Source organism: Mya arenaria, chromosome 14 (genome assembly GCF_026914265.1).
Source record: "Mya arenaria isolate MELC-2E11 chromosome 14, ASM2691426v1".
NCBI classification, from domain to species: Eukaryota; Metazoa; Mollusca; class Bivalvia; order Myida; family Myidae; genus Mya; species Mya arenaria.
Window position 1 is genome coordinate 9,950,287 of NC_069135.1, and position 144,179 is coordinate 10,094,465.

Here is a 144,179-nt window from a genome sequence, read left to right on the forward strand (position 1 = left end):
TAGAAATGGCATATTTATAACTAATGATATTCCTGATATTGTTTGTCTTATGTATGCTGACGATGTAGCGAACTGTGCAGATACGGCAAACAATCTCCAGATGCAGCTTAACGCTGTTTCTAGTTTTTGTCAAGATACGAGTATGCAAGTGAATTTAAAAAAGACAGAAATAATAGTATTTCGGAACGGTGGTCCATTACGTAAATATGAGAAATGATTTCTAAATGGCCATCCAATTAACACCGTTTCCGTATACAAATATATGGGATTATTGTTTACCCCGAAACTTTCCTGAACAGCGGCTAAAACTAAATTGGTGTCACAGGCACGCAAAGCAGCCTTTTCCATAAAACAATACCAAAGGCCGTTCGGCTATTTTTCGCATTCTGATATATTTAAACTATTTGATAGTATGGTAACTCCAATTCTCACCTTCGGGTCTGAAATATGGGGCTTTGAACATAGTGAGGTAATAGAAAGGGCTCAAGCAGAATTTTGTAGATATTTTCTCGGAGTGAATTCGACAGTAAATACAAGTATGGTACTTTGGGAATGCGGTCGACTTCCACTTTGCATTGTATATTATTCAAAATGTATCAAATTTTGGTGCAAATTGTTGTAAATGCCAAATCAAAGATATCCAGTTAATTGCTATAAAATGATAAAATCGCTGGATGAGGTGGGTAGGTGTTCATGGGTAGATTGGTGTTAAAAATTTGCTGTTTGGGTTTGGCTTTGGTTATGTTTGGATCTCGCAGGACGTTGGGGATATAAATTTATTTCTACATACATTCAAGCAGCGTTTAAACGATTGCATGTCCCAAACTTGGCACAATGATGTTACTACTTCATCGCGATGCAACACTTATCAGTGTTTTAAATCACTGTTAACCCCTGAGAAATATCTAACAAAGGACATACCTTTTAAAATCAGACTAGCACTCGCGCGTTTTGGATGCTCAAGTCACAAGTTAAACATTGAAATAGGTAGACACAATAATGTTCAACGTGAAAATCGAATTTGTTACACTGTTTCAGGTATTTAAACATCCAGGTAATTGAAAATGAATACCACGCCTTTTTCGAGTGCCAACATTATGAGGAAATACGAATAAATCATCTATATAACTGGTATAGTGTTCAGAGAAATCAATTTTCATTCAATTGTTTAATGAGCAGTAACGATAGCTTTGTCGTTAAACATGTTGCATATTGTATCTATCAAATTTTGACTGCAGTAGATAGTAGATAAAACATAAAGCAGTCAGTATTTCAGGATGGCACATATTATATTATTGTAAACGTTTGTTGATGTTGTATTCTGGGTCGGAGGCCTTTATTTACAAATAAATTGAGTTGAGTTGAGTTGAGTTGATATACCACCATTTATTATGTTTAGTGTAAGATTACCTTTAAGGGGATAACACTTTATTTATGGAATATTTGTGCAATTGGTTTGGTAATGACGTTTTGAGTATTTTAATATCATAAACATAAAAGTCAACCTTCTAATGTTAAAGGTACATACTAATATTCACTAAATTGTGTTACAGTTACATAAAAATAGACTCAAACGCGGTATTTACCTTGATATAACAATCTTGTTGTTGTAGTTCTTGATTGAAAATAGATATATGTATAAACGCTCTTGGACTCTTTATGTTCTCGTGATGGAGATATTGATTCATTACTCCCTCAAAAGAATGCATGTGTGGCTATCACATTTCTTGTTAAAGTCATTCAGTCTTACGTTTCGGTCATAACAGTGATATTAGAAGGCCGCGTCTATAGGGATACCTGATAACAGTTTTCAATGGACAAGGGTCTATAGATTATATATAGCTAAACTCCGACTGGCCGTCCGTCATCCGTCAACAATTGCTTGAAACGACACCTCCTCCTAGCTCGCATGACCAATTCAGTTAAAACTTCACTGATATCCTTGGATGGTGTCATTTCAAAAAAATATCAAAGAAACGAATTTCATTCAGAACTCTGGTGGCAAAGGCAACCGAAAGGAAACATTTTTGAAACATTCTTGACAAAAACCCAGGCCTAGAGATTTGATATTTGTGTGGTACAGCCTAGTAGTTCTCTCTCAAATTTGTTCAAATGATCCTCCCTTGACAAAATTGACCCCTCCTCGAGGGTCACAAATTTCTTACATACTTAAATAGGGAAGTACCGCTAAAACCAGGCCCTTGATATTTTTATGTAACATCACATAGTAGTCCTCTATCAAGACCGTTCAAATCGTGCCCTTTGGAGTAAAACATACCCTGCCCAGGGGGTCACCAGTGTCGTTTAGACTTATAGACTAATCTGTTTGTCTGAACCCGCTAGGCACTTGATAGTTGTTATGTAGCATCATACAGTGGACCTCCATCAGTTGTGTTCAAATTGTGCCCGAAAGGGCAAACTGGTCATTCCCTGGGGTTCACAAGTTTCCTATAGACTTACATAGGGAAATCTTTACCAACCTTGTTGTCTAAAACCGCGAGGCCAAAACAGACCCTTAATGTTGTGTAGCATCATATTGTGATCCTTTATCAAGTGTGTGCATGTCCCTGGGTCAAGACTGCTTCCGCCCCGGGGTGTTAGATTTCCTATAGAATTATTTTATAAAGACCAGACCTTGACATTTAGACCAATAATCCGTAGCGGTACTATATGGAATCATTAGAGAGTTCATAAGCATACAACTTACAAACGCAAGGGTTGATCTGTTTTGAACTTATACACAAATATATAGCAATGCAGAGGAAAATGACTCAGTTAACCAAGAAGTTTGAGTATGAAGCAAATATTTGTTTGCAAATTTATGAGGTTTATATTAATGGATAATGATATATGATGAATGCTCATCCATCTAACATGCAATGTTCATCTAACATGCAATGTTCATCCATCTAACATGCAATGTTACTGAGTATAGTTCGTCCATTTCGCATATTTCACTGCTTAAGCAGTGCAGATGGGAGAAACCCACATTGAGTTAATAATAACCCCTGTAGTATCCTATTTTTATAATTATTATGCAATATAGTGCCAATGAGCTCAAAACCAGAACTGCAAGGAGTTTCCAGTTTATAGGAATTTTCCGTTTTATATCTGTATGTTGTATGCGTGTGTTTGCTGTTAATACACGCACTATTACAAACTTTTCTTTTGAATAAACATGAACTTATTTTGTAAATCAAACCTTTTTCAGGTATGTTTCACAAACTGATTTTCATTGTAATCTGGTACTTCCGAGTATGAATTTCAGCTCAATATAGACTCAGGTGAATTTTTGTGGTCTGTTACAAAAGTCTTAAGATAAATCTCAAGCCTAATAATGAGCATCAATATCCGGCGGGCTTTTTTAAAAAAAGGTGGATATAATAATATCAGAAATCATTCGAGTCATCAGTGAAAAAAATGGTTCAATGATCAAACAGTATGCACAATTATATAATTCAGGTATATTAACATATATTTCTATAAAGGAAATTACGTTAATATGCAAATATACACTATTACATTGTTTACTCTTCAACAAATGTTTATTATAGACTCAGATCCAGTTTAACGAAGACAAATCATTGAATGTGACATCACAACCCTTATATTCCTGGGCCCGTTTCACGAAAAATCGGAGGAGCGAGTTCGTACCAAGGACGGGTCTTCTACAGAGGTAATGCATTGTAGAAAATCTGTCCTGAGTCGTTATGGCTCCTAAGATTGTTGATGAAATAACACCCTGGTATCAGCATCCTAAATACAGCTGGGGCGCCCCAAAAGTGTTTGTTGTGCGCCCCATAACCGTGTGTGCTGACGCGCCTTAAAAGTGTGTGTCGGGTGCACCATCCTTTTCAGTCTGTTGTGTTCCTGTCGTCGGCGTTCCAGGTCAACCTTGTATTCGGACGACATGAAGAGTTCTTGGACCTGCTCCAGTGTCTTATTTTTCGTCTCCGGCAACATGAAGCACATGAATATCAGCCCCAGAAAGCATATACCGAAGTACAGCCAGAATGTCCCTGAAACAATTTAGAAGAGATAAGTTCGCTCATCACTTTAATAGCACCGGTGTACCTGCTTACATTTAATATAAACCCGAGTTGTATTCTTAATTGCTTTATCACGACACTGATTATACATGTGGTACGCAATGATGTGATGGTCAACGATAATACACACTTAATACCCCGCATGGACTCGCCAAAATGTCCATCGTTCAACGATGACGTATGTGTATTACATTATACTATCTCGAACTGTTTTTTATTGTTAAATAGAGATGCATGTAAGATATATTTTCTGACCGACCTTCGAGCCCATATTTGCAAAGTCACATGTAAATTACAATCTTAGTTCAAAAGTCTAAAACATCACTTAGATGTTGCAAGCCTAGTTACCATATTTGCCGATATTCTCAAGGAGTGAGAGGAAGGTGAGCGAGACGATTAGATTGAAGACCCAGTTGGTGGCAGTGGCCAGGGAGGTCCCCGTACTGCGCGCCCACAACGGATATATCTCGGAGTTGATTGTCCATGGCATCGGCCCCAGGCCTGGTATGTGAACAATATGTTTGACGAAATTGAGGACTTAAGGGGATGCATATAATTGTATAACTTATATAGAAGGAATTCATTTTCAAGCCATGTTCATATGTATCTCGAACCTTTGCAACACAAGTTATTATAAAATGTAGCTTACCGTGTGTTGACCATGAACATACAGTTTGCAGTATGCATACAATATACTTGACCATGTAAATAATATCGCGAAGTATTTTAAGTTCCTTCACATTTTCAGTGATACTGTTGTCACCAACGCCAATTGTATCAAATTGGTTGAGCGTTGTATGATGTTACATCTCTGTGATCATTTTTCTATACACGATACTGGTCGAGTACCAGAAACCTACTGATGCCTCAATTCAGGTCACTCCTTTTAGAGTTTTTATACAGCCTTAATTAAATCATTATTTTAAACAGTACCATCAAGAAGAGCGTGTCAAAAAATGTAAAAAAAAAACATAATTACTTTCCAAAATTAATGAAACTTTCTTAACATATTTATATAAGAGTATATACATCACAGGGGGACTGAGGTCATCAAGTAAAAGCACATATTTAGGATAACATGGTTTAAACATAAAGTTGATCAATACTTTAATGAAATTCATAACAGCCTTTTTTTGTTTAAGCGTCTTCTTTTGCTTTTCAGTTGTGAAAAATGATACTTAAAATACATATTTTCAGGGTAGTAGGTACCCTGGAATTGAAAAAGTTCTTAATGCACCTTGCTTCTAATACCATATGCAAAAAAAATGTATTGTTTTCCTTTGCACCTGGAATGAGTGAGGCACCGATGCGCGATGTCCGAAAGTGGGCGGAATTTGGAACTCGACCAGTACAGATTTATACTGGGTCAGTGTGTCATTCAGAACAATGCCTAAATATTTTTTCACCAAATAACAACACGAATTCAGCAACTAATGTCAAATTACCCTGTAAACAAATATCAACATTATTATTTTTATTTTTTTTAAAAGTCATATTGAAAGGCTACATCTTGATTTATCTGCGTAAAAGAAAGAGATTTGAACCTTCACGAAACGAAGGTGACGTGTTATTGTGTTTGGTAAGAATTTAGGGAAAAATCATGTTTAAAAGAGTCCATTTTCTTAACGCCTTCTGCTGCGTTAAAATGGCTGGTCTTGCTTGTCAGCTAATTACTTGGCTAAGCTAAGTATGAAATCTCGCAGTATTTTTTTCACTTTACGAACATTTGAAATACGAACCAAAAACAATTTGGTACATACTTCATGCTTGGAAACTTTTAACCTAAACTGCTATTTTTAAGAACTTATAAACGTGTCCATAATCCGGCGCTTGAAATATATGAAAACACATTGGTATGACACAAACCCTTAAACAGCTGGTGGAGTGGAAAGCAATGTTCAAGTAATAACGGTTGCGGAATTTCCGAAGACGATATATGTTACCTGGCGCAAACCCCATGACGAAGAGTGCGAGGCCAAGTACGGCCATCCAGCTGTAGTCGGTTGGACAGTAGCTGTCTGCCCAGAAATACGTCCTATCACTGCGCGGTGTGTCCCACACGTTCGACTGGTTACACCGGAAGCTCGAGGTCACTGGGTTACCGGAAATGTTGGTGGAGAAGATTGCGTAGCGCTCCGGATGATCAGCCTCCGCCGGGAGACAACTTCCGGAGCTTTCTGGGCTGTCCCGGTTATAACAGAAACCGCAGTGCTCGTTCGTGATGCAGTTCTCACATTTACTGGTAATGGAAATCATCGTTTATTTCGTTTATGGATCTCGGCGTTATGATATTTTTACTCATTCTTACAATATTTGGCTAATTTGACTGGACTAAAGGAATAACGTATTTCATTTCTGTTTGATTTCACATTACTTTTTTACAGTGCACTTCAATTTTTTTCTTCCAAACCTTTATGAACATTTAGACTGACAGATCACTGAAGGCTACCTGTACGAGAAGCAAGCGCTTGAATCGTTTGTGAAGTTGTTCACTCCGGCTTCGAACACCTTGAGTTCCGGTGTGTATACGATGGACAGCTGGAAACCAATGGCCAACACCGCAAGACCGATCATCACGCCTGCAAGAGAAAGGGGCGAAAGTTACAGATAGAACACGCAAACGAATGAACACAGCGTCAGTTTAACGAATATAGTTTGCTATTGGCTCTCAGTTAACGTCCAAACGATCTATGTATCTACTCACCGATCATGCTTAATATTGTGAGCCAGCGGCGACCGGAGCGTTCCACGAGCCAGATGCCGAGTAATGTGCACAGGCAGTTGACTGTGTTAGGGACACACACCAGCCAGATGGCCAGCTCCACAGGGAAACCAGCCAGCTTCAAAATGGAGGCGCTGTAGTATCTGTTGGCAGAATTTAAGTTTTGTTTGTTCTGTTTTTGTTTTGTAATACCATCCTTTCCTTATATGTTGTAAATTTAATGATATACGAACACAATATTTATTTAATTGGTATTCTAATGATACGGAATTAGAAGATTTGTATAGGTTATTAAACACTAATTTCGAAAAAATAGATTATTATGTATACAATCTTATTTTGAACATTAATAGTTAAAGGGAAGTTATCATGATTTGTTATATACACTTTGCTTGTATCGATTAATTACCCTGACACAACCCATGCCTTTCTTTAATGTTATGCATTTTGATGTGGCTCGGTAAACCTCGTTTCCGCAAAACACCCTGCGCTCGGATCGGGATGAACCTATCTTACACTCTTGGCCATGGAAGGTACTTATAATCTCATGTCGGAGAAAAAACTTATCTGTTCATTTGCAACATATGTGTTACATCTATCGCCCAACGCACGTTATTTACATTAAAACATGTCGACAAATATTTTTAAAGAACTCGCACAGTGGTTTGCTACATAGCTTATCAACGTATACACTCTCCCTACATGACAGTGTTGATGCCGCATAGCTGCTGGAAGAGCTGCATGCCACAACCAAGGAACAGCGCCCGTCGCACGGGCTGCGTCTGTAACATCCGCATCAGCACCCCATCGCTAGCTGCGAAAAGAAAAAAACCGGCACCGAATTGCACATTTGTTGTTGTTGTTGTTGTTTGTTGTTTTACGCGTTTTCCTATATAATGTAGGCCTTTGCAATTTTAGAAAAATATGCCGGATATTAGATTTGCAATTTGCCCGTAAATACATGTAACATTCATATAAATAGCCAAGAAGTTTACAAATTAAGTTGATAATGATAAACAAAGCGACACCGTTCTCCATCTCAACATACATTTTTCCTAGCTGATTGTTTTAATCATAACAATATCTGTCTCATGCAAACTTGCAAAAAAACGTGTACGCGCTTACTTGCGAATTTCTTATTTTCATCGATGGCGGATTGTATCTCTTGCAGCTCGTTGTCCACACCGTTCACCTTGCGGATTTGCTGTAGTGCCCGCCGCGCATCGTCCACCCGTCCTTTCTCCATCAGCCAACGGGGGCTTTCCGGCAGGCCGAAGAAACCGATAAATTGGATGACACTGGGCACTCCGGCAAGACCCAACATCCATCTGCATTTGGGGGATATGAGTAGAAACTTATAGTACATAAAAGTATTCATATGACGTCTTTATTACTATGATTGTTTTTTTAAGATTGCATCATGGTTTAATAGATCTAGATTGAGGGGTCATAGCTAATGAATGATATCCATAGAAAAACAATTCAGATGCGATGGTAGAAAAACGTACCGTAAGGCGTCAAGATGTTACTAGTTAAATAATCTTAATGAATGGCCACATATTAACGTACGTACTTGATAAAATCAAAATGCAGTTTAATTCTTTGCCTATTTTTGCGGCGTGTTCTCACCTCCAGCCGTTCTCCTTGTTGACAGAGAAGAGACCAGCGACGATGCTGGAAATGACGATACCGATGGTGATGAACAGCTGGTTAATGGTGACGAGCCGCCCACGGATCTCCGGGGGAGCCGCCTCTGCCACGTATACAGGGATTGACATGGATGCAAAACCTGAATGAGAAGGCGTGTAACTATAAGTACATCCCAGCAAACCCCTACGTCGGTACGACGTTGCCGCTGGCACAGCGCCTCAATTATACTGGGTAAAAATGGAACGTATTTATATTGCTAAATAGAGAAAATGTACATCTTAATATAACTTTGGTGGAAATAGATCTATGTCAAAAATGGTCGTTATCGTGTCGCGGCCTCTTCGTCGCGTTTTGACGTTAAAACACTGCAAAACCCACCAAAATCAAAGTCAAACCCAATTCGGACTCCGACGTCAAGGCGAAGTCTAATGTTTCGCCGGATTCCTATTCAAGTTCGTTAATTTACAAATGCATGACTATATTCTTGTTGCACATGTGTCGACGTCCAAGTCGGCTTCGTCGTCACCCGCGGTGTCACTCTTTCATGGCAGCTTTCGAACTTCGGTCCGACTCATAATTAATACTTCTTTAATAATTTTCTATTCCTAAATGTGTGCGCTTCATGCGGGCTACATATTCATTTCGTGGAATTATATCAACAAGAGCTACTTAACACACTTGACCAAATCAATTGAAATTTTACATGCAATTTCACAATGTCTCAGCATAAATCGTTAAAGGTATTTCCAATAGCTGGAGAGAGCAAATAATTGTGCGTTATTATGTCGGATAAATCCCGAGGTTCACATGATGTTTTATTAAAATGAAATGTATCCTTTGACTCACTATATGCTAATGAAGTATATAGGAGGGCGGAGCAAATAGCGCTTTGCAAATATTACCTGTCCCCGATTTTTCGAAACATCTGATAAATCCCTTATAGCAGGATTAAGCTACATGTAGCTCGCATTTTTTGTTGGTATACTTTGTGTAATATTTACATTCTAAAGCGTTTTTAAAGAAATTATGTTCTTGTGCTTAAGAACTGAAGCAATCGGGACTTGAGCAGTTGTGGGAATCTTTTTTAGATTTTAGACTGGAAAATAACAATAGAAATAAACTTCACATCACGAAATTTAAGCTCCTGTTTCTAAAATAAATGTGATAAAAGCATTTTGTAAAAAATCCCCGACTTTATGTGTCAATACTACTTGTTATTGTTGTCCTGTCTTATTTCCATCATCTTCTTCATTTGAATATATTTTAGCGTTCAAATGAAATATTAAATGAAACAACAGTGTAAATATGATTAATATAAAATTAAACCAATAACATCTCAGTAAAAAAATTGAAATCATATATTTAAAGCAACACAGAAAATTTGGATGGAAGCTAGTCACGTGCTATGCAAATTTCGTAATGACCGTTGTGCGAGCTAAATTTAGATTGTACTTTCAGTTTTGTGACATGTTTGTTATTGCGATATTTGTATTTTTGTTTTCAAACTCGGCGATTTCAAAAAGGTAAAAGAAAATTCGCTTTGGTATACATTTACATACAAAAGTAAGTATATATTTTTAAAAGGCACTGTGACTTTGATGTCGCTGTAGGCGGCGGATGTGCGTTCTTAGTATAACATTCTGTTATAGACGGATTACTTGGTTGGTAATATGCAAAGACCGGGCTCTGTGTGAATTGAAAATTTACTGTATATAAAGACCAGTGGGCCCCTTCAGGGTCGAGCATGCTTTTCTCTGAAGGGATCTGTTGGTGATTGTTAACGTCACACGTTATAAATGGTGGCAGTGGCGGGATGTTGACAACTGCCTAATCGGAGTTGCCTTACCCACGAGTTTCCCAGGCCAAGACTCGTACCGAGTCTTCTCGGAGGGGAAAGTAATGTAACGGTCCGCTGTAGGCGGTGGATGTGCGTTCATAGAATAACAGTTCGTTACAGACGAAAGTATGTTCATAGTACGTATGTTTACTTGGTTGGTAATATGCAAAGCCCGGGCTCTGTGTGGATTGAGAATTTAATGTATATAAAGACCAGTGGGCCCCTTCAGGGTCGAGCATGCTTTTCTCTGAAGGGATCTGTTGGTGTTTTTCTGTTGGCCATCTCCCATTTCGTGTAACTAAGTTATCTATGAGTTTGAGCCTGACAAATTGGTTTTATCAGAGTTATTTGACTTACCCCTAAATATATTTCAGATACCACATTTTCTCATCGGCCCAACGTTTTTTGTTTTTTTTAAATACGTTTGTGATTAATTGTTTTCCCTATCGTTGTAAAACAAGTGTGAATTTAAATGCGATATGTTTGGAATACTCTGAACGCATAGCCTAGATGTACTGTGAAATCATTGCAAGAAAAAAAATCAAAAAAATCTGTCGGACTGACCCTGCAGATCAATTCACAATTCAAAGACGATAGCGTTATACATTAAATAGCAATGATGACATAAATCATGAGTTACCGTGATGCAGTAATCATGATGTTGCGCGAAATACTAGACACTCGTCCGATTGAAAACCAAAGTTCATATCATGACAAGAGATAAGATTTGATGTTTGAGTAAGATCATGATAAACCTGAATATCCTATATCTATGATTTGTTTCTCATGAAGAGCCAAGATGATTTCTCAAGTGTGTCATTTGATTTGTGATATGAAGGACCGAGTCCGACCAATTGTGTCAAACATGCACGATTTCAGGGAGACATGCAAAACGTTCAATGAATCTTGATACATGTATGTAATACCTTGAAGGGGATTGTAAAATCCTGGATTATTGCGTTACCAGCCGCAGTGTTCAAGAATGGCAGTTACACAATCATATTTGAACCCGCCACCTACACTTCCTTATTTTGGCCAGTGGTCAGCTGATATTTGCTTTAGAATAATGAAACAAGATAACGAAGTATGGGCTATTATTGTGTATTTGTCGTCCACAAATATAGCTATGCAAGCTTCAGTGGAAAATAAGACCATTTCATTCTTAAGTTCAATTCATTATTTTGGTGTTTGCATTTTTCTGTGAGCCAATGATAATCGAGGATTTTTCAAATTTTCTGTACAGGCCAAAAAAAAGGTTCTGTGTATCCGCTTACATCTCAAAAAATAGGGTAGGTAGGTAGTCATTACTTTTTTCTTCTATCTTTTGTGGAGGGGAGAACAGGGATTCTGTACCAAACAACAGTATATAAGTGTATTTTGCTATAATTGTAGAAACTTTTAAATAAATTGGTCAAGGTTAAACAAATTTACTCAAAAATGCACATTTTTAGGAATCCACACTTCGGCATAGAAAGCTAGGGTCGGGAGGAATAGAAACTGCTTGGTGTACACCCGCTCATTTTCTGTAGATCGCCAATATTTCGGAATTCACGTCCAAAATAGGTGTACTTCATTCTTTCTTTATATTTTAGTTATCATTTGTGTCCTTAAAGTTTGCTTTCTCTGTGCAAAAACGCTGGACGACAAGGGTCTAGATAGATAACGCAAATAAAGGTAAATAAACTATGACAAAGTTGTTTTTCTGAAATAAGGACGTTGCTAAGTATGTATTATGTCATTTTTATTTGAACTTTAGCACGAAAATACTGATACTTCTTCAAAAGATCTTCCTTATGGTTTACCTGTGCGATTTGGTTTTGTGGGTCATTCGGTACTGTGGGTATTCGGGGGAGGGGTAAGTGGGTCATTTTGTACTGCGGGTATTCGGGGGAGGGGAAAGTGGGACATTTTGTACTGCGGGTATTCGAGGGAGAGGAGTAAGTGGGTCGTTCGGTACGGTGGGTATCCGGCGGACGGGTAAGTGGTCATTTGTTACTGCGGGTATTCGAGGGAGAGGAGTAAGTGGGTCATTCGGTACCGCGGGCATTCGGCGGAGGGGTGAGTGGGTCATTTTGTACTGCAAGTTTTCGGCGGAAGGTTAAATGGGCCATTTGGTCCAGCGAGTATTTGGCAAAGGGGTAAGTGGGTCATTTGGTACTGCGAGTATTCGGCAGAGGGGTAAGTGGGTCATTTGGTACTGCGGGTATTCGCCAGAGAGGTAAGTTGGCCATTCGGTTTCTGTATGCACTGCTACAATTTTCATTAATGTGTTGCTGCTGTGTTGTGGGATGTGGTAGAAACTTGATGGCATTAAGTGATATGTAAAACAAGGCATACTAGAGAGAAATTCAAAGACAGAGGTCTCAACCGTTAGCTCACCAATAGCGGTCTTTCATGTGACACAACCTCTTCTGATGGTGAAAACTATATAATATGTTTGACCACGTACCCATCTGTGTTACCGTGACGTTAAACTTACAGATATATGCACTCGACATGGTTTCATGGTTTAAATATGTATAAATATGTTTTCAAATCCTCTAATACATGGCCAAAATACAACGCGACACGCTGAGATAATGTGTGTTATATTGACCTTTGTCGTACAGACAAGGATCGTTCACACGACACCGTGGCCACCATCTCATTGTTAACATACGAGCACAGTTGTTCCATTTAAAAAATCACCATTCATGTCCGGACAAACCAACACGGGATGGACGTACGTACGCATGGACGGACGCACGCACATACACTTGACCGACATTTACACACTATATAATTATATACATGATAAGAAATAAGTAAATTGTCAATCATTTATTGCCAATTAGAATGTGTGTGTATTATCTATGATATTTTAAAGCATTACGTGCACTTTAATCGAGTTCAATTCATGGTAAGATAAATATATGGGCTCTTCGACCCCGCTGATTGACGACGGTCTGATAGTGTCCTGCTTGCTATCCGACACAAGAATGTGCTTACTCGTATCGTCTAGCCTAACCCTAGGCCACACACACGCAAATCTTGATTGAAGAAATTTTGCAAAAATGAGAAGAAAGTCGGGAGATATGACACTTATAGTTAAATTTATACTGAAATATTATGTTTCTCAAAATCTCGGGTACCAATCACCAATGTGACAAAGTAGATTCATAAGAAAAATGTGAATAACATTACCATACTTTTTCAATGAGTCTAGAGCATGTCCATTATGCCATTGTTTGATCAGCATTGAAGCAAAATACTTGAAGAGATCACGAGCAAACCACTTCGAGAGCATGATTGTGACATTGGTACAGATCCGAGATAATCGCCGTCGTGTTTTTCAGAACATTTGCCAGAAATTCCAGAATGACTTTGCGTGATCACTTGAGTTGCACTTTTTGTATGTATACGTACTCAAGAAACACCAAATTTTTACAGAAATGCAAAACGCCTATACAACCGTCTCTATGCAATCTGTCTATTCGCCCGACCGTAAAAGGGTGCAAAAATGCAACCCGCCTATCCGATCGCGTCTGTAAATCGGTATACACAAGCATCCTGCCTGTCCGTTCGTCCGTTAATTCGTACAAACATGCAACCTGCATATTCGACCACGTCCATGAAAAGGTATAAACATGCAAACTGTTTATTCCTCCGAACTTAAATGAGTAAAAACAAACAATCCGTTCGACCTTAATATATATATATGCAATCTGCCTATCAGTCCGACCGTAATGTATAAATGTAATCTGCCTATCAGTCCGACCGTAATGTATAAATGCAATCTGCCTATCAGTCCGACCGAAACGTATATATGCAATTGGCCTATCCGTCCGATCGAACGTAATATATACAACCTGCCTATCCGTCCGTTCGTAACGTAATATATACAACCTGCCTATCCGTCCGACCGTGACGTTATATATACAACCTGCCTATCCGTCCGACCGTAACGTAATATATACAACCTGCCTATCCGTCCGACCGTAATGTAATATAAACAACCTGCCTATCCGTCCGACCTTAATGTAATATATACAACCTGCCTATCCATCCAACCGTAAGGTATATATACAACCTGCCTATCCGTCCGACCGTAACGTTATATATACAACCTGCCTATCCGTCCGACCGTAACGTAATATATACAACCTGCCTATCCGTCCGACCGTAATGTAATATAAACAACCTGCCTATCCGTCCGACCGTAACGTAATATATACAACCTGCCTATCCGTCCGACCGTAACGTAATATATACAACCTGCCTATCCGTCCGACCGTAACGTAATATATACAACCTGCCTATCCGTCCAACCGTAACGTAATATATACAACCTGCCTATCCGTCCGACCGTAACGTAATATATACAACCTGCCTATCCGTCCGACCGTAACGTAATATATACAACCTGCCTATCCGTCCGACCGTAACGTAATATATACAACCTGCCTATCCGTCCGACCGTAACGTAATATATACAACCTGCCTGTCCGTCCGACCGTAACGTAATATATACAACCTGCCTGTCCGTCCGACCGTGACGTAATATATACAACCTGCCTATCCGTCCGACCGTAACGTAATATATACAACCTACCTATCCGTCCGACCGTAACGTAATATATACAACCTACCTATCCGTCCGACCGTAACGTAATGTATACAACCTGACTTTCCGTCCGACCGTAACGTAATATATACAACCTGCCTGTCCGTCCGACCGTAACGTAATATATACAACCTACCTATCCGTCCGACCGTAACGTAATATATATAACCTGCCTATCCGTCCGACCGTAACGTAATATATACAGCCTGAATATCCGTCCGACCGTAACGTAAAATATATATGCAGCCTGCCTATCCGTCCGACCGTAACGTAATATATATAACCTGCCTATCCGTGCGACCGATATGTATAATTATGATTGTGACCAATATTTCGTATTTAGACCAAGCCGAACAGACACCCACTAAATAGAAGCCTTATAAAGGAAATTATGTAGCCGGCCTTCCTCCGTAGCTCTTTGTTAATCAGTTACAGTCTTAGAAAAATATGATATTTCCCGAGATGTATTCGTTCTGTTATTCGTTAATATTTCTACATCGATTGTAAGTTTTTCATTGCATCTGCACTTGGTGCATGTTTAAAACAATAAAAGATATATGTAGTCAAAAAATATGTTTAGCAATAATAAGACATCTATGTTGCTGTGGGGATATATACTGTAATTAAAACTCGAATGCGTTGACACATTGTATTAGTGTGTTTATAAGAATTATGTATACACTAGAGTAGTCCACTTTATTATGTATGACCAAATGTGATATATTTTGTATAGTTATTCACCTCTCAAAATATCAATCTAAATAGGAAACTAGCGATGTATCTATGTCAGACTTTATATTTAAGTAATACTCTCTTCATACTTTATTTGATGTATTGTATTGAAGTATTTACTTAAATAACATCATATATTCGAATGACTATGCAATGTCACATATATGTTGAAAATCCCACTGTATAACTCTATTTGTTCACAATTTAAACGCATTCAATGAGCCAAAGCCTGTGTTATACCTGATTTTGCTTTGTCTAACAAACTGTATATATAAACAAATATATCATTAACTACATACCCCTATATGCATATATAACGCTATTATATGATTTCTTTCTACACAGTTAATGACATGAAGAACGCCTACCTATACCAGCACCGACAACAAGACGGCCGACGAGGAGCATCTCCTTGTTAACGGAAGCGCCCATGATGACGGCCCCGCCGGTGAAGATGACGCTAGCGAACATGACTACCTTCTTCCGACCGATCCAGTCCGTGAGGTAGCCGGCGATGAGCGCGAAGATGGCGGCGGCTCCCACAGTGGCGCTGACAATCAACTCTTTCCATATCGTGGTCAAGTTCCAGTTATCGCCAATGAGAAGCATGGACCCTGAGATGATGCCCGTGTCATATCCGAACAGCAGACCGCCGATCGTGGCGAAACACGTCAGGTAGTACACATAGAAATTCGAGCCTCTCTCGTCTTCGCCGGTGTCCACGGACGCCTCGTATTTACTCCCGTTTTTCTCAACTCCCATTGTCTGTATCTTACGGGCTATACCAGGTTACGCTATTTGTGCAATATGATTTTGATAAACTTAATGATTGTTTGAAATATTATCAAACAATTAAACGAGAGATAGCCGGACTGGCCAACACTGACGGATGGAGAATCTCAACAGTTGAAAGCTTGAGCCGTGCGAACTGATAAAAGAACAAGGCTAATATTAGACGTAAGATTAGTGCGACATATTTCTATCGTTCTGTAACGCCCTCTACTACCCTTATATGTCCAAACATTTAGCATTTTGGTGATAAATCTTGACCCAAATAAGCATGCATGTACGTCCATATGACAATCACCGTATTTTAGTGATTTCTTCTTCACATGTCAAAGAACAACAAAGTATCGGCTTTAATGTTGTGAGACAATTTAATAAAACATTGTCATAGCTTAGCACTCCAATATTTGTTTTTTGTATTGTCTTTTGTTAACGGCCATTGAGAATGACTCCACCAAGCTCAGTCTATTTCGAGACAAAATAATAAAAAAAAACTTGAATATCATAATTTGGTAATATTAGTGTATGCATTTAAAAGAAATATACTATTAATAGTAGTTATGATGGGAAAAAACATTCTCTAGAATCGATGAGATAAAACATTTGCAACTTCATTTATATTTTAGGCTTTATTTTAGGCCTGACATATGAATACCGTTTGTTATTTCAATAACAAAAGTGCATGTTTTTAATTTCTGGCCAGCATTTTTAAGCTTGAAGACTATCTCTTAGGCTACCTTTGGATAAAATAATGGTGGTACATATTATGATAGACTCTCATATTTCTAAACAGAAAACAATAACTCTACTATCGGAATTAATCAGAACGAAATCATCGTTAAATGCCCGTATCTTAAAGGTACATGACTGCCTCAAGATGACGTGTATTATCTGTGGCTGTTGATCTTTCTAACGCGTGCCAATGTTCGATCATACTATCACGCCTCTGGAATCTTACCATCACGTCAATTTGTACTGCTGCATGTCTGCCTGCTGGTTTCTACATCGTAATACGTCCATCACCCTGAGCTGGTGGATTATAGTTTGAAGTTATTGTAGTTATTCTGTACGTGTGTGAACTTTTGGTCAGTTGTTACTTATTTAATTGTGCCGGTAAATATTCAGACAACTTATCTTTATATATATATATTGTATATATGATCATCATCATCATCATCATCATCATCATCATCATCATCATCATCATCATCGTCATCATCATCATCATCATTATAATCATCACCATCGTCATCGTCATCATCGTCATCATCATCATCATCATCATCATCATCATCATCATCATCACCAAGACAATCCTCAAACAACATAAGTAAAGAGAACTGGAAGAAATATATACTACACTAAGAAACCTAAAAACAAAGGTGAAAAGACAGTCAATCACAACGTACTTTCAAGAGAGATGCGCAGGCCAACCTAAATCAACAGATTTTTGGCCAATGATTAAACCTTTCTTTTTTCAAAAGAGCACAGATAAGTCAGATAATCCAATCATACTCAGAACAACACAAAACAAACTCATCACAGACCAAACACAATCTAAACTCATTTTACATAAACATACATGAAGCTCAAAATATTGGAATCGACATTAATGTCAAAGTCAACGATAAGCTCAAAATTTGAGTTCAACCTGTTAATGAAGATACTGTCAAAAAGATTATCCACAATCTCAACCCCCAAAAAGCTACTGTGGTCGACCGAATGTCACCAAAAGTTATAATATCAGGGAAAGAATCTTTAGCTTCACCTATTCGCAACATGACAAATACAATGATAAAACTTCCCGGAAAGCCTCGAACTTGCACAAGTGACACCTTTATTTAAGAAAGATGACCCATTTATTGAAAACATACAGACCAGTCCGCATCTACACACTTTATTAAAACTATTTGAACGAATCATGCATGATCAGTGGGTTACCCATTTTATCGAAAGATTCAACCCGTACTTTAAGGTCAAACTTTGGGTGTCACACTACATTTCTAAGGTTTGTAGATTACTGAAAGTTTGCTCCTGATAACAACCATTATTTAGGGGCCATACTAATAGACGAAGTTTTTCGACTGTTTTCCGCAGGGTCTCGCAGATGTATCATGTAGTCTCCTGAAACGTTTCCTCTCAGAAAGAAAACAAAGAGACAAATTTGGGGACCACACAAGAACATGGCAACACGTTCTCCAGGGTGTCCCTCAACATTTTAATGTTGTTGTGCTTTTGGGAGTATGTGTAAATGTCTTAGCTATTGTATATGCTTGGAAGTTATTAAACACTTTGCCTCTAACTCCAGTTGTTAGCATGCTTAACCCTTTATTTATCCTACATCTTATTTTGTTTTAAAAGTGATTTTTTTTGTTTTCATTTGTCACATTTTTCTTAGATATTTCTTCAATACCATTGGCATTGCGCTGCTTTTCGTATCTTATTTGGCAATCTGCTTTTGTTTGAATATTCTTGCATTTTGGGCTTTTAGTTCAAACTATACGTTCAATACTAAATACAGACGTAAGCACATCGTCTGAATAATCTTCTAAGCATATTTTTAATAAACAAATATTCTAGTCAAAAGTGATTTCATTTTGATATTCTCGTTTGTTTATAATGCTCCATCAATTAAGGATCGATGTATTTATAATCATTTATTAATATGTATTTTAGTGATGACTATTTTGTTAATACTATTCAATTTGAATCTAATTGAATGCATTTATTATCTTCTGGGTTCTGTGTTGTAATTTTGATATATGGTCTCAGTTAATATGTAATTTGATTTGCATTTTGTTGGAAAATAACTGTGCGAGCTCGTCTTGTAATTTATTTATATATCCGGCGTGATCTACTGCTGCATGATAGAACTATTGGATCGAAATAAAATGTTAAACGACCAATTCCAACATATACCTGTATACGGGGATATCAGGCTCAAGACCACAGTTATCTGCCCCCCGTTGACCAAGATCCGGATGTGAATACAGAAACAAAGAGTGCTTGTGTTCAAGTATCAATATTTTATTAAAATTGAATGAAAAAGAAGCAAAAAATGTTCTTTTTGCAGAGAACTTGACTGAATTTGACACTCTATTGCAGAAATTGATAGTTTTCAATGTAAATATTGGAAAAATCATAGCTTGTGGAAGTCTGAAAATTAGTTGTTTGTAGCCGATTGACTCCCTGGCGGAAGGGTTATGTATTTGAACTCAATTTTGACAGTCGGGTCAATGGTCAACATGGTGTTTTCTTGTGATTATATTTTGTGTCTTGAATTGTTCTAGAGATGCCATGTCCTTGTTTTTCAATTGGGGTGTGTATAAAGTCAAAAACCAGGTTAGTGTCTATATGAAACATATAGTAAAAATAACTGTGGTCTCACGCCATCACTGCGTTTGCGTTTGATTCCCGTTACGAAATGACCGACTTGAAGAAAGACGTTATGTCTTGAGTATAGAAGCGACGTTTGTAGAGTGTCTTAATTATAATCTAATTTTAAAGGTTTGCAGTTAAAAAAAGTGAGATCATACTCTTTTGTGTAGTACTTTGAGTGAGAAAATTTATATGTGTTTGTGTACAATGACATGACATAGACTCAATTACGAATAAACTTGTGTTGTCATCTAATTTCGCGAGTTTCTTGTTTTGTAAAAATGATGTAAAGTTTGATTATAATCCAGTTTCGAGTTTCCCGTCTGTGACATGTTAAAATTTTACTAATTTGATGCTGAAAATGTGGGGCACCAGTCCCTTATATTTTTTTGGAATCGTATACTATACATTTGTATTAAAAAATAATTACATGTGGCGATTATTCCAGACACATCTGTCATGAGTTCAGTTAACGTGTTTGCGGTGAACGTTTGCTGTTTGGTTTCCCCTTGCAGTGAGTTGCAAAAGGGAAACCAAACAAAACAGTTTGCTTATGTTAGATAATGTAAACCTTTACTGAACACATGTCAGGATGACTGTATGATGCAGAGCAAGTTTGTTTGGGCTGTTTATCAAGTCATACAGTACTGTTAAGACCAAACTTTACACTCTTGTTCACTAGGAGTGCACTAGTAGTGAACAATTTGTGCACTATGGATAAACTAATGTAGTCTGTAGTTTATTAGATAAGCCAGTATTGATTTTCCTGGTCCACTCAGATTGGCCTTACTATATTGATTTAATTTTACTGATAAGATCATTTCCTCTAGCAGATCATTGTTTAACTTGTGATAAAACATTTTAGTATACTGCATTTATTGATGACTTTATGATGATCATCATTTAATGGGCCAGTAACTAAAGACAAGGGGTTTCTACCCATCATTTACTGGTCATATTTGTCTTTTTTTTAATTCTAATGTTGGTGAAATAAGAATAAACATTTCTTAAATAAATTTCTTTGTAAGCCAATATTTGAAAATAGGGGTGCTACTATTGTAACATCCTAACAATTGTTTTTGGTAATTCAGACATTTAATTAAAGTCAATTAGTGATTACAAAATAATAATTCTAAATCCTAAGTATATAAGTGAACAGCACTATTATATATTCAAACAGTGAATGCAAAACCAATGTTTATGATAAAAAAGGTAATTTTAATTTAAAAGACGAAAAAATATGCATGCAGTGTTGAAAAAATACCTCGCCTTAATTAGATTTAAAAATAGAAGCTCAGGCTATGTCTTCAGAAACAGATTTTTCATATATGCATTACATTATAACTTCATCAAAAAGTTTATAAATACTAATCTAGATGAAATTCAAATTGTCTGTAACTTTCCTGTATAGATGTTACGTAACTATATTCACGATTAATTTCATTACTTTTCATTATAAACATCTTAAAAGCCTAGTTTGAGCATTTGATACTGAATGTATCTATTTATCTTTATCTATAAAAAGAGCACAAACAGGAATTATCCTACCAAATGGCCCACTAACCAGGCATTAAATTTTAATTTCAGAAAATTATAAAATGCTTATTCATACTTTTGTAATGAGATTACCCATTGTAACAATGTTAGCCCCAATAGGTCGAGGCAATAAACAATACACAGGAAGTATCAGGAACCCTGCTGTGATAACTTATAAATGGCAAAAAAGGGAATTATACTATGCATCCAACCATTAACCAGGCATTACAATAAATATGAGTTCTAATAAACTTGCTATTTGATGTTAAAATACATGATATGCATGGTTAATATTAAATATCTCTACTCTTAACAATTTGATTAACAAATGATGAAAGTGTCCTAAAGAAATAGTATTTTTATTTTATAACGCAGTTGCAAAATATAATAAATATAAACTACTTTCCATCTTTTATAAATAGTTGAGTATAGACACTACAAACGCATCAAACAATTGGCATTTTGTCGTAAGAAATTGAGCGTATACATTTGCGTATCTGCAAACAAATTTTAGGTGTTAAATTGTCTGCAAGTAATGCTGCTATATATGGTGAACTGGGAAGACGCCCGCTATTCATAAATAGATATTATAGAATAATAAAGTACTGGTTTAAGTTGCTGTGTTCAGAGAATTGCATAATGAAAACATTATATGTATGTTCCTTGAATGATTTACTGAATAACAGTCTTCGACGTAACCCACTCGACCATCGACCGAGTCAAGCTGTTTTCCGCTCGGTCGACTGAAAAAATCAAGTCACTAGCCCGACCTGTCGAGTGATTTTTTCCCGAAAAATAATTATCCGAAATGTTATACCTATCGGTATCCGTATCTGTTACAACAGGCTACCTAGACTAACTATGACTGGTTTACCGCTATTCGTATCAGATCGATAAACGCTTATTCAAAATGTAACACTTCGTGTACTTGAGGGACGCTTGAAAAAATGAGAACGGGATACAGTCTATTCGTGTAGCTGTCATTTCTTCACACTGAACAATGTCGCTTCTACGTTATTTCGAAGGAGCTACCCCGAAAAGAAAGGCTCCTGGTGACAAGCCTGATGCATAAAAGAAGGTAACTAAGGTTTACGAACAGGCAAGAAAACGAAAGTTCCAGTCATTTTGGACTGTGAACAGGCCATGGCTTTGTTACAGTGAGGGTATTATGACTTGTAGCATTTGTAAACAGTACTCCCCAACCAATGACAATGCTGAATGGATGGTAGGTTAAATAAAGCAAGAATTGATATAGTCATTAAAAAGTATATGAAACTATATGAATTCAAAAGAATACAATGTACATGTTCACAATTTCAGACCTCTACTCCATCTGGCCAGACCCAAGGAGGTTATCACACTTGCAGACTCTGATCTCGACCAGGCAGATGAGATGGAACAGGCAGATCTCATTTACAATATAACTGTTTGTACTGAATTTTACAATAATTATTAAATACTATTTTCGGTTGAACAGTTATTTTGACAAATAAATTTTATGCCATTTCATGCATTACTTTTAGTGAATAGTCAACTACAACATCGCTGGTGCCAGAGAAGATGATGTATGATGGAGACGATAGTGACAGAGTACGCGACTGTGAGATGTCAGAAGACCTTGTGTTTTCATTGTTGATGGAATACAGTAGAGATTAAAATGAGAAAACAGTTTACTGGTGTTATAGCTTTATGACCTTATACATATATTAAAATATCTCTGTTAAAAAGTTATTTTGGTTCGGGCTAGTGAAACTTGATTCGGGCTAGTGCTTTTTCCACGCTGCTAGCCCAACTGGGCTAGTGCTTGAAAAAAATTAGTGCGAAGACTGGAATAACAAAAATAACTGGTTGTCAAATGTGAAAAACTTGTTGTATATATATGGTTTTGGTGAGGTGTGGGAACAGCCATATTTAGTTGATAAAGATATATTTTTACTAAGCTTTAAACAAAGATTATATGATTGTTATATGCAAAACTGGAGAGATGATATAATGAAAAATTCAGTATTAAATGTGTATAAGGAAATTAAGGTTAGCTTTGAATACGAAATTTTTCTTAATAGTAATATTCCCCACTATCTGTTAAAATTATTTACACAAATGAGAATATCATGTCACAGTCTAAGAATCGAAACTGGGCGATATGGAAGAAATCGCATTGACAGAAATCAAAGATACTGTGAACTGTGTGATACTGTGGACATAGAAGATGAGTATCACTTCTTGTGCATTTGTAATAAATATAAAGTTATACGCAAGAGATATTTACCCAAATATTATATTGTAAGACCTAACATGATAAAATTTTTAGAGTTGATAAACACAAGAAATGAGACACTAATTCTGAAAATAGTGACTTTCATAAATTGTGCGCGTAAAATACGAACTAATTTGTTAACTCAATGATGTGTTGTTGTTGTTTCGTTGATATTGCTTTTTTGTATCATGTATATTTCATAAAAATAAGACTTAAAACTATGCTATATGCTCATAAATTGAATATTTGTTATCATTGATACAAGTATAATATTTCCTTTGATAATATGTTTTGATGCATGTTCTCCTTAGTAATAGTATATATTTGATATGTTTGTAATGTATTCTAAATGGTATATTGACTATTGTATATATGTATGATCATGTTGATGGATGATGAACTGTATGTTTAAATCCAAATAAACTATTCTTCTTCTTCTTCTTCTTTATAAAAACATATTTGTTAAAATCTCTTCTCTAAAACCAAATTCATAAAAAATATATTGAGTTGCCTAGTTTTAAGATGTTAATTCTCTGCTGTGTATCCCTTGTTTATTGCACTAGTGTCAATGCAGGGGCCAATTTCCTGTGTATTTGTTTATTGGCTTGGGGCCATTTTGAGGTGACACCATTTAGAGTAGAAAATAGCATTATCTTATTAATACACAACCAATTCTTGCATAAACAATATATGTAGAACAAAATACCAGAACTGATCATGAGTCACTTCATTATAACGGTTATGGTCTGATTGTTGCAGGCTCTCACTTTCAGTACAGAGAGTATTTATAAATAAGCTTGTTATGACGATTTTAGCCGACTCTGTGCATGTTTTAACAGATCTTGTTTGGAATAACCGATAAAATTGGTGTGCTTATTAGATTTAGTTTTAGATATTATTTGCACAGAATATGATTCACATTTATATAGAGTTTATTCATGTCTGAAAAGTCGTGGATTTTTTTTCGTAAAATGCAAGATACCGTTTATGTCCTGTTATACAATGTACACCCAGGGTGCATGCCTTTTGTTAACCCTGCACTCTTAACAAAGAACCATTTTTCTCTATTCAGCAACTTTTAAAACTCCCCATTTAATTCAAGTAAAAACATGAAAAACTCCCCAGTCTTCGCTGCTCACTCATGTCCTCAGTATATCAATACACAAGTTCAGCAATTTTAATATTATTTATTGCAACTTCATGAATACAATAGGGTTTGTTTTTTTCTGTATATGCATGAATTCAGCAGGTGCTCTAAAATGGTGACTGCTGGAATGCTTTTCATCGGATAAAATTGCATTTGTTTTTTGGTTCAGGGTTACGTTGCAGAATTGTAATATAGACTCAAGAAGAGACCCCTGGCATGTCTACTAGGACATCCACGTTTATGAGAACATTTACAGTACTTGTCTTTTGGTTTCTTGTATCCAGAGAGGAAATTTGCTTTGCTAGTTTGTAGAAATATTGTTTTGGAATCAAGATAAATTGTTGCTATGAATTGATGAACAGCCCCAGAAATTTGGCTCTGCATCATAATATAATTTGCGAGCTTAGACAAAAGTCTTTTTGAATATGTCGTCTTAAAACATGTAAATAAACTCAAAACACCGAATTGTGTCACCCTGTGCATGCTGGCAAGATGCTAAAAGTGAAAGGTTAAATACTTCTCTTAATTTCAACTTCAAATTTGTTAGTAAGATTAAATATTAATTATGTTTCATGAAGTTTCATTAACCAAACCATATTTTGTCTATTTACTTTATTCTATTAAGATTTACAGTACAAATTAATATGATTAAAGTGGGCAAAAACTAGGGGTGCTAGAATCTACAAATATGAATGAAAAGATACAAACTTTAATATAATAAATGTCAGATATGTGTTCATCACTGGTGAATTTAAGGCCATTTAATTTATTTTCAACAGCATGTGGTTATGAAGTACTTGTGTTTTATGTTGGTCCAAATAGCTGCATATGCGAACACTGAAATTTAGCTTGTTTCCATGGTAGTTAATTAAAATTTGTTTTTCGTTAAATGGACAAAAAATTAATTACATCGATATTTGTGAAAGAACCCAAGGTAATAATAAAGATATTGATCAAAATTTCAAAAAGTGGTCATAATCAGAAACAAAACCAGTATTACAAATTATTATTTTGGCTGCTTCAATTTCGATTATTCAGAAATTGTTATCTGTTGAACTGCCCTTGATATCAGCCATATTTTTTTTACCTTCAGATGGAGCATGATGATGGCGATGTATCCTGTGCAAAAAGGCAGCGCTTAGAAAACAGCAAAGACACAGACAGATGCACAGACAAAGGTTCATTTTTAAAAAATTTAGATATTTCAGTCAGCTGGTGAGTTTAAAAGTTTTTATAACTTGGAACCAGCATCATGTTTTAATTTGTATAAAACATGCATTAATCCATTTGTAAACACAATAATATATTTGTACAAATGGGCCATGACCTTCTGCAGCCAATTGTATCAACTAGACTAGATTTAACCATTGATTAACAGTCTTTGTCGTAACTTGGTTGCCCAAAGCCCGGGACAAGTAAAGACTGTTTCGGACAAGTAAAAATTTCCGGGCTGTTGCCCGAATGGACAAGTACACTTTTCCAAAATTTAGATCCCTCTGTTTTCATAGTTTCATAGCAACAATTCACAAATCCTGATTGAACATTATTATGATATTGAAATATTGATTTTCGTCTATTTACGCATGAATTGGTTATTTTGGGCAAGTTAAACTGTTTTTGGGCAAGTGGTTTTCTTCAATTTTAATTGCCCAAAGGACAAGTGCTGAAAACATTTTAAGGCAAAGACTGGATTAATGTAGTCCAGCTTGAATCACTTCAACTTAACCAAAGCTTCCTACAATGCACTGATTGTCTGAAGGACATGGTTTAAATCAGTGTGTATTTACCGCTTTTATCTATAAATTTTGCAGTTTTGAATTAATGAAACATCTAACTGGATTTGTTTCAGAAGACATACAAGAAGAAAACTCAGCGGACAATGCCTATTCGACAGGTCCAGTCAGGGAGGATGATGTTGGGATAACAGAGTACATCTCAACATTGCCAGGCTTCTCAGGAATTCTCAAACAGAGGTAAATTGTGATACAGGTGTACATTGTGAGGCAGAGGTACATTTTACGAGGTACATTGTGAGGCAGAGGTACATTGTACGAGGTACATTGTGAGGCAAAGGTACATTGTACGCGGTACATTGTGAGGCAGAGGTACATTGTGAGGCAAAGGTACATTGTACGAGGTACATTGTGAGGCAGAGGTACATTGTACGAGGTACATTGTGAGGCAGAGGTACATTGTACGAGGTACATTGTGAGGCAGAGGTACATTGTACGAGGTACATTGTGAGGCAGAGGTACATTTTACGAGGTACATTGTGAGGCAAAGGTACATTGTACGAGGTACATTGTGAGGCAGAGGTACATTGTACGAGGTACATTGTGAGGCAGAGGTACATTGTGAGGCAGAGGTACATTGTGAGGCAGAGGTACATTTTACGAGGTACATTGTGAGGCAGAGGTACATTTTACGAGGTACATTGTGAGGCAGAGGTACATTTTACGAGGTACATTGTGAGGCAGAGGTACATTTTACGAGGTACATTGTGAGGCAGAGGTACATTTTACGAGGTACATTGTGAGGCAGAGGTACATTTTACGAGGTACATTGTGAGGCAGAGGTACATTTTACGAGATACATTGTGAGGCAGAGGTACATTTTACGAGATGCATTGTGAGGCAGAGGTACATTTTACGAGGTACATTGTGAGGCAAAGGTACATTGTACGAGGTACATTGTGAGGCAGAGGTACATTGTACGAGGTACATTGTGAGGCAGAGGTACATTGTACGAGGTACATTGTGAGGCAGAGGTACATTTTACGAGGTACATTGTGAGGCAGAGGTACATTGTACAAGGTACATTGTGAGGCAGAGGTACATTGTGAGGCAAAGGTACATTGTGATACAGAGCCTTCGGAAAGTTGCACAATGTTTAAGTACAACATTTGAGTATCAATTCATTAGTTTTTACAGATTTGTTAACATATTAAGGTGAGCTTTTCTCTTAATATAATATTATCAGGCAGCTGTGGTTCTGATGAAAATGTTAGCCTTATGATGACCACATGTTGGAACTGTATAAAAGTGGTCTATTTGAAGGAACACATCTACAGATTTCAATTAACAGTTTGCTTTGCTAAATGGTAAAGATAAGGAGATTGATGTATTTGTGCAGGTACTCTGACTTCTTGGTGAATGAGATCAGCCTGGATGGTGAGGTTGTGAGACTAACTAACACTGACCTGCCCTGTCCACTACCCCAAGCAACACCACAGGTCAGTTACTGGCCATGTGACCTCTGGAGGCTACATTTGTTGTATTCATTGAAAAAGAAAGCAGTTAACCATAAGTACCAAAAACACTTAAGTGCTGCTATCACACTTGATCTTAAATGACTTTTTAAGTGCTTGATCTGTTTTGATTTTTGCTATACCCCAGGTATTTGAACTTAAAGAACTTGTCAGGTATAAATTCAATGCACTTAGATAATTCATTGTCAAAGTGTTCACAAACAAAAGTTTAAAAATGTGAACCAAAGATGATTCTGCAAATTGATTTTTGATATTGCTCATATTACTTACAAACATATAATATAAATACCTTCACTAAACAGTATTTCAAAGTACAGTGGAAACTCACTAAACCAGATCTCCACAAACTGGAATCCTCGGGATACCTGACTTTTTTCAGAGTCCTGGTTTTCCCCGTCTTTTTTCAATGTATAAAAATCCCTACAAAACCGGAATTCCGGGGACCGGACAAAATATCGAGAAAATTTGTTAGTTGTCAACGTAATTTTACCTCACAAAACCGGACGTTTATTTGTTCAAACATGTCAAAATAATTTTGTGTATTAGGAATTCGCGAATCGCGTGTCACTTTGTTTTGACAGCCGGTGCGTCGTTAAATATTGCACCTGTGATGTTGTGATAACTCGATAATCGATAATGATGATTGCGCTTAGGATTGACTGCCGCACGATAATCAAACGATAATCAAACTTGTGAAAAGAAAATTGATTGAAACATTAATTTGTTTGTTGCAATAAATAAAGAACTAGAAACGGTTATTAAGTGATCATTTTGGAGGGTTGTTTTATCTAAAGACTTCTATGATTGAATCAAATCAGAGCGGTGCATTAATTAAACTATCAAACATACTTAACAAGCATTAAATTACGCGAGTTGTTTTATTTTAAGACTTGGAAAAAAAGATGATTATAAAAACGCAGAAATGTTTAATTAGGTTTATCACTTTTGCATGTGCTTTAATCATGTCTCAACCTCCGTCTAAACGTCGAATAATTGAACTTCCCTTTTCATTTTATTCCAGTTTTCAACTTCCCTCTAAAGGTTAACTCAGTTAATATTTTGAGTAAACTTACTCCGTACATCAAATCCTCACTAAACCGGAATCCTCACTAAACCTTGTCCGGTTTAGTGAGTTTCCACTGTAGTAATAACATTTCAAAAATATTAGTTTAATTGGTCAATTTAAAGAAATTCAATCTTATTAATGGAGTAATAGGTTCTGTGTTATTTGTGATTCACCTACCGGGTACTTGTTGCATATTTTTGAATAGTTTGTGGTACACTTATGTCCTCCCTCAGGTAGAGACGGGATCCCTGGCACTGGTCTCAAGAGAGGATGCTGACAAGCTCACTGAGCTCCTACAGTCTAAAGACACGTCCAGGTGTGTCACCATACAGGTACATGTCTAAATGCCAGGTGTTAAGCATGATGGTACCAGTTCAAGTTCATCATATCTGGAATTCTTTTTCTGGCCTTAACCTGTGATTAATTGACTTATTGTTGATAAAGACTAGCAATTGTGTTATTCATGTATTGACAAATCCTTGACATTCACTTTTCCACCATGAAATAATGTACCGGTAATACTTTTCATACTGAGAGTTAAGTATTTCCTTGTACCGTATATAAATACAACTTCATCAACCCAAATCAATGTATCCATGTGTATCTGTAAGGCATCAACAGACAAGGGTGAGAGGACAAGAATGCATGCCGAGATATCACGATGTTTCCCGGGGCTAGAGACGGATACGGTGGTGGACGGGGACAATAGGCTGATACAGGCCCGAATCACTACAAACAAGGGTACAACTATCTGTCTGGCTTGCCCATCTGCATTATGTTTTATGTAGATAAAATTATACACTCCAAGAAACTTTAAGATTTGAATTTGCTAACTAATGAATTATTTGGCATTTGATAAATTAGTTTTTAGGTCATCTGCATATATTTATTTTTTGTAGAAAAAATGTGAGGGATTGTCATAGGCTTGGTGTCACTGGCATTCGTTGTCATTTGGCCAAGGGTATTTTAATTAAACTTGGTGTACACATTAATTATGGCAATAAGCTTATATGTGAAGCTAGTTCCACAATTCCTGCTAAAGTATTGTGGACAAATGCCCCCCATTAACTGTTATTAAAGGAATAGTTTTGTCCTTGTATTGCAGTGGTTTTGTTCCGACTTTGTCATTTTCATTTTACCTGTCTAAAATCAGTAATTCTATTCAAGGCAATGCGCGTCACAACTGGCCGAAGGGGCGTGGAGATTACTGCCGGTTTGTTCTCTACAAGGAAAACAAGGATACCATGGATGCTGTGGGCCTCATAGCCAAGATGATCAGGTATGTTTTACCTTCAACTAGAATGTTTTCCATTTCCCTTTTCATAAACATTTCATATTACTTGTAGCTAGAATGTTGTGTTTGATATGAAATGGATGTTTTTGTGAACCCTCTTATAAAGGGTTAAATGTTGATAGAGTACTGTTAATATGTATTATTTACATCGGAGGTCACCAATAATCAATTACATTAAAGGGTTTATTGCCATGTTACTATACCTTTCAAAATTAAAAATGACAGTGGATCATTGTATCAAGGATATTCAATTCTTCATTATGAAAATAATTAAAACAATTATTTATTAATTAATAGAACACAGCGTAAGGCATTGTGTTAATTAGTATTCATTATTATTCTCCCCAAAAGGGGCAGCATATCGTCTCTGCTTTGGCAATCCATCCGTCCATCGCACCGTTGTCAGGAGAATAACTTAAGAGTGCTGATGAGATTATGACAAAACTTGAAACATAGATGGGGAGAACCATAATCCTATGCATATGCAGAGATAGCATTGAGAAAAAGTGCAGTGCGGATATTCCACCACCTTTCATATTTATTGAGTTATCTCCCGTGTTTACAATATTTGTAACATTTGTGACTGATTATCAATGCCTATTGTCAAATAAATGTATGCATGTCGCCTGTATGAGAGATCAGAAGAAAATATTACTAACTGGTAAACACTAATGCCATCACCCTATTAAACTGTGGTTTTTTTTTTTCTTTTCCAGTCTGAAGAGCAGCCTGTTCCAGTACTGTGGAACCAAGGACAGACGAGGGAAAACCAGCCAGCACATCTCGGTCTACAAGTGAGCTTCTCTGGGTTTCTTTATCCACTTATTGAATCTTTTTTGTCAACCCCACTTGTGATGAACTCCACATAGTAGCCACAATGGTGGTTTGGTCTATGGTATTTGTGAATGCTTTGTCTGTATGTTTTCGGCTTTTCAGGGGCTATAACTTGGCCATACTTTGGGGAATCTGAAAATAACTTGGGTGAAATTTTCACCATGACCAGACAGGGTTTGTGTGCAAGACACATGTCAAAGGTCAATGTCACACTTAAGATCACTTGTATTTTTGGCTTGTCTAAGCTGAAACTTGGCCATGCATTTGGGAATTTTATGTTCACTTGACACAATTGTTCGCCAAAAAAAGAAAGTATATCACATGCAAGACCCTCATATGTAGGTCCAGATGTCAATGTCATACTCAAGGGTTAGTCATCACAGTCCTTGTATATTGGCTTGTTCAGGCTGTAACATGGCCATGAATTGCAGGTTTTCAAAACACAAATGTTCATCAAAAGAAGACAGGGTATTGCATGCAATACACATGTCTGCAGGTTAAGGTAACTGAGGTCTAAGTTCCTTGTATTTCTACTTGTTCAGGCTGTAACTTGGACATGTATTTAGGGATTTTGAAATACCTTTGGACAATGATCACCATAACAAGAGTGTGTGTTTGCATGCAAAACCATATATGTAGGTCAAAGTCACACTTTATAATTAGCCTTCAAAATTACAACAACAATTACACTTAAGGTTAAAGAGAAATCTTTCTTAGAACTGTTCCATGGGCTCAACATTTTTTGACAACAAACATCTGCTTAATATTATTTATTACCTTTTGTGATTTTGCCTTATAAGATTTGCACAGACAAGAATGTGAGAACAGATAGGGCTACAAATAAGACACATCTAAAATTAAAAAGCGTGCAGTTGTAGCTACATTAAAAAATGTATGTGTTTAAGTTTTTGAACAGGTTCCTGCTTTTCGTAAATATTTCGTTGAGAAATTGAAAGGTAGTGTAGTATTGAAATCATTGTAAAAAAACATTCTGCTATTCATGTTTTATTCCTTTCTTTCTATTAGGGTTGCCCCAGAAAAACTACGAGGTCTCAATAAGAAACTAAGAAATATAGTCCTTGGAAATTTCAGGTAAACATTGTGATGAATAGAATGTTTTTCAATGAATTCAGTCTTTTACTGATTTTAAAAATCACAGTTAACTCTAGCATGATCTTCTATTGTTACGGTAAATTATTTAAGACTATAGTGCATGTATTAAATGATTGCATGTAGAATTATGTTTTACTTGTTTTGACATTTTTACTGGATTCACACTTGGATAAAAATTAAAAGCCTTTGATTTGTTGATAAATCAGCCTGACCCAGATCATATCTGTAAATATCTTAAGACCAATTCTGCCAATGGTATTTTAAAGATTAATATACATTTTATAAATATGTTCCATGTCTTCCAGCTATGTGGAGAAGCCCCTACAGTTGAGTGGTGCTCAGGGTAGCAAGTTTACAGTGGTTCTACGGTCTGTGACTGGTTCTCAGGATCAAATTGATGCTGGGATGACCTCGCTGCGGGAGACCGGCTTCATCAACTACTTTGGCATGCAACGTTTCGGCACCTCGGCTATACCATCTCATCATATCGGCAGGTATGTGGACATACAAGATTAAAGAACTATGCAGTCAGATTGCTACATAGGGGAACTTTTAGATGGAATGTTAATAAAGCAAATTGTCCATACAGCTGCAATTAGGATATAGTTTATTTGGCCTTTACCCAATTGACTAACAAAAAAAACAGTGACCTGAATGATTTATTAGTTTCTTATGCCCTCACTAATGACGCGATTCTGTCTGTAAGTATTATGTGAACTTGTCATTCAAAACTCCAAAACAATTTGACCTTGAGTTATGAATCCTCAAGGGAACTTTGTTGAGATAAAGACCTGGGGTTTTGTTTGCAGCTTCACATAGTAAAGGAAGAGTTATGGCCCTTCAATTAGCATTTTCAAACTTGTTTTTGGTTTTTCAAGAAAGAATTTAAGGGGTTAGGAAGTAAATAAAAAGTTAATATAAAAAACATAACTTCCCATCACGTAAAATGTGAGTCTGGTATTTCCAAACAAATGAAATCTGGCGTAATACATATCTTGACATACATGTACAACACCATTATTGGTGATCTAAGAAAAGCCTTTGAATGCTGTTTATAATGTAATGAAATGACAAAAAGATATAAAGGGATTATAACAAACATGGTGACTGTTTTATCTCTCTAGTTCAACATTTACCTTTTCAGGGCCTTGTTGTTGGGAGACTTCAAGACAGCTGTAGAACTGATTCTGAAGCCAAGACCAGGAGACACACAAGGTGGTTATTTTAATGTTTTCAAGAGAACAACATAGGCATCATGATGTCACGGTTGTGAGAAAGCAGGTCATTGGTGTTTATGCAAATTAGGTTTAACTTTTCCTACACTTCATACATCAATGAAATGCAAAAAATAATGTTCAATTCTTATATAAACATTACAATGTACCGTTAATTAGTAAGTTTTGATTAATCACCAAATGCTTACTTAAGAAATTAAAATATAATATTAATAATAGTAATAAAATAGACATGAATCTTTGCAGAACACTTTATAAATAGTATGCTGCACATTATGTATCTCCAGATGAACAGTTGACTGCTGCACGCCAGTTTTGGTGGGAGAAGCGAGACAGCAAGGCGGCTATCAACAAGTTTCCCAAGTTTTCTTACATTGAGAGGAACATTCTGTCTGGACTTGTAGGCAATGAGAACAACTTCCTTGGGGCTTTCCAAAAGGTACATAAGTTCTCAAAACTAAATATAGATCATTTGTAGAATTCCTATGGGCAATGTATATAAAGAAAAAAGAACTACCGCAAATGACTGGGTATTAGACACACTTTTTTCCCTCAGATTTCGATGTAAAAAAAATGTCCTCTAACCAGTAACAAGCTTTTTAACTTTTTTTCTGAGGTCGATTTCAGGCCGAAGGTTTGTTTAGATTTATGTAGAAAGGGATGTTACTCGCGTCATATCGATCAAGTATATACGGGTTAAAACGGCAGTTGAAGATCGGGATACGGTATATCGTAAGACCGTATAACGTTTTTAATTTAAAAAAATATATTGTACGATTAAAATTATTAAAATTATTCAATATTCAATATTATTTTGAATATAACAATAATTAAACATGCATATAAAGAAGCAAAGCTGTGCACTGTCAAAATATTTTTGTCAGTTGAACGATCAGGTGTGAAAAACTCACACTGCCTTTAAAGCTCTTTAACATACTGATACTAAAAACTGTTGCGATAATGGTCTTGTTTTTACACACTTTGTCATTTTCTTTATTCTTTTCTGTAGGTGTTGACATTTTGAGAACAAACCCTTACAATATAAGGTTTTTGCATTACTAAACTTTTCACTCTTGACAGGTTATTGTTTACGATATACTGTCAGAAAGAAATCTTAAAAATTGTCATAAAAGGTACTTTTCAGTGCCATCCAGCTACAAATTTTAAATAATTTGTTACATAACATGAAACGAATAAACAATGAAACATATTTTGCTTTGTATTTAGTATTGTATGGTTTTAAAAATAACCATCGCCATTTTCACAAAAAAAAAAAATTCTTTGTCAACAAACATGGTGGCCGATCGCGGCAGACGATTTTGACATTTTTTTCTATGCGTCTTTTAACCCAAAACATAGATTAAAAGGGTTTTTCTCGGATTTTCACAGATTTTTTTGCCTGCGTCTTATACCCCCTATCATCTTATACCCAGTCATTTACGGTATCTGCTTCTTAAATTTTTAGGCTATATATTTTGTTTTTAATAAAATAATGAAAGCATTTGGTATGTTTTGCTACAGTTGACTTTGTGCAAAATACTTAATTGAAACACATAAAGATTCTCACATGAAGATGCCCGGTAAGTATATAAGTTCAAACACAAAATACTAAGAGTCAAGACATGTGTAGCAAGGCATGACAAGCATTTGTATAAAGTGGCCACCTTTGAGAAAAAGGTCAAATTGGCTGCAAAGAAGGGTGGGAGATTGCTGTCATGAAGCTTTTCAATGCGACCTTTTTCTAATGATTGTATACACTCAACACATTCATTCAGAGTCAAACACTTTTTACATTTGTTTTACTGTCACTTACTTTATCAAAAATAAAAATAAAATCACACACATTGCATAGTAAATGTTTGATCGTAAAAATAAAATCCCCATACATAAAAGAAATGAATACAAAAAGTGTCTTATCTTATCTCATCAAGGGACAATGCAAACAGTAAATCCATAATAACTAGTGTTCTTTTTCGGTATTTCATCATTAACTTTGTGTAATATAATGTTTATTTACGTATCTATTCATTAATTGTGTTAATTCTGATCAAAACGTGTTTTTGATAACCTTACTTTAACAATAAATACTTCGCTACAGAAGATCTTTACTAATTTCTAGTTGTGATCAAAACCTTTGTCAATGTGTTATAAATTTGATCCGTAGGACAATCATGTGATGTAATACCCATTTCGATTGGATGAGGGATATTTTCAAGGCCGTCATATTATTCTGTTAGTTTCTGTGTAGAATTATTGCTCTGTACAGGTGTCTTAAATAAACACCCGATCTAATTGATTATCTCAACATAAGAAATGATTAGTGGAACTGTCAGTGAATTCATGGGATCAAAGGATAGTGAATGGGGCTGTGTTTGACAGTTGGCCGCTTAGTTAAAAAATGAACGGGGAATTTGTAGTGGCTGTATAATACAGGTGGCCATTTTAAACAGGTGGCCTTATGACCAGGTCTGACTCCATTGTGTATTGAACACTTTATTCTGCAAATACTCAAAATGTTCCAGTTATCACGCAACAACCGACTGATGTACGTACATGCCTACCAGAGTTACATATGGAACGTGTCCACATCCCATCGAGTCAAGAAATACGGGCTTAAACCCATGGTTGGGGACCTTGTCATACCAGGGGTGGGGGACTACCGACAGGAAGGTTTGTTGGAATTTTGAGTTTAAAAACTAAGCGCTTCATTTATCTGTTGTAAATGCCATTTCATTTCTATAGAGTACATTTCTCTTAAATCTGCATTAGATCAGTCTTATTTTGGTGAAGAGCACTTCTTAACATGTTTTCCCCTGATATAGAGGACACAGATGAGCAAGCAAGTGAAGATTCTGACAGCAAGCCAAAGCCTGTGATTGTTACTGCAGAAAATATTGGTATGTAACGCTTGAGTACAATATTCAGCATTCAGCAAATCGAAAGAAAGTTACATAAGTAATATTACTTAAGTATGACACTTACTTAAAGCCTCATTTATTTGCATTTGCCTAGTCTGTTTTTGTAGCGAAAAACCTGACATTCAAATTGTACTACATGAGATTTATATTCATTACAATATGTAAGGGCTTATTATGTCAGTGCTTATTTCAATAGTGCGCTTTGATTGGATAAGTGGAATGTCATTTAAAGGAGCTGTACTCCGTATGATGAAATAGCGAAAAAAAAAAAAAAAAAAAAAAAAAAAAAAAAAAAAACTGACACAAACTTGTTTTTACGTATTTTTCCATTAAAAAAGATTACTAGGTATGTCTACCTAGCAGAATTAATTCCTTATGCATGATTGGCTAGTCGATGTTATCCCGTGATATTACCAAATTAGGTATATAGCTTAGATATTCCAACCATTTAGGGCAAGCCTTCGTAGCACAGTGGATACAACACTGGATTGCAATTTTGGCGACACCTGTTCGACCTGGTCTCCGACTCAAACTTTTTTTTTTTACATAAATAGTCGTCTTGAGATTCGTTACAAAAAAAACTTTTTTGGTGCCAATCTGGTGTACAGTCCCTTTAATCAATTGTATACCTTGTTACAATTATTGGCTATTTTCTACTTTTCTTTAGCAATAAATACTTAATAGCTGCAGAATATTATATTTATTTCTAATTGTAATAAATCATTATTGGAAATGTAAATATTATAAGGATTAATACAAAATGTTCATGTGTTCGTGCTGTATGAACAAAGGGGGGTTATTTACCAAGTAGTGGAAGCACGCTTCATAGAATATGTTTGTGTGCCCTCCTGCCCGCATACGTCATGAACACACACACACAAGCGATCAGTCCTAAATTGGTACAAAGATATTTCAAATAATTTATATCCTAGAGAATGGGTTGTTTTTCTAATGAAGTTGTCTGTAATATGAAGACTTTGCATGAACTTTAAGAACAGGCCTGATACTAGTCTTGTTTCAGCTGAGTACAGTATCTATGATGTGGTGTTGCCCACGCCTGGACACTTTTCCGTGTACCCAGATAATGACATCAAGTCACTGTATAAGGAACTCATGGAGAAAGATGGTCTTGATTACACAGACATGAAGCGGAAACAAAAGTAAGACATTTTACATTACCCGTCATCTGTTTTCTAAAGATAGTGGACTAGGCATCGTCATAGTCTTCGTGTTTTGGTTTGTGGCTTCATGTATACTTTATAACCTTGGCCATAAAATGAATAAAATGGTTGTCCGGTAAGCGCACTTACTACTCACCCAGGCTCAATTCCAGGCCTGAAAACAAATGAGCCTGGTTTGTGGTCATGAAGATGTACAAGTGGGCTTCCTTTGAGTACTGTGGTTTCCCCCACAACACAAGATTACACTCTTACTTGTTGTGCCAATGAAAATATTGATATAAAATGAATATATATTTGCATTAACTTATTTCACAATTGTTGTAACAATAAGAACAAACTAACTAAAAAAATGATCAAGAATTCAAAACAATTAACATTTCACTACTGAAAATGAACCGGTGAAGCAAGGCGATATTAAAATGGCTAAAATAAAAGTTGTGTTATGCCCTTTAACCCACAGTGAAAATAGACAAGCACTCGCATCCAATTGCTGTGCTAATGTTTCACCTTTTGGGTATTAAACTAAAAAAGTTGAGTGTTATCACGTGACATAAATTGTATATTTACATTTTGTAAGCATCTTTTAACTGGATCTTCTGTTAAATGCATAACATGCATCATATAACTCTGATTGGTTTCCAGGGACTTTTCCCTACCAGGGACTTATAGACACATTCTTGTGAAACCAAAGGACGTATCCTGGCAACTCCATCACTATGATGACCCAAACATTCCCCTTGTGCTCAGTGACTGGGACATCATCAAGGAAGAAAAACTGCCAGAAAACACAAACGGTAACACTGAAGCCCATTTGTTAACAGATTTAACCATATTGTCTAATGATTGTTATTTAAAGCAGAAACATTTCAAATGATCTTACTTTAAATCAAAATTTCTCATAATCATGTATAATGTTGCCCATGCATAAATCCTACTTGTATTTTCAGAAGGCAGTAAACTTGCACTGGAGGTTACATTTTCCCTCCCTCCGTCCTGCTATGCTACCATGGCTTTACGAGACCTGCTCAAAATCGACACGTCAGCAGGGTATCACACCTCATTGACTAACGCAACTTGACAGACAAGGGTCTTTTAAAGGGACTCCCATGTGTTCATTCTAAAATAAATGTACGGTGACAACGATATTATTTACTTCTTTTGAGTAATGAATTGTCCAGGTTCCATGATCTTGCATGAAGCCGCTGACATTGGCATGATGGCTATGAGAAAACCTTGTCTTTTATATTAAGAAAACAGATCTTAAATGTCTTCAAATTAACAAATTGGCCAATCTGAAAATAATTATACTCTAGTGGATAGACATTTTGAGCAGATGAAAAAAGGATTGGTAACCGCTGTTATCTTTATCCAGGCTTGCCGGATTTGTTATGCCCCCACAAAGTGGCGGCATATAGGGTTGCCCTTGTCCGTACGTACGTCTGTCTGTCTGTCTGTACGTACGTACGTACGTCCCGAAGATTGTTTCCGATCTAATTCTTGAAAACCGTTTGTCCAATCCTCACCAAACTTTAAACACATGTTTGTGACCATAATATCTTGATCAAGTTTGATAGTCATGGAAATCGCTTTAGTCATTCAGGAGTTACGGCCCTTTTTTGCCAAAAATACTTCAAAAATATATGTTTCCAATCTAATTCTTGAAAAGTATGTGTCCAATCCTCACCAAACTTTACATACATGATTGTGACCATAATATCTTGATCAAGTTCGATAGCCATGGAAATCGCTTTTGTCATTTAGGAGTTACGGCCCTTTATTTGCAAAAAAAGACTTGAAAAATACGTCCCGAAGATTGTTTCCGATCTAATTCTTGAAAACTGTTTGTCCAATCCTCACCAAACTTTTAACACATGTTTGTGACCATAATACCTTGATCAAGTTCGATAGCCATGGAAATCGCTTTAATCATTTAGGAGTTAGAGCCCTCAGATTATCCTGAATAATCATTATGGCTTATTTTCTGTGACAAAAAATCGAAGTGGGGGCATCCGTGTCCTATGGACACATTTCTAGTTTTATCTACAAAATTGTTGCACTATTTTTGCAGATATTGCACTCAAAGACAAACTTCAATAGGGCCTTCTTTGTTAGCCCACAATTCTCATAAATTCTTGAATGAATCTTGTCTCAAGAAAGAAAAAAAGATGAAATCAAGTCACATACATGTTTTTTGTTCTTATATGTTTATTTGACATTTAATATTCATTTTTACAATAAATAGCATATAATAAATTCATAATAAATAACAACATAAGCTTGACACAGTTTCCAGGAACTGTCTCCTGATATCACAGCTCAGATTCGGAACAAGCCATTTTAGAAATCAATCATTTTGTATCACAAGAATAATACTGTTTTTCGGGGAACAAGTATAGAAACGAGGATTGCATTAAAAACACTCAACCTACATTTAAATACTTGGGGAAATAAAACAAAACAATGTATACATGTTGCAAAGCATATGAAATATGAAAGAAAACTTAGAACCTAAGGTAAAAGTAGCAGCTAGTTATAAAACTAATGTCTTGCAATTGAAAATACTTCACTGCTATTTGCTGATAAAGCATACACACACTGAAGGCACACTTGAGTCCTAAGCAGAAGATCACAATCAGTTCATGCTTAGTAGCCGAAGTAGGATGGCACTTCATCATTGTTGTACTGTACAGTGTCCACATGTCGCATCATCTTCTGGGCAGAGTTCCTGAAAACATGAGATAGGTAGATTGTAAAAGGTGCATCAGGTTGCCAATAGACGATCAAGATTTCTACTTCCTTGAAAACTGTTATTCCTGCTGTTTTCCTTATTTTTTTGGACTTAAAAATCTACTTTTTTCCTATTTTGTCAAAAAAAAGAGCTATTTACCCAATATTAGATGGTGCTGAATGAAAATTGTCAAGCCTAACAAAACATCGTGCATTATACTGGTAGTTTCCTAAATTTTATATTCATTTGTTAAACTTTTAAATGTTATATCACAAAAACTGGAGTTCTGTATTGGATATGTCACCTGTCAGGAGGCACATTGCATCATTGTCAAAGCCAATTTGGTACTAAAAGTTTACGCCATAGCAAATGCAGATACATGTATTTTGTATAAAATAAATATATAAAACCTTTTTAAAATGTCCATAGCTTAAAATACTAAAATATCTCTTGAAATAAATAAATCATCTATTTCAGCAAAAAAAAAATATGGAAAGTTGAACAGAAAAACATTTTCAATATAGTAATGCCTTGTTGACCAAACCAAACATTGCTTGGTAAGAGTATATACTCAATGTATGGTTTGATTGCCTGCTGAAATTAGCAGTTTTAAGTTTTGACAATTTCAAGGGCCTTAACTCTGAAATAAATAATGTGATCTGCTAGTTAATCAAAAACAAATTAGATAGCGACATTTACCACCACGCAAACACCAACTTGCGAGGGAACAGATAAGATATGATTGAGTTTGAGAGGACAGTTAAAACTGAATTAAGTCAAATTTTGACAATTCACGGGCCATAACTATGAAATGAATAGCCTGATTTGGCAGTTGATCAAATTTGTTCTTGTTTTTAAACATTGTAGCCAAGTTTGGTTAAGATTGGAAATGAAATGCCTCAGTAAGAGTGAGAGCATACAATTTAAATGTGTTCACATTTTAACCATTTAAGGGCTATATCTCAAAAAGTAATGGTGTGACTTGAATGTTGATCAAACTCAGTCGAGATATTATGCCAATAAACATTGTCACCAAGTTCAGTAAAGATTGGATAATAAATGCTTAAGTCAGAGAGCAGACATGAAAGTGTGATGCTGCAGATGTCTTTGGGCTCTAACCTCAAATGGGCGGTAGATTATATACTCACTTTGTGACTCCCTTACAGTAGAGCAGGATAAGAAGGCTCAGCTTCTTGCAGCCTTTCCTCAAATACTTCAATGCCTTGTCTCTGTAATAGATGAACATACAGAGTATACTCCCATTATAATAAATCATTATTGTAAAAGTCAGGATTTTAATTGCACAGGTCAATAAGTATGTGGATAACTCAATTAGAAGAGCACTCAATTGAAAGCAAGGATTCCCAGGCTCAATACACAAATTGGCCGCAGTTTACATTATTAAACAGGCCTCATAAAAGATAAGTTGTTAATATTGTTCAATTTCCTATGCAATTAAGATAATAATGTTGGAAAAAATATAATCGTTGCAATAAAACTGTCCTAAGCACTGTCTAAATACCGTCCTGCTGTTCCTCAAAGACCAGTACACGCAGCTGCTATAACCCATAATATGTACATTTGTGACTTACGTGATAAGAAGACAGCCGCTGACATCAAGCTGTACAAGGTAGTGGCAGACTCCAGACAGGTACTGGATAGACAGGTCAGTCACCTGTAGACATACAAACATGAAGGTTTTTAAGCAACAAAGGACAAAGTTTATTGTTTCCACATCTTTGCAATGATAAGAGATTTTTTGAAAAAAAATATGTTATAAACATACATTCTAGAAGTTAAGAAATGGTTAAATTGGATGATAAATTGCAATGTATTCTGTAATACTGTAGGAGCTGCATGCCATATAAGATTGTTCAGGCAATTTAAAAAATCGAAGCACAAAACTTTTTATACCTGGTGAAATGACAAACAAATAGCAGGTGCACACATTCTATATAGAGTTTGGAGCTACATGCACCACATGATTTTCAGACCATTGCAATGCACTACTTTACAAACTAAATGTGACACATTATATTGAGACTTTAGCTATGATAATTGTTAGAACAAATGAAATATCAAATAAATCGCAGATGCACATTAATGCCTTTGCTGAACAACTTTCCTATAAAGTTTGATGAGTGTATGTTCAATACTTTGAGCTACATGTGACAGAATATTTTCAGTGACACGACTGATCATGATATAAGCAACTCCTATATTGCCCCCAGATATCTACAAATATGGGAGTACAGTCAGACTTAACTTGCTGCCTCTTATTCAAAATTGCAGTAAGAAACAGAAAACTTACCAGTTTACAGCCAGCTAGATTGAGTACATTTAACATCCTACAGCAGAAAGCAAGGTTCTTTATTGCACCATCGGTGATTTGCTGGAACAAAAATACAAATCAGTTGTAGTTACAATGTAGCTGGTTTTGAGGTAGACATGGAGTGGCAATAATGCTGAGTTAGATTTTAAATCCATGATGTAGAATCTAAATATAAAGTTAACCTGTGGCCAACTTATCCGGGTTTAAAACAGTTGGCTTCTTTAGAAAATCCTTTAAATTTCTATAAACACAAGCATGTGACAATAAATTAACTTAACAAGTGTTCAAAACAAGACAAACATTTAAGCACTAAGCTCTGGCCCCACCCACCATGCAGTGTGAGAGGTCGAGTCTCTCTATGTTCTTGCACTGCTGGGCAAACTTCTGGAGGCCAAGGTCGGTAATGTTCACGCACTCGGAGAGCGTCACGTCTCGCCGACTGTTGTTGCCAAGGGCAGCCAGACCCTGGTCCCCGCAGTTACAACCTGATATATCAACTGACGTGAGGCTATGGATTTGCCCGATAAGTTCGATACCAGCCTCAGATAGATGTTCACAGAAGCACAGGCTCAGGTATGTCAGATTGTGGCACCTTGGGACAGAGGAAAAAAGCATGTTTAAGTACTTATGTGATTAAAAATATAAGATAGCCATGTATTTCTTGCTATTACAAGACGGGTTTCTTGCTTTTGAAAGTAAAATGCCGAAGGCAATGTTAATATTTTTCAGCTGAAGTCTGTAGTTATTGTACCATATTTTTCTCATTTAAAATAGAGTTAAGCTTTGTCAGAAATGTAAATTTAATTCATAATGTGTACTGCAAATGGCAATACATTCAACTATGACCTTTTAAATTTCATAAAAGCATTACATTGTAGTATAAAACAGATAATTGGATCCCAGGGTAATATCAGCGTATTATATTCATTACCCATCAGGTTCGCTCTACATAAGTGAAAATAAGAAACCTATTATAACAACCATCCTAAAATGCTGTACCTCTTGTGTATATGGACCATGGTCATGTCGTTGACACAGATACAGTTGGTCAGGTTGAACTCCCGCAGTCGCGGACCACAGGGCCCCTCCACCAGGGCCCGCACCCCCTTCTCTCCAACCCTAGAGTTAAATAAAAAGTAATAGCTTAAACATAACAGTTCTATCTAATATTACTTCAAAGTTAAAAAACAGCCAATTTTTTATAATTTGAAAAATTAATATCTTGGTGTATACCAATTGACCGGCAAGCTTTGAAGACAGCCACGGTGTTCCATGTGGCCAGCCAGCAACACAACTGAGCTTAACTCAAACCATGTTTATTGGGAACTGGGATACATGAATGATTATGACTGTCACGTAACAAAGAGTTACGTATAGAATGTGACGTAATACGTTATATTTAAGATATAATTAAGATTTAATTAAATGGATATGTGTCTACATACTGTATGTTTAGTAATGTAGGGCATATTTGATTGTCATTTGAATATGAAAATGGTTGACAGCCGACCTGGTACAAATGTACAAAATGGTCATGTTAATTACAAAAACGTGTATTCCTTGGGTTGTAAAGCTGTCATATTCAGACCACAAATTAGTATAAGAGAAATGATTTTGGATGTAAAAGGACAGTTGGGTTAGGCAAGGCAGGGAACGAGGCCTTGGGTCCTTAATGGACGGCAGTTGGGATGCGAGATTACCTTAAATGTCATGCTGTAATATATACTGATTATTATACTTAGAAAGAACGGTGAACAATAAAGACTTAGAACACTTGAACAGTTGTTGGTTGGTTACTGAACGAACTATCACGAAAGTTAAGTGAGCGTTGGCGTTACGTGACATGACATCAAAAATGTTGCAAAAAAATGCTTAAAATAAACATAATATTGTTTCATTTAAGTCAAAACATGCCATAATATAAACGCATTGTACTGTAATTAGAACAAGTCATACTAATGAAAAAGGGAGAACCTCTCACTTGTTCAATATTGAATACTATTATTTTTCAATACTGTTCTATATAAATCATTAAGTAATTCTAGAATTCTAGTCATTTGAAATTTAGCAATTTTTGAAAACATGAATGTGAAGTGTCTTTGGGGAGGGCTATTTCGAATTGACTCTCATGTTTTATTTGGTCCAACATCATTCTTTAATATTGTATTAAATGTGAACAAAACACTTGTATCGATAAAGAAACACCCTCAAAAGTTTAACTTAGAATTTGGTAGTAAAGTTATTAAAATTTGAATCATTTTCGGCTTGGCTTTACAAAATTTGGTTCAAATGAGCGATGTGAGTATCTGTCAGTTGCTGTTTGGTGTATGTCCATAAAATTTAGTAAAATAACTGAATTTTTACAAAGTTTCATAAAAGAATAAAGGTGTTTTTTAAAAAATATGCATTTATTATTAATGGTTGCACAAACTTTTCAGGAAAGTTAACACAAATATGACATTTGAATTAAGTTTTCAGTTTCATGGTCCTACTTCAAACTAGGTTAACAAGTTATCATGCAGAGAAAGTTTTGTCAAGACTGGTCACCATGACCCATGAACCTCGAAGGGCAACCTACCACTGAAGGTGCATGGACCATAGTCAACTGTTTCCAAGTAACAGTGCGGAAAAAGTTAACATTAAACCGTTGCACGATACCTTTGACATACTAAAAGAAATTAACCATTGAAATTTTCATGGCCCTTTGTCAAACTGTTCTCAAGTTATTGAGCAGACAAAGATTTTAAAAGATTTATAAGTAGGTAGTTCATCCTACTCTTGTGCAAAACCAGTTAGTGTCTAACACTGAAGGCACATTCTTGAAGGGAGTAAATATTACACTTTGTCAAGTTGCTATATTTTACTTGATGCTATTTTATAAGGCTAGTTATCTTAAGGAACATCATCACAGTAACTTGATAGAAATAGAGATTGTTTTTATTATGAAAAAGTGCTTGTCTTTCCCATTGTGTAGACATAGGTTAGAAAAAATCAATGACAGACATGAAATTTGTAGTTTTTGACCAGAGACGAACAAACATAGGGGTAATTTACTGGTTCTTTAATTATCTTTAATATCTATACATAATTTATGTAAGGTAAAATAGGAGACTAACCTGACACAGTCTGCAAAGTTTGCCACAGCAAGGTGTTTGCAGGGAGCCAGGGCTTTGAGAGCTAGGTCAGTAAGGCGTTGACAGTCTGCAATGTAGATATGCTCCAGGTTCACGCAACTCTGACCTATCTGCTTCAGGCTGGCATCTGAGATGCGTTGGTTACCTGTGAAGAAAAAAGAATGATAACGGTATGTTTGGATTTATATTTTATAGTGACTGATTTAATAAATTTGCACACATCTATATGCTTACACAAAATTCTCTCATAGGCATTAAGAGTTAACTCGATATGAATATTTCTAACAACTCAAAATTTTAAACTCTTAATGTATGTTTCAAGCTCAATCACCGCCCATTCACCTTCAATCTTGATTTTCTTCAGGTTCTTGTTGCTGGCTATTCTTTTGAATGCCTCATCGGAGAGGTTAGGTGAGCCAAGTAAGGAGAGTGTGCTGATCTTGGTGAGTTTGGCCGCAACAGGGAACAAGCAGTCGTCACTCAGTGTTGGGAAATCATTCAACAGCAGTGTCTGTAGATTTGTACAGCCATTGGAAAGATTCTTGAATCCATCTGGGGTAATCTGGAGATAAAACATGTGACATCTTCTCTTAAACATCACTGTAATACCATAATAGAATAAATGAGCCTGTTTGTAAGTTAAGAGGTCTCCTATTAAAGTTACAATACCTTTATGTTTTATGTCACCTTACAAAAAACTGACTGTTGCCATGGCAACAATTGAGAACCAAAATAGAGCTGTAAAACATGATCCTTTGCAGTAAATATGCTAAGAATTAAAATAAAGATATAATTTAATTAAGATTTATAATTTTAATTAATCTTTATAAAAATCATTTGTTTGTATAAAAGTAGGAAATCTTAAAAACGGGTTCATATTGTTCAATTTATATTTTCATGAAATATTTTAAATTTTTATTATGCAGCATCAAAGGATAACACAAATAACAATAGGAAAACACTGACTTTACAACAGTAATACTGTTCCCTCTTTTAATTATTGTGACCCAAGTTTAATATGAAAATTACATAATTTACATTTGACTGTCAGCATGTAATACATTTAGCTCGAAAATTCAAGATAGAAGATCATTAAGATATTTTGTTGAATGATACTAAGCAGTATAAGAGCAACTTGTTACCTGTAGACATCCGGAGAGGTCGATGTAGTCTAGTTTCTTGCTGTTCTTTCCGGCAGAGAGGTACAGAAGGCCACGGTCTGTGAACTTCTTACAATGGGCCATGGACAGGTACTGCAAGTTGCTACAGTTCCTGGAGATGGGAAAGGGAGAGAAAAAACAAATGAATACAATTGCGCATGAAGGCCTGCTTTCTTATCATGCAACTGTGTGAATAAAATACTGTCTTATTGCACATTGCATAATAATACATGCCTTTTAATAAATTTTTCTGGCATTTGCCAGATCTTTTCAATCTGTCTGACGTCTTGCTTGTGAGATAAATGAAACTTCAGAGGCTTGGATGTGCAAATATAAAGAAAATCACACTTTTATTTCAGAAAATTGTAGTGATTTTCTATAAATGTAACACTTTTACACCATCAGTTAACTATTTGGAAGATTCCAATATCATTCAGTTATATATTAAACCTCCATTATGTATATCTGAAGATATTACTTTGCAATAGTCCTGAGGGAGGCATCGGTGACCAGAGTGTGTGAGATGTTCAGGTACAGCAGGATTTTACAGCCCTTTGCCACCAACTTCAGGTGCTCATCCTGGAGACAATTCACAATAGAGCACATAGAGATTTATTTGGTAGTTTAAATTTCTTTTTCTCTCATGCCTTCGAGGCTAAAATCATAATGCTGAATGATTATATGTCATCTAAATAGTTCATTACAATGTTTGATTTAATACTTAGCTGATTTAATGCCTTTTTTATTTATAATTTAGCACAAGTTCTTTGCCCTACGATCAAATTGTGGAAGTAAGTGAATAGTTCTCACATTAAGACCTGTACACTCCGAGAAATTAAGGTCCTGCAGATTACTGCACTCGCTGATACTGATGAAGGATGGCTCGGAAATGAACATGCAGCCACGCATGTTCAGGTGGATCAGGTATGGCCGACATTTGTACAGCAGCTTTGTCACCACCTTGTCAGTTACCCTGGTGATGTGCAGTGGGAAGAATGAGAGGATTATGAGGCTATTAGCTTTAATACTCAAGAGAACAAGATATGAGGTAGGTGTATTTCTATAACTGTATTATATGTGATGGATCAACAAGGTATTCTATTAGTAGAGAATACCTAATGAATCATATGTGGTAATTAAAGGTATAATTCATATTGATATAATTCATCATGCAATTAAAAGAATTATTACACAATTTTTCTGTTTTCAAGATATAAGAGTTGAAATCATTAGTAAATCAATGCAAAGATACCAAAAACATCTTAGGGCTATTCCAGTAACCGACGGGGGAAGGCAATTATTTAAATAGTATATATGGGTGGGTGTCTTTTTTGGCTAATTTGGAACCCACAAGTGTTTAAATGGAATAGCCCTTAACAAAACATGTAACATGTTAATAAGTGCAACATCAGCAGTAAATTATGTACAACAAATATCAGTCAAACAGAGCAACCAGCAGCATTGCAGGCACAGTGATACAGGATTCATGTCACACACAGACACAGGGACTGAATGTTAGACACTTCAGCAATACAAACAAACATGTAGCACAACAAAAAGTGAAATAGTGATCCTCATTTTCTTAGAGTTTGTATGTACAAGCACATGTAACAAGTTTGATACATCTATGCATGCGTGAACTTGCTACCATTAGTTCTTTATACAACCTAACAATTGTATGTAATGTATTAGGAATTAAAATCATTCAAGGGAGGTAACTCAGGATATTGGGATTTCAAGGAAGAGAACCTTAGCATATTTTCATCAATGCTCACTCTGCGATTGCACTCTGGAATATATCTGAAGGTGCAAAATGTCCAGTAATTGTGTGAACTCAAATTGTTTAAAAAATGCAATAAGAATTTTTAATGTTATTACCCCTATTTGTTAAAAAAACAACAACTGCATATTTCATTATTTCACTACTCGACTGGAAATTGAATTTTTGACTACAGGATTTGGCTTGTAATGAAAAAATGTCTTTATGTTAGAACGTGGTAATCCAGAGACTGTATGATTTGTAAATATTGATAATGTTTATGTGATGATGTGGCAAAATCTAACTGTTACCATCTCAAGATGAGAAGCTTTATTATCATCTTATACTTGACTAGAGTTCTTCCTATAAGTGTCCAAGCAACATACATGGTACATGATTGTATAGTTACATATTTAATGATCTATAAATCTACAGTATATTGAGATACAATATTGACAATATGTTGAATATATATCAGCAGATACAATTCATGCTAAACATTTGTTATAGCGCATACTCTGATATCGGTTTCAACTTTCTGGATATTCTGTGAACAAACCAAGACATGCATTAACTAAGATTTGGTCATGCTACAATACCACTGCATATTCTTCCGAAAAACTTGACAATTTCACACAAGCATCACTTATTGCTATCTGATATCATTCAACTTTGAAATACAACTGATCTATATTGTACACAATCTTAACAAAGCATTACCACTTAATATAATACAAAAAAGCCTTTGAGTATAATTGGGTATTCAAGAGCATTGAAAAACTTAAACAATCATTTGTACTTGGAATGCTTTGCAAGATATACAAATTCTGACATATTAGTTAAATGCAATCAATTTTCACACAAACACCGCTCACCGATGCAACGTTTCAACTTCATGATCAACAAGACAACTGATTAGTGGCTTTAAGCCTGCAGGGCCACTCAATTCACATGTCTTATTAAGCCTTCTAGCATACCCTTCCAAAATACTTAAAAATAAATGTAAGGTTAATAACAATTATGAAACTAATACAATAACATAGACAAATAAAAAAATATCAAAATTAACCCTTATACATTGTAACAAGAGCTGTCACAGAGACAGCACGCTCGACTATTCCGCCGCTTTTCCATGTATAGATTGAAAAGTTTTGGCGAAACATGCATGGATCACTGTTAGATTAGATTTCAATGCAATCATGAAGTGCTGAGATATTTACATAAATTGAATTGGAAAATATTTGAGGTGGTACGCAAACTTGAAAGTAAATTCTAAGTCGAAAAAGGGGCATAATTTTGTCAAAATGCTTGATACAGTTACCTCCTCCTGTGTACAGGTTGGGGGCATGATGGTGAACAAGCATGCAAAGTTTCAAAGCCAGATGTCAATGGACTTTGAAAATATTTGAGGTGGAACGCAAACTTTAACATAAATTCTAAGTAGAAAAAGGGGCATAATTCTGTCAAAATGCTTGATAGAGTTACCTCCTCCTGTGTACAGGTTGGGGACATATATCAATGGACTTTGAAAATATTTGGGGTGGTACACAAACTCCTACAAAAACTTTAACATAAGTGGTTACGCCGACGCCGACACTCGGGTGACTAGGATAGCTCTCCTTATTCTTCGAATAGTCGAGCTAAAAAGCACAGCTTAGCAAAAGATAGCATTTATTTTAGCCTCCCTAAACAATTTAGATGGCCAAACCAAACTAGAATAGGTACAGCTATACCATTGGTGGGGACATTGAGCATTATTAGTCATTTTTATAGGTTATTTTAAAGGTCCTTTTTACTATTATAAGACCCCCTTACGCTTATTGCAGTTCATTTATACAGTCATTGCCTCTGGTAAATTAAAGTCTACAGGGAATGTACAACTGTGTGTTCTAAGCATGAATGAAATAAACTGCACAGGTGTAATATAGTGCCAAACAACATGTCAGTAAGTGAATAAAGTCTTTCAGTGAATGTACTTGAACAGTTCCACGTGAACAAATGTACAACATTCACGCATTTACCATTACGCTAATGTAACTGCTTAATAAGTACATGAGAGAAAAAAAAGAAATGTTATCATGAAAATAATCAGCAAAACACTAGCTGTCACAAAGACAGCGTGATCCACTATTCCGCAGCTTTTAAGTTCAAGGATTGCTAAGTTTTGGTAAAACATACATGGATCACTATAAAATTAGAATTTATGTAAAACCTTAAACAAAATTTCTAAGTCTAACAATTAATGGCCATAATTTGCATTATATGACAAAAATAGTTACCTAACATAATTATTTAAGGAGGTTGGATGGCTAAGTATTATTGTATAAGGTCTCAATGCAATGCATCAAGTAGTTCCTAAGATATTAATATATGTGTGCTTACATTAAACCCTTAACCAGAATGCCTAAGTTGAATAATGGAGCCATATTTAGCATTATATGCAAAATAGAATTGTCTAACTTGGTTAATTATGTAAGGTGGGAATAAATGTCCAAAGTTCCAATGGAATACATGACGTATTTGCTGGGATATTGGCCAAGATGTGGCTACATGCATAACCTTAACCAGAAGTCAAATAATTTCTAAGGGCCATAATTTGCATTATAATTATGCAAAATAGAGTTATCTAACTTGGTTATTGAAGTAAGTTGGATGGTTGAGTACTGCTGTATAAGGTAGCAATGCAATACCCCCAGTAATGCTGAGACATTTACTATTTAATGTAGTTACATGCAAAACCTTCACCAGAATTTATAAGGAGAATATTAAAGGGCCATAATTTCCATTATATGCAAAAATAGAGTAATCTAACTCGATTAGGAGGTTAGATGGTTGGATGGATGTATACTGTTGTATAAAGTCTGAAAATTTAATACATAACATAGTTGCTGAGATATTAACCTATGTGTGCTTTCATGCAAAACCTCACACAGAATTTCTAAGTTGAATGATAAAGGGTCTTAATAATATGTTAAATTGAGTTATTTAACTGCATTAATGAAGTAGGTTGAATAGTTGGGAATATATTTCTAAAGATTTAATGCAATAAATGATCAATTGCCGAGATAATGACGAAGAGATGCTTAAATGCAAAACCTTAACCTAGGTGTGACACTGACACAAGGGTGACTACTATAGCTCTGCAATATTCTTGGAATAGTCAAGCTAAAAACTAGTAAATAAATGTGTTATCAAGTATATTATCTTTGAACATAATTACCGTGTCTTAATAACGATAACCAAATATTTGTTTATGTAGAAGTTTAAAAGGAAAAGACAAACACATACCTGTTCCTAACTCTGTGAAAATCAAGCTGAAATGCAAGAAAAAACAAGTAAACAGCATGCCTAATAAGTGGAAGATGAGATATGACTTTGCAGAAACAAGATTCCTTTCCAACTCAAAAAGATTAAAGACTGAAATGAATTTACTTTTACTTCAAGCTGAATGTGATATCTTCTTTCTTAATAATGGCAATTGATTTACCAAAAATGTATTTTGGAAAGAGAAAATAATTATGGCTGAATTTAAAACCACAGACACTGATGGTGTTCTAATTAACATAGCGGTAGATTTTAATAAACCAGAGTATATGGAAAGAATGCCAACGCTTGACTGTCATTGTTTTTCATTCTAAAAAGGGACATAACTCAACAATTACCAAAGTCAGAGTTAATGGCTTTGCTATTCATGTGTGCATTGTCTCTGGCAGCATGACGTTTTGGCGTTAAGGCCAAGGTTAAGTTTTCTGAACCAAGGCTATGACAATACCTTGACTTTTTTCTTTCAAAAAACGGACAAGCTACAAATCATTGACATACTCTGTTCCAGAGTGAGTTTGCCTGTGTGATGACCTTCCAGGAGCGACAGACACATGCACATCGGGCCAGGTCTGCTACATCCACATATCGAAAAATCTGAAAAACAAAGGCATGATACAGAAAAGGTCAGTCTGAAAAACATTGTCATTTTAGAAAGTTCAATAATTATGTCAACTTATTACATAAGTCGTTACTGTTAAATATCTTGGCACACTGATTTAATAAGCTCAATCTAGAGAGCTTGAGGACTAAAAAGTCATGACCATTAACTTTGATCCTATATAATTATCTATTATGACAAGAGGAAACAGGTTTGGAGGTAACAAAACATAATTATGCAATAATGCACATGGATTGTGATGTACTTCATTTTCCTACAGTATTTTGGGGTTGACTAAGTGCCAACAGATGCACTACCTCATCTCAGTATGTGCCCTTTATGCCTGTATACTCCTAACCTCTCACACAAATGAGTATCGATCAGTTCCCTGTCTCCCTCTTACTCCAACCTTACCCCACAAGGCCTGGTATTTACACTGGTTACCTGTATGTAGATCCCTTATGGCAAGATGGAAAAGGATTCATATGTTTCCAGTTTTCACTCCTTTTCAACACACACCTCCCCACCCCACCCCGAGTACATAACAGTGCCTGATATTCATGTCTGGTTACCTGTATGGCAACCTTTCATTGCAGGTTAGAGATGGAATCCTGTGATTCATGTGTTCACCCGACCCCAAGTACATAACAGGGCCTAGTATTGACGGTAGTTAACTCTATAGTAACCTCTCAATGCAGGATAAGGGAGTTCCTAGCCTCACCAGTTCCATCTCTTCTACCTCCCACCACACCCAAAACCCTCACACACCATGGTATTTACATTGGTTACATGTATGGAACCTTTAATGGAAGGTTGGAGATGGAGTTCGCTGCCTCACTGTATTTCTGTTTTCTCTCCCTCCCTACCCACTGCACATCCAAGTACAAGTACTGTGCCTGGAGTTTACACCAGTATAGCCCTCCAAACCCACCGCACATCCAAGTACAAGTACTGTGCCTGGAGTTTACACCAGTATAGCAACCTTTCAATGCAGGTAAGAGATGGAGTTTCTAACCTCACAAGTTCCGTCTCTTCTACCTCCCACCACACTCCAAGCCCTCCCACCCCACTGAACATGTACATGTTAGGGGTCTTGTATTCACATTGGTAACCTGCATGGCAACCTTGCAATGCAGACTAGAGATGGAGTTCGTAGCCTCACCAGTTCCATCTTCTTGCCCCACCTAAACCCTTCCCTCCCCCCCACTGAACATGTACTTGTTCCTGTATGTTACATGTTACATGTTACCTGTATGGCAACCTTTCTTGGCAGGTTAGAGATAGAGTCCCGGGCCTCACCAGTTCCCTGTCCAAAAGCATCATCATCCTCCATGTTCTCTCCACGCTCCAGTCGCTGGGAACCAGACAAAATAAATGTTAGATCACATGGTGGGGTTTGTGGTTAGCAGTCAGTACAGTAATGTGGTAGAATTATTACAAACGGTTTAAATGAGGTGGATAACATAATAGAAATTAATGGTTAGCTATTGACATTTTATAGAAATATCAGTTAAAAAAACCTTCAATTTAATATAATAAAAATACACACAATAGTTCTTTATATTTAAAACTTTTTACAAAAAAACAAACAATTACTGATGGACAGGTAACAACTTAGTAACGCGGCCAATTAAGAACATTTCATCATTCTAAAGTTTTAAGGATACTTAAACTTATCCACCAATATGAAAGTCTATTTGCTTCAATCAGATTTCTTAATTTCAGGATTACACTAATGCTACAAATATCAGTTATTGAAACAAGTTCATTTTTAAAAGAGAATACGATGAAAAATTCAAAACCGATGTTTGAAATAGTGAGAATTCTTATTGAAATCTAGAATTGGAATACAATTTCAATATGCATACAACCATGCAACCACACACATGATTATTATATGGAAACACATGCTAAATCGGCACCAAGCAAACAAAATATACAAAAATATAAACACTTAATTATGACCAAACATGCAAAAAATACAAAGCAATTTATAATTGACATCCAACTACCTTAAACACTTAGATAATATTGTGTTAGAATATACAGCTATGTTTTTGTTTTACAGTATAGAAATCATGAGGTTATCTAGTTCCAGTATGACCACAATGTTCCTGTTACTAGCCACTTACATACCGGACCAGTTAGTCCATACCCATTTAGGAATATTCTCAATCAAAAACCGCCAACGTTCTGTCTTTTAGGTTTTTGAAATGACGTAAAATTTTGAATACAAACAGTAGTACTACCAACCTAAATTTTGATGAAAAAAACATTGATATTGATTTAATTTTTATTTCTTAAAATTGAATGGTACCCCTTCTTATTGAATGAGGTAGAAAATTGACTGGTACACCCTCTCAAAGAATGAGGTTAACCACTGACTGGTATCCTCACTCACAAAATGAGATAGAAGAGTGACTGGTACCCAACTCAGAGAATGAGGAAGAAAATTAACTGGGCCTCTCATAAAATTAAGTATGATTTAAACTACAATATATGGCATTGTCAAACCTAAAGCAGCAGTGAAAATCTACAAGCCCTAAGAGAGGTACATTATACACATTGAGATCTTTGTTAATTAATATAGTTTCAACATAACATTGGCGGTGTGATACTCTACATGGTCGGTGGAAGCACCTGGCAGACACGGCAATCTTACACTTGTCTACCCTACATAGTGCTAGAATATTGACAACTTTCAGGTGTATTATATCCAACCTTTATACTTAATGAATTTTGTACTGATTTGGAAAATACAAGTCTTTCCACGTGTATTTAATATTATACTGTCAATCATGTACATTGTTTTCATTACAACATTATATATTAGTTAATTATATATATATATATATATACCCCGGTATATGTGAATTATGTTCGTTTCCAAACAGTTATACATCAGATTTCTTTGCTCTAAATGTATAATACACAGATTTCAATATTCTAGGTTTAAAACAGTTTTATGCTTATCTAAAGCTAGGTTTTTCTTTTTTTTTCATTTCATTCTTTTTTACGATGTATTGGAAACATGCATAATATGAATCAGGTGTCAAAAAATTGTGAATTTAACAAGATGGATATAATACCAATATCATTCTGATACATTATATGCTATATTGCATACATCATCGTTAAGCTATATGGAAATATATTTGTCATAATTACCCGTAAGTTGATCTAATTGAAAGGATAACAAAAAGCGTTACACAATTCAACAAAATGAAGAGTGCATGAATTTACTGTTCTAAAAATAATAGTACACATAACTTACTCTAAAGGGAGGTGCATCTTTTTCTACCTAATAAAGCCCGTGACCTGGCATGAGCAGTTTCCACAATTACTAGAAATTTGATCATATGACTGATAGGTCTAAAAGGGCCTCACTCTGATATCGAAAAAAAATGTTGCATGAAATGTGAACAAATTTTTGTTACAATGATAAAACATCGTCTTATTTAAAAAAGAGCTCTAATTTTAACAATTATTTACAAATGTGACAGATAATGCTCCATTTTGCTAAAGGGCTTTTGAAACACTATTGAAAACTGAGTGAGTTAATGCTTGGATTTACAGAAGTCTGTTTTAATGAGTATCTGTCAGTGGCTGTTTGGGGTTTGGTAATTACTGTAGGTTAAATAACTAAATTTCAACAGTCAACAAAAATTGTTACCAACTTAAATTTGTGAGCGAGTCCCTTTTAAAAGATAAGAAGGAATTCATAATCATTTATGTAACTTATGAAGGCAAAGTTAGAACAAGCATCCATTTTTATCCCTTCTCAGTAAAGATTATCAACTGCTCATGCTCAATGACAAAGGCTGTCATGGGTACATTTTTCTACTTTGGGAAATCAAAGTACCAAAGGAAACGAGGAAAACTGTGTAAAACAATTAAAAGATTATGAAATAAAGATGCTGTTTTCATTTAATCTGTTCAATATGTATTTCTGTCACACAAGACAAGAATGTAATAAAAATGCGATATATTAAATAAAAGCAAAACCTGATTATGAATGTCAAAAGCTGAAACCAAGTCACTCCATTCATCATTGTAGTTAGCACTGCATATTTTAACATATTCTTGACAATATGAACAGATCATGCTTATCATCAGGCTTATGTTTATAGAAGGGCTTGAGTTTACTGAAAACCCACCACATCAGAAAACCTCCAAGAAAACAGAAACAAAGCTAGTCCCAATTTTTCAAAAGTTCTTAAGTATAACCAGCTTAATAAGCTAAGCCCATTCAGCCAAATTTATTACTTCATCTTGATTTTGCTTTAAAATAATTCATTGTGATTATCATAAAGATAATTTCCATTAATAGTCCAAAACTCTATATGTAAGTTTTACACAAATGATACAAAAACAAAAACAGTGATCTCAGCTTAATCCTGATATAAGGGACTTACGATGTTTCAAGAAATTGGTGCCTGTATGTCTTCTTTAACAGATCTTTTTTTCAAATAGTATTTATAAAAAAATCAGTTATGTTGTGAGACAAATATTATAAAGAAAGACCTTCACAAGCAGATGCCAATGCTTGCCTTTCCATCTTAGTTGGCCACCAAGTGGTGTTTCATTGTTTAAGCCAGAGTGATTGGCCTTGTTACAAATATGCACATCATTGGGAACAGATGTGTGAAATTTCATGCAATTCCTTTAAGACTCTTAGATATATCTGAGGTTAAAGTTTCTGAACATTTATTGATGATAACAATGTCGACACTGAAAACACCAAGACTATGATAATATCATGACTAATTTTCAACAGACAAGCTTATAAAATCATTATGTTTTCTCTGTTTTCTGGAGGTTTTAAGGACATCCTGAGCTAATTCAGGGTTAGGAACTGCAGATACCAAAACTTCACAGTATATACCAGGGTCATCTGTGAAAGAAAAGGCTTATCATGAAAGTTATGAATAATGGACAGAATATTTTCACTATCCCGTGAATATTCAAATCTTTCTCAGAAAGGTTCTACAAACCGTCATCAAAGAAACGAAGATGCACACAACAGTAATAAATCAAAGTGCTAAACTTCAGAAAAAATGCACACAAATAAATGGTTGCATAACATGAAATGACAAAACATAAATCTGTAATAGTGTCATCATGCTATAATACCCACTTGAAGTCCCATCTACTTGTGCACAAAAAAATAAAAAAAATAATGCATCTTCAATAGTTATTTTTTCCAAATTATTTCAAAAATTCTTACCAATGGAATACAAAAGAATTCCAAAATATAAGTTCTACCTGTGTTTACTTTTTTATAAGTTTACAGTCATCGAACTTAGACTTTTGGATGAACAAGCCCGAACACTTGTTTTATTACATGGAATCATATTTATGAACAAGCCCTGCTAAATAAAATTCAGAATTTGAGCAGGCCCGGAAGACATTTTACCAGAGCAGGGCTTGCGGGCTTGTGCTAATTTCGACCACTGAGTTTACTGTTTTTAGAAATTTTAAAAGAACTCTATCAATTGTATTTGTGTTTCAGAGTGCACCCCACATTTCACACATGTACCTCTACAAGACAGAAAAACTGTTACCCCCTGTCAGAATGAAAAATATCATCAATGGCAAATGGACATCAGATCATATGTTAAGATCAAATGTCCTTGGAAACAACCTCATGGCAATTCAGTAGCCATTTTTAGCAATTTTGCATTTGATATCATTAAAAAACTCAAAGAATACTCAAAGTAATACTTCCATAATTATGGAAAATTCTTATTTTTTAATTTAAACTATGGCTTCTTTCTAGAACAGTTGCTTAGTTGTTTTCTTTTTTTAGATGAAATTTTTAGTTGTCAAGAACACATAACTACAGTATAAAGCATATGATAAAGATGATTTTCAAGGACATTCAATAAGTATATTTATAAGTAAATACATATTATAATTAATAATCTGTTTATTCTACAAGAAACTACTAAACTCTGCATGAAACAATGCCAATGAGATCCCCAAACAGTAGAATATTTGACAAAAACCAAAGATCTGAGTAAATGTTGAAATAAGACCATAAAGGTGCATACAGAGCCTGAAATATCAAGGGTTACAGGAAACTAGAAGACCATACCTCAAAATATTCCCGCTGTCGTCGAGCATCCAAGGTGTGTGAATGCCAAGCCTCAAAAATCACTCGTCCAATGGACACGTTTAGAACATGGGATATCTTCTGGTATGCCACTGCAAAATAAAATTGTTGTTTGTGTCCTCATATCAAATTTAATTCCGCTTTAATTCCAAATAATTTTGAAAATATGTTATACTGTGACAACAGCAAGGAATACACTTTCTGACTTATGTATTCATTTTTAAATACATTATTTTCTGCTCTTCATATGTACATGCACTCTTTTTAAATCACACAATAAAGGTTTAACTCCATATTTATTGTGATTTGTATGTTTAGTCTTACTTGCTTGTCTTCCCTTCCTGTACTTGACCCATTCCTAAAAAGAAAGTAGGTTCTGTAGTTAGGAAAACTAAATATTTACAATATTAAAACTTTAAATGCTCTTTCCTACATTTCCCCAAGGTTTTTTCCTCACTAGGCAAAACTTAAACTATAAAATAAAGTTAAATTAAAATTGTATACATATTAATCCATATAAATATGAAAAAGCATGCTGGATAAAGTTACTGAAGTTTGAAATTTTGTTCCACATTTCAACTAAATCTAAACATAAATGACCTTTTTGGCCATAAAAGCTTGATTATAAAAACAAATTTGGTAAAATGAATACATATTATTTCTCTACTCATAATAGTCTTTCAAATGATACAAAATTAATATGGGGTCACTATACATCCAAAAGTTTATGATTGTCTATTGGATCCCATATAATGAAAATTGAAAAGATATGTGTCTTTGATTCTCGTAATTGCTGATATAGAAGTTTTATGATTCATCTAAATATATTTAGCATGCTTCATTGAATCCTTAAATAAGATTTGTTTTTAGAGATACACAACCCTGCTTGAATACCCAGATAAAAGGGCTACCCCACCCCCGACTTACGATCCACTCATCGAGGTAGAGTTTGAGTGTCCTGTGTGAGTGGAATGTGGTGGCCCGCGTCATCTTTTCCTCCATGTCTAACCTCTTACGCTTCTTTCGCAGGTAGTACTGCATCCAAGAGCTGTATAAAAAAACATAAGAATCATTTGAAAGGATGCCTTACACAGTGTATCCCATTTGAATACATTATATGTATTTAACACTCATGTTTGATGAACTATTATTTGTTATAACTACTGTTAAATCAAGATGTCATGCAGTGAGAGTTGGTTACAATATAATGGTCGTAATGTATAGGTGTCTGGACTAGATTTTGCTAACATTAAAAATTGCAAATACAGTGTTATATACACATAGTAATTAAGGTATACTATATTGATGACTTTACAAACCTTCAACATCATATTCTTATGAAACGTTAACACATTAGTTGCTATTGTTTTAATATACATTCACTGCCCCTTAGACGCAAAATAAGAGATGTTTGTAAAACATGTATGATCTCCTTATGGCAGCCAATTGGTCATTTCACATTAAATGTATTAGGTGATTTAAAGTTTTGAAAAACACCCCTTTTAAGTTGAAGGATAGTACTCCTAGTTGTTAGTATACAGTTGTTGCATGTGCATTTGTGTTACAGTAAGTCAATCTTGTAACCTTGACCTTTGATTTGTCGATAAAAAAAATCAGTATGTGGTGTACAATAGGGATCTTCAGGTCATGACCAACCTCCCCAACAAGTTCGAGGGCAATAGGTCCAAGCTTTTTCTTTATATTGATTGGACAGGGTTTTTTCTGTTCAAGGTAACTACTACCTTGACCTCCTGACCTTAAAGCCAATAGGAATCATCTACTGTTTATGACCAACCTCGCTACCAAGTTTGAAGACCTTAGGCCTAATATCTATGACCATGACCATTGATATTTCGATGGAAAAATCAATAGGGGTCATCTGAGGGGTCATTCTCAAGTTATCAATCAAAAAAGGTTTGGTTTACTGACTGAACGATACATGCAAAGCATTATACAGCCACTTCTTCTAAGGGAGGCATAAGAAAAAATATATTGTACTGTAAATTAATAGTGTATTTTAGTTCTAAATAATTAATGTGTGGTACATACCAGAAGGTGACCTTCATGGACTTGGTGTTGTAGTGGAGGTAGGCCTTCTCATACATCTCTGGAGTCGGCTGTAATCATACCAGTATATCATGCTTTACTACATGGCAACATGGGCAAGTACATAAACAAGTGGTTTTTTTATTTAGGTAAAATTCACTGTGACATTTTGATGATGTAATTGTTATCAATTTTAATTCATAAAATTTTACTTGAAGATCAAAGCTGACCTGCCTATCTGAAATAAAACATAATAATGAAATAAATAATTATTGAAATGCCATAGGCTTTTAGAAATCATCTAAATCCATACAATACAATCTCGTGGAAAGAGAAGGCAAGATGTGCGAGGCTATAGATGAAACTCAGTATATTTTTTCCAGAATAAGAAAGTTCAATAAGATAAATCAGTTAATGTACTATTTTAAAAGGAATACTTCATTACTAAATAATTTACATTTGTGCTTTGAAATTCACAAAGAACTGCTTTGCATGAGCAAACTCATACCTTATCTAGCAATATCAGAAAGCGCATTAAATAATATATACTTCTTAGCTCAAAAAATGGTTGACAAGTTTTATTAATGCTGTGATTTCTTTTTCATAAAAACCTGGCAAACTAAGCCAATTTTTGTAAGCAAAAAAACTGTAAATATTTTTTTTAATATAAAGCTGAAGACAATAAAATGATAGTTGTAATTAATTTCTGATTTATATGAAGAAAAAAAATTAAACAAAATGTGTTCAATGCAAAAGAAGAGTGCATAAAAAAGGAAAAATTCAAGTCAATTACTTTGCTAAAACCAGAAAAAAACTTTCAAATAAAATGAGTTGACTGCTTTACTATGAAACTACTTTGATTGTCTCCCTTGACATGAAAAAAATCAAATTCATGGTGGAAAATGGAAATTTCATGTAAGCAAGTTCAAATCATTTACTTTTGTTACCTTATTGTTAATGGCAAAAACATTTGGTCAGGTTTATCTGATAAGCCTAATTTAGGAGTCAGAGTGAAAGTTGTTCAAAATATCTGAATACTAAGGTTCAACTAGCCAAATTTAGTCATTAGACCATTAAACTATAATAAATTATTCATCTAATAAATTATCTGATATTCAGAATACCGGTGTACAATTTTCAGTCCTTGAACTTAAGGAGAACTTACTAGAGAAACCTGACGAAGAAACAATAGTTACAATATAAATGAAAGAACTTGCTCTGAATGGATCAAGTACAAATTTAAAATAACTAAACAAAATCTTGAAACATAATTGAAAAAATAGAAACAAAAACTATGAGCTTTGCAATAAAATGCCTCAAAATGAATAAACATTTCACGCAGTTACCTGGAGCAGGTGCAAAATACGCTTGGGAATCGGACCTTCCTTAAGACCATAACAAAAATATTGTCAGAAAATACAAATATTGGTAGGCAATATCCGAATCTATAAGATTGCAATATTTTCAGATCTACTGAAATACGACATAAACATAAAAAATCAATTAAGAAGCCAGAAGATTTATGTTTTGCACAATTGTTCTAAGGCAGGACAAGAGCTGTCAAAGAAATGTGACAAATGCCCCCAAATTTTCATTTTCAAAATGATAGCCATTTTATACACAGTGTAATATGAAGGAAATTTGAATATATAGCTGATGAATAAAACAAAAAAAGAGGCATGTGGACCTTAATCAAGATGGACAATTCTTTTATGAATAACAAATAAAATTTTGACACACATTTTGTGAACTTTGATTTCCAATGAAATCCCTATCTGACTTCTTTTGACCACTCAATGTGACTTTGACCTTTGGGGTGAGAGCACAAGCGCAAGGCATGACCAGTGATAGAGACTAGCTTTTGCATTGGATTCCATTGGACTACCTACTTTCAAATGTTAGTAGTCTGATTCAAAGTAAAGGAGCCTAATGTTAATGCCAAATAGAAAACATAAACTTAATTTAAAAAAAAAAAATCTAAGTGTTTTGATTTGCCTGTATACTTCGCTGACCATGAATAGGCTGTGTGGAATAATTGAGGCATGTCTAAGGATAAGGATACGACCAATATTGAATACTGGCCCAGGCCTAAATTTAGGATTCTGGTAATCTCATACTTCCTATAGTGTTGAACAGTGATGACGCACCTTCCTCAATTGTTACAACTTTGAAGTTTGATAAAACTCTGATTTATCGTGACAATCTTACACCTGGGACACAAATTATTCCTTTGATGTCCATACATAGCTCCACTGACTAGTGTGGCCTTGACATTTGCAGTGAAAGCATGAATGCTATTTACAACACACCTTCCCATGATGCTCTACAATTCTGTGAAGTTTGATAAAACTCTGATTAAAAGTGACAAGCTTCCAGCTGGGACACATATTATTCCCTTGAAGTTCCTATAAAGCTCCACTAATTAGCATGGCCTTGACCTTACTAGTGAAGGCATGAATGGTATTCACAACACACCTTCTCATGATGCTCTATAATTCTGTGAAATTTGATCAAAAGGGACAGCAAAGACACAAATTATTGAAAGGAACTCCTTGTTGGGCTTATATTGACCACTAAGTGTTACCTGGACCTTTTTTGTGAAACACAAAAACACCTCCCCATGCCGCTCTACAATTCTTGAATTCCTGATTGAATGTAAAAAATTACAGCTGAAACCCAATCTATTCCTACTAGATCCCTATTGGGTAATTAATTGACCATCTTAACCTTTGTGGTGAGAGCATGAATGCTACATGTGTATGTGTGACACATCTTCAAACACTGCTTTACAAACCAGTGAAATTTGATCAACATTACAGTTGGAACAATATTGTCAGACAGATGGATGGACAGGACAGTGTAACTACTATAATAATGCCTCCATTCTTGGGCAATTAAATATGTATACATACATTAACTATCATACATAATGAAGTTTTTGCTGCCATTCTAATACAAACTTTTGACTGTATAAAATACTACATGTTTGTCAAAAATGATATAAAATGCCCCCAGTCCACATATGCAAAATCATAATCAAACTTCCAGAGCCTTCCTTGGTAGTGCATGGTTGGTCTTCTTATCAGATATCATATTACGTGTGCATACTTTTTAACACTTATTATTTTGTGGACTGCATCTGATGGTAATTGTGCATCTAGGACACTTGTCATTTAGTGCAGGTAGATCAGTTTATCTTTCATACCGGAGATCCATGTTGTGTTTCCAGAGAGAATTGCATCTTCTAGCACCCCCCCCCCCCCATTGAAGATGAGACAAACAAAACAATGTGCCAGTTGATAATATTTAAGTATAAAGTTTTGATCAATTCAAATTATGACATTTTAAACACCGGGTAAATAATGTTCTAAAAACAATTCAAATTAAAAAAGTATTCTATCCCTGAAAAAAATGTGATGTTTTACGTGACCTATTTGGCTTTAACTGTGATTTTAAGTCACTGAACGTATAGTATTATATATAAGTAAACACCGTTGCACTTGTGATTTGGTCAAATGTACAAAAATGTATTTTTAATGTTAATGTAATGCCTAAAACACTTGAAATTGAGAGGTATGCAAGAAAAGGTATAATTCAGGTGTTTCCGGTACGCCTGACTGGAATATCTGACCCTTGGACACACTGTAGCTTCTGCAAGCCTCGAAACTGGCTTCTGCACGTGCCCTTGGGTGCAATTTCCCTTTCTGCCATACTGGGAACACATGAAAGATACTTTAATTGTATCCCTATCATAAAAAATGTAAAAATTATCCTCCACCAGCCAATACAACCACTCGCTCTACCCTGCCTGCAATGGTGCAATACCTAGTAACCTTAACCATTACAATTACACGCTTACAGTAAATTGTTTGGACCCATATCTACATCAGATCTTTCAACTTCATGATGAATTAAAAAAGTTAATGTCCTTGAAAGTATGTCCTACTAGTATGTCATAAACATCATTATACTACCCAATACAAATTGTACTAAATTTCTCTAACCATCATATGCCATGATACTTTTATCATACAAAGTATATACAAATATTATAAGACAAATCACTCCAAAAGATGCAGCAAGAGATCACTGTCAGTGACTGTTGACAATACGCCAGTTGAGGTTAGATCTACATGTGTGATACCTACCCGGTTAAGAGGACTCTGTTAACAAACAAGTGTCACATGCAATGTTATTCTCTGCGTATGTTTTCTCTCAACAACCAACCAAGCCCCTACTGGTGCCAAGCTAACTGACAAATCCATGAACCTAACAGGTTGGTTATTCCAGCCACATTTTAACATACTGTCTTACCTCTTCCTGATATTATTATGTATAAAAAAATATTTATTATACCATTAATTAAATACTATTTCATGTCATGTCTATATTATAGATTTTGTTACCACGATGAATGATACAAATCACACAAGAACCTTATACTAGACACAAATTGTTATTCATTAGAACAGCTAGTGTTTATCTTTGCTATCCTTAAAATAGTGGATTTATTTCATGCAAAGAAAACATTAAACAGTTATTGCATAATGTATACTTTTTAAACCTGTTAAAGAATGTTTAATTTATTGAATGACCCATGTGATATTTTACATATTATAATGTTGTCACTGCCCTTCATAAATTGTGTATGCAGATTTTGGCTACATTTCAGCAGACAAAATATTTTGAATGTTTCTTTACCCAAACAAACTGTTTTATAAAACATTATTGGTAAAAAAAATATATGAAAAACTTGGTCAAATAAAAAGTTCTCTTTTAAAATGAGCTTAAACTTGATTGAGCACTTTATTTTTATATTTTGTGTTCCATACTACATTTTGTATATACAACTAGAGTGTTATTCAAGATTTTCCCAAACAAAACTAATACTTATGTGACTTTTGCCTCAGTTGTGTTAAGATGCAAAGATCATACTAGTAACATAAACAAAAAATAAACATTTTGCATTTGGAAACAAACCACATCTTAGATGAAACAATTTGATATTTTGCGATTTGAATTGTACACAACTTTTGAGACATAAATTATCACTAAAAAATGTTCTCATGATCAGTATATAGCCTTTGAGTTTGCTATCTACTGCAGTAGCTTCAAAGAACATACAGCACTGTTTCATAAACTCTTTTAACAGATACAAGTGTACATAATAAATTGACATACACAGTTTTCAAAGAGCAGAGACCATGTGTTGTTTTTAGCTGATATATAAGCTTAGTTTAAATCTGTTCATATATGAGTTGTGACCTTACATCAATATCTGGCACAATGCGCTGAGAAAATAAACATATGTAATATATAAATAAAACTGTTCTCACAAAGTTTGTACAAAATATAAATGTTTGAAATAATAAGTCATTGAATAAAACTTGAATGCTATTTTTTTTTTATATAAACAGAAATACAAATTTACAATAATTATAAAATTAGAAAAGAAAGAAAAATATCCTTATTCATTTCTAATAGGGTAGTTTTTACCATTTACTTGTATACTTTTCCAATGGCTAAGAATGTAGACTATTCCAGTGCATCTATTATATGGTATTGTAAAAATAAATTAACGTTATTAACTCTGACATACATATAGAAACAACTGTATGATTATTTTTACTTTCAAGGAATTATCTAATCAATTACAAAATGCTTAAATAAGTGTTTTTGACTTATGTTCACCAGGACCTACCAGCATGCTCTCATCATCCATGTTGAAGATGAACTCCAGGTTGCTCTCCGACACAACCTTGTTTAACGGCTTCATAAATTCTTCCACAAACAGGTCCCTGAAATACCACTGAGGCTTTTGTTTTATTACAACAGACTCATTTTGTACCTATTACGAAAACAAATTCTCATAAAATGAAAGCCTTTTTAAGTTTGATGTTAATTTTATTCATATACTGTTTTTATCCACTGTTTGATATAATAGGGTCATTAGTACTGCATTTTGATCCGGTAGGTTGTATTCAACTAAAGTGGATTTTTGCAGAGTGAAATCAAATCTGCAAAAATCTACGACTTATCGGATCAAAACACAGTACAAATAACCCTTTTATTATATACATTACTGGTTAGATCACTTAAAAGCCACATGTTTTAATAATAAATGTTATTTTAACGATGCACTATTTTGTTTTATGTCGTCATTTTAACATCACGCAATGATACTTGATATGACGTGACGTCACAACAGTGGAATACGGCCGTATTGCACTGGACTGGAATACCGACTATGGTATTTTGCGATATGTTTTGTGCGTGTATTTATGATGGTATATAATAAAATTACATGTACCATTGAAACCCTCTGAAAATAAAAGAATTAATAATATATCCATTTAATGATCTAAAAAATATTTTAACAAACCATTCTAATCCATCCGTTCCAAACTCAATGAGGTACTTGAGATTGTCAATGATGAACTGGTGCGGATCCTCCGGACACATCACAGCAAGTCCAGTTATAAGGGCCTAAAAAGTTCCAGTAGATAATAATATGATCATATATTTCAAGAATGATACGGTATCATACTTAAACTTAACCGTAAAATTTCTGGCTCTGATATATACTATAAAGAAAGCTTTTTGTAATTTATAACAACAGTAATGCAATTTGATATTTATGAAACCAATTGTAATTTAAATATTGACATATATGACAATGCTTTGTCCTGTACTTGCTTACTACTATAGCAACAATTATACAACCTTTCTGTCATCTTACACCAATACTACTTTTGGCAAAAAAATAATATTTAAAGGTTTTGAAGCAATGAATAATGCTCAATGAAAAGATTGCCAACAATTGGTATATTATAAGTATCATGTTACAAAATTGCTAAATTTAAACTGCCAGACTGTGCCGAACTTAAATCTTAAAACTTAAGATATTTGAGTTTGCAAATAGTCATGGTTTGAAAGTCCAATACCTTTACTTAGAAAGAAAAAAATCATTAATATTCCAGTGTTAAATGAAACACAAAGAGTTAGTTTAATTTAGATCGACTTCTGTCAATAAAGCATCGCCATTTTAACCATCTAGCAGGTGCAAGTTATCTTTCTGCTCAATATACTTAGCGCTGGGATCTGTCATTCTTGGCTAGGTGGGATATGGACGCGTAGATTCGCCAAATCAAAAATCGTAAGACTCTGAAGCAGCTGTTTATATTGAACTGAATTTTAAGAAATTGTATGGTTTTCTTTAACTTGAAGTACTAGAAATGGCATTTCTCCAATTAAAATTGTTGACAGTTAACATAAAAATGTATAGGGAAATGAATTAGTAGTGTATAATATGAAATAAAATAATATTTTTGAATGTCAATATTGTGTTAGCGTAATCTTATTACACACCTCGTATACATCTGGCAATTTGTTAGATCGTAAGTATCTTTTTAGGACTGGATCAAGTCCTTTCATTGATGCGGCCATTTTGAGAATTAAGTTTTTTTATTGTTGAAAATTAATCTAACTTTTAACTTTTATCATTGTTTTCATTCGCAACCAAGCGGTGTTAAATAATTTTGACATTGTAAAAACAGCATATATCAGAGTTGAGGTTAAATACAACTAAATGTTTGTTCTGTTTTTTTGCTCTAACCATACATTGTAAAGCATTGCCTTTTCTGTCATTGTACCGCTTTCAAGTATATAGACCATTCTTATTAGTCATATTTTTCTATTTAACCGCTTAGTTAAATACCTGCATTTCAAAAAGATGTATTTGGACAACAAGCCGGAAAAGAACATGTTGTCACAAGACCTTCAATTTATGTAATGTTCTACTAGCAGATACAATATGACATGCCTAAATAATATATGCAATTGTATGATAAAAAATGCACATCAACCGGGTAAATTACACGTCTTGCGTGGACGAACTGATGGTAAAATCCCCGCCAAATGCCCCCGCACCCCAGGGACCCTAGGTAAGACCCCGCTCTATATGGCGCGAAGACAAACCACCGCATTCACCCGGCACTGTGGGCTTACCAGGAAGGTAAAAACACGGCCCATTTCCCCGGTTATCCCAAGTATACCATCGGACCTGGGGGGGGGGGGGTACAATGGACTGCATGATGCATAATACGATCAATGTTTTCTCGGCTTATACCGCGTTTTCCGGTTTCATTCCCGGGAAATAAACCTGACCGAATCTGATGACCCAGATTCTATTTTTAACCGCTATTACCTTAATCCTCAGCCGCGGCCAAATGTAAACACAGATATATACATGCATTTACTTTGATTCAGTACGCGTTTATTTTAAAACCATTTAAGCATTCTTTTGTTTATACTGCGTTAAGGACCTCGTCAATATTAAACCGTTGCGTTTTCTTTTATTTTAATTGCGTAATTACTCAAAAACGCAACTTATTTGCACTATATACATGTATATATTAACCGCACAACGAATTATGAATACTCATTACATCGCTGTTTTTAGCAGAACGCAGCTCCGTAGCTTTAATCTCGAGCCAATTGGTAATGTTAAAAGTCGTTCTTCGATTACCCGAGTTCTAACTGCGCTGGGCTTGATTCGCCTTTGCGTGCATCAATTTGTCAAATGTTAAAAATGTTTTGTCGATCTGACGGTGGTAGATTCTGATTTACGCTTAAAAAAAGTCTGCAGGCCTTGAGGCCTACAGCCTAATAAACTGTCTTAGAAAAATATGTAAGAGGTGATGCCAAGAAATGAAAACGATCTTGTTAAGCACAACTACATTTATATTAAAACAAAGGCATGTTTAACAAATCTACACCTTTATAAGTAAAGGATCATCTGGTTAACCATCACGCAAAATGTCAATCGTAGTTTCAGTGCAGAAATATTGGATTCAGTGATTCTCTACAAAGCTCTTCTGACTTTCTGAGTATTTAAGTGTAGCCAAAAAAAGGGTTCATGTATATTATAAGTATCTTCCATGGCCGAGAGTGTTACATAGGTTCATTCCGACCCGAGCGTAGGGTGTTTTGCGGAAACGAGGTTTACCGAGTTCCCACAAAACACCCTGCGCGAGGGTCGGGATGAACCTATCTTACACGAGCGGCTATGGTAGATGCTTTTTCTCCCACCTCAGTTAAACAAAATTAAGTAAAAATGTATATTTTTGCTGGAACTCTTCGTGCTAAGTGAATATAATTGCGTACATGGATATGCGATAATTCGTGGTTGTCATGGATATGCACGCAGTGATTCAGACTATGTGAATAGTCAAATCGGTCTTTAAATAGTTCTAAGGAGAGTGAAGCATTATTTATTAAAAGGTGCGTGAAAACTGTTTTATTGTGACATTTGAAGCGAGAAATAATTAATTAGCGTTCTAAATATTGTCACAAGACAAGATTTCCATGATGTTACAGACGACAGTCATCAACAAGGGAGGTAATTATATACAATGATGCGACCATTAAAAAGGAGTTCCATACGCGCATTTTATCTTCGCCCGTGGGCAAGATAAAAATGTATAGCATGGTTAAATTTAAATATTGGATCTACTTATCTGATGTGGGAGAAATATATTTCGGTAAACATCGTTTCCGCAAAACACCCTACGCTCGGGTCGGAATGAACCTATCTTACACCCTCGGCCATGAAAGATACTTATAATCCATTCCAGTGGCGGATCCAGGACTTTCTAAATGGGGGGGGGCACAACTTATTAACATTTGTTGTCGCTGTCAATGATGTTCGGCAGATCAATTGAATTAAAAAATAGCATTTACTGATATTATAAGATAAACCTTTCACCAAAAAATTGTATCATGCCGATGAGAAGAATCGAACCGGGTCGTCGGATTTGATTCCTTAGTCGTTAACCGCTCGGCCACCTGAGATGCAACCTAGATTAATACTGTATAAACGTATAGTATTAAACTTCGGTATAATTGATCGCCCTCAACGATACTGTAATTCGGATGGCATTGTCATATAAGTTAACTGAAGTAAAAACAACTTGACAACAAAGAAAGGGTTTCAAATATATAAGTCTGTATAAATTTACAAAGTCTCTAGCATGATTCCAAGAACTGGACGTTAATAAAGGCCGAAATGGAAAGTTTCTACCCCGCAACGTTTTGAATTTAAACTTTTGTTAAATCATAAATGTACGTCATGCACACACATACCTTGTTGACACGCAATGGCATTATTTTTAAAAGCAATGACGAACATAAACTGTGCACATGTGAACAGTTTAAAACAACTTTTATGTCTGGCATAGTATATATTCTGAAAACATTAAACTAACCCGTATAACTGCAATCGTAACAACTCGGCCATCTCCGGCAAGCTCCTATCTTGATACTAGCCGAGGAGTTCCGATTGGTATAACTGCAGCCATTTTTGTTAACTTTTATTCAGGTGACTGTGTAAAATGCGGCGCCGATTTATCATAATCGAATGTTCGGGCCCCGATGTCTTTTTCCAGAGACTTTTTCGTGTCGTATACTTTACAGTATTATACTTTGAAATTGGCATTGTGACAAAACTTATTTGTACAGTTAAATCAATAAAGTTGTGACCATAAAAAAAAACCGTCGTCATAACTTGCCGGCTAGCAGTGACCATTAAAAACCCTATACGTGAATGATTTTATTTTACTAACAGCTAGTGTTGACATTATTTTTGTTACATAAATTGTTGATTCACATTCATGTGAATGGATCACGTGCAAAATCATTCAACCCGATTTTGTTTTACATAACCTATGGTACAGCGATACTTAGTACAGCGGGTGTATAGATATTTCCTATTGATGCGCAAGGCAAATGTTTATCACAGAGTATCTTACACCCGACTCGATAGTCGCTGTACGTTCTATTTTTTTCTTTGCGCTACTAGTATTCATAATTTGTCAGCATTTTCTTCTTTAAGTCGGAGGAAGGAGAACCTGTCGATATCAACATGAAGTGTTTGTGCCTGTTCGCATTTCTTGGAGTGTGCGGCGTTTTAGGGAACGAACAGATATGGGTTCAGCTGATGTCCTCGCAGATCGAGGAAGCGGCCGGGTACGACGTGCTTGCCGCAGACAAGAATATTCCGACCCTCGCTGGCGACCTTGGCCTCAAGACGCTCGTAACCTTGGTGAAGAAGGCAAACCTGGTGGACACACTGTCCGGCCCAGGTAAGGATACAATACGTTATCAATTTGAAACTAAGTCGGTGTTACGTTATATCATCACCATTAATATCTGTTTACGTCTGGTTAAGAAATTTGTGTATGTTCATGGCACAAGTGTATTTATACGTGTTTTTTTTTTACTTTCCCAAAAGCTATAATAATAATAATTAGATGTGCTTTTTTGGTAAAAGATGCGCTTTCTTCTTAGATGCGATGAGAAATATAGCATTGCTCCAGTACTAACCACATTTTATGGCCACTGATAAGTGAAGTGTAATGCACCAGTCAGTTGTAACCACGGCCATCAGGTTCCGAGAATAGCTTGGACTTTGACTTTCGGTCCAGCCAACCCCGACTAAAATCTCCGTCCTGCGGGGACGAACAGATGGTAAAATCCCCGACAAATGCCCCCGCACCCCAGGGACCCTAGGTAAGGCCCATTCCCCGATGTATTTAAAGCGACGACAAAACACCGCATTCACCCGGAACTGCGGGGTCACCTGAAAGGTAAAAACACGGCCCATTTCACCGGCTATCCCCGGTATACCCCCGGACCTGTGGGGGTGGGGCGTGGTGCATAACTGACGATAAAGTTCAATATGTACTTTTGGTGACTGAATTCTGATCCATTAACGTTTGATTGTATTCAACCAGCAGCTTACAACATTTCAAACAAGACCAACAATGAAATAAAGTAGTGTTACCAAAACCGGAGTACCCGGAGAAAACCCACTTTTCCGTCTTAGTGACCACAAACCAAACTCACATGCGCCCCTGCCGTTTCGTTCTATCCTCCGATCACGTGCTGTTCAATAAAACCAGCAATTAATCAAATGAGATCGATTGATTGAATGATGGATTTATTAAACATTACTTGATCAATGAATGAATCAATCAATCAAACAAAAAACAAACACACAATTAATCGACACTCTAGCAATTAATCATTCAATCAAATAATCAAGCACTCAATCAATTAATAATTCAATCAAATAATCAAGCACTTCATCAATCAATCAAGCACTCAATTTATTGTGTAAACAGCAAATGCAGTAACAGCTATAACAAGTTGCTGCAGAATAATGATCAAGCTTATTAAAGTAGTGTACGTGCTTGGTTGCATGACTTGTATCAAGCGTATTCCATTACAGGCCCGTTCACGGTATTTGGTCCAACGGACCAGGCGTTTGCCGCGCTTCCTAAGAAGTTCGTTGACTTCCTCATGAAAAACGTGACAGTACTGACGGCCATCTTAGAGTACCACGTAGCGAGCGGTAAGGTGCTCTCCTCCGACCTGAAGAACAACATGCTCGTCCCCAGCGTGCAGGGGAAGGATATCCGCATTAACATCTACAAAGACGGGAAGGTACTGAATACATAATAAAATGGATGTATTAAGTGCGCTATTTCAGGATTCGGCTTTGAGTTTTACATATAGGAAGTTATTGTTAAACATATGTTATTTTTTAGTGCTTGTTTTCAGCAGTGGATTTTGACGCCCAACAAATGTTTTATGTGCATTTTATGTCTCAGTGAACAAGCATATCACACGTATTCTGTAACAGCAATTTTTAAACGCAGTGACTCTAAGTAAATTTATTTTTTCATATTCTAGGTGATCACGGCGTCAGGGCGGCCAGTGACACTGCCGGACCAGGAAGCTACAAACGGCGTGATCCACGTGGTAAGCGGGGTTCTGTTTCCGCCGGCAGGGACGGTCGTGGATGTGGTGTCCAAGTGCCCCGTGTTCAAGACACTTTTAAAGGCCGTCACTATTGCCGGTCTTGCAGACACTTTAAGCGGTATGGATTGTACATCTAAACGTCTTAATAACGTGATCATGAATTGTGGAAATAAATCAACAATAAAATAAAATTCCTTAATGCGTAGATGTGTGCAACACGATAACTTAAAACGTTTCGCTTATTTTGTGTCTTTTCACCAAATGTAACTAATGGTACATGCTAATGTATGTTATCCAGGAGCCGGACCATTCACCGTGTTCGCGCCCAGCGATAAAGCTTTTGCCAGGATTCCGAAGAAATGTATCGACGCCTTACTAAAGAACAAGACTCTACTTACAAGTACGCTGACATTTATTTCTGGTGTCAATTATTACAAGGAAAATATCAGTACATCGAGATTATGAAATTAGCATTATTAACTCGGAAGCCAGACTAAGTCAATATCGCGGTCTATTGACCCCCTTTGTCCTTGAGTCAGGTCAAGTGACACTTGTAAATGAGTCATTGGCAATGCGTGTCTAGCTGAAGGTGCTTATTGTGTGAACTTTTGACCTGGTGTAAGTTTACTTCAGGTTAATTTGTGTTCAATATCGACGGTTTCAGAAGACCGGGGCTGAGGTTTAAAATATCGTTTTAACTTTAATCCCAAAGACCTTTGCATACACATGATTAAGTATGCTTATGACTTGCAACCGTAGAACTTCTTTTGTAATAAGGCCTAAAAAAATTGTTTGGTTAGGGTTACATCCTTTTCAAAAATAGGTAGGGTAGGTAGGGTTATTTTTTTTATTTTATTTTTTTATTAGGCTTTATATAAGAATGTCATTTTCATCATTGCAGAATGGTGTTAAAGTTATCTCCTGTATAAGCATTTAAGGTTTTAAACTCCACATTTAAACTGACTATAAAAACGGTAGGGTCGGCGCCTATTCCGTAGGTAGGGTCGGGTAACCCGAACCAAATGTATTTTTGTTTAGGCCTAAAGAAATATACTGTCAGTGTTATATGAATAATGTTAACATTGTTTTCAGGCGTGCTAGAGTACCACGTGGCACCGGCCGTCGACTACAGCGCCGGGCTGTCATGTGGCGACGACGTGAAAACACTAAATGGCGCCTCCGTCAAAATCACCAAAATGTTCGGTACGGTTTCCCGTCATGTCATTGATCAACGTTGTCATCCTTGAGAATACAATAGAAGCTGTTTTATTCGCCCTGAAGGGGTTTTTATTATGCACTTAATAAAAGCACAAGCTCATCGAATAAGTCACTTAAAACTAAATAAAAAAGAAATCGGAGCGAAAACGGTTTTGTATAGCGATATAAGATGCATTGATGTGATAAAAGAAGAAAAAATGATCTTCTAGTATATGTAATCGCTTACTCTCTCTTGCACACAGTGGTTAGAAATTGGCTCAAGGAGAGCAATACTTGATAAGCTTATAAAGAGCTGATTTTTCTACCTTCTTTACCCTGTGCGTAGGAGTGTACTGACCATCATGATGTTGTTGAACAGTCTCCCTATTACCAATACATACTGAACGAGTATAAATGTTTTACTCGTGACTCAGACGACCAAATTAACCCGATTACGTGTTTCAGGTCACCTGAGGGTGAATTATGCACGTGTGGTGTACGCAGACGCTTCTGTTACAAACGGCGTGATGCACGTGATCGACCGCGTGCTCTTCCCGCGTGAAATGAACGACCTCTGCGGCGATGACGTCATGGATTACGATGACGACAGCAGCGAAACGGAAGTCTTTGTTCCATTCCAGTAAATTACTAGTGCAATATAGGTGGATCTGTTTGTTTGACTCGTTGGGACACGGGTATATTCCATTTTGAACAATTATCACGTTTAAACATTTCTGTGGCATTATATTTTAGCAAAGCCATTTGTCATTATGGTTCAAACTTTTCTTTACTGAGTTGATTTGTTTGGTATGTTTATATTGTATGTGTGTATGAGAAATCCTTTTGCATTTACAATAAGTGAATCTCTATCCAAGACGTTTGATATTCTAATACTTTGCTCATGCTGTCTCTCGCCATTGTTACACGCTGATATTGTTAGCTTTGTGTAATTTATGTATATTTCATTCTTATATAATAAAATTCCTGATTTCAACATTGATTTGGTATGTCCATATGAGTCCATTTGTCAAAGAACGTGTAGATATGAAAAGAAAATATTCAAAACACTTAAAATTTGATTTTAAAATTAATACTCGTACTTTTAACTGTTTGTGTTCCAGTATCAAGATATTAAAATAGCACCAATGCTGTGTAACAATTTGACAAGCTGCCAAAATAATCGAAATAAGAGTTTTTGTTACCAGAACCATTTAAATGACCTTTCATCGTTTACATTTTACGGGCTTCCATTTAACATCGACACCGGTAAATCTATAATCAAAATAACACAATAACCATATGGATAATCATTGCATAAGACGGTCTCCGGAGGCCACAGAGAACGTGTACAAAGCCTAGGACAAATCAAGTGAAACAGTGGAGTGCAATTACATGAACCATAATATGTTCCAAAAGTGAACTTTTCGAGTAGTAAAGGTTGTTAAACTAATTTTTCTATAAATTTATTTCGTGGTATTCACATTTCATATTCATATTTACAGTAAAAAATCAGGAAAAGTCCAAGTTACGCTGGAATTATTTTTTTTACACTTGTACTGCAAATGAGCTTTTGCATATTTTCTGTACGAGTCGGATGGTCTTTATATTGTCATAATATATGATTGTTCAATCAGTCAATGCTGCAGTTCCGCTGTATCTGCAGTCTGTCTATAGATCAATCGGCGGCATCATCCCCATGCCATGCCTTGCTGGTTCGTCTCCGGGAAGCATACCACCCTGGCATCCACATCTGGTAAAGCTCGTTAGGGTGCATTGTTGCCCAACCTGACACTGCATACCGGAGCAACATTCGAGACGCGCGCGCAGCAGCAGCACATCGATGATGTCGCCCTCTTGTCCGGTGCAGGGTCGCACCAGCAAAGACACCAACGTGACCAGGAGCAGAAGACTTACAGATCCAGCCATTGCTGTGCAATAAAACAGTACCTTAAAAAATTTAAAACATATTTTCACCAGTGGCAAAACTTAAATTTGAAAAAATGCAACATTTTTGGTTAAAAGGTGACGTGATTACTTCTGATCAAGGGGAATTTACTACAAAGGGTATTAAAAGTAGTTCTTAAAGTTGATGTTCACTCCTTAGTTTGCAGTGAAAATTTTAAATTGATTGTTATCTCGCTTATAAAACTCCATATTTTATTTAAAAGCATAAAAGAAACAGAAATTAATTCAGATGATAAAACTTGCTGTTAATAAGAACAATATTGACATGAAAAACTACAGAATCAAGTAGTTCAAAAGTATAAACAAACACCATTCAATGGCACAGGGTCAACGCCAATGACACAGAACGGAAAAGCATACAGAGGAGTCTGCAGGTGCTATAACAGTATTTGAACAAAGTCAATTAATTCTGCGGAATGATAATTGTCCGAATGGTCACCGCATAGAGTCGGTCAAGTTTAATGTTATATAAAGCTTGATTACTGAACGAGTATTTTTTTATTTGTAAATGTAGTTATTGTAAGGGGTCCTCACTTCTGGTCGAGGCGGAGATTCCACTGAAACTGTCTGAAACACGTATCGAACAAAAAACGTTCTTAAAATTGGCCATAGGGTGCGTGTGAACATATACTATTTCCATGAAGTACTTGCTGATTTAACTGACTCATAGATTATTTCCATGAAGTACTGACTGATTTAACTGACTAATAGATTATTTCCATGAAGTACTGACTGATTTAACTGACTCATAGATTATTTCCATGAAGTACTTGCTGATTTAACTGACTCATAGATTATTTCCATGAAGTACTTGCTGATTTAACTGACTCAAAGATTATTTCCATGAAGTACTTGCTGATTTAACTGAGTCATAGATTATTTCCATGAAGTACTTGCTGATTTAACTGACTCAAAGATTATTTTCATGAAGTACTTGCTGATTTAACTGACTCATAGATTATTTCCATGAAGTACCGACTGATTTAACTGACTCATAGATTATTTCCATGAAGTACTGACTGATTTAACTGACTCATAGATTATTTCCATGAAGTACTGACTGATTTAACTGACTCATAGATTATTTCCATGAAGTACTTGCTGATTTAACTGACTCATAGATTATTTCCATGAAGTACTTGCTGATTTAACTGACTCATATATTATTTCCATGAAGTACTTACTGATTTAACTGAGTCACCTCACTGTCCGTTTGTGAAGCGGACATGTTCACGGACATATGGTACTGTCCATATTTATTATTCACAAAAAAATATTGCTAATATATGAATAAAAATACAAAGCTTGTATAAGATTCTAAAAAAACTTTTTGGGATCCCTTCAAAAGCAAAATCACAGACAGAACTAGATATGATTATATTTCGTTAATATATCAGATGGCTTAAATTTGTTTAAAACAACTTCTAATAAGATTCAAATGTTAAATTACTAAATTAAAGGTACTCACTATGTACGAGCTATCAGTTGAGCGATCCAGAGTCCGACTGCCGGTCTGTCTTGTCTATGTTTCCGACTGTACGTATTTCCGCCACCTGTCGCATGTTTTACGCACACAGACCTTGTATTACGTGTCGATGTGATGTAAATTCAAAAATAGAAAAAGCAACACCCTAAGTGCAATGTTCTTAGTCAGAGACCTGACAAAGAGGCCCGCATGAGTTTGAATACTATATTTAAAAAGTTAAAATCATATTCAAGTTGTCAGTCTTGGATACATATCCATCTACGGTGGCTGGGAGTAAGATTACATTGTATTATTGGTCCCAGACCGTGGTGATTACTTTAGAGGTGTTATACATGTATCATAGCAATATCTGTCGCCTCGACTTTGATATTACCTTTATAGCAAAAGAACTTGAATCCCATTACACCCTGCGCGTTTTGTTGTGTTGGTAAATGGAAAACGCTATGCCACGGTACAATCGAAGACTTTTACCTTGGCTACGAACAAAATTGAAATAGAAAAAATGGTGGGAAAGATGAGTTTAAACCCGCCCACAGAAATTCCAGTGGTATTTAGCATATTTATTTAAAAAATGCAACGAAACGACGTGGCTCGAAAAATCGCTCTCCGTGAGGCAGCAAAATTCTAGACACTGGGACACACGTTTCACCTATCGTGGCAACTCGGCCATCTCCGGCAAGGTTCGGGGTATACCTCGTAAAAAGGCCTTAAGATATATGAGAATGTGATAAGACGGCCGGCGAGTAACTAAATTATCACATTATACAACTGGGCTCTTGATTGACTAATTACTATTATTATTTTTAATGGTTATTAGAATGACGAACGCCGTTGTTTGGGCGGGCCGGCATGATGGCGACGTCAAACTCACCGTTTATATAATTATTTTAGTTGCTAGTAGGTTTGACAAATGTTGACTGAACGTTGCATATAGGATGAGATAATGGAGACATTTCTTGGAATTTCGTTTGGGGCTCCTCGGGTCAAGGTGATAGTTACTAAAATAGAAAAGTGGTTGGTTCTGAATAACTTTAGGTAGAGTTAACATATATCAACCAAACTTGGTAAATTGAAGAGTTTATGGAGACCTTTCATGGGATTGGGGCCCTTAGAATCAAGGTCATGGTCACTGTTACTAGAAATAGCTAATCATTTGATTCTAAATAACTTTAGTTATTGGTGACGTGTGGTCAAACTTGGTATGTAGAAAGTGATTATGAAAGACTTCCATGGGTTTGTGTTTCGGGCCCCTAGGGTCAAGGTCAACGTCGCTGTTAATAAAAATAGAAAACAGTTTAAACTGAATCACACAACGAATACTGAAATTCTTCCGCCAATCATTGAAAACATGGTTTCGTGAAGTATTTTTAAAGATCCTTCGATCACTTCCGAGGTCGTTTGGATTGACGTTTCGTCTGTTGCATATGGGCCTTTCGTAATCGACGCACCTCATGAACGCGTCATATTAATAACCGTCTGATTTGATCTGTATCCACGTATTTAGCATGTGCCATTCATTTACTATTGCGTTTAAGGAAGTTTAGAGGTACTAAAAGTTCATTAAGGATTTACAAGACTCGTAATACGATGACATTAAAAAAAATCTAAAAAAAACAACAACAACATATGCCAGTTCCAGATACAATATATATAGTATTACAGCAAACAAATGATAAGTATAGAAAGGTAAAATCCAAATATAGATCAATAGCTTGTCTTGTTTCGTGTAAACAATGTAAACTTTTTTTAATATCGGGGAAAAATAATAAAATACGCTCATATTGCATTATTTCCGACTACAAATTGTTAAAATGTATTGATTGAGCTACCCCAAATCCCTATGCAAACAATTAATGCCATATACTTTCGGTTCTGAGGGAGGATGCATGTCAAAAGTTGGGGCCCTAACATACGCCCCTTCTAACGTCAATTCCTTGATCCACCCCTGCTATACAATTTATCTATGGTATTGATGTGGGTGGTCTATTTTATCTGATCTGCGGTTGTTCCCGTCTCTTTCTTAGAGCGCTTTTTACTCTTGGTCATGAATGAAACGTCATAGAGCTTCGATAAGGAGATGTGACCAAAACAGCAGCAATTATGTCACCACAGTATACATATATCCAATTATTCGATTTGCTTTCATCTGCTCTATGGTATAATATAATCCTCTCCTATTGTGCTGATAATAATTATATGTGTTCACCAAAAAATCAGCGCTTTTTACTCTTGGTCATGAATGAAACGTCATAGAGCTTCGATAAGGAGATGTGACCAAAACAGCAGCAATTATGTCACCACAGTATACATATATCCAATTATTCGATTTGCTTTCATCTGCTCTATGGTATAATATAATCCTCTCCTATTGTGCTGATAATAATTATATGTGTTCACCAAAAAATCGTGGTTGAATAAAAATTTACACTTTAAAATAAAAAAAGACATTTTCGCCCTTTAAACTCAATTAAACTTTAATTTTCTGCACACAAAGTTAGTATAAACCACAGAAAATCCAATATATCCACCTAAAATCGCTACAAAGTTCCATCAAATTTGGCCATAATATACACTATTTTCAGAGCACCAAAACACAACATGGATAAAGGAAATCCCATCGGCATGGTACTCCTTGACCTACAGAAAGCATTTGATACAGAAAATCATGCTATACTTTTGATGATACTTGAAGCCCTTGGCCTTACAGAGTCCGCTATCAGATGGTTTTCTTCCTATTTGTCCGACAGGGTGCAGATAGTTGAGGTTTCGGGAACGTTCTTTCCCGGACCAGAGTAACATGTGGTGAGTCTCAAGGATCAATATTAGGTCCTCTCCTTTTTTAGACTATCTGCGCATGCGCGCAGGTATTCTTAAGACCGCAAAATCCAAAGAACTACTGCTTTTCATGTCGTTTTAACCCATTTTTTTTGTCTCAATACGCTCTATGTTTAACAGATTGACGACGAAATCATAAAAAAAATAGATTAGTTGTATTGCGGGCCGAGTAGGAGTTCTTGCTTGTTCGGCTATTTCCGCGCTGTATTTCTGTACCCCGGCGTTTTATTTTTAGCAGAAAATAACTATTTTTAGATCGTTATATTTGTTGTGTTTTAATGTAGGTATATAATATAGACACTTAAATTTTTACTACATTTATTCAAGGGTATAACATGTGAGTACATTAATAGTCTGAATCCTTATGCCTCTCTGATACTTCTAGGGGTTCCACCTTGGTGCCTTAGCAGGGCGGTTACTAATTTGCATATAGAGGCGTAGCTTCTATGCTTACAACATTACAATATTTATCAGATAAATGTGGGTCAAACTAATGGAAGCTCTGGTAGGAAGGTAACATACTGATATTCACTCTGAATTTAGCCCAAAATGTTCTAGAAATTATCACCGACCGCAAGTGTCCCATCGCCTGCAGGGTTTTTATTATAACCTGGTGTGACCCTGAAGCACGCTTATTTGTAATGTTGTATTTTTTATATTACTGTTATGAGATAAGAAACAAAAATATGATTGTCTGAAAGTCAAAATAGTTGTATCTCAGATTTCGCGTTGCTAATGCTTCAAATACTATGATTTGCCTGCTATACAATATCAAAATACTATTCATTCTATATGGTTTAGGTGTATACTTTTCTAACAAGATTTTTTTTCATTTTTTTTGCGTAATAACTTCGTTCCGTTGTATTCTTGGCATAGTTTTGGACATAAGGTTTCCAATTTATTCTAAAACACATGCCCTGATACGACAGCGAGTTATGCATACGTTTGATGAAGCAAAGTAGTTCGGATTTAACCTGTAAAACATCTAAAGAGTGCGAAGCATTCATAACAGCACAAGTTATACACAGACACTCACATAACACAAAATTAATCATTAACATTTATTTATCAATAAAACTTAAAAAAGCACAATCATGTTCCCATTCTAAGAACAGACTATTTCCCAATAATCTAAAAATAGTTTCAACTACATTAACTGACCGATTTTCTAAAAAAAGTTTTTACGTACATTAACTGACCACATGTTTGTCCTCACTGCGGAAAAACGACCATCTGCATGATAAGCTCTGCATTTTGATAAGAATTATTTCTAAAGCTGCTCGTAAAATCATTTCCCTTAATCAATTAAAACGTGTTTGTTCATAAAACTGGCTTTACGTATGATATCTAATCAAAGCACCTTTAGAAGCGATTGAAAGGGTCATGCTTTGTAACTTTAAATACATGGGGATACGTCGACTGAAGTGAATAACTGTGCATTTCGAATGGAATTATTGCTGAAGTTGTTTGTAAAAAATGATTTTCCTTAAACAAAACGTGTATGTTCATAAAAGGAAATGATATATATATATATATATATATATATATATATATATGATGTATTGTATTTTCCTAATCCTCGCCCACTGTGGAGGCCCTCGGCACATTTTTCACTTTTATCTATGTGCCCTTCACCTATTCCCATTATAGTTCAAATACAATTTGCAACTCTCACATATTTGCCCGCAGATAGTCTTTCAGCGCCTCGCGCTTTGATGTTATTTATGTAAACGACATGCCAACTGTGGTTAGGTATAAACTGCTCATATGTGCTGATGATTCTGCTAGTTTAGTCTCTGGTAAACATAAAGACGATATACAGTCTACACATTTTAGTGAGTGTCTCATTTGCAACAAACTATATCATTACACCTTGGTAAAACAGAAACTATATTATTTGGGTCAAAACAGAGGCTTAGATCTCAGAGAAATCTTACAGTCACTTGTAATGGTGTTTCCATTGAGTCTAGGGACTCGGTTAAATACAACCATTGATAAGAGTTTATCATTCGGTGTTATGGTTTTGTCTATTATCAAGAAAGCCAATGCATGATTAAAGTTTCTGTATTTCATTACCCAACATAACAAGAAGTTGCTGGTTATGTCACTTATTCAGTGCCATTTCGATTTTACCTCAACTTATTCTGTAACTCAAGAATTCAGTTTACCTACCCCGAGGTTTGGTAAGAAGTCCTTTGCTTATCGTGGTTGTTCATTGTGGAATGAGTTACCACAAGACATGAGGAAATATGTGATATAAATTTGTTATTTTTTTATGTTATGGTACGCTGTAAATTTTGACTCCTTAGCATTACAATTCTGTGAGTTTAAGTTTAAGTATGTCATTTAGCTTGTGCAATTACATAAAAAAAATATTATTCAAATACTCATGGCCTATTACAGGCATACAGAGTTAACAAACAAAATGCAATAATAAAATGGAATGGTGAACAATGCATACACATAACATACAAAGAATGACATGGAAATTAATCTCTACAACACTACAAGAAGACATATGTACAATGAACAATGACAAAATAGTTTGCATGAGAAGAAAAAAAAAGAAAAGAAAAAAGGAAGGTGGAGTTGGAACTCAATAAAATTTATCTTTTATATTTGAACAAATATTTTTTATGAATTTAACTAATCTAATTAAAGTAGAGGTGTCAGTGCTACACATTATTTTCTGGAACTTTAGTGTATTTGGATACTGACAGTAATACTTACCAATAAACTTTTTCCTATCATCACCAAAAAAAGAACATCTCAAAAGATAATGAAACTCATCACCAAGGTCTTTTATATCACATTATGTAAACTTTCGTAAAGCCCTATCAACATTCATATAACGACCACTTACAACAGGAATAAAGTTGTTTAAACATCTAAATTTACATATCATATAAGCAAGATTCCATGAAACATTTGTAAGATACTTTTCCAACTTAAATTCTGTTTTGAATAATCTGTAGCTCATACATTTAGAAAAAGTGTTAATGTCACTTGACCAAGTTTGCTTATACTGATCTTGCAAAGTCAATTTTACTTTACTTTTAAACATATTTACATTTATAACCGATTGAGAGAGCCAATACTTAACAATCCATGGGCAACTGTAGACGTTATTGATATGCAAATTATACATAAGTTTATAAAGAACAGCACAATATTTTATCTGCTTTTCCGGAGACTAAAGAACTCCAAAAGTTGAGCATTCTTCCCTCAATCTTAAGATTAATAGGGTAAACACCAAGTTCACCAAGAACCATAACAGTTTGATTTTATGTTTTCTTTTTAACAAACAGTCTTTCTTTAAAACTGTGATCTATTTTATAATCTTAATGTGTCTTGCTATGTCAAGCTATTTTTTACCACAAGGACAACAACGGAAATAAGGGATTTATAATTCCTTTTTGTGATATTCTTTGTGTACAAAATAGTTGACATGGACTATTTTACTGGTGCTTGATGCATGTTTTAATCATGTTCTGTACTGTATAATGTAACTATGTTTTATACATTTGATACATAAATAAATCTATCTGTCTATCTTAGTCTGTAAATGAACTCATTCCATTGTGTGAGCATTTTAAATATTTTATGATAGCAACACAAAATTAAAGACCTCTTGCAATGAATTAAAGAGACCTTCAGTAGCTAGGCCACAGTTACTTGGTATTTGGACTGCATTTTTTGGCCAGTCAAGCGATTGGTCCCTAGTGTGATCTCTTGGACTGAGAATCATAAAAAAAAATGTGTTTTAGTACTCTATGATACACCTAATAAACAAATAATCAACTTTTGGTCGTTTATTTTTATACATTAAATATTTTGAAAAATGCAGTCCACATGCCAAGAAATCCTATCCAATTTTCGATTAAGAAGGTAACCCAGTCATCTGCTAATAGCGAAATCATCGAAATTTAATGACCATTACGCCCAGAATGAATTGCATTGTAGCAATGAATCTGGTCAGTTTTTGGAGTAGTGCATAATTCTAAGGTTTTAACGCTTCATCTCAATTTTTATACTTCGATACTTGTCAAACATAACACAAACATTTCAATAATAGTTTATTACTGATTAAAGACATGGTCTTCTGAACTTGATTAACTTATGCTAAAACTTTGATGTAATCTCCTTGACAACGGAGTATAACTCTCTAAACCAAGCATTTGAGTTATGTTTAAACATTGAAAACATCAAGTACAGACAGTTGCGTAGCTACATAAAGGCCTTATAGGCCTGGGCCTATAACTTTTTTTTGGAAAAGTTGAATAACTCAAAAATTCAGCAAAAACTACTCAAACACTTTGAACAACTCAAAAGTCTGCTTTACTTTAACGAAATCAATTTTGGTGCTCTTATTTTTAAACTACGTGCAGGGTGTTTTTCTTGGTTTTATTGTAATCATTGCAACTGAAATGTATAATTGCGTGTGTGTAATATGCATATAAAAATCCACAAACTCACATAGAATCATCGGGCCTACAAGCTTTTTAGACCCTAGCTACGCCCCTGTCAGATATATCTTACTATATACTATAACTCCACAACCTTCTCAATATACTAAAATAGCACCTTCAGCTTAGATTTTGTCGATTAATTTATCAACTTCATTACTGTATTGTTGTAAAAGAAACTATTAGGGTTTGGTCTGCGTAAGGATGTATTTAAACCCAAATAGAACTACGACTCAGTCATTATCCTTTAAAAAATGGCCCATGGGTCACACTTTATCGACTACCGGGTGGTTGTCCGGTAAGCGCACTGGTAAACGCGCTCGCTTCTCACCAAGACGACCCCACGTTCGAATCCCGGCGTGGGCGCATGTGAGTTTGATATAGGGCCGGACATTTGGTTTATCACTCGTTCTCCGATTTCCACCACTAAACAAGATCACACTCCCGCGTTAAATCGTGCCAACATGAGCAATTGGTATAATGATTTTCAAAATCGTTGCAAAATATAATATTATATGTTAAAACTAATATTTTGACTCATTTACACAAATTAAAATGATACTGTGGAGGTTTTTTTCGGTGGATGTCGAAAATCTGCGAAAAAAGGTTGTGCCTTCATCATTTTAAGTAAATAAATGATACAAAACGTAGTCCCTTCACCCACAACTACTTAAAGTTGATTATCGCGAGATTAACAGCAGTACAAATAGTCATTGGATAGTTAGTAGTTGGAGTCATAGCTGAAGCTGTAGAAGTGGCAACAACAACAGTATCAACAGCAGCGTCAGTTGTTTTAGGGGAAGCAAAGTCATCACAATATCGGTGGTGGTGATGGTTGCAGTGGTGGTGGCGTCGCTGGTGTTTTTGCGGTGTTGATGACAGTGGCAATAGTAGAAAAAGTAGTGGTAGTATGGACAGCAAAAACTTAAAAATTACCAGCTGTATTACTAAGATTTGAAGCGCACACACCAAATGACCAAACATGCTCACCTAATATATCTATTTAAACTTCAATAGAACATAGTGGGTTGTGTTCGGGGTTATATACTTTTTACAGACACGATCGTGGGAAGTCATTTATCATTTTCAGACGTTGTGGGAAGGGGGGGGGGGGGTAATAAAGAAAACGAGTCACTCAAGGGTGATGATTTTATGTCGGCCAAAATATGTTCTTACACAGATCAAGGTATGAAGAAAATGCAAGATGCATCTGTTATACGAAAATGAATTCATCGTGTCCTAGAATGTGTTCATGATGATGTAAACACAACTGAAGTAGATTTGACATTCGAAGTTCAATTTCACCAATATGATATATTTTCAAGTTTCGATTGTATTTTCCATGGTGTTTACGTATACAGTATAACTCCGTTGGCTCGTTGGCCCGAAAATGTTTCATTATACTGAAGGTAGCTATTCCCGCTTGGCTCGAATTTTCCGAGGCTCGAGGTATTTTTGCCGGTCGGTATGAGTTCGAGCCAATGGGGTTCGACAGTACTAAAGAGTTTTATAAAAAAATACAGTGATCAACGGCAAAGCTAAAAAAATGAATAATTAAGAGTTTTCGTATCTTTTATAAAATGCGAAATCAATCAAGCTTTCCATTGCAAAATTAAGATCTATACGCTTAGTAAAAACCCTAAATACATTAGATTGATACAGTTAGATTCATAAAAGTCAATATAGGTAACATTTACATTCCAAATAAAACGGTTGTCGTAAGCGTACCATTTTGATTGACAGCTGCCACATGTTTAAAACAGTTTAATCTTACTCATTAAAGCTTCACTCTCACAGATTGAAAGTTTTGACAATTTTTTAAATGATTTTGTCTTGGAACGAGCTAATTTTTGCGAAAGTCCATGGAAAGCTGTTATATAAGACTGCTGACAAAAATTAGATCGCAGATTTTTATATCTAAGTTCAAAAGTTGATGTTAGTAACTGGGAGTATAAAAAAAACTAAAATTTGATCTTTTGTCAGCAATCTTTTATCATTAGTTTGCAGACATTTACGCCAAATTTTTCTCTTTCCAAGACAAAAAATAAAAAGTTCTAGAAATGGTATAACTGTGAGAGTGCAGCTGTTATTAAAGACCAACAATATAGTTTATGTATAAGTTTATATTAATTTTAACTTGTCAATAATTGTTCGGAGACTAGGTGGTCTACGACCCAGTTTTGATAGCGACATTGTTGTTTTTTCATTGTATTGTTTATCTAGCAATTTACTGCTGGCAGGGTTATTAGTCACACCCTTGCTCTGTGCTCTTTTGAGTTTTCTAGGAATGTAGGCTTGACTATACTTATTTGGAGGCCCTATTTTTAGATCCGTTCCCATGGGGTATACTCAACATTTCATTGGTCAACCAGTACGTATAGTGAATATTTTGGCGACAGCAGTCTGAATTTGCATTCTGCCTTCAGTGCGCAAAAAGATCGCTGATTGACCGTTTTACATTGTAATTGTCTTTTTTTAAGTTTTTGTGGAATACAGATAGCATTGTTCAGTAAGTTCATGTTTTTGTATTTTATGTTATCCTTGACTCGTATATTATATTATATTTTATGTGAAAAATGTATTTTTATTGTTTCATCATCCTCATTTCTATTGTGAACGATTATTAAATTTAAGTTCATTGTTAATTTCAGATAACAGTTGAAAGTTGTACATTGAAACGTTTAAAGTTGTACGTTGAAAGTTGTACATTGAAACGTTTAAAGTTGTACGTTGAAAGTCGTGCGTTATATGACGATGTTTGAACGTTGTATGAGCGTTGTTTGAGTTACTGACAATAAAACGTATAAATTGACAGTGTCTACAGTTTGTTTCCGGAACTTAATCAGGCTCAACCCGCGCCCAGTGTTTAACCGGGTTGAAGGCCGTGAAATCTAACAATAATTATGTATAACACAACACTTCGTAATATCTTTCTTGGCTAAATTAAATACATTCTTCCAAATCTTGACCCAAATCGCAGCAATTCCCTAGGCACGATAACATGAGAATTTGACCTTAGATTCTCGGTCAATTAGAGGTTAGTGTGTAGCTGAAGTTGACTCTCGCGTAGAAATGAAAACTGGAAAAAATGGCTGGTATTTCTTGGCATGAATACCAAGTAACTGTGCGCTAGGCAGCTATGCCGTAGGGCCGACATTGAATAAGAGCTTAATGTTATGATTGAAAATACTGAATTATAGCAACTGACTATTGTTAATTAAAGTAGGGAGTGTTATTTGAACAGCAATTTGTAATGAAAAATACTTAAAAGAACGTCCCGCGAGCCGGATAAAGATTGTACGTAATTGTAAAATATTTAATATGTAAAAATAAACGACCAAACGTTGATTATTTGTTAATTAGGTGTATCATAGAGTACTAAAACACATTTTTTTATGATTCTCAGTCCAAGAGATCACCCTAGGGACCAATCGCTTGACTGGACAAAAAAATGCAGTCCAAATACCAAGTAACTGTGCGCTAGGCAGCTATGCCGTACGGCCGACATTAAATAAGAGCTTAATGTTAAGATTGAAAATATTGAATAATAGCAATTGACTATTGTAATAAACGTAGGGAGTGTTATTTGAACAGCAATTTGTAATGAAAAATATTAAAAAGAAAGTCCCGCGAGCCGGATTTGAACCAGCGACCTAAGGATTCCAGTTGAGATAACCACTACAGTCCTCCGCTCTGCCAACTGAGCTATCGCGGGTTGATATCATATAGAGCAAAGTTAAGATTTAAAGCTAAAATCGATCTAAGCAGATTCTGGTTCCCGTCACAAGTAGTCATCGGTCTACGGAACCAGCAACCTAGACCAAAGGGGGCGCTGATTTCAACTTCCGGCTTAAACACAGGAGATGGTGGGTGGAAATAATTTTACTTTTTGCTGTTTTTCCTTGTAAATATTAAGTTAAAAGTTCCGACAAGATGACATTAAATAATGTGTTTGCTTTAGATGTCATCATATATATATTTGGCCTCTCTGTTTTCTCATTAAATCTACAGTGCACCCGGCGTAAATATGCGGAAGTGAATGCAATAAAAAGCTAACATGTACAAGCCACTCAATGATTGAATTGATGGTTTTTATATGAACAGTTTTATCTGTAAACATTCAAAAGTTCTATAACAGAACATATGAACAGTTATAATCTGTGTTGCGGTATTGTTATTATTCATTCTTGTCAGATTTGATATGTCCCATTAGTCGTACATGTCTCATGATTTAATTATGTATTGTATTGTAGGTCCTGTGTTGTATCTAACCAATATTGGGCACCGAATAAATACTGATAATTGTTCCATTTTGTATTGGAATGTATTCCTTTCAAAAATAATCTGGTACTTCTATCAAATGATATTTGACAGCATTTCAAGTTGTTCATTACTTTCATGTAGTGTTTCCGCTCTTTTGACTGCCAGAAATGTGCCGTGTCGCAATTTCATCTTGCCATGTGCCTCGTCATTGTAATTTGACAGCTTCTTGCGTATTTGTGTAATGAGAAGACAACATGTTTAAAATATAAGTAATCTCTTAATCAGATTATTGACTTGCATATCATCCAATTATTGGAACATCTGGCGAGTAGGCAAACCTATTGAATATCTGCCAATCAAAATGTACAATGACAACACTCACTCCGGATTATAAAAGATTGTTAAGTGCAATAAAAAAGTAAAAGGAATGATTTAAAATGTTGTCACACACTTTAGAGGTTACTAGTGTAAGTTATGTTCATTTATTCAGGCTTTCATGTGGGCCTTATTTTTCTACTTTTTTGTTTGGTTCCTACTTTTTCTTGAAAAAAACCTACTATCCCTACTTTTTTGGTAAAAATAGTGTGAGAAATAATAGAAAAGTTTTAACTAATTGCATTAATTAATTAATGCATAAATCCAAATCAGGAAGCCATTTCTAGTATTTTTGTAGGATAAATTTGATTCAGTAGGTCTCCAGTGATGCAAGAGGGGTTGCTATGATGAGAATGATTGTAGCATTTGTGACAAGTCAAAGACTCCAATTTCAAGGTTCATCTGCTCATCCTGTGGCTGATCCCCTCTTAAAACCCTGGTTTCTAAGTTAAGATAACTACATGTACATCACATATGATGAATAGGTTTAGTAGTCATTTATTTGCATTACCAAAAAGGTAAGTAAAAAGCCCTACTATCCCTACTTTTTATGCCCCCGAAGGTGGGCATATTAAAATCGCACCGTCCGTCCGTCCGGCTCTGTAACTTTCCCTTGTATGGACAGATTTTAAAATAACTTGCCACATGTGTTCCACATACCAAGATGACGTGTCACGTGCAAGACCCGTGTCCCTACCTCAAAGGTCAAGGTCACACTTAGTGTTTATTCACAGTGGAGGGCTGCATACAAGGACATAGGGTATAGGTTGCCGTGTCCGGGCTGTAACTTTCTCTTGTATGGACAGATTTTAAAATAACTTGCCACATGTGTTCCACATACCAAGACGACGTGTCGCCTGCAAGACCCGTGTCCCTACCTCAAAGGTCAAGGTCACACTTAGTGTTTATTCACAATAGAGTGCTGCATATAAGGACATAGAGTATAGGTTGTCGTGTCCGGGCTGTAACTTTCCCTTGTATGGACAGATTTAAAATAACTTGCCCAATGTGTTCCACATACGAAGACGACATGTCGCGTGCAAAACCTGTGTCCCTACCTCAAAGGTCAAGGTCACACTTAGTGTTTATTCACAATGGAGTGCTGCATATAAGGACATAGGGTATAGGTTGTCATGTCCGGGCTGTAACTTTCTCTTGTATGGACAGATTTTAAAATAACTTGCCACATGTGTTCCACACACCAAGACGACGTGTCGCGTGCAAGACCCGTGTCCCTACCTCAAAGGTCAAGGTCACACTTAGTGTTTATTCACAATGGAGTGCTGCATACAAGGACATAGGGTATAGGTTGTCGTGTCCGGGCTGTAACTTTCTCTTGTATGGACAGATTTTAAAATAACTTGCCACATGTGTTCCACACACCAAGACGACGTGTCGCGTGCAAGACCCGTGTCCCTACCTCAAAGGTCAAGGTCACACTTAGTGTTTATTCACAATGGAGTGCTGCATACAAGGACATAGGGTATAGGTTGTTGTGTCCGGGCTGTAACTTTCTCTTGTATGGACAGATTTTAAAATAACTTGCCACATGTGTTCCACACACCAAGACAACGTGTCGCGTGCAAGACCCATGTCCCTACCTCAAAGGTCAAGGTCACACTTAGTGTTTATTCACAATGGAGTGCTGCATACAAGGACATAGGGTATAGGTTGTCGTGTCGGGCTGTAACTTTCTCTTGTATGGACAGATTTTAAAATAACTTGCTACATGTGTTCCACATACAAAGTCGTGTGCAAGACCCATGTCCCTACCTCTAAGGTAAATATACACTTAGTGTTTATTCACAAGGGAATTATGAATATAAGGACATAACAGTGTAGGTTGTCAAGTATGGGTGGTATTTTTTATGTTCAGAGGCAATTTAAAATACCTTGCCATATGTATTTGACACGTAAAGGCAAGATCAACTTGTGCTGACCTTGTTCGTAGGTCAATGTCACATTCGGGGGCATTCGTCGCATACTGTGGCAGCTCTTGTTGCTCTTAATATTCCTATTTTTCCCTACTTTTTCAAAAAAATCCTGTTATTGGTCTCTTGAAAGCCTGTTTATTGTTAAATTGGTAATAAGCATAGGCCTAGGTGATGCTCAAATAAATCTTATGTTCAGAATGTAATAATGTAAATAAAGTGTTAATGCTTTTATAATATCGTCCAGGAGATGTATCTGTCCTTGTCTTCTGTATAAATGGACCAACTCTGAACAGAGACAAAATGCCTACGTTCTAAGTTGTTTGGCAATTAGTGAAGTACAAGGTCCTTGGTGTCCCCCTACTTTCACCCACTTGCTTATAGAACTCACTTTAACTTTATTATGGAACAATTGTTAACAATTTTTTCCATCTGAAAAAACACTGAATAAGTAATATCCTTGCAAGTTGCGTATTATAATTTGCTTGCCCAAAGACTTTCCTGAAGCAAAGTGGAGTTCATCTCCCCCAGCAAATTTTGTTATATACTATAAAATTAATGTTCTTGTTTATATTTCAGGCTGCCACACTTAAGCCATACCTGACGGCTATACGCCACACATTAGAGGCTGCTATGTGCCTTGAGAACTTTAATTCACAAAATGTTGAGCGACATAACAAGCCAGAAGTTGAAGTAAAGTAAGTGTGAAATACAGACATGATGACATATTTTTGATTTGATCATGTTTATGAAGGTATCATAATTTGTTGGGTCAATGCCAGTAGGTATCAGCTCATCTTTAATACTCTTGTGTACTGTATTAAACTCCTCTTTCAATTAAATCACATTCAATTGTTTACATCAGGTTTTGTTCATTTCAACAGAAGCAGCAAGGAGTTGCTACTGACACCAGTGGTAATAAGCAGGAATGAAAAGGAGAAAGTTTTAATAGAAGGATCCATCAACTCGTTGCGCATCAGCATCGGAGTGAAACAGGTGTGTTACCAATGTGTTGCAGAGGTTTTTTTTATTTATTTTTAAAATTATAATATGGGCAGATTAAAATCATAACTGGTAAGTGTAGTGTCATAAAGAGTTTAACTAAAAACACAACATTTTTTTAGCATTTCAATAACATACTGTACCTGGAATTTTTCTTCTGCTTTCAGAGTGATGAAATAGAAAAAATACTGTGTCACAAGTTCATGAGGTTTATGATGATGAGAGCAGAAAACTTTGTGGTTCTACGAAGAAAGCCAGTAGAGGTATATGATTTTGCTATATGCTTGCGTACCTTTTATATGGTAAGGCCATGTTTAATTGATCAAATGGGGGCTGTCTATAAAAGCATATTATTATTATGTAATAACAACAGTATTTTTGGCATCATTTGACACATACATGTAGGTCTTGGGTCTTCATAACAAAACTGTTTTCAAAATAAAGCAATGAAAACAGCCTTGATGAAGCTTATACAACCATGGAACAAATAAAGAAGTTAACTAATGCAAAAACAAATGTTTCACTATTAAGTAATATATGAACCCGCAAGTGTAGAATTTTGTATTAATTTTTTTGCCGAGTGTAGAAGACATGTTTAAAAATCGAAAGCTGACACTGAATATAAAATCAAATTGTTATGGCCTAAATTGTATTGTAACTGTGAGATTGAACCATAAAACCCCCCATTTACTATGACTTCAACTGATGTTTGGGTTACACTGTTAAAGGTACCAACACTACTCCTGGTGTTCTTCAATTTGTACTATAAAGGGAATCATAACAACACTATAAACAATGTGTTATCATGCATTTATTTGTGTAATCTTAAAGCACTTTTGAAAGCCATGATTGTTTTCCTTCTCTCATTACATGTAGCCATTGTTCTTTTCTTTTCAGGGCTACGACATTAGTTTCCTTATCACCAATTTCCACACAGAACAAATGTTCAAACATAAACTGCTAGACTTCATCATTCATTTTATGGAAGAAATTGACAAGGAAATCAATGAAATGAAACTAGCAGTTAACTCCAGGGCCCGGCTCAGTGCAGAAGAATTCTTGAAAAGATTTTAGCATCATATTTGTAAGTACAAACATAATTATTAATTCAGTCTAAACTTTTTATTTTACAATCATCATAAAACAAGTTAAATTTTATTACTCTCTCAATGGCACTCTGTATGGGAAGAGTGTCGTTTGTGCTGCTGGTGAAAGATAAAGCAACAACAAGGTGACCATAACCCAAACTCACATGCACCCTGGCTGGTAACCTGTAATAATAACATCGGTGATATTTTCTTTAACCTTTATCTTAGTGCATTAAGTGTTAAGGGCATCTGACACTGGCCAATTTTGCAATCAAGGAGACATCATTTATTTAGCCCTGTATTGATCTGACAGTTTAACAATATTGTTTATACTATACTATGTTTACTAAGGAGTCCTGGACTCCTTTGAAGTTGCTCTTCTTACTTGAGAACAGGGAAATTTATATAGCATACAGATGTACATGTGGTATATAATCATTAAGATTTCCAACTTACTAGCTACTTTCATTTAAATCATAATTATTAACTTTCCATTTTACATGCATGTTCTCATTGTCAACATGTACACTTATATTCAGCACCAGAAATGACCACAGTTAATCTTTGTTGTCGTTTCAGAGTTTTATAGTTTTTGATGATAGTGCAAAACCATAATGAGGAAACCAAAACAGACTACAGCCAACATTCACATGCTTCTAGCCACATAACAGTGTGCACTGCAGCCCACGATGTTGGATACAGTGTCCCAGTGCTTCACATTTTGTAGCCAAAAAGATGTACTTACTTTAACCAAAATGATTAATTTCCTTGTGTTTTTTAAGGATAAATTGCGTCCCTAAAATTGTTATATAAATCCAATTGAATTTTATATTTTCTCCTGATAAGCAAAGCATATAAACAAATCATACTGACAGAAATTGTTGTAATCAGTAGAATAGTGAGGATTATAAAGTATGACATTCCATTCATATTATTAAAAATTGTGTGCCAGATTAAACTCTGAATGGTATGAAATGTGAGAAATTTTTGGAGAGAATAGTTATGAAGAAATAGTGTAGTGAGAAGCATTTTGGTACTGGCCGGGTGCTACCGGATATTGTTCATACCTTCATTCATTATAGGTTTCCTTCATTATACATTGGTTATGGACTTTATATCTGTGTTAACAGTGTAGTAAATGCATTTTTTTTTTACTAAGATTGCTTCAGATCATTGATATGATCTTTACTAATTTATTACAGGATAAAGCGGTACTTTTTATCATAATTATATACCAAGTTTTGTACATTATGTAACTTTCTAAAGAATATTTTCTGGTCTTTGACAAAATATAAGATTTTTGTTTATAAATAAAAGCCTGGAATATCTGCCTACAAGAGGAAGGTACTACTTTGCCTGCAATATCTTATCAAGTTGATGTAGTATTCGCTTATACAGCCATTTCTTCTTTGATTGTTATGTCTATGCTGTAAATTTCGTTATATAGAACTATTTGATATTTGTACAAATGAATACTTGCTATGCATATAAATAATAAAATATATTGTTTTTATCATCCTGTGTTTTGACTGCATTATATATGCATTTCTAAGGTGCGATTAACTTTATCTTTGGAAATAAAAAACAAAATCTGAATTATGTATCTTACCCTGCTCTACTCAAGGTAAATGATAAGATACCATTTACATAACATTTTTAGTCATAAACCAAAAGAAAAGATCGGGCCTGGTGGTCAACATTCCAGCCACTTGCCCATATATAAAAAGAAAAAGTCAGGCTTGTTCAACATTCTAGCCACTTGCCCATATACCAAAGAAAAGGTCAGGCTTGTTCATCATTCTAGCCACTTGCCCATATACCAAAGAAAAGGTCAGGCTTGTTCAACATTCTAGCCACTTGCCCATATACCAAAGAAAAGGTCAGGCTTGTCCAACCTTCTAGCCACTTGCCCATATACCGAAGAAAAGGTCAGACTTGTTCGCCATTCTAGCCACTTGCCCTTAAACCAAAGAAAAGGTCAGGTTGGTTCAACATTCTAGCCACTTGCCTATATACAAAAAAGAAAAGATCAGGCTTGTTCGACATTCTAGCCACTTGCCTATATACAAAAAGAAATGGTGATGCTTGTTCGACATTCTAGCCACTTGCCCTTATACCAAAGAAAAGGTCAGGCTTGTTCAACATTCTAGCCACTTGCCCATATACCAAAGAAAAGGTCAGGCTTGTTCAACATTCTAGCCACTTGCCCATATACCAAAGAAAAGGTCAGGCTTGTTCAACGTTCTAGCCACTTGCCCATATACTAAAGAAAAGGTCAGGCTTGTTCAACATTCTAGCCACTTGCCTATATACCAAAGAAAAGGTCAGGCTTGTTCAACATACTAGCCACTTGCCCATATACAAAAAGAAAAGTTTAGGCTTGTTCAACATTCTAGCCACTTGCCCATATACAAAAAGAAAAGGTCAGGCTTTCTCAACATTCTAGCCACTTGCCCATATACAAAAAGAAAAGGTCAGGCTTGTTCAGCATTCTAGCCACTTGCCCATATACCAAAGAAAAGGTCCGGCTTGTTCAACATTCTAGCCACTTGCCCATATACCAAAGAAAAGGACAGGCTTGTTCAACATTCTAGCCACTTGCCCATATACTAAAGAAAAGGACAGGCTTGTTCAACATTCTAGCCACTTGCCCATATACCAAAGAAAAGGACAGGCTTGTTCAACATTCTAGCCACTTGCCCATATACCAAAGAAAAGGTCAGGCTTGTTCAGCATTCTAGCCACTTGCCCATATACCAAAGAAAAGGTCAGGCTTGTTCAGCATTCAAGCCACTTGCCCATATACCAAAGAAAAGGACAGGCTTGTTCAGCATTCTAGCCACTTGCCCATATACCAAAGAAAAGGACAGGCTTGTTCAGCATTCTAGCCACTTGCCCATATACCAAAGAAAAGGTCAGGCTTGTTCAGCATTCTAGCCACTTGCCCATATACCAAAGAAAAGGACAGGCTTGTTCAGCATTCTAGCCACTTGCCCATATACCAAAGAAAAGGACAGGCTTGTTCAGCATTCTAGCCACTTGCCCATATACCAAAGAAAAGGACAGGCTTGTTCAGCATTCTAGCCACTTGCCCTTGAGGTTCATGCATTTTGTTTGATGATCATCTTACTGAGCAAATCCAGGGAATGAAGAAATGTTGTGTTATCATAATGAAGTTCTAAAGGCTTGTAGTGCAAAGTTTTTTTTTTTTTAGCAAAAAGCAATTCAAAATCATTGATGAAACTCTTGATTTTTCTCATTTAATGTGCACCAAAAACATTAACCATGTACATATATATTGACAGTTAATTGTCTCCTGTCAATTACATGACAGATTAATGATATAATCATAACAGATCATACACAACACTCAGTATGCTGCATTATTGTGAATGGGCCAATCAGTATCTCCAACAAAATGCAGTCAAATTTACATAACAAAATACTCATGCAAAGATTCATTACCTATATTAATCCCAGTATAATTATATCACAATTAAATAGGTGCATAAATGAAGTACTTAACAGAAACAGTGGTTCAAATGAATTTGCTGAAATAAGTTAACACTAGTAAAACATCCATCTCCATAGCTAAAGAGAAGTCTAAACATTAGACATTATGTTATTTAATTAATGTGTTAACAATATTGACAAATAAATGGTTGGACTAGACAAAGGAGAACTGGCTTACAAAGAAACTCATGAGAGTATTACAGCATACAGGTCTTACATGTTGATTCATTTTAAAAACTCCGAAATATTTGTTACATGGTCTTCAGCAACAATACTAGTGTGGAATTGATAATAATTTTGGAGAAGTAGTGAAATTCGACTTGTATGTGTGGTGTACAAGTTAAAAGATTTTGGCTAACATCATGATGATTAGCATCACATGTATGGGATTATGGGATTGAGTAGGCAAATGGACAGAGTTTAAAGGCCGGCAGCAATGCAAATCAATAGAAGGACCAAAATCTAAAATGTTAAAATGTTGAGTTTTGAGGTTCAATATTTAACAAGCATGATTTATATATACGTTGCAACATGAAAAGCTATAATTAGAAAGCGAGCAATTTTCAACGAAATAATATTTCATCAGATTTCCGATAAAAAAGCATTTATGTTTTGCCAGAAATGTCTTAATACAAAAAGAATATGTTTATGAGTGTAATTTATCAGAACTGCCCAATCAACAATGTCTTGGGGCTTTGTGTTGATTGCAGCTATTTTAAAAAAGATACATGCATATTTGTAACCCGAAAATAAATTTCATCCACTATTTCTCTAAATAACTTTCTTATTTGACAAGATATCATCAAGAACTCTCAAGACATTGTTAATTATGTAGTCTGGGGCACTTTAACATAAAAACAAAGTAATAATGTCACCAGACTTTTCCGAAATAATGTGAATGCTTTTTGATCCAAAATTTTATAAAATTTTCTTTTGTATAATTTGTTTCAACTCCTTACTTCCCCAAAACATGTCGCCAAGAATATATGTTTCACTCCTAAAAAAAGATTGTTCCTCAAAACTAAATAAAACATGAACTTTTTAAATGTTTTAGTTTTTTACCTTCCCCATCCACTTTTGCATTGTGGCCGGCCCTTAAATGTATCCTATGATTGCGAAGAAATTTACAAATTATGAGGGAAGTGTGGGAGTTTTAAGGCCTACATATATCTGCAGATTCACAAACTTATTTGTATCGGTAGCTACACTTACAAGTGATGTTTCTCTACCTCTTTGACTCTTTTCACTCTACTTAAAATTTTAATTTACAGACTAACAACTCTTGAAGCATTTAAACAAACTTTTTTACAGCAGTTTTCTGTCATTTTACAAAATATATAATTCAATGTGAATTTCAGGCTTTCTTTTAACCATTGGAGGATTACAATTTTATAAATGCCAAGTGTCCATACTGTAATTTAATAGGTCAAAGATGAGCCAAATCCTGATAGCTGAATGTACTTAATGTGAATAATATGCTTTTCTTTCATATTCCGAAGTCTTCCAGTTCTAAAATATATCCTTCTTTTATAATTTATACAGGCATAGAATAAGCACATAAACAACGAGGAACTAAACGCAACAATGAAGATATCACAATAATATAATGGCAATATTCTAAAAACTGTCCACTATCAATCATTCTCTGGCATCATCCAATGCAAGAACTTCATGGCCAATTCGTACCCCATGAAACACGCCTGAAAAAGATTATCATTAATTAGAGAAGGCTTATTTCTTGTCAATTTTGTATTAAAATATGAAAGATCACATTATAATGTTTTGGTATCACTTTTGTTGGATTTCTTTGATATAAAAGGAAAAAACAAGCTTAAATTCTCAGAGTGAATTGAAAAGGACTTGTAATAATATTGGGGAACTGTAGCTAGATAGGGCATTACATCTGTAACGCATAAATAGCTACATTTTCCAATTAACCCAGTCAAAAATGTTATTTACGACCTCAAAGTCGAACTATATTAAAAACCAGGTTCAACAAGCGGATACTATTGCTTTTCAATATTTCCCAGTCGAATAAGATGGATAATAAAAACAAAAACATTTTAACCGAAGTGAAAGGACACATTCACCTGCAGTGTCATTTTAAACATCTCAATGAGTTTCACATAACCATAATTAAAGCTTTTCACAATACCATTGGCCATACCACTACTACGCCACCGAACACAAAACAATGGCAATATCTTTACTTCTTGTTTTCTTTTAAACCATTTTACTTCAAAAACCAGATCAACTTATGTAAGGTAAGATCTTGATTTCCGAGACAACAGACTTACAGCATTGGCTGGGAATGCCCTGAGCATGACTGGTGTTAGGCCCTTGAAGAGACCGGCAGGCCCCTCCTCCTTTATCAGATGTCGAAACACATCCCGGATACCATTAGGGTACATGCCCTCTGGGGCTGCAGGGGAGAAGGGAAGATGTAAGATTCAAACCATTACAATTGCCAAAAATATATGAGAAGTTTAAGAGAACAACACAATTTTTTACATTACATGATGTAGATGCATGTCATGAAATAATAAAGCATTTGGTTTCGAAATGTAGATTTTATCAGTAAGATCTGTCTTTTTTTGATGACATAATAAGAAAGAAATGCTTTTGTATTTTTAGAAAATTCCAACCTCATAAATAGGATTTTTTGAATATTTAAGCATATATTACAAATGCTATTGAATGACTGGTTGTTATGAAAACACATTTCATTACTATACATCAAATTATTTAAAGTAACAGTTCTTTATTCATAAATGGTTAAGAATAAAATTCAATGGATATAAATCACATTTTTTGTTTTAATTTAACTTGCATTAACTTACCTGTTAAAGAGGTATTCATAATTTTGTCTGCAATGACTTGATAATGTATGTATATTTTTTGCTAATAAACAGGCCATTGGAAATGGTTCCTAAAAGAAAAACGTCTAAAAAGTATCTATTTTGCCCAGAGTCTCTGGTCCAGACTCCTACAGGTCTTAAAATATGGAGTAGCAAACCTACTCACACCATTTATGATAACCATGCATGTAAATGCACCAGAAAAGCTCATAAATGCATGTGTATTTATGTCTAAAAACAGTACTACAGAACACATGTTTGTAGTCATGACTTGAGTAATACTTGTTTGTAGTGAAGACTTGAGTAATACCTGTTTGTAGTCTAGACTTGAGTAATACCTGTTTGTAGTCGAGACTTGAGTAATACCTGTTTGTAGTCGAGACTTGAGTAATACCTGTTTGTAGTCTAGACTTGAGTAATACCTGTTTGTAATCGAGACTTGAGTACGTCCGGGCCGATGGCGACGGTCCAGTTAAAGATGCCTGCCATACCTCCAGCAAACAGCGTCCTGCCCACACTCAGTTCACTCCGACTGAAAGGTTCAAGATACTCATTGAAAGGTACTTTATACAATCGTTTACTGGAGGCTAGTAAATAAGTAATGTAGAAAGAATACGGTACTCATTGTAAAAAGAGATGGGATTTTCATTTTGCAAAACCCCATAATCAGCCAAGATATTCCTGATAGGACATGTACCCTCACTTTTAAACTAAATAAATGGTCAATTGCTTGTTTTTCTGTGCTTCATCTTACTTCAATTTTTAAGTTTCAAACTGTTCAAAAGTCTTTCAACACCTGTTGTGATTAAAAACATGAGTGCCAATTTTAATGCACACAAAGTGAGCATAATTTGGTTATAAAAGGTGACTGCCTTGTCACAATGAGCCTGTGCAACCAACATAATGTACATTAATCCAAGGAATGATAGCACAATCAAGAACTTACTCGGACCCTGCAGGGGCCATCACATGCTGAAGCCATTCGTATGACATGAAGTACATTCCACTTGCTGGAACATCTGTAAACCATCAGGAAAACATTAGAGGTAATAATCATAATGTTACTTACACTAGTGATTTATAACAATACTTCTTATTCTTGTGCTTAAAAAAAATGATATCACTCCCCCAACATTCCAAAATATTACCCCCAGGTTATACCTCCTACTCCTAGGTTTTTCCTCCTACCCCCAGTGTTTTCCGTTCTATCCCCTGAAACTGCCCTTTACTCCAAGCTTATTTCCCCACCTTAACACTATTGACCCTTCCCCAGGACATTTTACCCTCGTTCTCACCCCTGAGTAGTGTAGCACCGGTGCCTCGGTAAATGCTGCGGATCCCACCCTCTCTGTACAGCTGCTTCACGCAGTCAATTGGGCCTGCATATTTCTTTGTCTTACCATCTGCCTGGATCTGAAGTCAAATCATCCATGTAGGCTACAAACATCGTGAGGATATCCTCTTTAAAAATTTCAATTGTATATCCAAACATGGAATAACTGAGTAAATGGAAAAACTATGCTATTTCAGTGATCAGTCTGTAAACATAATAAATATCTGTTTTTTTGCAGCATGGATATGCATGTAGTAGGAAACATTTGTTTTTCAAACACAAAGTCAAATATTCAGCATTGCATTTCAATAAACCTTATTTTTAGTAAAAATTTTTATCATCATTCACATGTACATCTAAAAAATACTCCTATAGAAAAAAAAGAAGACTAAAAACCTGAAGCAAACACTTGATTCTCTCCCCCGGGGTCATGATCGCTGTGGTGAATACACCAGCCAACATCCCAGCATTCCAGTACTGGAAATACCTGCAAACATAGTAAACTCACATTACATAAACGCACAAGACTTCCAGTCTGACATAAAATGAAACCTGTACCATTGCAATACTACCGTGATTTTTCAGTCAATGGTGCTCAGCTTGCTTTCTTAATATAAAGGCATAAAATTATTCTCTCTGCTTTTCAGTGCAAACACATACGATATAAACCTAACATTGAATGCAGTATTAGTCACTACATGTTATTGGGCAGAAAACTTACAAATTTTAGGAGTGAAACTGAAAATCAAGAAGTTTTGTGCATCATTGTCAAACAAAAAGCTTATAAGCTCAAAAGAACTTGTTTTCAAAAGGAGTCTGATGTGACTCCAAAATCTAGGAGTCCGTGCCAAATTTCAGGAGCCTTAGACTCCCAGACCCAATTTAGTGTTAAACCCAGGAATGAGTCATCATACACAGGTGTATCCATTGTCTAGTGGTAACACACTTGTCTGTCAAGCCAGGTAGTTTGATTCCCCTCCGCTAAATAATAGTCGTTTTTCAGGAGAGACATTAAATGGGGGTCCTGTGTGGCAGTGCTATACACTGGTGCATGCTAAAGAACCAGGGTAGCTCTAACCAGGGTTACATTATGTCTGTGCACTATGCTTCAAAAACCTAAAATGACTATCAATCTTATCGAAGCACTCGCCGAATGGGCAAGACCCGAGTGTTACTAGAATAAGTAAGCTTACATACGTCATACAGGGGCCCCAGAGTCTGTCAGGTCAGGTTGGTGAAAAAAGCTTCAACCATCTCATTAAAGGATAAATGAATTTATTATAGAATGTGTCTTAAACAATATTTACACAAAGTGAACACATTCATGCATGTTAGTAGTTGTTCACAACTGCAATTCTTCAAACTTCTGTGATTAGTTCTACTTTTGGAATTTTGTCATCACCTATGACAGATCACGGCAAAGCTCACATCAAAATGTTCCTGTGACTCATGATTCATTCTTTACTCTATGATTTAAGGTATGTCATTTCACCCACCGTAGTTCTAAAACATAACTTCCATTACAACAGTTATAATCAAAGCTGTATTATTTCATATACAGGTTCAAAACATTGCCTAAGCATCCATGTGAAGGAAATTGAAACTGAAGATCCATGACAACTTTTAGACCATGATGACTCTAGATCTGCCCAAGAATGAAGATGTTAATTTTCAACTTTGTATACTTTTAATTTACTCAAAAGTCGATTTCATAATGATTTTAATAAAAAAATCTTAATGTTTATATTTAAAATATATATCGAGAGTTTTTCCTATGTGTAAATAATAAAGTAATATAATATGGTACATTATTACAGAAAAAAATAATAGTAATATGTTCGTACGTGAGGTCATCATGAGGATGTTTCTGTTGGAGCTTCTTGCCAATGCCGAAGCCGAGAAAACAGATGGCAAACATGGGAGAGACTCCGGCAAGAGGTGCGGCCATCCCTTTGTACAGACCTTTGGGACCCTGGGGAGAAGTGACATTTGTCTAAATTTAAACTTGCCTAGGAAGTCACAAATCAAATTAAAATTAATGATAAACAAACTATATTCTAAAGGCTTTCATCCATTGTATGAAACATTAAAACAAAAAACAAAACACAACAATGTAAAAAGCTAAACATTGAAAGAATACCGGTAGTACAGTCAATGGTAGTAGTAAAATTTGTCTCATTCCAATTTGATATATCTTAACTCAGTAAACAATTTATATACATTTCTTGTCTATAAGAAGCTATACATAGCTTAGAATGCAAATCTTCTTTATAAATATGATATTGGGCAATAAACAAATATGATATGACTTTATGACTTGGAGCGTACCTCCTTCCTGATGGTCTGCATGGCACAGTCCCAGGTTCCTTTGTAGAGAGGCGACTGGCCAGGTAGTGGCTTCGGCATGGTCTGAAGTCGCACCTGAAATGAGCATTGGTCACGTGATAGAGCTCATACTTGTTATAATGATTAATTCATAATTATGTAGTGTTACCTCAAATATATACACCAAAAGTTTGCAGTTACTTTCTGACCTTATCTCCAGCCACAAATTACGGTATGACCAACAAAAAAAAGTTTGAATACCAGGAGCCAACTGATTCACAGTTCAGTCAAATGAGCCAAATAGTTATTGATTGGTCAAAATTTATCCATGAATAATTATTGACCAATCATATCATTTCAAAAAGATAATAGTTGGATAACTTCTGAAGATTTATACATATGGCTTCAAGATATTCTACCTCTTGCAGTGATCAAAATTAGCAAAAGCCTATGGAAGATGAATCAATCCAAGGTTAATTAAATGTAAAATCTTATACTTATAGTAACACCTATTATTTGGGCTTTATCAAGAAACTTTGAATTTTGATGACAGCTCTTGTAGATTTGACAGAACTTTAAGGGTTGAAATTTTGACTACTGCACCTTCTTAAAACTGCCTCAGTCTAAGCATAGTAGTAGAAACTGGTGGTCCCTAGTTCAATCCTAGGCCACATCATCCAAAAAATGTTAAATCTCACTTCAAAGAGTAATTTTAAGGAAAAACTTACAAAGCATATAGTCATCAAAATTAAGACTTTTTCTAGAGTCAGTCAGAATTCTTTAACTAGTGTGCTTGGTATCAAATTTTAAAGCAACCTCTGCTTATATACTGGTCATTATGATTACATAAAATACATAATTTGAGCAATTCTTCAATTTTAGCCATTAACCACCCGTGCAGGGCCTGTGGGTTTGTGCTAATGTTGAGTGTTTATTTTATACCGTCTATAACTGTTTCAGAGACAATCAAGTGTTTTTGCATTGTTTTATACAAATTGGTTACACAAGAAAGCAAAGAATTGTGAATTATTATTTGGTGAAAACAAAGAAGTTCTAACTTAAAAATTAGTAAAATATAGCATATTTTGTAAAATGGTGAATTTAATCTGACAAACAAAATATTAAATTGGAGTGACCTAATTATCTATTAGTGGAAGAAATATAATTTGTTCCCATAATAAGTCTGCTAAGAACAAAAATAGTCAAAAAGACCCTCTGGTATGGCAGCTCTCTTTAATTATGACTTTCTAACATGTACTGTTGAAAAATTTCTAATATATATCATGCTTTTTGTAGCAACAGTAGTTTTGAGATTTTTTAACACATTCACATTTTTATATTCAACTCTAATGCCACAACTCTCAACTGTAAACCTCATGCAAAACTGTTATTTAAGCTATACATCGTAATTCATTTGAATTTCACAAGCAGTAAATTATATCTATCAAACTATTAATAACAATAATTTTAAGAATAATAGTGTTTCACTGTGTTATAAAAAAGATCTTTTAAACTTCAACTTGATGCAAAGGACAATTTGTTCTAGTTGTCCATAGCCTCAGAATTGATGGGAGCTGGGATTTTTACTTTTAATAATTTATGTGTAAGTTTTGTGTTTTATTTAACAATGTATTGTTCAATATTGTGGAGTAACAGTTGAAGAATATTATTAGATTGGTATGAATTAGTTGACTTATGGTGTTTAGGGAACAAAATGAATGTCCAAATGTTAAAAAAGTTCCCTAAAAACGCGCATTGTGGCTATCCTGCCATTTACCACTGCCACCATTACAGTAAACCTGAGCGGAAAAGTCTGCCCGGTGTGGTACTCAGACCCAAGTTTGCTAAAAAACTAGCAGAGCGCTCTAACCAACAGAGCTAACCAGGTTCTTGGTCCTTACCCCCACTCACTAAACAATCAATACTAATAGTATAATGTAGCCTATTCGTAAAATACTGATAAATGATTTTTGTAGAAAACTGACCTTGATTGTGTCCAACGGCTGGCCAGCGAAGACCAAGCATACTCCGCCAAAGCCTCCTGCGAGGAAATCTTTCACTGGATTCACTTTCTTACCCATGTTACACGTCGATGAGCCCGGTAGAACCCGTTTTGCTGCTCCGAGGTCACGAATGGGAACGATAGTCGGTGCCGAAACAATATGGTATGTAAAATTTGCAAAACGAAATAGTCAATGCATTCAAGTTTTAGGTTACACACCACCATTGTCATTTCCTCTCTAATTCAATGTGAAATGATTATTTTTAGACAACATTTAAAGGCATTTCGAGCGAATGCAGACTATGATAAACATATATATTCTTAACGTACAAGCTTTAGATTACCTTTTAAGCCAATATAAGGGAGTCAAGTTATTACTAAGAAAAATATCTCCATGTGAAAAACAAACTCTAAAAATTGCACAGTCCGCCATGACAGTTCTTATGCTTAAATCTCTATTCTAAATTAAAATCAAGCAATAATAGATACTCAAGGTTTTTGATTTACAGTGTATTTTGCATGTGAAAACATGTCTATCAGTCATAAAAACATTATTATTTTATTGAGAATTTTCCACACAACGCAAGTACATATGATGCAATGGTGAAGTCATACCTATAACTAAACCCTTCCCTGCATTTTTTTTATGAAAAACACTTTCGATTAGTCCTTTATACATAAATACACCCAAAACTAGCTCAATCTGATAGTCTGTGTCAGGTTTTCCAGTTTCACTGCCTGTCACCCAAGTGCCTGTGCGTCTGTATTTTCTAAGGCGTTTTGGCCCAAAATGCCATTCTTTGAGGTTTTTCAACTGAACCTGGACTCAAGTGGCATTCTTAGCATCAAATGGGGCAGTTCTACACATCTTTGCACACATTTCAAGTTCTCGCAGTGAAATTTTCACCAAATTTGGACATTTTCAGTGCTCGTAAGATTGCAGACGACTCAATTTTTAAAAAAAATAGGCGAAAGTTGTGAAAACCAGAAAATAGCATATTTTGATCAACCGGACAAGATAAATGCATTTAATTGTGAAAAATTGCCAGAAATAGTGAAATACAATACATTTCTTGCCAAAAATGACACTTTTTAAACAAAGCTGTTTGGTCCCTTTTAACTATACCCTTCCCTGCATTTTTTTTATGAAAAACACTTTCGATTAGTCCTTCATACATAAATACACCCAAAACTAGCTCAATCTGATAGTCTGTGTCAGGTTTTCCAGTTTCACTGCCTGTCACCCAAGTGCCTGTGCGTCTGTATTTTCTACGGTGTTTTGGCCCAAAATGCCATTCTTTGAGGTTTTTCAACTGAACCTGGACTCAAATGGCATTCTAAGCATCAAATGGGGGCAGTTCTACACATCTTTGCACACATTTCAAGTTCTCGCAGTGAAATTTTCACCAAATTTGGACATTTTCAGTGCTCGTAAGATTGCCGACGACTCAATTAATAAAAAACTAGAAATGTGTCCATAGGACACGGATGCCCCCACTTCGATTTTTTGTCACAGAAAATAAGCCATAATGATTATTCAGGATAATCTGAGGGCCCTAACTCCTAAATGATTAAAGCGATTTCCATGGCTATCGAACTTGATCAAGATATTATGGTCACAAACATGTGTTAAAAGTTTGGTGAGGATTGGACAAACAGTTTTCAAGAATTAGATCGGAAACAATCTTCGGGACGTATTTTTCAAGTCTTTTTTTGCAAATAAAGGGCCGTAACTCCTAAATGACAAAAGCGATTTCCATGGCTATCGAACTTGATCAAGATATTATGGTCACAATCATGTATGTAAAGTTTGGTGAGGATTGGACACATACTTTTCAAGAATTAGATTGGAAACATATATTTTTGAAGTATTTTTGGCAAAAAAGGGCCGTAACTCCTAAATGACTAAAGCGATTTCCATGACTATCGAACTTGATCAAGATATTATGGTCACAAACATGTGTTTAAAGTTTGGTGAGGATTGGACAAACGGTTTTCAAGAATTAGATCGGAAACAATCTTCGGGAATTTTTGGCAAAAAAGGGCCGTAACTCCTAAATGACTAAAGCGATTTCCATGACTATCGAACTTGATCAAGATATTATGGTCACAAACATGTGTTTAAAGTTTGGTGAGGATTGGACAAACGGTTTTCAAGAATTAGATCGGAAACAATCTTCGGGAATTTTTGGCAAAAAAGGGCCGTAACTCCTAAATGACTAAAGCGATTTCCATGACTATCGAACTTGATCAAGATATTATGGTCACAAACATGTGTTTAAAGTTTGGTGAGGATTGGACAAACGGTTTTCAAGAATTAGATCGGAAACAATCTTCGGGACGTACGTACGTACGTACGTACGGACAAGGGCAACCCTATATGCCGCCACTTTGTGGGGGCATAAAAATAGGCGAAAGTTGTGAAAACGGATTTAAACAATCTCATTCATGCGAGTTTCTGCTTTAAGCAGTGTTCACTGTGATTTATAAAATGCCACCTTTTGATTTTCATTTTTCTTTAATAATTTCGTTATCAAACAGAAGTGCAAAATCAACACCTTAACTCTACTCTGGAGCCACAGACTTCTTACTTAGCAATCTTGAGCCCTGTCAACTTGAAAGTAAATTTAACAGAAATACCCAACCAGTACTAAAGACGAAGTGATAGGACTGGTGACACTTGACAACACTTTGTGAGCACTTTTCTACAACAGCTAGCTAGTTATGTTTTAACCGTTAAGATTTTGCATAACTCAAACAATCTACATCATTATTTACTGAGGAAATCTTAAACGTCCATATATCATATTACAGTCATCGCTATAAATCCTTATTTCATACTGACAACATAAATGTGACTTGTATATAAGCAAGAAATAAAGACACAAGGTTATCATGTTATCATTTTATTTCTGTCACATAAAAAAAAAAAAATCAGATTTAGTTTAAAAAGTATGTTATTTACATACTAACACAAGTGAAAAATGATTCACATAAATTGGCAGTAAATTTCCATCATATGGTGTTTATGTAAAGTCTGGTATTTATTGTGATTTAAACATGCCAGGGTACATTTCTCAAATATACTACACCCTGGCTGAGCTTACAGAATTTTCACATATACAATTGATTGCCAAAATATTAAACAAAGACCATTAAATCAATTATATCTACTAATAATCAAAGAATCATCAGTTGGCTGATGACCAAATTAAATTAGTTTTAACATTGTCTTGTGCTTTATTTATCAAACAGTCCCAGCTTACAGCTTTGTAAATTTGAAATATTGTGATCCAAAATGTATACAACTAATTTGGAGAAATGATCTTGTTGAGGGCATAAACATGTTTACTTCAAAGTACAAAATGTACAACTGGTATCAGATAAAAGCAGGATCGAAATAATCACAGATATGATAAAATACATGCTTTCTTCACAATGCACAGCCATGTATAATAATGGACAGACATAAAAATGTCATGACTTTCAAACGCATATTATAAAGAATGAAGTAAATACGAGTTTTGATTTAAATTAAGTGTAGACTGTCCTTATATAACTTGCAACTACATATGACCACATCATGTTTAAATAAAACAAATAATGGTTTACTAAATAGGATGTACACAATTTTGGCCTTATGCATGAGTGCATAGAATTTGACAACGAAAAAAAGCAAATACAAAGAACTTAATCAAAACAATTACAAATACAAAGCAGGTTGTAAATGCTAGAAAGAAGATAACATAAGACACAACGAGGGGCTGGTGTTAACAGCTGGTTAAAATAGAATAAAACAAAACATTCAATTAATATGTTCACTGCAGTACAACACTATACACTTCATGCAAAACGATACAAGAATAAATGCATGTTTCACACTCTCTGTTTGCCCTTTAGCCCAATGGTCTCCATGCATTCATACAAATACAGCATTTCCATATTATTACCATTACAAAAATAACGTTTTTTCACTTTTGAGGCGTTCCTTTTAACTGCAAGCAGATGATTTGTTTACATCAGATATAAAGGTACAACATCCATGTGTTTCAGTTCATGTACACTATCTGTCACACAATTCATTGCTCTGTATAGCACAGCCACACTTGCCATTTTAATAATATGGTACAACAGTTATCACTGCATTCAAGATAATAAATAAATCTGTATGTTGAGATTAACACAGTTCACAACTGGGTAGCTATGTACAAGACTATCCTCATTCAGTCCCACTCATTGTCACAGCCCGCTTATCTCGGAACTTGGCCCGCGCCTTTGTTCTTGCTTTGAAGGCAGCAGCATTGTACATTGTCTGTAACAATAAAGTAATGAAGAATTATTCCATGAAATGTTAATTGATGAACATTGAGCAATAATATACTACAAAGTTCATGTTTATGTTAAGCTACCAAAGTTTACATTTAACTTTGACTCGAATTGAAATTTACACATAACATGGTAACACTTTATTTGTATTATTATGTTACAAGTGACTATATGTGAATCACTTATACAAAAATTGTCTGACCTCCAAACGTTTGCTGAAACTGATAGCTGAATTTTTATTTTGAATTCACTTACTGGTTCAAAAAAGTTTTCGAACAGGACAGTTCACTTTTCCAGAAAACATGAGATAAAGGGCTGGGTGAGCTAATTACTATTATAAAGCAGAATACAAATCAGCTAATAAACTGACCCTCTCCCACTTGGTGGGTTTGTTGCTGGGAAGACTGGAGACGAGGAGTGGAGCCCCCAGTCCAAACACCTCCCGAACCATCGGATTCCACTGGAACAAGACATCTTTCGTTTATTATTTGTGGCGAAGGTCCACATACAGATAGGTAAAGTTTGAAACAAATATTCATTTTGTCCTAAACAGGCTGTATAATGTCATCATAAGATGAAGTTTAAAGAAATGCTTTATTTATATCATGTGACAACTATACTATTAAAGCAACACTGCAGATGATTTTATGTTTTTTTCTTCCATCTACCCATCGCTCAAAGTTTCTTAACTACTAACTTACTTTGTTCTAACAGAGAGATCAAATATACAAGTAACGGTAATTTGTGTTATTTACAAAAACTTCTTTCCAACAAACATTATGGTAAATTTCCCAGGTTTGACTTAAAATCTGAGACTGCAAGTACCTGTAGGTGTTGGTATACGCCAGAGCTGATGGCCTGACAGAAAGCACTGTACTGGACCTTCTTTACCCAAGTGTACATCTCAAGGCACTCTGGACCAAACTTCACCACAACCTCCGGCGCCTCACCCTCCTAGGAAAAATAGAATTTACACCAAAAGTTATAGCTTGTGATTTTGATAGTAAACATTTCATGTCCTTAAAGAAAAAATATGGATTCATTCACCACAACCCCCGGCGCCTCACCTTCCTAGGAAATATAGAATTTACACCAAAAGTTTAAACTAGTGTTTCTGATTGCAAACATTTTATGTTCTAAGAGACAACATATTGATTCATTTACCACAACCCCCCGGCGCCTCACCTTCCTAGGAAATATAGAATTTTCACCAAAAGTTAAAACTAGTGTTTCTGATAGCAAACATTTTATGTTCTAAGAGACAACATATTGATTCATTCAAACAGGTTGTAAAATCGTACTTTGTATTTAATAAACATGTAGAATGCAACTACATTATTAAATAAGAAGCTGTCTTAACTGAGCCTCAGTCAAGAAAGTTTCAATCAAGTCTGTTCTGTACAGGTCTGTGAGATGTCATCATAGGCTCATATGATTCCTAATGGTATGGCAGTACTAACTACTTCAATGCTTGTTGCATGGTTTTAAAGACCAAATGCAGCGCTGTCATACCTGTACAGCCCTGAGAATGTCCCGGAAGCTTGACTTCTGGTGTCTGCGGTCCTTCTTGGCCACATACTTGTGTGATTCCGTTGAAAGACGTCGCAGAGACTCGCACAGCTGGACCATGCTGGCACTCTGAAACTCCTGCAATTAAAAAACATTCAATTACCAGTCAGCAAATTTAAGATGTTTTTGAAAATACCTGAATACTATAAAATCATACAATAATACGAACAGCACAGATTTGAGAGAATGAAAAACATTCAACAATTCAAAATGGTTTCCAAACCAACTTATTTCTTGTTGATAAATTTACAAATGATTGTTGCTGTCAGAGTAAGACAATATTTTTAACCTTTTGATTGTTATTATACATGTATGATGGTTTTATCAGCTTAATAAATTTAGTTTCAATTACTTGGCAAGATGTAAAACGCTCATGCTGGCTGCGCAAATAATATCAATGACAACCATTAAAAAAAATACAGATCTTGGCTCTTTCATTAAAATTTAGATGTGAGAATGTAAAAACTTTATTTTTAGATATTACATATGATATACATATTTACACATATATGTAAATTTTCCTTTCTTAGAAGACATGGAGCGTAGGTAACTCTTACCTCATCCTCCTCCCTGCCCAGCTCATAGAAGAGGGCTATTGTCTCCCCTGCCACAATCCTCAGGTCCACATCCTGACTCTCCAGCAGGTCTGGTAACTTGCTCAGGTACCTGCAAAGATGTAACCACGACTATAGACTCGAATCCCTCTATAGAAAATGCTATTTAAAATCAATGACCAACACTATGAATATAACCAAAAAAGATTAAAACAATTTCTATCCCATGTTTGACTTCAGAACTGCAGATTGTTAAAGATAATGAAAATAATATGTGCAATTAAGGAAAATACTTAGTAACTGGCTACACATTTGATAATTGAGCCTCAGTTGAGTTTTATGTTTTCTATCAACAGTCTCTTCTGTACAGGTCTGTGTAAGGTCATCATAGGCTCAAATAGTTGGCAAAATTCACGGTACTGTTTTTAAATTCCATTTATACCAGGAGTATTTTCCACATTCATATTTGGATAACTGGGAATAACTGCATCTAATATAACACACTAATCTGCATTCTTTAAATGAAGCATACATGTTAGGACAATCAGTCTTGACTCACTTTGCGACCACTTTGTCTATGTGGTACTGGGGAGCTATGGATAGGAGGAGGCACCAAGCCGTCAGCGCTATGCCGTGCAGGCGGGACACCTCAGGACTGTGGGTAGGGATTGACTTGTCACCCTTCCGAAAGGACAGCCTGAAGATGTTCTCCAGGGCCTCCATAGTACTTACAACATCCTGCATTGTAAAAGATAAGGCACATACACTAACCATACGTTTTCTTTCCAATTTCACTGTGAGCAAGACGATGATCACTGATATTAATTTTATACAATTTAATAGGTCTATATTAAAGTCTCTAAGTTAACGTAATAACCATCTCTAATTAAATCAATAAAGATTCAATTTAATTAAATAAATACATTTTTTCTTCACAGTTTTACAAAGTGAGCTACACACCTACCTCAAATTCCATACATGTGATGAAAGCACACATGGCAACAGCTATGGCACACTGAAATGCAAACACACATTTTGATATAATTATTGATCATACATTTATATATATTACTATTATCAGCCTTCAGATTCGACAAAGTCCATATATTTCCAGATATTTAATGAGTTGCAATATGACATGGGTGAAAGTTTGAATTTTTCAAAATACTGAAAATAGGGTGTTGACATAGGGAAATGCCATTTTTACAATACATTATATAGGATAAACATTTTCCAAAATACTGAATTCAGTATCAATACTGAAAGCTTTCACCCATGATATGAAAAGAAGATTTAATACTGTTACATGAATGAAAATGAATTTTAAATTCAAAATGTTATAATTTAACAATCTAGCTGTATCAGCATGGTGACCTTGATGTATTACGGTAAACTAAATTATGTTTTCCCTTTTATTTTTAGTATTTTTATGTCAGGATTTCTTTAGAATTTCTTCCATATTTAGAGTTTGAGAGAAAGTTGGGTGTTACAGATGATATTTGTGGAATGTAGTGGAACATTTACATTTTGTTTACAAGGGCAAAATCTTCTAATCTAGGGTCTTTTGTAAGTTTCTTAAAAAATATAACCTTGGTTTCAATTTAATTATCCTGTAAGGAATACATTTTAATCTTTGTTTGATCTTATCAGTGCTCACAAATTGCGTTCAGTGTTTCATGTGGATTTTATTCTGTGGAAATTCAAAATCAAGATCAATGAAGATATGTTGTGAACTGTCTGACTGATTCTTTACTCTAGGTATTTGAAAGCTTGCATTATTTTTTTGAAATTCCTATTATAAAAGTGTATTGTAATTGATTGTTGATGGAGTTACACATTTGTTCCTGGTTTCTCTTTCTCTGTTTGGTTTTGTGGTCTTAACAATACACTGACCACCCATGAGGCCCAAAACAAGCAATCTTCCTTAAATAACATATTCAAGGCCTTGTAGATACAAAAACAATAAATTAATGTATTTGAACAATTTTCAACTTGAAATATAAAGCGATGTGTAAATTGTACCTCTCCTCTCGCCTTTATGTTTGCAGAATTGTCAGCTAGGATAGTAAGAAGGACGGGCTTAACGTCCTCCATTATCTCGTCCGCATCCTGGGCCAGCTGAATACACAGCATGGCAAGAGAGCGGGCAGCCAGGGCCAGCTCATCCCCCTTCCCCTTTCGCAAACATCGGATGACTCCATCAGAAACTGTCACTTTCCTGATTTGGGGAAATAGAAGCTTGATGGCATAGTGTGGTAAACGATGGTCAGAAATAAACAAGAACTTTTTATTAAAACTACGTCATGTGTACATAAAAATAATGTGCTATTTCAATTAAACCCATCACATACATGTAGACAAACTCAATTCTGCAACTTAAAAAGTATGATCTCCGTCATAAAGAATACCATCTACATCTCTTGCATAATAGGTATCATTTCAGCAACACCTACCTGTCCGCCAAAAAGTCAAATAGGTACTTTTTGGAGAAAGCCTTGATCAGTCCTTCTAGACAGTTCTTCCTTCCCTGAGCACTAGACACAGAAAAGAAAGGATTTAAAAAGAAGGGATAATGCAACTCCTGATAGCATGACCAAAATGAAAAGACTTGTTTTGTCATAAGACTAAAGTCATCAAGAGCACCGCGAAACGGAGCATTATACGCCCGAAGAGAAGATTTGGCTTGAGGTCTTTAATAAACATTAGTGAAATTAGCCTTTGAGGTACGGACCTGGAAAGCATGCTTGACAAATCCTTTTAATGTAGAGATGATTTGTATAAAGTTATTTGAAAATTGCTTCAGTAGTAACCCTGAACAAGCCTGGACATGGAATTGCTAATGTCCCCCCCCCCCATTGTGATTCTAGTATTTGAGGTATGGACCTGAAAATTGCGCGCGACACATCCTTTTAATGTAATGATGCTTTGTATAAAGTTATTTGAAAATGACTTTATTAGTGACCAAGTTGTGGCCCGGACACGGATTTGCTAACGCACCCCCATGGTGATTCTAGTCTTTGAGGTATGGACCTGGAAATTGCGCGCGACACATCCTTTTAATGTAGTGATGATTTGTATAAAGTTATTTGAAAATCGCTTTATTAGTTACCAAGTTATGGCCCGGACACGGAATTGCTAACGGACGGACAGACAGACGATGGAGGCCATAACATAATACGACCCTTTGGGCGTATAAAAATGATATAACTTGTGAAAATGACGTGAAGAATGTTAAACTGATCACCAACAACTATGATACATATATAGTACAAATAGTATATATACAGAACAGAGATAGTAGCTGAATGATATCAAACTGAAAAATAATGTCAAAAAGTATTTCCATGATATCAGATCACTACCAGATACAATTTGTACACATAATTGACTATAATTACAGGTTCCAATCTACCATTCATGTACCATAACTATTTTATTTATAGCCCGGGTGTTTATTAGAATGGTACCAGAGTTTAAAGTTGGGGATGGGTGTTAATTAGGCACAATTGCTTTTTCCAAGACTGTACCATTATTGTAAACAAGAGCTGTCACAGAGACAGCACGCTCAACTCTTCCGCCGCTTTTCAGTGTAAGGATCGAAAAGTTTTGGCGAAACATGGATCACTGTAAACTTAGATTAGATTTCAATGCAATACATGATGTATTTGCTGAGATATTATCATATATGTGGTAACAGGTTACATGCAAAATTTAAACCAGAATTTCTAAGTCCAATAATAAAGGGCGGGTCATAATTTGCAAAATACAGTTATCTATCTAAGTAGTTGCTGAAATATTAACCTATGTGTGCTAACATGCAAAATTTTAACCATAATTCCTAAGTCGCATAATAAAGGGGCCAAAATTATATAATATGCAAGATAGAGTTATCTTTCCTGATTGATTAATTCAGAAGGTTAAATGGTTGGGAGCCTGTGTATGAAGTTTCAATGCAATACGTGATGTATTTGAATTTCAATGTCGAAAAAAAAAGGGCCATAATTTGAATTAAATGCAAACTAGAGATATATCTTACTTGGTTATTTTAGTAGATTGGATGGTTGAGTACCATTGTCTAAAGTCTTAATGCAATAGACCAAGTATGTATTTGCTGAGAAATTAACCTATGTGTGCCTACATGCAAAACCTTAACCAGAATTTCTAAGTCAAATAATAAAGGCCCATTATTTGCATTAAATGCAATGAGTTATCTAACTTCATTAATTAAGTAAGTTAGATAGTTGGGAATACATTCCAAAGTTTTAATGCAATACAGGATGTATTTACTGAGATAATGACTTAAAAGTTGCTTACATGCAAAAACCAATGTGAGGCTGACGCCAACGCTTGGGTGAGTAGTATAGCTCTCCATATTCTTCGAATAGTCGAGCTAAAAATCCCGAAACTGTTGAGACATATTCCGGAAAACTTTTTTCATGTTCGTATAAATATTTGAACATAAAGACAAATAAAAGTGATATAAAATCATACATAAAGCAGGAAATCAGGTTGTTTGAAAGGTATGCTTTTTAAAAAGAACAAAAACGGGGGGATGGAGGGTGCAATGGGGGCAATGTTTTTGCCACAAAATTGGTTGTTTTCAGACCGATTGGGGTTGGGCGATTATTAGAGCATGGGCAATTAATATAATAGTTATGGTATGTACCTTTTCTGTGATAGTCCTTCTATTGCATCTTTCAACTTGTCCTCAAAATGCTCTTGAGACCCTGACTCGTCAACTTCCTCACCATCTTTGTCTGCATTATAATTGTTAAAGTTTATTTTTGTGTCTAATTCTAAAACTCTTGAATGTTAACCGGCTCCCAAAATATAGATAACAAGACATGTAAAAATACACACTTTCCTTAAAATTCATACATTAAAAATATGAGTAAAGGTTTTTGATAACATATCATAGATAATTTCTAGTCCAAATAATTGTATGTGGACATTTTTTTACAGGGATACAAACATAAAAATGTTAAAAAGGAGGAATCCAGAAAAAAATATAGGAGTATCCCCATCACAATATATACAAAAGTCTATTTTGAATAGATCAGAACAATTTTGATTAAAAGTTTTGTGGCCAAAAGAGACGTAATCGGCTTAAAAGAGGAAAATTAGCATCCCTGTTTTTTATTTGGCAAATCTCTCACGTACCAATTGTTTCGTCACAAAAGTAGCAGAAGCAAAATATTGTTCCAGTATACATGCCATTTCTCATTAATCAGACAATGGAACTTATTTGAATATATAATATCATGTGGGGTTTTTCATAATAGCAGCAAAATCAAGTGAAATTAAACAACTTTAGTCCAATCTACAGGCTCCGAATGAGGTGCTCAAAAGGGGTCAAATTTTAGATTGACAAAAGAAGTTCTCGGACACTCCCTTTAATTATTAACAAAACCGGGAAACATGAGCTGAAGCATTTTTTTCATTTAATATATTTAAAAGTGGAATATTCAAAAGTGTGTAATATATATCTTATGATTTTTCATTAAAAAACTAATCTAATTGTACATATATACATGAAACTCATAAAAATTAAATAAGTGGTATCTTTTTTAGCACATGTGTAATGTAAGTGCTCAAATAAACATATTATAAATATATTCATAAATGCAGAATGCCCTCTGCGCCAAACAAGGTAGTATGCGGAACAAATCGTACCCCGTAACTGTTGCCCATATTTTAAGCTGTGCCTTTTGCGCATGCGCACTACAATTGTGATACCCTGGCAGCAGAAGTAAAATGTGATTTTGTAGAAACTTTGTGAATTTAACGTCTTCTAATCATAATGAGAAACTGAAACTTTTCAAAATCCTGATTGATTTAAATCAGGTGCTTGATATGTCACTTCGAAAATGAATCGAAAATCGCGAGTGTCCAAGAACTACTAGTGTCTGAGAACTACTCGCCGACTGGTAGAAGAAACAAAACACTTTAGTCTTCAGGTATGATGATCTCTATCATCATGTACACTTTTACCTTCTTCTGGAATACTGTCTGTCTGGTCCTCTGACAGCACACTGGCTGTACTCCAGTTGTCGGCTGTGTCGTACTCTTCATCACTGGGCAGAGAACGTGCCTCAGCTGACCGCCGGCCTCCTGCTAAAATGCAACCACCTGTCATTATTCTCATTAAGGAACGTTAGTGATCTTCTTGTTTTAAAATACTGCACTTTACCTTTTGATTCTGAATTAGTAAACATCAACTTTTATACCATAAATTGCACAACATTCAATTGATCACTATAAATACTATGAATTTCGCAACATATTCATAAATATAGAGGGTGACTAACTTCTTCATAATGCGATCATCTAGTTTTTATACGAACAGCTGTTGAATGGCGATTGTAAAAAACCAACGACTTTATATGAAATTCAGATGATAATAATTCATAAAAAGGGTACATTTCACTGACACCGTATGTTGAGGAACACTATATACATGAATCACGTGCTACACAAATTGCGTTCGTGACAGCGACTAGGGCGGTAAACAACACTGAACAAGTATCAGAACAACACACTTCACATACCTTTCCTCCGATTTTTAGGCATTATTTTCTAAAATTATTTACACTTTTATAATGTTTATAGTTTCCTAAACACATTAACCTTCGTATATTGCAATCCAAACCGAATACATATGAAAAATAACGAGAAATTTGATGTAGCCACATGGACATCCTCGGTGTTTGAGGGAAGTTCAAGGTTGAACTGATCTATAAATAGATTTTCGACTGGTACGGTATTTAATGGGCGATACTATTTCCCGGTCTCTCCTCGTAAAATCCGGTCTCATCCGGTCTCATAATTCCCGATTCATAACTTATGGCCCCAGGCAACGGATTGTGTTGCTGATGTTTATAACACGATTTTGACAATCTTATTTGTTTTTATATGTAACAAAATGGTATAAAATATATAAACATTATGTCTTTATTTATGCAATTTGTTATAGGTCTACACTATTTATGCAATTCGTGTTTAAGGTGTAGAGAAAGATGCGATGGCAGTACAAATGCTGATGTTTTTTGCATAAAAGATTGAGGACGGCTAGAGTATAAAGTAACTTAGAATTGCACCTTTTAAATTATGCTATGTCAAAGTTGTTTATTGTTCTTCTTTTTTTGTTTACCCTCCCCCCCTCCAGACATTATATTTTTTAAGCATTAATGATTTCAATTGAAAAATTCCATGTTTGCATATCCGACTCATATCGATACGATACGATATGTTTATTGCGTAAAACATTATACAATGTTCATAGCATGTAGACAAGTTAATCAATGAATGGAGAAAAAGTACACAAACACATTTTCTGGAGCTAATAGTTGCAATGTTATGACATCCTATTATAGTAAGTATGCGTGTGCTTAGACATTAAAGCTACTAGATGAAGAGTGTTTATTTGAAGTTGCGCCATTCTTAAGTAATCAACACATTATGTTTCCATTTTTCGTTTATAATTTTGTGCTATTCGCTAACATTGAATACATTTGAATACCTTCGTCATTATTACACAACTTAAGCCGAATATATTTTATTTGTCAACTTGAAGTTTGCAATAAAACTCTAGCTGTTTAAGAAATCTGATGCCGATTATTTTATTTATTTTTGAATTTGGTTATATGTTATCATCGTATTATTTCTAATCAAGATTATTAAAGCCTTTGCATAACTATCATTTATTCTATAAAATTGCCTTTATAAAAAACAACAATATTTTTAGGGTATAAACCGAACAGTAGCCATGCGTGTGTAATAAAAAACTGGCTTATCCGTTTATCATGCCCTTAACGAGTGACATTCGCTAATCTGACACGCGTTGTATAACGCATTTACACCTTTCATGATATGACATTATTGTGTATTGTCATAAACCTGTTATGAAGAGTTCCTTGAAAAAATAAAATGATAATAAATAAACTTCTGAAATATTCGGAAGGCTATTTTACAAAGGAAATATAACTTACAAGATACAAGAATCTTTATTTAAAGTCGTCATGATCGGTGGAACTACGATGCTCCTAATTTATAAAAAGTAACAAATCTCAGCTTATAAAAGTTCCACGACTTCTATACCAACCAAATGTACATGCCTGTAGTGTCTTTGCAACTGCTAATGCTGTGGATTTTTGTTTTAAGAATGGCTATGTAAATACAAATGTCGTAAGTGAAATGAGGGAACAGCTGTCTAGAAAAAAAAATCCGTTTCATAAAAAAAAGAAAAGTCGCGATCCCTATGACTTTCAAATTAAAAACATTCTGTTCATGTGAAATGCCAGAATTCGTCGATAGTTTAGTTATTTGCGAAAATAGAACATGCAGGAATAGATTCCTTATGAAATGCGTCGGCATAAAAATTAAAATTAGACTAAAATCAGTTGGCAGAAATACATAAGGCAACTGGTCGTGGAAGTGCATATGCTGCAACAAAATCAATAGTTAAACAAAAGAAAAATAATAGAATTCCTAAAGTACTGAGTTGACTTACAAATTTGATTTACATGTAGTCAAGCATTGTTTCTTTTTGTATTACTATTATCAATAGTATACTTATAACTGAATTTAATATGAAAAACCCCACACACAATGTGTTTGTTATTCATGACATTAATTTTAGTGCATATTTCATGTTTTTATCTTTGCCTTAATTTATTATATGTTTTATTGATATAAAATATGAAATAAATGGTGACATAATTATCATCAAATATCTAATGTTTTAATCAACTGTAATCTTTTGTAATCCGTTTACCCCCTGCGGTCATTAACACCTTCTCGATCACGTCCGATAGCTACTTTAAAATTTGGAAAAGACCGGGAAATAGTATCGCCCGTATTTAATGGTTAAATGATACTATTATATTAAAAAAGTTTACTTTGACTAAATATTTACACATTATATCACCGATATTATGTCCGGTACATCAATAATATACGACTACGTCAGATTGAAACAATAATTATATTACATTCCATTTTACACAGATATCATAAGAATGGGAGGCATGTTTAATGTTATCAACCAGCAACTACTTCAAATGACCCATGATTGGAAATAAACTCTATCTTATCTTGTTTAATGCCACATCGCAGCGAGCCCGAGCTTTATGAATCTCTATATTGACATAAAACACGCCTCTATAAACTAGAAGAACGCACGCACGCACGCCATACGCACACACTCACGCACGCAAGCACGCACGCACGCACACGCACACACACACACACAGTCCTTGTTTTGTTTATCCTCGGCACCCCAGCGAATCATAGCCTATATCATATAGGTCATCATACGCTGGGTGCCGATGATGATTTTTATATGGCAACATGAATCGAAGAGGGAAGTTATTTAAATAAAATGCGTGGTATATCTCCAAATTTTGAAACCCAAACAATTCTAATGCCAGGGTTATGGTCCTGGCTAATACAGTTGTGTAAAGATTCTGGCAGCATGCGTAAAAAGTTTCGTTTGAACATCTAGAACGATTTTAATAATGGCAAAGCTTAACGTTTTGCATGTCAGTAACGGCAACCACGCAAAATCCTTCGAAGAAGACGAGCTAAGATGTTCTTGTTCCATTATTCAAAAGGATAATTGTTATCAATTATTTTCATAAGCATGGGAAGTCATGTATTCACGAGTGACCACGCAACCACGGCTGAAATATCAACTTTCAATTACTCTAAGTCAATATACTAGTCACTGAAACAACAGTTTTCTTTCTTCTTTTTATCATTGTTTAATCTGATTGTTTACGTTATATCCCTTGTATACATGGTATTTGTTAGTAAACAAGATTCGTTTTGAACAATACACATTGCAATGGCAAATATATTTTAAAATATATAGCATTAGCAGAAGTTATTTTTCACTGTTAAAGCTGCACTTTCACAGATTGATCACTTTGACAACTTACACAGGATTTGATTGCATTTATCATATTTTGGCTCGGAGAAGTTTGCTTTGTGATTTATATATTAGGTCTTAATTTAAAGAATGCCAAAATAAGCCGATTTTGAGACAAAAAGTGTCAAACTAGAATTCTGTGAGAGTGCAACTTTAAGAATACTATTAATCGAGTGTGCATGTGATCCGGACTCTGAACATTGGATGATCATTAAATATTGTAGATTTACGTAAATGGCCCAAAATATAAGAATAACAATGAAAATATGTACATGTTTGACTTGTTCTTTATTCATAATAAGTCTAAGTCTTTACAGCACATGTTTGGCAGAATCAAGTTCTAATGAACATAATCATTGATTTAAATGTACAGTGAAATAAATTGTTTTATACAGAAAATAATACCTTAACAATTCAGACCAATCTGTTCTCGTATTTTTTTGGTGGCTCATATATTTATCTGAGTTTTGGAGGAGGCCTAGCTGGTGTGAGCTGGTCAAATACAGTAGCTGCTTGAGGGTCAGGGTTTTCTTGATTGGATTTCCCGTCGACAAAGTGCTGATATGAAAATAAGAAATCTATGAAATGTGTCGGAATGACAGCTACAAAAGCCATTGTTTACATAGGATCCATACGAGTAGATGAGATTCGGAAGCATGCGATGGTTCTGACAAAAATTTAGTTGTACGATATTTCCTGATTTACTTTGAAAGCAAAGCAGTTTATAAAAACTACATAACGGTATCAACAAAAATACCTCTATCTTGAATGAAATCAATCGTGTCCATGTTGAACCTGATATTAAATGGCCATTAATGCCGATTTGACAACACAAGCCAAAGTATAAATGCAGGATGTTTATAGTTTAAAAATAGTAACACTTATTTTGGTCATGCACGGACAATTTCAGTATTAAATAAATTTTGAGCGGATTGAAATAAGTAGTTTTGTTCAAAAAAATACTTTTGTACAGACGTATAGATGTTTCGCCTTTGAACGAACTTTCAAAATTTCCAAGTTCAGCTGTTGATGAGGTCTTCCACAGAGTCTGATACAGCACTTGCATTTTTCTAAATAACTCGCTGGTTTCGAATACGGAACGAATTGGAAGCCATCTTTAGTCGGCCTGGCTACCTTGTATCCGAATTACAAGTGCCATGACAACACCTTTTTACCATAATACTTAAAAAGGCGAGGAATTGCCAGCGCATGTATATGACGGACTCTGGTCAGTTTGACGGACAAAATGGCGGATAGCAACACGGCTTATCAGCCCTGCATTCTGATTGGCTGATAGTACCTGTCAATCAAATCCTGTCGTAAGGTCAATTATCTTTAAACAGACATACAATTAAATGGTCTGACTGACGTACAGTCGAATTCAGGACAGATACGAAAAATATCGAGAAGCGAAGTGTAAAAGTGTAGAGGTCTTTAATTAATAATAAAATATTAGTTATATTTTTAAAGTACTAATACAATCTTAACACACGATATCAATATACAGTAAATTTGTCCTGCGTCTCCTAATGCCATTCTTTATCGATCTAATCTGCGCTACGGGAACTAGTAATTTCGTATCATGAACATTTCATACCCTTCGATTTTTGGTCATTTCGTACCCTTCATATAGTGATTTCGTACCCGACCTAGAGTCATTTCGTACCCTATATTTTAGTTTGGTTTTAGTCCTGAAATACAATGCTTTAATGAATATAGAAGTATTGTAAAAACACATATATGAAACTTATGTGAATCTTGTGTTTTAGTTCGATCAAAATTAGTTAAAAAAAACTAGCCACATACAAATTTAAGAACGTCGGAACTACAGAGATCTTTTCATCCATACTTGCATTCATCGTAAATTTCCATAAATGTTATTCCTCGATCTTCAGTTATGTCTTACCACCATTTTGATATTATAACTGATACTGTTTAATGTAAAAGTAATAATCCAAGAATTCGGTTATTTTGTCAGTTTGAAACAAACAATGTTAACTGTAACATTTAATTAACGATAATTTAATAATTTACTGACTAAAATATTGCTTTTCATTATAACAAACACTATTTTGTACATTCTCAGCATTTGCCCACGATTATAAAAAAATGAAAATAACAAACTTACAGCGATAATCCGAATCGAGTTGTCTTTTGCTTCACGTTATAACCCAATGTGACGTCTCACACGTGGTATGTCGACATTGTAAATTTAATCATCTTAATGTCATGAGCAAAATGATAAAGAACTAAAAAGACGTATAGTGAAATGTAACCACATTCAGTGGTAATCATGAACCAGTCAACATGTGCGCCAGCACACCTAGTACGGACTTTGCCGAGTATATCCGATTGGATTTACGGAGTTATTCGTTACCAAAAGGGAATTTCCGGCAACTGATTTTAACCAATGAAAATACAACGACAGATTCAAGACAACACAATCGTTCTTGAACGTTTCACATACGAACTGTCACGTGGTGCATTCGTATATAAACAAAAGCACGTTGCTATTGCGACATAACAAAGCAATCACACGACAAGTTAAGACGGGAGACGAAAGTTCGATATTTATTTCTATTGCTAAAGGATGTTAATTAAAAGTTCGGATATATTCAACGAAAAAATGGAGGAAGTAGTGGAACAAAAGCGGAGAAGAAAAACACGTCGTGGAAAGAAGACACGGCCGGTGTCAGTGATGGAAAATACTGGTTGTTCCAATGAAGGTAATGCATACGTGGCAAATACGATTTCAGTACGTTTTCATCCGTTCACGAAACCATGTAATTCCGTACATAGGAAACCATTTTACAGACCAACCAGCCCAAAGGCACCACATAATTCTACGCAGTATCTAATTGAAGACAGTGGTAATGACCTTATCAATATTGAGAAGTTGTCACCCCAATACGACACAGCAGTGACCACGCCTTTTCAAGCTATGGAAATTGACGACTTTAAAGACTTTGAACAAATCTCCTTTTACGAGAATGATTGTGGGGTCAAAGAAACTTATCAACCAGTGAATGAGAATGAGACGGATACATTCATTGTTCAGGAGTTTGAACGAGATTATCAGACCGAGATGGACACTCACACAAGAACTATTGAAAGTCAGCGCACTAAGGAACTGATGAAAATAACAAAGACTGAGCTGATTCAAAATTTAATTAAGAGTCAAGATATACTAAAAATAAAATGTAACAAAGATGCTGAGCAATCTCGAAATGACTTAAAACACAAGATAGAGATGCTCAAACAAGAAAATCTAGAACTGATCAAGGAAAATGAAGAGCTGGCACTGTACACCAACTAACTACGAAATAGAGAGCTGTTAAAATATGCAAATAATTATCATCCATTAATGTAGTAGTGTTATTGGGAAGAAACAATTGAAGTCATTTACTTGCAAAAAATATTACATGTTAAAGATCTGTTTTATTATTGGTATTCTGTTTGTGATGAAATCAGAATTACACTTTCCTTCTTTGTTTCAGCTTGAAGCTTGAGCTGTGCCTGCCTCAAACGTGAGCAAACGGGAATATCCCTATGTTCAGTTGTGTATACTAATATATACATCGTTATAAAAAAAGGTAATTGCTCATGAAAAATGTGTTATGAAGGGTATGAATAATGTACATACTTAAAGCACACTGTTAACAAATAAGACAATAGTATTGAGTTATTAAGGAAAGATGTCAACATATTCTATGATAACATTGAATAGCAACAAAAGCAGATTAGCTTCAGGCATCTGACTTGCTCAAGTTACAACATGTATTAATAAACTACTGTTCAAAGTAGAATAATTATTACACATTTGACACTGTACATGTTTTAAAGTTTGTATGTTAAATGTATTCCTTTTTCCGGATGTTCCCAAGCTGTAAAACGCCTGTTACATTTCAGCCAGAGTTCCCCTGGGAGGTGACGTGGTCCACCAGCCTTGAGACTAGGGGGAGTTGCCTCCATGTCGATGAAGGGGCTGCACTTATGTTGAAAATGAGTATAATCATGTACACACACATTATGATTATTAACCATGGCTTATTCTATTTATTAGGGATGTAACAAAATACAGATATCTTTGATTTTCAGGAATATCATTTTTTTTTTTAAATTATGTACATGTATAAAAATGCTTATTTGAATTCTCTTCAGTTGTGTTGATAAAGAGTAAAACCAATGTAGACACAGGTTATGATGATCAACCATTGCATATATATTCTATTTATTACTGATGTAACATATTACAGATATTCTTGATTTCAGAAAAAATCATTTGTTTAAATTATTTTAAGCTCATTACAAACACCAATAAACTGTTAATATCCAAAGTGTTTTTATTTTATGACTTACTAAGGCCAACTAAGATTAAGTTCAATATAAATAAAGCTAAATAGAGTCTATGTTATTTAACCATCAACAGTTCAATTATAACACTGTTTAGCAGAATTTAATCTTGTCCACATAAGAACATGTCTTCTGTTTTGCATATCCATTTTAAAGTGGATTAAGACCATCTCTTCCAGTCACTGGCATGGTGAACATCTACATGGTTTCTTTGCAAGTATCCTTGATACTACGTATCTTCGCTTCAATCCATATATGTATAATGCGATTTGTTCATCACACACTTTCTGATGTCAGACACCCCTGAAAGGAGAAGTCAGTTTATGGTTCACAAAATAAATCAACCATTGACTATAAAGTGGAAGAATGATGGTTATCAATTGTGGTGGTCATTTCCTGTTGATCAAATTTACTGAAGGTTTGGAATGTCAAATAATGAACGACTCCAGTCCTTTATCTTAAAAAACGAACATTTGGTTTATTAAATCAAGTTTAAACAAGTTATTTGGCTAAAGGAAATATGATTCTAAATGAATTCTGCTTAAGCGATTTCAAGAAATCAAGACCGGACCATAGCTCTGGCATAACAAAGTTATTTATCAAACTCTTCCATGATATTTCATAATTTAATAATTGAGCCCATAATTTTTTCATTATTAAATGTTTGATAAGATTGGATCAAAAATGGAAAAGTTGGAGAGTGAACATATTGGTCAAATTTTATAATTGAAGGGCCCTTATTGGATAGATTGACAAACTGGTTATCAAACCTGTCTGTTACATTATAGTTGAGCTTCATAGCAAGATAATTGATAGAGAGGACCGTATCTTGGATAACACACGCTGCCAGAATGGTTTTCAAAGTAAATAATATTTATGCTAATAAACTTAATAACCAAGTTTCTTAAAAGGTGAACGAGAAATAGACAATTTAGAGTCATCACATCAATTTGTCCGTTAAAGGACCCTATCCCGGAGGTCTTAACTTAAGTGATCAGGCTTCGAATACATATAGTAAAACAAAGATTGAAAAACAAATTGTTGGGAGTGTGGACAACTGTGGTGAACATGGTTGTTGCCATAACTTTTTTAAATGCAGATATTTTTAAATTAAAGCAAATTCAGGTGTTTGCGAAAAGGTTTGTTTCAGAGAAGTAATTATTACTTAAGTTAGGTGAAAATAAAGTTGTTAAGAATAAGATTTGCTGTTCTTAGCTCACAATTGCCTTTTGTTGATGAATATTACCTATATTAAGTTATATTTAGCAAAAATATTGTTATAGCTTTATATAAAAGACAGATTATTTCTTTTAATTTAACGTGAATAATTCTGGCAATCCAATTAAGACAAAATTGTGTCCACCATCATTCTAATTAAGTATTTTAGATTCATAATATATGTATTAATATATAAATTTAAGCATTTTCATTTAAAATGGCAATAACTTTTGTGTAAACGATGTGATCCAAACAAAAACTTTGCGAGCACCACCATACTAGGGCTTAATTAACTTCACAGAAGTTTTATTAAATTTTGACTTATAAGCTTAACATTAATTGCTGCAGATAGACTGTAAGATGGACACACAAAGACAGGATAACAAGTGCTCTGATCTACTTGATATATGAAACAAGAGTACCGGTCTTACTTTTCATAAAAGCTTTTGGAGGTTATAACATAAGAATTATCACATGGAACTTGTTAGTCAGAATTAAATGACAATATAACCAGAACACAGTGATATTTTTTTCAATCCACTTTGAAATCAGACAAGCTTCAAAAGAATCCACATGCTGTGCACATGTTGACAGACATTAAATGCAAAACAGTTCAGCCACATCTTTTAACTACAACCTCACCCCTTGAGTGTAGAGGCATTTAAGTGTGTACTGCGGGGTGTGGTCTGGGCAGAGGCGGTCTCCACATGCTGTATGGACTCCTCCAGCACGTCAACCACCCCCTGTAGACCTTCCAAGGCCTCGGCTCCTGCACTCACTGAAAGATTAAAATGGTGAAAGACACCTGATCACATCATTCAGTAAGTTAAATATTATGCTGTGGAAAACAATAACTTACTTTAATACCACTTTCGAATTTATTTGTTGATCACAAGAAAAGAGCAGTTACAGACTGCCATATCCCCCACCAAATTAAGAACAGTATCAACTGCACCTTACAACAAAGGGTAACATTGAAAATTAAAAAAGGGCATTAACTCGGCTTTCATCATTATGGTTTCTGTGCACTGCACTTCTCCTAAATGAGATCTACCTTAATATGAAGTTTTGAGTCGACAACTCAAAGACTTAAAGTTATGCTCCGGACAAAAAAAGTGAGTGATAATTAACAAAAGGCAATAACTAAAAATACTGGAAATCCAACGACCATGCTAAGATCAGAAGATTGCTTTGATCTTGACCTTGAAGATAAGAAGATGGGTCTTGTGTGCCACACATCCTCATGCTATGGTAGTCACTTCTACCAAATTGTTTTAAAATTCAACCATAAATATGTTCAGGACAAAAACAGATTATAAGGACGTGATGGTGCGAGTGATTCCTAGATCAGGGGTACAAGGTATAAGAAATTATCTAAAATCTATTATTAGTTAGGTTGGAAAAAAATGCACCGGTTTGCACGCCCTTTCCTAGTAACCTAGACATTTACTTACATTATTTTTTACTGTTTCATCTTGGTCTTCATTCTTGCATGGTTAATGTTTTTTTTAAATGTCGACAACACTTGAGCAACCCAAAATAAACCCCAATTTTAGCACGAAAAGCTATACCTTAGACATGAAAATGTAAGAAATTCTCATTTCCCAAGACATGCAAGCAAACATCATACCAAGAGAGTGTGTATCACTGAGTTTAGCCAGTCGTTCAGAGGGCTCCCTGTTGAGAGCTGTGTACGATCTCCTGATGTCTCCCAGATTTTGCAGCATCTGAAATACAGTATCACAAGTTAGAAAAATAATGCAACAAGTACTAATCAGTTGTTGGGTAAAATTTTCACATACATAATACTCCATTATCTTTATATTCATCCTTCACTCCTTAATATGGCATGCTTTCATTTTAAATCGAACAACTTTCTTTCCTGACTTGGAACATTTTTTGAGCAATACAATTCACATCTAGCAAGGTCTAGTCTTCTTTCCGATTGTATACCAATACATTATGTAACTGATGACCAATAGTGACTATGGTAATCATTATTTCACCTGTAAGAACTGCTGCAGGAGTCTGTGTACTCGTTTAAATGCTGCGCCAAGCTGGGTGAGCTTAGGGGGAGATTTGTTGCACCACTGTCTCATCTCATTTTCGTAACAGTAGGTGAAGCCAGTGATGAGCTGGAACAGCTCAGACAATACCAGACTCACTGTCCGGCACACAGTCTCCACCTTTCCTGCATCTAACGATTGGTAGTCGGACTGGAACATTCAATTGTACTTCCATTCATATGCTCTCCCAGTTGAAATTGTTATATGCTGGATGTAAAATTCATTTTACCCAATTGAAATAATATGTAGTCGAAATGCTAAAACAGCATCACCTATTGGTCATAAAGCTTGCTTTTGAAAATAACGATGTTTAATTTTAATGTTTAATGTAACAATGTTTAACAAGTGAGGAAGATCAATAAGGGACAAATTCAATCGTAGCACTTTTTAAAAGCATACATGCTTGTCAGAAGTCTCTCAAACCTGGGACCATGATAACAAACAGGTTCAAGTTTGAGTTCAGACTCGTGTGGCAAAACTGCAAATCATAATATCATTGTAACTTTCATTCTAGTTCAGTTTTGATTATGATATTTGCTGAATATTGTATGACTTCAAAATTGTACAATAAATTCACATTCATACCTGTAAAGGTAATGGAATTAAGATGATTCTTTACAATTTAATAAAGGTGCTTGTCTGATCCTAGACTCTGACTTGAAACTGTTAGTAAACATGGGCCCAGACCCCGAAAACCCAGATGTTGCACATACATGTTTCCTCATGTCTTGGAGCAGGTCCCACTGGCGAGCCATGTCCTCGGACAATTTCACAGCAGCATTCTCTATTGCCTGAAGGTCCGGCTTCGACACCCTACAATACATCAGTGTAATGTTGTACCATACCACATTGTCAACTTATAGAGCATGGTGTATTGTGGCCATACCGACTATGTTGATTACATGAACAGACAAGTCAACCAAGTGGAATAAAATATTTACATTTTATAATTATGTATCATTGATACAGCAATAAGAATCTTTTAGTACAAATATATTTAAAGATTAATACCGACACACAAATACTTGAATCATGCAAACTCGCAAACTAACCAACCGTCAAATCTATAAACTAAAAAACAATTATATTGCAATAAAAGACCCATAACACATGCTATATATGAAATGTCTTCCAATACAATGGAACACCATTTTTGGGAATGTAGAATTGTACAAGATTTGTAGAAAAAAATCAAAGAACCAACTATCTTTGGATATCCACAAACAAGTATGTGTAAGTCTCAAAACTAAAAGTTTTGGCCCTCTACAAAGTTAACATTTTAGTAGTCTAATTTATTATAATATAAAGCTCAGAAATACTTACCCCAAAACTAACATTGGTTGATGATACAAAATACACACTTCAAATTGCATTTTTAAATGACAAGTTAAGAATTGAGGAGGAAAAGTGGCACATTGCGCCTTTGTAAAAACCCTTTTTAATAGTCTATTTTTACTTTGTTTTTGGTTTAATTTTTAACATATTTTTTATCTTTTTAAACATAAATTGGATCAGTTGTTGATTTTTTTTTAAATTTGTCCTTAACATATGAACATTATTATGATTTACATGGTATTTTATAAACACTACTTGTGTCTTTAAGTTTAGGAACTTGTATTCTGTTATGTAGTATCATTAGTTGTTTATGTCATAAAAAAATAACTTTATTGAAAGAGTAACTGAAATAATTTTTATAAATAGATATGCAGCATTTCCATGCAGCATCTTTACAAGTATCTGCTACCAAAGTTAAAATAATTGTAAGCGTTAAAAGAATCGTTTGCTTTTCAAATATAATATGAAATAAGTTATACCTTGTTAACTGCTTATATGATTTACAAACAAATGATTTAGTTAAGAAATGTGAGTAAGAGATCTGTGATTTGCCAACCTTTATGCATATTTAATGTGTTTATAAAACAGCATCCATAATAGCCCCTACTTGATGTCCCCAGCTTTGCCAGCCTGGGCCCAACGTGCCTCAAGTTGTTTTTGCAGGTCGAGTGGCAGCAGAGCAAGGCGGGGAGAGAACACAGCATCTAGAGGCCCACTCACACACAGGTTGTTCATGTAGGCAGTGTCATGGGCTAGCTGTTCCTCCAGGGGCATTGCATCACTGAGAAAAACATTTACATAATTTGTATACTTTGATATTTTAAAAAAAACACAAAAACTGCCATTATAGAAATGTTATCAAATTTTGATTTAATAGGCATCCAGCATGCAAAGAAAAGCTCTGGGGAAATATTCCTGAAAATTCCCTGAGCTGTGTAGGAAAATTCCTTTTTACATTTTATGTATAATATTATCAAAAGACCAGAACTCTATGGAAATATGACACGTAAAACATCCTGCCCTTCATTCTTAAAGGAGTCATCGAAATGAGACTTTTTGATTAAAAAGCCCATTTTTCACTATTGTGCATGGCTTGCAGGCTTGTGCTAATTTCGACCATTGCTTCAAGTTAAATGAAAACTAAATAAAAGAACTGTCACCAAGACAGGGTGCTCAAGAATTACAACGCCTTTAAGTTTAAAGGTTGCAATGTTTTGGTAAAACATCACTGTAAAATAAGATTACATGCGAGACCTTAACCAGATTTTCTAATTCAATTAATAAAGGGGCAAAATTTGCTTTATATGCAAGATAGATTTTTCTCCCACCTCAGATAATTAGATCCAAAAATTTGACCATGCTAAAAATTCTTATGATAAAAACAGTACCTGTATGGAACTCCTTTTTTTATTGTCATCACACAATTACCTCCCTTGTTGAAGACCGTCGTATGTAGCATCATGGAAACCTTGTCTTGTGGCAATATTTAGAATCCTAAATAATTTTTTCTCGCTTCAAATGGCACCATAAAAAAGTTTTCTGGCTCTATCCAAGAAATAATCTACTTTACTCAGAACTATTTCAAGAACAATTTGACTATTAACATTACCTGTGTCACTGTGTGCATATCCATGACAACCACAAATTATCACATAATCTATACACATTTATTTTCACTGCTCACAAAACAGTTCAAACGAAAAAATACAAATTTACTTTATTTTGTTTAACTGAGGTGGGAGAAAAAACCTATGTGCTATGTGCTGTTTCCGCAAAACACCCTTTGCTCGGGTTGGGATGAACCTATCTTACACTCTCGGCCATGGAAGATACTTATAATCTTGCCTATGGGCAAAGATAAAACAAGTACACGCATGGAACTTCTTTTTTATTGTCATCACACAATTACCTCCATGGTTGAAGACAGTCATCTGTAGCATCATGATAACCTTGTCTTGTGGCGATATTTAGAATCCTAATAAATTATATCTCACTTCAAATGGCTCCATAAGTTTCTAGCTCCATTCAAGAAATAATGCTGCACTCTTCTCAGATCTTCTTCAAGAATGATTTCACTATTAACATAATCTGAATCACTGAGCACATATCCATGACAACTACGAATGATCACATATCTATATGCATTTATTTTCACTATGCACAAGAGAGTTCCAGCGAAAAAATACATTTTTACTATACCCGCAAAACACCCTACGCTTGGGTTTGGACGAATCTATCTTACACTCACGGCTATGGAAGATACATATAGTCATAGTTAATTGAATAAAGTTTCAAAGCAATTAATCCAGTAGTTGCTAGGTTATCGACTTAAATGTACTAACATGCAAAACCTAAACCAGAATTTAAAGTGTAATGATAAAGGGGCAAAATTTATATTATAATTATGCAACACGTATCTAAAGTTTGAATGCAATATATGATGTATTGGGGAGTAGTATAGCTCTTATTTTTTGAATATTCAAGCTTAAAATATGAAAAAAATATATTTTTACATGACACTAAAGTTAAGACGGACAAACAATTCCAGGTGATCACATATCACTTTTTAAAACAGGCCTACATTACCCTGTTTCGAACTGACTTATTCAGAACACTGGCCAAACCTGACAAGTCCTGGCTCTCTAAACAGCTTGTTTTTTGGATCTTCTGAAGCATCGGCAATGGCCACAATGTCTATCAGGTGTTCCATGAAGCTGGACTGGCGAGAAGCAGGAACCACACCCTGTATGAAAATCATGCTAACATTGGAAAGGATTTCATTTGTCTGGGTATCATCACAGCCATAATTATGATGAAGGCACAATGTAACATTAATAATTTACTGAAATCCATACTTTTGCATACCTTATAAAGTTAGTGTTTTTTTAAATTAAAAAAATACAAAAGGGCACCAAGATTGGTGCCAGAAGGACAAGTCACAACTGAAATAAATTCATTAATTTTTTTGAGCAACATGAGATTTTACTTTACCCTTATAAGATCTACATCATCATATCTGCACAGACCAATGTTGGAGGCTACATACAGAAGACCTGAAACATAATGCAGAAAATGTATACACCATTAAACATGAGGTTTAAAGAAAAGTAAACCTGTAAAAAGAGAAAAAAATGTAATGATCCTTAATCATTGAATATTTATATTATTTGTTCAACCTACGTTGAATACGGGAATCCATTTTTGACTCGACAGATGCATACTGCGGGTCGAGGACTTCATTGAGAGCAGAATCAAACCTGAAGATAATAAAGTTCTAATAATAAATATGATTATAATATAAATTACAGTATTCTTACTTCTGTCTCAAGCCACAAAATGAGGATGTTTAAACTGTGATTCTTGATTGATCTTCTCCCAATGGAAGCATTTTGCCAAATTTAATTGCAAGTACTCATTGCCAAAATTCTTCAAAAATTCTAAAACCGGGAAAAATAGCAAATGATCACATACTGTCTTGTTATCTATTAAGTCTTGAATGAAAACAATTTCCATATACTTGTTGGACATAATTTGATTACTAGTATATTGTATCTTTTCCCATTTTTTTCTACTAAAAACAGATCAAATTGTCCACCGTGGTGTACATATATTATGCCCCACATTTTTGCTACATAAATTAAATATAAATTTATGTAAAAATCATAATTGGAATTACAAATATTTATTTTTTTATGTGGATAATATGTGTATGTTGTTAAATAACTCAGAATTACTTATTTATATATAGTTTAAGAATAACTATTATGACTAAAAACTCCTTTTCAAACTTTGCATGTCTATAAATCATGTAAACATATTAATGCCTGCAGCCTGTATAATATTTTTGGCAGTTAATAAATATCTTTTTAGATTCTTAACTTGTTTTTAAGTTTAATAATTTGGCCACCTTAGGCTAAGTGGTTTCCTTTAATTACATTAATTGATGTCAACCTATCATATATTTTTCTTCAAAACGGTAGCACAATCCCTCAGGCTACTCAGCTTCAATTTTAGAATTTTTGTACTGACAAGTTTAATGATTTAATGATGCTTATCAAATCTGAGATCTGTATCATATTGTTAAAAACTTAGTATTTAAGATGAAGCCTGTGTCCTGAAAATCATAAAGGACTTGATTTTCAAATAAACTTCATCTTCATTATTCAGGTATGTTGTCATTATTTTTATATATTACTTTTTTGTGTTTAACTCAATTTATTTTATCAAAGTACTTTTAAATATAATAGTTTTAATATTTTGTGAATTTATTGTTAAAACATTTAGAAGTTATATTCATATAATAACAAGTTTAAATTATGTGGAAATTATGTTATTCAATTATTTGTCTTAAAATATGAACTCACTGAGAAATGTACAGATGTTATTTCTGTTTGCAAGTATTTATAAAGTTCATTTTATTAAAGTTATTAAACAAACAATTATTAAATTAAACTAATTGTAATATGAAATGTTGTCAACCAGTTAACCTTTCACATGCATTTTTAAAAGCGAGTTGTATGCTAATTTCCCCAAATTAGTTTAAGTATTTTTAACATCTATTTGTACTTTGTGTTTATTGATATATATATATATGTGTGTGTTTGCTTTCAAAATAAATAAAGGACTTGATTTTCAAATAAACTTCATCTTCATTATTCAGCTCAGTCAGTGAAGCTCCCATTTTCGGGGAAAATCTCCTCAACGACCCGACAACTCCCGCGACCTCCTATTTGACATACTCTCGACAGCCGCACTAAGCGCGTCCCGACCGGCATAAAAGATTTGGTGGGGAAACCGGCGATTAATGACAACGCCAGCAAATCGACAGTATTACCTGCGCAGTACAGTCAGTGAGCAACAGCCACCAGACGCTGTGACAGGAACTGCCTACGAGGATTCACTTAACCTAAGTGATATTAGTGACTCGGCCGTCGAAGAGACTCTTGTCTTTGAGGTTATTATGGAAGAGGAAACCGAAATGGGAGCAATCACATTGCCAAAGTTTTCTGGAAACCCAAGGAACAGGGCAGAAGACTGGCAAGTGTGGTGCACTGATTGGGCTGAAGAGAAGATAAAGTACGAGCATGAATTTCTTCAAACGTATCATAAGAATGGAAAGCTCAGAAGGAAAACAATGTTGCATTAAGATTTCAATATACCGTGATGTTCTGTAAGTTTTCAAATGACTAGGTACCCCTTTATTTTTGCGCGCTTTTCTGTATTATCTTCTTCTTTCTTAACTCAGTAATGATTCTGATTTTACAAACCTATTGCAATATATAGGTGCTTTTGACAAGCTTGTTGAAATAAATAAGTGCTCTAGCTCTCTCTTCTTTCTCAGAATCGTTGCTGGTGTTTTAAAACCCTTTCTAACTTTCAGGGATACCAGGTGTTGTATGAATCTTACCAGTTCTCATGTTGACATTATTGTTTTTCTTGTGCTATTGTTATTTCTTCACTACAGTAATTATATACTAATAGATATTTTACATTCCGACATATTTCAAAACTGTGTTTAGAAATCACATGCAGACGTCAATATGTCTTCATTGTTGAGGTCCAACTACAATATACCTAGTTTTCTTCAACTTTTATGATGCCAATAACAAATATATGAAAGAAAGTTGGACATTTTCATGACATGATATAATACCAAAAAGACAACATGCCATAGTCATCGAAAATATACATAACTTTGTATTATTTTGTTTCTCTACATATATGTCACTGCATACTTGTTTAAGGTAATTCGATTTGTTTTTGTGTTACTATGTTTATGTTTAATATTATAACCTAAATATTCAACCCTTTTCAAACTTTGGGGACCAAAGTCTCCGTAGTAGGGGGGAATATTATGCCCCACATTTTTGCTACATAAATTAAATATAAATTTATGTAAAAATCATAATTGGAATTACAAATATTTATTTTTTTATGTGGATAATATGTGTATGTTGTTAAATAACTCAGAATTACTTATTTATATATAGTTTAAGAATAACTATTATGACTAAAAACTCCTTTTCAAACTTTGCATGTCTATAAATCATGTAAACATATTAATGCCTGCAGCCTGTATAATATTTTTGGCAGTTAATAAATATCTTTTTAGATTCTTAACTTGTTTTTAAGTTTAATAATTTGGCCACCTTAGGCTAAGTGGTTTCCTTTAATTACATTAATTGATGTCAACCTATCATATATTTTTCTTCAAAACGGTAGCACAATCCCTCAGGCTACTCAGCTTCAATTTTAGAATTTTTGTACTGACAAGTTTAATGATTTAATGATGCTTATCAAATCTGAGATCTGTATCATATTGTTAAAAACTTAGTATTTAAGATGAAGCCTGTGTCCTGAAAATCATAAAGGACTTGATTTTCAAATAAACTTCATCTTCATTATTCAGGTATGTTGTCATTATTTTTATATATTACTTTTTTGTGTTTAACTCAATTTATTTTATCAAAGTACTTTTAAATATAATAGTTTTAATATTTTGTGAATTTATTGTTAAAACATTTAGAAGTTATATTCATATAATAACAAGTTTAAATTATGTGGAAATTATGTTATTCAATTATTTGTCATAAAATATGAACTCACTGAGAAATGTACAGATGTTATTTCTGTTTGCAAGTATTTATAAAGTTCATTTTATTAAAGTTATTAAACAAACAATTATTAAATTAAACTAATTGTAATATGAAATGTTGTCAACCAGTTAACCTTTCACATGCATTTTTAAAAGCGAGTTGTATGCTAATTTTCCCAAATTAGTTTAAGTATTTTTAACATCTATTTGTACTTTGTGTTTATTGATATATATATATATATGTGTGTGTTTGCTTTCAAAATAAATAAAGGACTTGATTTTCAAATAAACTTCATCTTCATTATTCAGCTCAGTCAGTGAAGCTCCCATTTTCGGGGACAATCTCCTCAACGACCCGACAACTCCCGCGACCTCCTATTTGACATACTCTCGACAGCCGCACTAAGCCGTCCCGACCGGCATAAAACATACTTTGACAGAAGCCACTGCAGCAGCCTGATTCTAGCCTCCCCAGGCTTAAATATGAGCTCAGTGATCCATGTGTCTTCAACTCCCTCAGTGTAAGGACAGCATAATTGCTAAAAATTAAAACAGAAATTCGGATAAACAACTAGAATTGTGTCAATAGGACATCGCATGAATGCCGCAATGGAATGTGATTGACACACAATTGATTTCCATGATACGCAGTATAATTAATACACATCACAGAACAACCTTCACCCAATATTTAGTTTGACTGACAAGGATGTTCTGTCAGACTTTCTGCCCTTCCCTCGAGACCAAACATATATGAGCAAATTTTTAGCAACTTGCATTTTTAACTTATTCTATATGATAGCTATAAATTCATAATTATATATATACAGGATTTTATGATTTAATTAATCTAGTATTTGTTGCAAGTTGTTGTTGACATACTTCCAGTTAGGACCGTCAACCCTTCTGACAATTAACATTTATTTATAGATTATTAGTGTTCTTCTGAAAATGCACCATAGAGTAATAAAATTTTAAATGGCGCTTAAGAAGATGTAGAAAGAGGATGACTAGCGTGCTCGATTTTCCCAGGATGTTCCTACTTTGTACCTTCAAAATGCTCGGATGTAACAGCTGATAAAAGTTAATAATTGTATAAAGCCCTGCTAATCATAATGGAGCTTGCCAGAGATGACCCAGTAAATACATGTACTATTGTGCCAATTGGTTCATACAAACAGCACAGTCGAAACCTTTCTCAGGTAATTCCAGCAATAAAAATAGACATAAGAATAGGGATTACGTATTCACTTTCGGTTTGGACAGAAAATTGTATTTAAACATATAAGCTGTCAAGCCTGAATTGTCTTTAATATCTTAACAAATTTTCAGTCAAACCATCCATCCTATATGATCATCTGTATGCATGACCATTTGTGATCTACAAAACAGTGTATTAGAAGTTTGACACTGAATACTTTCAGACTGAAACCTAACTGGCAGAACAGATCATTGCCACAAAATTATTTGCGGCTTGCAGCCATTGAAATTAGTCTTTTAGATGAAAAAGCTGGAATTCATATAATTCTGTTTGGCATTTCATTTTTGAACAAGACCTTCTGAATAAAACCCAGAATTTGAGCAAGTCTGGAAAGCTTTTTACCAGTGCAGGGCTTACGGCCACAGGTGCTTGTCACATTGCCTGGATACAGTAATATATAAATATATATATATATATATATATTTATTTATTTTTTTTTTTTTTTTGGTCAAGATAGTGAATATATGTCATTTTAAAAAATATTCCACAATTTTTCATGAAAAAAGACAGTATATATATATATATATATCAGTCTGTACGAAAGTCATTATCACATTGCAGGACACGAGGTCCTGCAATACAATCTACATTGCAGGACCGGACCAGTTTTTGCAGGACCAAACATTTTATGTACATTTTTGTGAAAGTCAGGGCTTTCAACAGGGTCTAAACCCAATGGTCAATGACTCTAAAAATCTGATTTTCAAGAATCAAAATCAGATCTTCAAGTGTCATTGTCCGTGTTTTTCTAAATACATGGTCTTACTTCTTAATTATAGTTTTTTTTTGTCGTATGATGGCATTGCAAGGTACATGATTATCTATTAAACTAATACATATATACATTTTTTAAACTGATATAGACATGGTTTAAAAAACTAATACAAAATATATATAAGCATTGTTGTTTTTTAAACCATCGTACTAAGTAAAAAAGCAGAAAGTATCCGTTAATTTGCATAATGGGCGGAGTTATCACGTCATTGAGTTTGAGTGCTGCTAATTAACATGGAAACCGATAAGATTCCAGATCGATAATCAGTTGTCATTGCGGGTGTTAATTTCTCTTGACTTTAATTGATAACAAGAGATGTTAGTGAAACATTTATGCCCCCTTGGGAGCCAAATTGTTAGTAGGATTTGGACACTTAAATAAAATATGGACAATCAGAAAACCTTTTTTCAGCTTACAGTCACACTGACCTTGACCTTTGACCCACTGACCTCAAAATCAATAGGGTTCATCTGCTGGTCATGACCAATAAGCCTACCTAGTATGAGGTCCCTGGGTCAAAGCGTTCTCAAGTTATTGATCAGAAACCGTTTTTCATGTTAAGGTCACACTGACCTTGACCTTTGACCCACTGACCTCAAAATCAATAGGGTTCATCTGCTGGTCATGACCAATACACCTACCAAGTATGAGGTTCCTGGGTCAAAGCGTTCTCAAGTTATTGATCGGAAACCGTTTTTCATGTAAAGGTCACACTGACCTTGACCTTTGACCCACTGACCTCAAAATCAATAGGGTTCATCTGCTGGTGATGACCAATACACATACCAAGTATGAGGTCCCTCGGTCAAAGCGTTCTCAAGTTATTGATCGGAAACCATTTGGTATTCCGACCGACCGACAGACAGACAGACAGACAGACCGACCGACCGACCGACCGACCGACCGACATGTGCAAAACAATATACCCCACTTTTTTCAAAAGGGGGCATAAAAAGACATTTAGATCATGTCTTGCAAATGATTAATATTACTAATTTGTGATGCTTCATTTTCGGGTCATTTACGATTTTGAATGCGTCAAAACCCGGGGAGCTCAGGTCGATAAACTCCCTGATTAAGTTGGTTTGATAAAGTAAACATAGGTTAGTTAATAAAATTAACAAGATACACGTTTGACACATATTTATTAAATCATTTTGCCCAAAAAATTATTGCCGGACAAGCGGGCCTACAATATAGCTGTGATTGTCGAACCTTACCATTTATTACCGGCCGGAGCCGAGGTCCGACAAACTTTCGTACAGACTGATATATATAAATAAATATGGTAAACATGTGCAAAAATTCATCAATCCAAACGGACCTAATCAAGAGAACATAGTTCCTAAAATAACTGAGATAATCTAATAATTTTTACACTTATGATAAGGTAAGATTTCCATTTAAAAGATAAATATAACTTTTATGCTAGTTAGATTGACCTTTACGGCATATTCAAACAAAATGCACCGACCAGAAACTGAAATTTGCTATTACGAAAGAACCAAGAGGTTGAAATACAATGGCTTTTCCCCCCTAAAACACGTTAAATACAGACTGACATGCAAAGTTTGCGCATGCATTACAAAGAGAAGCTTGAAATATCATTCCTACCGTTGACAACTCGTTGACTTGAGTAAGATGCGTATTTATCCAAATCAAACTTTTTTGTTGCGGTATTTCTACTTTCACTTTGAATCAACCTCTTGCAATTTTGACCTTGAACGCGCAGTCGGCTATGTCTTAAATGCAAGAAGCGTTTTTATTGGACGGCTACCATCGTCTTTCCTTGTTTTAAATGACTTAATTGGAAAAGCATTCAAATGTTGTCGAAAGTGACAATTGACTAATGCACCAGTCAATTGTAACCACGGCCCCCAGGTCCAGGAAATAGCAGGGACTTTTTGACTTTCCGTCCAGCCAAGCAGGGGTGTAGAAATGGGCCGGAAGCCGGTAAAATAAACGGGTTACTTTAGCATCTTCACCCAGCTATTTTCCCCGCATCAACAAAAATAAAATATTTTATTTTTGTCATGTTTTAATGTTTACATCTGTTTAAAACCCCGATTGTTGGTATGGTTTATTTTGGTTTCCGCGCGTCGGGCTACAATACGGCATAAGCTCGATACGTGACGTCATTAGTCACATCCCCCTCTGGGATGTTTTCAAGTACTAGGTTTGGGTTTCCCAGCGTTCCGAATACAATAACATTAGCTCGATACATGACCTCATTAGTCGCATCCCCCTGTGGGGATGTTTTGAAGTTAAATATATTTGCGAAGCAATGTAGGGTGAAAAAAGAATACATTTTTTTCCAGACACCAAAAAGCGCAGTAAGTTTGCTATATGAGCGTGTCTGGCCTTCTGTTAGTCCTATTACCATTTACGCAACAGTCCTCAGTCCTGTTTGTATACGTGTGTAACCCGGGTGTAAACAAAATGAAACAAGCTTGCAGTGATGTCACTGCTAAATATAATTCATTATTTTGATGAATTTTACATGTACCTTTGGTGAAATTTTGTACGCTTTAAACGTCACAAAGTGTCCAGATATTTCTTTTGGTTGTTAAGAGGGAATAAGTTAGCTGCAGGTGAAATATCTAGAACCACAGAAAATGAAGTTAAATGTTTAATTTTCAGAGGATCAGAGTGATTTAGTGGCTGAAAGTGTATAATTGGTAGAGAAGAAATTACATATACTATAAGGAGGGAATTGCTAGCAAATGGCAAGGCACGTGGTCTGGAATATTATAATATTATCCTGAATCTGAATTTGACAGTACATTGGTTTAGGTAGCCCTCACTGGTGGGGTGGTTTAGGTAGCCCTCACTGGTGGGGGGATTGGGGTAGTACTCAGATTCAGTACCATATTCAAGTACATTTATGTTAAAGTTCCCTGTTACGAAATAAACATGCACCAGAAGACTAGAAATTGTAGTTAAAAAAGGCATAAATTCATCCCACAAGGGGCGTTGCCCCCTTGACCCATACTGGGGGAGGACACCCGGACCCCCCCACCCCCGCCTACTTTTAGGATATTCCATGCTACTTAAATTAGTTTCTACACCCCTGGCCAAGCCCGGGCAAAATCCCCGCCCTGCGGTGACAAACTGCTGGTGAACCCCCCGCCAAATGCCCCCTTACCCCACGGACCCTAGGTAAGGCCCGACCCTAGGTAAGGCCCATTCCCCACTATATTTGGTGCGAATACCAAACCACTGCATTCATCTGGCACTGCGGCGACCTGCATTCATCTGGCGACCTGGAAGGTAAAAACGGCCCATTTCCCCGGCTACGAAGCAGGAGGTCTTGGGTTTGATCCCTGGCTGAGTCGGGAGCAGGACTTTTCAACCCCAAGACATTTCAACCCCTTCTCAAAACGAAGACTTTTCAACCCTTAGACTTTTCAACCCCTATTTCAAAGACTTTTCAACCCCTACCTGTTTGGACTTTTCAACCCCTAAATCAAAGACTTTTCAACCCCTAGTTGAAATATTTTGATAGCCATATTGAAGACTTTTCAACCCCTATATCAAAGACTTTTCAACCCCTATTATTTTTGTCAGCCAGGTGTTGTCTTTTTCATTGTTTTTGCAAGAAACTTAACCAGTTGTTATTGAAATACAATTAGAGATTTGTGTGGCTTATTTGTTACACTTTCCTCCAAAGTATTGGATGAAGTTTACAAAGGCTTTGCCTTGATTTACTTAGCACTGGTGATGGTTAGTTTTTTTCAAAATAATATTCCGAACATTAACAATGGTACGGTAAAGTAAGATTTTGGTGCCTGGTTACTCCGAACATGCAATTGTTGTATTATTCTGAAGGATATTACATATCTCATATATTATGTACAATGTTATTACCATAATTGTGTTCTTTAAATAACAAATTTGAATAATTGCAAAAGAAAATGAATGCAAAGAAGAATTTAC

General features: G+C 35.2%; 8 protein-coding genes, 1 long non-coding RNA gene and 1 other non-coding gene across 18 annotated transcripts in view; 4 read left to right on the plus strand and 6 right to left on the minus strand.

Moving 5' to 3' along the window:
* Window positions 1–3,449: 3,449 nt before the first annotated feature.
* On the minus strand, window positions 3,450–16,496 carry LOC128216866 (proton myo-inositol cotransporter-like). Its single transcript, XM_052923569.1, has 9 exons — window positions 15,962–16,496; window positions 8,401–8,560; window positions 7,897–8,099; window positions 7,474–7,585; window positions 6,754–6,914; window positions 6,499–6,628; window positions 5,993–6,288; window positions 4,398–4,550; window positions 3,450–4,019 (listed from the first exon to the last, which is right to left on the minus strand). The coding sequence occupies exons 1-9, from the start codon at window positions 16,353–16,355 to the stop codon at window positions 3,757–3,759; spliced, it is 1,872 nt and encodes a 623-aa protein (XP_052779529.1). The 5' UTR covers window positions 16,356–16,496; the 3' UTR covers window positions 3,450–3,756.
* Window positions 16,497–19,626: 3,130 nt separating this feature from the next.
* Window positions 19,627–38,751, plus strand: LOC128217189 (pseudouridylate synthase 7 homolog). 2 transcript variants are annotated; one of them, XM_052924143.1, is made up of 17 exons: window positions 19,627–19,721; window positions 25,791–25,875; window positions 26,547–26,670; window positions 27,830–27,929; window positions 29,265–29,363; window positions 29,643–29,772; window positions 30,199–30,310; window positions 31,042–31,119; window positions 32,186–32,251; window positions 32,578–32,766; window positions 33,417–33,487; window positions 33,795–33,946; window positions 36,030–36,177; window positions 36,330–36,404; window positions 37,447–37,585; window positions 38,249–38,400; window positions 38,554–38,751. In XM_052924143.1, the coding sequence occupies exons 1-17, from the start codon at window positions 19,677–19,679 to the stop codon at window positions 38,682–38,684; spliced, it is 1,896 nt and encodes a 631-aa protein (XP_052780103.1). In that variant the 5' UTR covers window positions 19,627–19,676; the 3' UTR covers window positions 38,685–38,751. The 2 variants fall into 2 exon arrangements, with proteins under 2 accessions (XP_052780103.1, XP_052780104.1); XM_052924144.1 differs by lacking the exon at window positions 19,627–19,721 and adding an exon at window positions 19,808–19,903.
* A 939-nt stretch (window positions 38,752–39,690) lies between these two features.
* On the minus strand, window positions 39,691–68,321 carry LOC128217188 (dynein regulatory complex subunit 6-like). Of its 6 annotated transcripts, XM_052924142.1 has the most exons (25): window positions 68,171–68,264; window positions 67,185–67,288; window positions 66,504–66,600; window positions 64,951–64,965; window positions 62,149–62,187; window positions 60,806–60,873; window positions 59,684–59,804; window positions 59,081–59,114; window positions 58,739–58,848; window positions 55,810–55,821; window positions 53,891–53,995; window positions 52,542–52,637; window positions 52,008–52,033; window positions 49,237–49,266; window positions 47,771–47,933; window positions 47,439–47,539; window positions 46,943–47,072; window positions 46,143–46,362; window positions 45,783–45,945; window positions 43,666–43,785; window positions 42,997–43,258; window positions 42,646–42,726; window positions 41,927–42,009; window positions 41,483–41,563; window positions 39,691–40,331 (listed from the first exon to the last, which is right to left on the minus strand). In XM_052924142.1, the coding sequence occupies exons 1-25, from the start codon at window positions 68,246–68,248 to the stop codon at window positions 40,250–40,252; spliced, it is 2,421 nt and encodes an 806-aa protein (XP_052780102.1). In that variant the 5' UTR covers window positions 68,249–68,264; the 3' UTR covers window positions 39,691–40,249. The 6 variants fall into 6 exon arrangements, with proteins under 6 accessions (XP_052780102.1, XP_052780096.1, XP_052780099.1 ...); XM_052924136.1 differs by lacking the exon at window positions 64,951–64,965 and having other exon boundaries at window positions 39,692–40,331; window positions 68,171–68,321; XM_052924139.1 differs by lacking the exon at window positions 62,149–62,187 and having other exon boundaries at window positions 39,692–40,331; window positions 68,171–68,321.
* A 3,314-nt stretch (window positions 68,322–71,635) lies between these two features.
* Window positions 71,636–75,815, plus strand: LOC128216732 (transforming growth factor-beta-induced protein ig-h3-like). Its single transcript, XM_052923384.1, has 6 exons — window positions 71,636–71,943; window positions 73,092–73,306; window positions 73,556–73,742; window positions 73,923–74,024; window positions 74,717–74,827; window positions 75,287–75,815. Exons 1-6 carry the CDS (start codon window positions 71,724–71,726, stop codon window positions 75,463–75,465), a joined length of 1,014 nt encoding a protein of 337 aa, XP_052779344.1. The 5' UTR covers window positions 71,636–71,723; the 3' UTR covers window positions 75,466–75,815.
* A 13,383-nt stretch (window positions 75,816–89,198) lies between these two features.
* Trnay-gua (transfer RNA tyrosine (anticodon GUA)) lies at window positions 89,199–89,288 on the minus strand. Its single transcript is given in 2 exon segments — window positions 89,199–89,234; window positions 89,252–89,288. It is a non-coding gene; the product is annotated as a tRNA-Tyr (tRNA).
* A 91-nt stretch (window positions 89,289–89,379) lies between these two features.
* LOC128218258 (actin-related protein 2/3 complex subunit 4) lies at window positions 89,380–95,748 on the plus strand. Its single transcript, XM_052925873.1, has 6 exons — window positions 89,380–89,439; window positions 92,722–92,840; window positions 93,027–93,138; window positions 93,312–93,407; window positions 94,042–94,228; window positions 94,812–95,748. Exons 1-5 carry the CDS (start codon window positions 89,437–89,439, stop codon window positions 94,216–94,218), a joined length of 507 nt encoding a protein of 168 aa, XP_052781833.1. The 5' UTR covers window positions 89,380–89,436; the 3' UTR covers window positions 94,219–94,228; window positions 94,812–95,748.
* Window positions 95,749–97,466: 1,718 nt separating this feature from the next.
* LOC128218568 (mitochondrial carnitine/acylcarnitine carrier protein-like) lies at window positions 97,467–106,406 on the minus strand. Its single transcript, XM_052926260.1, has 9 exons — window positions 106,247–106,406; window positions 104,265–104,357; window positions 103,781–103,908; window positions 102,333–102,423; window positions 101,899–102,016; window positions 101,550–101,622; window positions 101,026–101,135; window positions 100,043–100,167; window positions 97,467–99,445 (listed from the first exon to the last, which is right to left on the minus strand). Exons 1-9 carry the CDS (start codon window positions 106,340–106,342, stop codon window positions 99,380–99,382), a joined length of 900 nt encoding a protein of 299 aa, XP_052782220.1. The 5' UTR covers window positions 106,343–106,406; the 3' UTR covers window positions 97,467–99,379.
* Window positions 106,407–109,153: 2,747 nt separating this feature from the next.
* Window positions 109,154–119,429, minus strand: LOC128218236 (interferon-related developmental regulator 2-like). Of its 2 annotated transcripts, none has more exons than XM_052925846.1 (12): window positions 119,261–119,429; window positions 118,704–118,823; window positions 117,379–117,469; window positions 115,166–115,246; window positions 114,735–114,930; window positions 113,677–113,727; window positions 113,272–113,450; window positions 112,716–112,824; window positions 112,102–112,236; window positions 111,415–111,543; window positions 110,960–111,049; window positions 109,154–110,575 (listed from the first exon to the last, which is right to left on the minus strand). In XM_052925846.1, the coding sequence occupies exons 1-12, from the start codon at window positions 119,280–119,282 to the stop codon at window positions 110,483–110,485; spliced, it is 1,296 nt and encodes a 431-aa protein (XP_052781806.1). In that variant the 5' UTR covers window positions 119,283–119,429; the 3' UTR covers window positions 109,154–110,482. The 2 variants fall into 2 exon arrangements, with proteins under 2 accessions (XP_052781806.1, XP_052781805.1); XM_052925845.1 differs by having other exon boundaries at window positions 118,704–118,826.
* Window positions 119,430–125,166: 5,737 nt separating this feature from the next.
* LOC128218423 (uncharacterized) lies at window positions 125,167–126,686 on the plus strand. The gene is made up of 3 exons (XR_008258369.1): window positions 125,167–125,366; window positions 126,138–126,233; window positions 126,550–126,686. It is a non-coding gene; the product is annotated as an uncharacterized LOC128218423 (long non-coding RNA).
* The window catches only part of LOC128218421 (uncharacterized), a 20,194-nt gene continuing 1,809 nt past the window's right edge, over window positions 125,795–144,179 (minus strand). Inside the window, exons 2-11 of one of the 2 annotated variants that reach the window (XM_052926086.1) lie at window positions 138,640–138,746; window positions 134,793–134,869; window positions 134,604–134,665; window positions 134,237–134,355; window positions 132,220–132,393; window positions 130,991–131,090; window positions 130,218–130,427; window positions 129,842–129,938; window positions 128,854–128,989; window positions 125,795–127,296 (exon numbers count right to left, since the gene is read on the minus strand). In XM_052926086.1, the coding sequence (XP_052782046.1) occupies window positions 127,287–127,296; window positions 128,854–128,989; window positions 129,842–129,938; window positions 130,218–130,427; window positions 130,991–131,090; window positions 132,220–132,393; window positions 134,237–134,355; window positions 134,604–134,665; window positions 134,793–134,869; window positions 138,640–138,746 (1,092 nt within the window). In that variant the 3' untranslated portion in view covers window positions 125,795–127,286. Of the gene's footprint in view, window positions 127,297–128,849; window positions 128,990–129,841; window positions 129,939–130,217; window positions 130,428–130,990; window positions 131,091–132,219; window positions 132,394–134,236; window positions 134,356–134,603; window positions 134,666–134,792; window positions 134,870–138,639; window positions 138,747–144,179 lie in introns of those variants that run through there. The other variant, XM_052926087.1, reaches the window with a different exon arrangement.

What these genes read in the sequence shown, in the direction of transcription:
- LOC128216866 (XM_052923569.1), bottom strand. Translation starts at nt 16,355, where the DNA reads ATGGGAGTTGAGAAAAACGGGAGTAAATACGAGGCGTCCGTGGACACC. An exon ending in TGAAAATAAGAAATTCGCAA is followed by an intron (nt 7,586 to 7,896) that starts GTAAGCGCGTAC and finishes TTCTTTTCGCAG; the next exon opens with CTAGCGATGGGGTGCTGATG. An exon ending in AGCGCTTGCTTCTCGTACAG is followed by an intron (nt 6,289 to 6,498) that starts GTAGCCTTCAGT and finishes TTCCATTACCAG; the next exon opens with TAAATGTGAGAACTGCATCA.
- LOC128217189 (XM_052924143.1), top strand. Translation starts at nt 19,677, where the DNA reads ATGTCCTTGTTTTTCAATTGGGGTGTGTATAAAGTCAAAAACCAG. An exon ending in CCAGGTGTGTCACCATACAG is followed by an intron (nt 29,364 to 29,642) that starts GTACATGTCTAA and finishes TGTATCTGTAAG; the next exon opens with GCATCAACAGACAAGGGTGA. An exon ending in CCGAATCACTACAAACAAGG is followed by an intron (nt 29,773 to 30,198) that starts GTACAACTATCT and finishes ATTCTATTCAAG; the next exon opens with GCAATGCGCGTCACAACTGG.
- LOC128217188 (XM_052924142.1), bottom strand. Translation starts at nt 68,248, where the DNA reads ATGGCCGCATCAATGAAAGGACTTGATCCAGTCCTAAAAAGATACTTA. An exon ending in TCCATGAAGGTCACCTTCTG is followed by an intron (nt 59,805 to 60,805) that starts GTATGTACCACA and finishes TTTTTTATACAG; the next exon opens with CTCTTGGATGCAGTACTACC. An exon ending in AACTTTGCAGACTGTGTCAG is followed by an intron (nt 43,786 to 45,782) that starts GTTAGTCTCCTA and finishes ATTTAACTCTAG; the next exon opens with GGTTGGAGAGAAGGGGGTGC.
- LOC128216732 (XM_052923384.1), top strand. Translation starts at nt 71,724, where the DNA reads ATGAAGTGTTTGTGCCTGTTCGCATTTCTTGGAGTGTGCGGCGTTTTA. An exon ending in GGACACACTGTCCGGCCCAG is followed by an intron (nt 71,944 to 73,091) that starts GTAAGGATACAA and finishes ATTCCATTACAG; the next exon opens with GCCCGTTCACGGTATTTGGT. An exon ending in ACATCTACAAAGACGGGAAG is followed by an intron (nt 73,307 to 73,555) that starts GTACTGAATACA and finishes TTCATATTCTAG; the next exon opens with GTGATCACGGCGTCAGGGCG.
- LOC128218258 (XM_052925873.1), top strand. An exon ending in AAGCCAGAAGTTGAAGTAAA is followed by an intron (nt 92,841 to 93,026) that starts GTAAGTGTGAAA and finishes TCATTTCAACAG; the next exon opens with AAGCAGCAAGGAGTTGCTAC. An exon ending in TACGAAGAAAGCCAGTAGAG is followed by an intron (nt 93,408 to 94,041) that starts GTATATGATTTT and finishes TTTTCTTTTCAG; the next exon opens with GGCTACGACATTAGTTTCCT.
- LOC128218568 (XM_052926260.1), bottom strand. Translation starts at nt 106,342, where the DNA reads ATGGGTAAGAAAGTGAATCCAGTGAAAGATTTCCTCGCAGGAGGCTTT. An exon ending in AGCCGTTGGACACAATCAAG is followed by an intron (nt 104,358 to 106,246) that starts GTCAGTTTTCTA and finishes TGCTCATTTCAG; the next exon opens with GTGCGACTTCAGACCATGCC. An exon ending in GGGCATTCCCAGCCAATGCT is followed by an intron (nt 99,446 to 100,042) that starts GTAAGTCTGTTG and finishes AATCTTTTTCAG; the next exon opens with GCGTGTTTCATGGGGTACGA.
- LOC128218236 (XM_052925845.1), bottom strand. Translation starts at nt 119,282, where the DNA reads ATGCCTAAAAATCGGAGGAAAG. An exon ending in TTTGACTTTTTGGCGGACAG is followed by an intron (nt 114,931 to 115,165) that starts GTAGGTGTTGCT and finishes TCCCCAAATCAG; the next exon opens with GAAAGTGACAGTTTCTGATG. An exon ending in ACATAAAGGCGAGAGGAGAG is followed by an intron (nt 113,728 to 114,734) that starts GTACAATTTACA and finishes TTTGCATTTCAG; the next exon opens with TGTGCCATAGCTGTTGCCAT.